Here is a 144,179-nt window from a genome sequence, read left to right as displayed (position 1 = left end):
AACATTTCTGCCTTAGTTCTTAGAATTTTCTTTGGCTACCAATCCTTTGACAAGTTTGTGAAGAGGACCAATAAAAAACAGCGGATCTCAACCTGTGGGTCACGACCCCTTTGGTGACCGAATGACCCTTTCACAGGGGTCTCTGGATTCATAACAGTAGCAAAATGACAGTGATGAAGTAGCAACAAAAATAATTTTATGGTTGGGGGGGGGGCTACCATCACGAAGAACTGTATTAAAAGGTCGCAGCATTGGTAAGGTTAAGAACCACTGAATAAAAACATCTTAAGGTGTTTTGTAAACTGAAAAGTACTAAAGTTATTTTAATAGTTGTGAATGTTTTATGAAGCCCCTGAATATGCAGAGGATAAACCATCTATCTAATAGTCCTCTGTTGGAACAGTAATGTGGGAAAAGGCAGCAAATATTTATTGAGCACCCAGTGTTTTAGCGTTTAGCCTGCTCTCACTTCCTCCTCCCCCAAAGACCAGAGGCCCAGAACTTGCGTCAGGGATCTGCAAGGCCAGGCTGAAAGCAGAGCATCCTTCATTCGGCTGCTGAGAGAGTTAAGGAGCTAACGTCACATTCTGCTGAAGCCTGGTGCCTGGTGAGCGGGTCAGGCCAGTACACAGCAGTGCTGCTCTGCTATTTGCACACGTTTCTATTTCTCTTACATGGCAGTCAATTTCATCCCATGAAATGCTATTCGCCTCAGACGTCTTTCACAAATCTGATTTTATTTTTCTAACAGTGTCTTGTTCACATCTCACTGAAAAAATGTGGCGGGGGCAGTAGTCTTTAATATGCTACACATATTTTGTAGTCTTTATTCAGTATTAGTTACACAATAAATTGCAGGTCGCATTCTGCCAGTTGTTGTTATCTTCTGATGGGTTCTGATGGCTGTACCTCCACATAGTCGTAGTACAGTAAACCTTGATCCCAAAGTGAGCTCTTGGAAAGATGGCTGTGTCAGGATGGCTAGAAACAGAGGAGCTCGAGTGTCACCCCTGCCTCCTGAAGGTCATAGTTCCCTTCTCTGGATGCTTATGGTATACCTCATTCATTTGCAATTTGACCATTGCACTACTGGTATCTTCTGGGGTGTGTGTGTGTGTTTGCGCGCGTACGCCTGCGTGCTTGTTTTTATTTCTTTTGGGGAGTGAGAGGTTGTTATCTGCACAGCCTAACACTAATATCCATTTGGATAAATGTTTCACTAAATTATCAGAGTAAAACTTGGGGTCCGTGACTACTTCGCTGCAGAAAGGGGATCACAATCAGGGTGTGTGGCACTTAATGACTGCACCACCATGCCTGTCACAGAGCAAGCACACCACCATGGTCAGCTTCTATTAGGACCGTCTTTCGTCACCCTGGCTATTTGAAATAGCATTTGCATTTCTGGGTAAAGTGTGGCCCGATATTTCCACCACCGGGAGAGAACAATCACTCCCAAGCCCTGCCCTTGCCACGGTGACGGTCAGTGGGCTGTGCGCAGCTGCTCCCCAGGCTTGCTTGCTGTCCGTGTGCACTGCGAGGTCATCCCTCTTTCCACTCCAGGTCCATGCAGCTTTCCCAATCCCTGCCACCCGCTCCTTTCGGCTGCTAACCAAACTTGCCTTCCACAGCTCGCTCATTCATAGTGCCGTGTCCTTTAGGTGGAGTCTCTGACCAAGAACTACCCACATGAGTCTCTCTCCATACCCTAAACAGAGCGCACAAACATTCCTGGAGGTCATGGCCACAGCCCGTGCCCAGTGTCTGTAGATGATAGCACTAGGCTCAAGCATCTGCGGCGCATGGATTGTTAAATGTCAGCTCTTGGGCATACGTCTGGCAGGCATTTGGAGCCTGGTTTGTGGTTGTGTCCCTGTGGAGAACATTTGTATTGGTTTCTGTCAAGTGTCCCTTGGGTCCAGCCAGGGACCGTGTCTGATCATTTCTCAGCCAGGTGTTCCAGGATGACTCTAGTGGTGAACTGGAACCCCCAGCCTGAGTGAGGGTGACCGACTGTTGTTGAGGGTGACCCCTTGTGACCCCATGCGAGTCTGATGAGAACTGGGGTCACAGGGTGTTCAGTGGCCAGTGTTTCAAAAGTCAGGCATGGCCTTTGTTGAAGGACTCAAACCGTGACCTCTTGGTTGGTAGCCAAGTGTTGGCCATTGCCACCACCCTGGGACTCCCGAGTGATGATGAACTCACCAGAGGAATGGAAGCTGGAAGGATCAAAAAAGATCCTAAGCCAGGGGACCAGCTGGGGTGGGGGGGGGGGTGGAGGTTCTTTGGTGTATCTGTGAGTCCATCACCACATTCTTCTGTTCAAAGGAAGAAGTACCAGCATGGGCCGGCCAGTTTGTCACACTGGAGTGGCTTGTGTGGAGGCACGATGTTAGGAGTGATGACACTGGCGTTTCAAACAGCAGCAGGGTCACCCCCAAATGAAGAGGTTTCAGCAGAGCTTCCAGACTCAGAGCAGACAATGAAGAGTCAATAGGATGTCCTCTTAGGGGAATTAGCCACTGAAAATATTATGAATGGCAGCCGAGCTGTCAGATAGAACCGGAGGATCAGCCCTCAGAAGGTCCCACAAATATGACCGGGGAAAAGCTGCTCTCTCAGAGTAGAGTCGATTGTAATGCTCTGAATGGAGCAAGGCTGCCAGGAGCAAAGTCTCCTGGACCTTAATTTGCTGACAGGATACAACTCAAAATGAGAAGGAACAGCGACAAACGTCAAGCAATCAATGGAGCTTGGAAAGTCAAAGTTCGAATTTGGGAAAACCAGAAGTTGTCGAAGATGGAACAGAACATATGAAGATTGGTATTGTAGGTGTTAGTGAGCTATATGGACTGGTATTGAACATTGAGAAGCAAGCAGTCATATGGTTTACTCTGCAGGGAATGACAGATTCAAGAGGAATGAGGTTGCAATTACTGGCAAAAAAGGACTTTGCAAAATCTACCTTGAAGTAAAATGCTGTCTGTGAATATCGATCCCAACACAAGGAAATCAAGTCCATACGACAGTTCAAATTTATGCGCCAACTACCAAAGCGAGTCACGAAGAAAACGAGGAGTTGTTTTTGTTGTTGGTTTGAAATGAACTTGTCACTTTGTCACTCAACACTGCAAGCCCATTTCAGTTTTAGATTTCCTTCCCCTCCTACCCATCCCACCCCCACCCGCAATCCCCCTTTTATTGAGCCACTCAGACCAGTGTTTAGGTTTGAGGGATAAGGAGTCTGGAGAGACTTTTTTTGGTTTTTAAAGAAACACAGTTTATATACTTAATATAGTCTCCCTCCCCTCTCCTGTTCCTTCCCCATCTCTGGCTGCCTCATAGTCACCAAGTGTTGGCTTCTGTTGTATAAACCATTTTCTTTGTTTTTCCTTGTAATAATGGTGCTATTAAATATTTATCACTGTAAGATTGGATTATTGGTATTTTTTCCTTGTTAAGATGATGCTTTCTATAGATTTTATAAATTAGCCTTTTATTTGATGTATTATGACTGAGTACTTTCCCCCCCAATCTGTGGGTTCTCTGTTGATACTTTTGATGAAGTCTTTTGGTGTGCATAGGCATCGTATTTTCAGTAGGGCCCAGTTATTATCTTGTCTTCAATATTGAGGATATTTTAATTATATTTGATAGTGTTATGCTTTGTATTAGGGTCATTAAATTTTGTCCCCATGTTGTCCCTAATGGCCTTTATAATAGTGTGGTTTATATTTAAGGTCTTTGATCCATCTTAAGTTTGTTTTCATTCATGGTGTGAGGTATGGGTCCTGTTTCATGTGTTTTGTAGGTGAAGATCCATCTTTCCAGCATCATTTGTTAAAAGGCTGTGTCTTCCCCATTTACCACCCTTATGAAAGATTAGCTGTCTACAGGTACAGTAGAGCACTTTTTGGGTTCTCAAGTCTAGTCCATTGGGCTTCATATCCATCATTGTACCAGTCGCAGGCTGTTTGATTACTAAGAAATTGGAGAATGCTATCAACTTCTTCAGTTTAACACTGATCACACTGGAATTTTGAAAAGATCTCAAGAACAGACTTGATGCACAGGGCAATTCATGGTCTGTTCCACAGTCGACTTCTAGCCTCATTTTAACTGCTGATATTGAGCTTCTCCATCACCTCTTCCCACAGATGTAGTCAATTTGACTTCTCTGCATTCCTCCTGGCGAGGTTTACATGTGTAGTCACCGTTTGTGTTTTTGAAGAAATGTACGTACATGGAAAAAGTTGTTGGTCTCGCAAAATTATATCACAGCATCGCCAGTTTCATTTCTATTGCCAAGACCTTATTCGACAACTACAGTCGCTTCCTCTCCCCCCCAACTTTTGCATTGCAATCGCCAATAATGATCTATGCGTATTGATTGCATGCGATCAATTTTAAATGGAAGAAGTTGATAAAAATTCTTCCATTTCTTTGTAATCACCTGGTGACCAGATCCCTTTACAAGAGTGGCCTTGGTACTTGAGCACAGCTCCTCATGGAACTGATGCAGGCCTGGGGGGTGCTATCCCTGCTCCGAGTGGCCGAGTGGCTGAGCCAGGACATGAAAGGCGTCCAGCGCCCACACCTGAGTTACACAAGAGATGGAAAGCAAGCGCTTCAAGGAGGCTAGTTCAAGAATAGAATGGCCGTTAGCCTTTATTTAAACTTGCCAATTTCAGAAATACCGTTCCCAACTCCCAGGGAGTCATGCATGTCCCCCTTGGTGTCCCATAACTCCCATCAATTGAAGGAAGCCATTTCCATGGTGGCCAGGGGTGGCTGAGATAGCTGGGGAGTTCAAGGTGAGAACCTACATGCCTAGAAGGCCACAGTGTCCATGTTCAGTGGAATCAACCTCTAAAAAATTTCCAAACTATGACCACACTCACTACGGTTAGTAGGCTAAGTCCTACTACCACTGGCAAGACCCACTTGAGCACGTCAGAGGGGTCTGCTCTAGTCACACGCTTTGAAGGTTTTTGAGGATAGTCAGGTGGCTGTTGTGTATTCCTCTCGACAAAGAAGTAAGGATACATCTGTGGAGGAGGAAACGAAGAGTCAGAGGTTAAGGATCCTGATACCCACACCTGCACACCTCACTTGTTTAGTCCCCACCTGAGAACACATCTTCATGACTCTTTCCTCCTTGTAAGGCTCCTTCAAATACACTGCTAGGATGGGTCTCCCAAGGAGGCAGCCTCCTGCTTGTGTTTCCTTGCCAGCATCTCCCTTTCTTTTTTTTTTTTTAAACATTTTATTAGAGGCTCATACAACTCTTATCACAATCCATGCATATACATACATCAATTGTATAAAGCACATCTGTACATTCTTTGCCCTAATCATTTTCTTTCTTTTTCTTTTTTTACATTTTATTAGGGGCTCATACAACTCTGATCACAATCCACACATATACATACATCTATTGTATAAAGCACATCCGTACATTCTTTGCCCTAATCACTCTCAAAGCATTTGCTCTCCACTCAAGCCCTCTGCATCAGGTCCTCTTTTTTTCCCCTCCCTCCCCACTCCCCCCTCCCTCATGAGCCCTTGATAATCCACAGATTGTTATTTTGTCATATCTTGCCCTACATGGAGTCTCCCTTCCCCCCTTCTCTGCTGTCCATCTCCCAGGGAGGAGGTCACATGTGGATCCTTTTAATCAGTTCCCCCTTTAAAACCCACTCACCCTCCACTCTCCCAGCCTCGCCCCTCACACCCCTGGTCCTGAAGGTATCGTCCACCCTGGATTCCCTGTGCCTCCAGCTCCCATATGCAGCAGTGTACAACCTCTGCCCTATCCAGTCCTGCAAGGTAGAATTCGGATCATGGTAGTTGGGGGGAGGAAGCATCCAGGATCTGGGGGAAAACCAGTATCTCCCTTTCTAAGTGTCCCAGTTTGAAAGGTTGCGCTCCATAATGGGGGACTGATGAGCAACCCATGGAAGAGAAGGCTGGGCAGGCAGATAGAGCAACCTGGGCTTTCCTCTCAGCTACTCTTGGAAAACAACTCTCATCCCAGGAGTGCTCAGGAAATCAGGCAAGGTAGACATGGGTGGACAGCTGTTTCTGGAGTCGATTAAAGGACACCAACGTGAGAAGGGCTGGGGGAGGAGGCACATGGACCTTCCTCCCTGGATTCTTTTCTTCCTCCCACCTCTGTGTTTTCCTCACTCTGACTGGACATTCGTCAAGTGCCTGCTCTGTTGAGCCTGGTGCTCCCAGCGGTGACCGGTATCTGAGGTCTCAGGTGGGACATCTTCTCTCATTGTCCAGTAGGCAGAGAAGACAGGCACCAAAACCATCACACCAGAAAGAAGAATGACAGGGTCTCATGAGAAGTACCAACAGAAAGGAGCAAACAGCGCAGGTGAGTGTCTGGGGGCTGGGGAAAGTAATTGATGATAAAGTAGATCTCAGAGAGGGAAACGTCTGAGCCTGGGAGAACATGAACAGAGGCGGAGTTGGGGGGGGTGACCCTCTAAGAGGAGATACTGACAGTCGTCATAGCACAGATAGAGGCAACTGTGGGGTTTGGCTGGAAAGTTAGTCCATATGGTAGTTATATAATCTGGTGTCAATTTGGGACTTCAGAAGATTAAGAGTGAAAGAGTGGAATCTAGTCTGTCAATCGGGCCATAGCCAATAAGGCTTCTGGGTGGGCATGGCTTTCTCCTGAGGGTTCTGGGAACTCCTGTATTTTCCTCCTTGGAGGTGGGAGATATTCTCGGTTCATTCCCTGAGAGATGTTCTACTGACAAGACACATGGCACCACACTGATAGAGCCAGTGCCCTGGGAGCTGGAGAAGCCACATGGATTAGCTTACAGTGCCACTGGATCCACAGGACTTCCCACCCACTGGTCTGTGATATTCCTGCATCTGGCATCATTGTATGTGTTTCGTGAGTCTGAAGGGCACACTATACATTGGTATTGGACATATGGCCTAATATCAGACTTATGGACTTGATCTGGACTAGACTGGGATGTTTTCTTAATGTACGATTGCTCTTGCATATAAAGCTCTTTCTTATACACATGTGTGTCCATGAATATGTTTCTCTAGTCTACTTGGACTAACACAGTCCATTTGCCAGGAGCACAGAGAGTGTGAAAGGCAGTAGGGGGAGGTGAGCCTTCCCTCTGGCCGCTATTCCAGAGGGAGTAAGGGATCAAGGAAGGATTCTGAACAGCTGGGAAAAGCCTGGGGTTACTTTGAAGCAGCAAGTGAGGGATGGATAGAGAAGGGAGGGAGGAGGAAAGTTGAGAAGACAAGTCAGGGACCATGTCAGTGATCCAGGTAAGGGTCGTCCATGCCCTGACAAGGGGTGAGCAAGAAGATTATGAGCTCTGAGAATATACGTGCTGTCTTATTTATCTTTGCCTTCTCATTCTTAGCTCCTCGTAGTGCCTGGCATGGGAAATAGCTGCCCTACACCTTTTTCAAGACAGAATCTGTCAGGTCCTTAAGATGTGATGGTGATTTGGTTAAAGCATTTACACCTGTCCTATTAGGGATTTCTAGGGTTTTGCATCCAATCATTTGGACAGGTGGGCATGTTGCCTTAGAAGCAACATCATTTAACTCCTCTTTACTCAAAGCTGAACACCAGCATGTGAGAAATCTGCTACCATCACCTTCTGGTACTCCCACATCCATCTTCTTCCTGTCACTCTTAGAGGCTGATGATCCACAAGTCTGGATCCAAGACAGGTGGAAAACGCAGCGGAAAGGGAGTTTGGTCCATGGGAATAAGTGCCCTTCTTCTCAGGACCCCATAGACACATGGGGGAGCTGCAAGTCTATTCTATGGCCACTGCTCAAGAAGAGGGGAGCAATGAGTGATGACACTGGACCCAGAATGGAAACTTGGCCTCCTAGATTAAAGTAGGCCCCTCTGCTTTTATTGGTGCTAAAGGCTTACTGAGCCTCATGTAGTTATTCCTTTTATGACCTTTGGAACATATATTGTTCACCAATATTTTCTACTGTTTAGGTTTTTTATGAAGTTGTTATTGCAGTTTTAGTACATGCAACTGCCTGGCAGGGACCTATGATTAAGTAAATCTGTAGAAACAACCCTCACCCCATTGATTCTACCACCAGAGTCCACGTGAGACATTTGTACCACACAATTGTATCAAAATCCACATTAGAAAATAAAGAAATGTGTAAGAACAAGGCTTAACTTACAATAAGTAGTAAAAAGAGTACTTTGGACAGAGACCAATAGCAGCTTGAAACCTGCGGTCGACATAGAAGACAGCACCACCCAGAAATAAACCCACTTAAAGCAGTATTCAAAATGAAATGAACTTACAATACTGAAAATAGGGAACTACGTGTGTGTATCATCCACAATAAAGACAACTACAAGGGGAACAGAAGGAAAAGTATAGCTATAAAACATTCAAATGGAGAGGAAGGCAAGTAGCTCTCAGGAAAGAAGAGACTATATTAAAATTGGAATACAAATAAAAAATAACCTCAAAGAAAATGGAAAACTTCATCCAAATTAAAAAGACCACAAAAAAGTAGTTAATAGGACAATAACAGCAACAACAACAAAAGCAATAAAGCCCAGAAACAAAAGGGACTCACTCAGCAGATAGATTTATGAGGAACATAGAAAACAATCATACCTCAAAAATAGACACAGAAAATGACAGAAATAAATTCATCTATATTGACAAAGGTATGGAAGTTGATGAAATGTAACAGTCAAGAGACAGAGAGCAGTAGAATGGGTAAAAAAAATAGGACCCATTAATATGGGTCCTTAAGCACAATGACAAACATAGACTAAAAATTGAAGGGTGGAAAATAATCAAGCTAATGACAATAAGAAAAAAGGGGGAAGAGGCAATATTAATCTCTGATGAAATAGACTTCAAGGCACAATTCTTCATGAGAGAAAAAGAAAGACATTGAATAATGCCTGAAGTGACCATTGATGAAGACAAAACATAATAAACAGCTAATCACCCAAAGACTCTGAACGTACATTAATCAAACTCTTTTGGATTAGAAGAGAGAAATAGACAACACTACAAGAATCTTAAGAGATTACAATATATTACTCTCCAGGAAGGACTAAACAACAGGAAATCAGCCCAATAAAGACACAGAAGGATAAAATATCACAATTAAACAACTGGACCTCCTAGACATACACAGAAAACTTCACCCAATAGCGACAGTATACATTTTTTTCCAGTACACATGGAACATTCTCTAGACAAGCTTAGTATACAAAACAAGTCTTAATAATTTACAAAATATCAAGAGATTTTCTCAGACCACAATCCTATTGCTGTTAGGTGGCATTGAGTCTATTCTGATCCATAGTGAGTCTATGCACGATAAAACAGACATTGTCTGATCCTGTACCCATCCTCACAATCATTCCTATTTTTTAGCCTAATGTTGCAGCAACAGTGTGAATACATCCTTTGAGGGCCTTCCTCCCCTTTGCTGCCCCTATACCCTTCCTAACATGATGTTCTTCGCCAGGGACTAGTCTCTCCTGACAACATATCCAAAGTGTATAAGATGAAGTCTCACCATCCTTGCTTCTAAGGAGCACTTTGGTATATTTCTACCAAGGCAGATCAGTTTGTCCTTTCAGCTGTCCATGGTATTTTCAGTATTTTTCTTCAGCATCACATCAAATGTATTTATTCTCCTTTGGCCTTCTTTATTCAGTGTCCAGCTATCACATGCACAATTAAGATACCATGACTTTGGGCAGGCACATCTTACTCCTCAAAGCTCTAAAGAAGCCTTGTGCAGCTGATTTACCCAATAAAACTCACATTTTGATTTCTTGACTACTGCTCCAATGACTGTGGGTCTAAGAAAGATAAAAGGTTGACAACTTCAATCTTGTATCCATTTATAGTTACCAATGGGTAACTAAATTTCCAATTGAAAGGATTTTGATCTTCTTTATCCTGAGTTGTAATCTATAGTTACCAATGGGTAACTAAAGGTCTAATTGAGAGGATTTTGATCTTCTTTATACTGAGTTGTAATCTATACTGAAGGCTGTAATGCTGGCTATTCATCATGGAGTGCTTCATGTCCCCCTCACTTTCAGCAAGCAAGGTGGTGTCATCTGCATCTTGCAGGTTGTTAATAAGCCTTCCTCCAATCCTGATGACACATTATTCTTCATATAATCCAGCTTCTCTGGTTATTTGCTTAGCATACAGATAGAATAACTATGATGAGAGTAGACAACCGTGACACACACCTTTTCTGATTTTAAACTATGCAGTATTTCGTTGTCTGTTCACACTGCTTCCTTTTGATACAGGTACAAGTTCCTCATGAACACAATGAAGTCTTCTGGAATTCCCATTCTTCTCAAGATTATTCATAGTTTGTTATGATTTACACAGTTCAATGCCTTGGCATAGTCAAGGAACCACAAGTAAACATCTTTCTGGTATTCTCTGCTTTGAACCAAGGTCCATCTGACATTAACAATGATATCCCTTGTTCTTCATCGTCTTCTGAAGCTGGCTTAAATCTCTGACAGCTCCCTGTCAATGCAGTGCTGAAGCTCTTGTTGGATGACCTTCAGCACCATTTTACTTGCATGTGATATCAATGGTATTTTTTTTTTATAATTTGAGCATTCTGTTGGGTCAACTTCCTCTGGAATGAGTACAAATATGAATCTTTTTAGGCCAAAAAGTTATCTTCCAAATTTCCTGGCATAGATGAGTGAGTGCTTCCAGCATTCCCCAGCTCACTGAAACATTTCAATTGATATTCCACAGATTTCATGATCCTTGCTTTTGGCTCATGCTTTCAGTGCAGCTTGAACTTCTTCCTTCAGCACCATTGGTTCTAGCTCATATGCTGCCTCCTGAAATGTGGAATGTTGACTAGTTCTTTTTGGTACAGTGACTCTATTCTTTCCATCTTCTTCTGATGTGTACTGCATCATTCAATATTTTTTCTGTACAATTCTTCAAGGTTGCAAATCGAGGCTTGAATTTTTTCTTGAGCTCTTTCAGTTTCAGATATGCTGAGCATGTTCTTGCTTCTATATCAAGGTCTTTACACATTTCACCGCAGTATTGGACTTTGCCTTTCTGAGCTGTCCTTTGAAATTTTCTCTTTACCTCTTTGACTTCAACATTTCTTCCATTTGTTTTAGCTACTCTCAGATTACGAGCAAGTTTCAGAGTCTCTTCTGACATCCAAGGCAGTCAAAGTGATGCTGAAGAAGAACAAAACAGGAGGCCTCTCACTTGCCAACACCAAAATCTACTACATAGCCATGGTAGCCCAAACAATCTGATGCTGGTACAATAGCAGATACGTAAACCAATGAGCCATAATAGAAAACCCAGAAATAAATCCATCCACCTACAGACAACTGGTCTTCAACATTGTGGCAGTTACATAATTTCATGTCAACTTGAAGATATATAAAAGTGTAGGGGTGGAATTTAGCCTGTCAGTCACGCCAGCCCAATGACCTCACTTGGAGGTGCAACTGAGATATATAGGTTTCTAGAGGCCAGCCTCTCTCTCTTGCTCTTTCCCTTGACTTTCCTGCTTGCAGGCCACCCTGAGAGTTGCTGGAGCCCTGTCATATTTTCCACCAACCTTGGAGCCACATGACTTTGCCTCTGATCTTCCAGCCTCTGATCTTCCAGCATTCTGCATCATTGCCCATGGCAATGTGAGTCTGAAGAGGGACTTAGGGACTACTATTGGACTTACAGACTTGAGTTGGACTTGGCTGCGGTGTTTTCTTGATATATAATTACTTCTCGATATAAAGCACTTTTGGACACATACATGAGTGTCACTGGATTTGTTTCTCAGTCAACCTGGCCTAACACAAACATTAATTGGGGATGAGAGAGTCTCTTCAGCAAATGGTGCTGGCAAAATTGGATTTCCATTCACAGAAGGATAAAACAGTGCTTATTTGATACCCCCAATACAGAAACATACTCAAAATGGAGTAAAGACCTACATGCAAACCTTAGAACTATAAAAATCATCAAGGAGACAATAGGAACAAATTTAGGGGCCCTCATACAGGACACAAACATACTAATAAAATAATTTTAAAAAACCACAGCAGAAAACAAAATAGTTAACTGGAACTTTCTAAAAATAAGACACTTATATGCATCAAAGACTATCGATAGAGTAAAAGAGAACCCACAGACTTGGAAAATACAGGCAATGATACATCAGATGAGGGATTAATTCTGCAACCTACAGAAAACTGCAACACCTCAACAAGAAATAGACATTTTAATGCAATTAAATATTTTAAAATAAAAAATTTAAAAGGCATTTTTAATGCAGTTTATAAATGAGCGGAGGACATGGGCAGACTGTTCACCAAAGAAGCCCTCCAGGCAGTCAACAAACATACACAGAAAAGCTGACCATCAGTCATCTGAGAGACGCCAATCAAAACAATCTTGAGTTGCTAGTTCACACCCGCATTGATAGCAAAGTGAACAATAAAACAGGAAATAATGAATGCTGGAGCGGGTGTGGAGCAATTGGAACTCTCATACACTGCTGGTGGGATTGTAACACCGGATAACTACTGTGGAAAGTGATGGGGCGCTTTTTCAAATACCCTTTGTCTGGGGAATGTACTCTAGAGGAGTGAGCGCCACAGACGAGCAGAGAGATGCACTCCCATGGCCACGGCAGGGCTGTTCACAAAGCATAACAATGTAAACACACTAAATGTCCACCAGTGGAATGATAGATCAATAAACTTGTACAAACACGCACAATGGAATGCTATGAGCTGCCAGAGAATAATCATGAAGCCGTGAAGAACCTCAAGGCATGGATGGATTTGGAGAACATTATGATTAGTAAAATAAAACCATCACAAGAGGAAAAATAAACCATGAGACCACTGTTATAAAATGAAAAATCAACACAAAGGATTTTAGACTAAGAAATAGACTTTTCTGGTCACTAGGGAAGGAAGGGAAGGGGGTGAAGAAAGGGAGACAGAGATGAGAGGGTGCACCATCGTTAAATTGGATGGTGGGGAGGACAATATTATATAGACCGGAGAAGGGGGAAAAGCAAGGTGGGTACGGCCAGGGATATGGAGATTTGATAAGCAGTTTTAATTGTTGAATGCAAAAATGGTGATCTGAAATGTATACTCCCAACTAATCCACATAAAAATTTTAAAATTTCCATATTTCATTACTAAAACACATGGTATATCAAATATTTCAAAGTTTAAAATAATTCCATCATGAAGAGATTAAAGAGTCATAGCTATGACCTATAAAACTCACTACCATCGTCGATGCCAACTGATACCGAACCTAGAGAACAACGCAGAACTGATCCTGTATGCTTCTGAGACTGGAACTCTTTAAGGAAGTAGAAAGCCTTATTTTTCTTCCAAGCAGTGGCTGGTGGTTTAGAACTGCTGACCTAGTGGTTAGCAGCCTAATTCATAACTACTGCACCACCAAGCTCCTCATGCCCTAGTAAAGGAGGCTCCAACTCCCCCGAAAGTTCACTTGATTCCAACATACTCAGCAGTTCCACAGGGACAAGGCCTGGCCCTTACTGAGATTAAACCTCTGCCATCCGATGGATTCTGACTCACGGTGGCCCGGTGGCCCAAGAAGGCAGGGGAGAACTGCCCATAGGGTTTAGGGGCTGAACGTATTATTCAGGGCAGAGCATTACATAGGCCCCCTGAGGAGGGCTTAAACTGCCAACCTCCCAGTTGCAGCCAGGCACTTTGTCCACTCCGCTACCAGGACTCCGAAAGGAAGTTCAAGGCGATGAGAACATGAACCTGCCCCCACCCCTAGGCTTGAAGTGAAGCTTAACAACCACATATTCTTCCTTAAAAGGAGCCCCTGAGCTGAGTCCTCGCCCAGGTTCCACCAGCAGCCCCCCTGTCTCCTCCACGTCCCCCTCACAGCTCTGGGCTCTCCATTTGCCACTCCTATCACAGAGCCTATCTCTGCGGGAGCACCACTAAGCCTGCTCTGAGGTCTCTGACCACCACTCTGAGCCCGGCTGGCTGCTCATCCTCCCCCCAGCCCGCAGTCAGAACAGCGGCTGTGAACATGAGCCTTCTTGCTGTGCTTCTGCCCCGCCCATGTCCCTTCTCAAAAACCCACCTCTCTCACCACCCCTCCCCCCTGAGCTGCTTTTCCCTGTGCCCTCCTGCCTCCCTGGAGCCCTCTCCCACGGCTCCATGGCTGACATTGGGTGCCAGGCGTGTGGGGAAGGTGGGCAGTGTGGAGCCCTGGTGGTGGGTGCAGGGAAGAGGGAGCCACGTTCTGGGTTCTGGAGAGGGACAACAGCAGGTGCTTCTGGATTACCTTGGTGGGGCAGGAGATGGGGATCACCGCTGCCAGGTTCAGAGTATTGGACTTCATTCTTAAAGGCTGAAGCTGGTAGGGAGGAAAAGAGAGGTGGGTACAGTCATTTTGTTCTGACCAAGTGACCAAGCCCTGGCTGCCTAGTGCAGTGGGTGGAACTCGGACCTGGATGCCAGCGAGCCTGGCTGCTCCTCCCGGCTCTGCCAGTGGTCGGCTGTGTGGCCTGGGTTGGGTGGGTGGGTCTCTTAGCGTCTCTAAGCTCCCGCTCCCTTACCAACTCTGAATACATAGGCTTAACTACAGAGGCTTAAACTGCCTGGCACAGTGCTGGCACATGGGACACCCTGAGCAAGTGCGAAGTGTCTGCCTCCCATGCACTGCTGAGAGCCCCTGGCCCAGCCCTAGTCCAGAGAAGAGGGAGATGGCCCGGCTGAGCACGATCACATGGGTGTATTGTTTTAAAAGGACAGTCTCCGCAGCCAGCACGTCTCTCATTGAGGCCCCTCCCAAAGGGAGGCCCAGGACAAGGCACCCCGCTGCAGGGGTGGGAGGGCCAGCCCGAGATGAGTACCCAGGGAACCAGGGCACCTGCTGCCTCTGTTTACCATATTGGCCCAGAGGGCCCTGGAGAGCTGGGAATGGAATTTCTGATTTGGGTGGATGCAGTCTGGGGCGAAGAAGGACGTGTCCGGGCGTCCGTCCTGCGGGGAGAAACACAGTCCTCAAGAGGCCGTTGGCTCTGGTGGGCCTGGCCCCTGCTCTACCTGTTAGTCCCTCCTCCCCCAGGGGTGCTTGGAGACTGGTCCTCCCCAGGCCTGCAAGCTCAGGATGGAGCAGAGAGATCCGGAGCAGGTAGCCTCAGGGCCCACACCAGCCCCTTACTGCTGCCACAGCAACCTTACTGCACCCAGAGCACCCGTGTACATGTGCACGCTGTCACAGGATGCCTTCAAGGTCAACAGAAACAAACCCACCGCCATTGAGTTGATTGCAACTCATGGGGACACCACGGTCACCTCGCCACACAGTCCTGTAGGACTGTCCTGACTCTAATCCTTACGTCAGCCGATCGCCCGGTCTTGCTTCCGTGGTGCCACTGGGTGGTTTGGAATGAACGGCCCAGTTTCAGGTCAGTCTTCATGTGTCAGTCAGTCATTCGCACCCCTAGGGCCTTGTGACCTGAGCTTATGCCACAGGTGCTGGACCAGGCTCCTTGACTCTGAGGAAACCTGGCCAGCCACCTGGGAAAACCTCTTGGCAGTGCTCGTCCAGCTGGCCCTTGGGATCTCGGGGTGGGGGTGGGGGGTGAGAATCTAGGCCGGCTTGGGCACTGCCGATCCCAGAGCCATGTGCCTCCTGACTCCTGTCTCCATGACTCCGGGGCACAGGCCTCTCTCCTGAAAACTCTGGTCCAGTGAGGAGAGGGCCTGAGGACAGAGGCTCTGGTGAGCAGAAGCCAGCCCTCCCCTGGCCCTTTCTCTGATCTCTTCTGTTTAGAGTGGACGCATCAGGCAAGGAGCACGGCCAGGGTGCACACAGGGAATACAGAAACCATTCTTGGTAACTGAAGATTCAGAGAGCATGGGAGGGCGGGCATCAGGGGGGCAGGGAAGGAAGCTGGTCACCATGTAAGGACTTGTGGTTGTGTTGGCTCTGCCCCTTCAGGACAGACACTGCTGGTCCTGGGCCCTCCTTGTGATGGGCGGTCTGTTTGCGTCCACTGCTCCAGCTACTGTCAGTCCTCATGAGGGGCTCCCTCATGTCACTGACCCCTCCTTGATCACCCAGGCGACCTCTCACTCCCCACGGGGCTTTAACAAAGCCACGTCCCAGCTCTGGGCCTGTGATGGGCAGTGGGCAAGGTCTAGTGTCTGAGAAGCACTGTTCCCAGGGGGATACCACATCTCCAACCAAACCCGCTCACACTGAGTGTGTCCATTCTGATCTGCAGCAAACTTCTACAGGGACCCAAGGCTGTTCGTCCTCATGGGAGCAGACAGCCTCATCTCCCTGCAGAGGAACAGCTAGTGGATTTGAACCGCTGACCCTGAGGTTAGCAGTACCTAGTAGGTGTCCCATAGAACAGCTGCTGTCTTGAGTCCTAATGGAAAGTTCCCTCGGGCTGCACCCCCCAGAGCAGAGTGTGGAGAGCAGCTTTCTCCTGCCTGGTCCTTCCCATGTTGCCCCCCCCTACACACACACACACACATACACACACACACACACACACACGTACACACACTTATGGAAGTACTTGGGATTCTCCCAAGCTTCTTTCCCAAATGGAGCATGGCAGGCTCTCCCCAGGAGCCCCGTGGGTGCGGGCAGGGAGTGCACCTGTTGATTTGGAACCCGGAGGTTTTGGAAGAAGGGCTGCAGGACCACGGAGAAGTCTTTTCGGGTGTCGTATCGGCCTGAGTCCACCAGCTGACGCATTCTGTCCTGCAGAACATACTGTCAGTTCAGCATATGCAATTGCTGTGCTGGGACGCTAGGTCACGGCCAAAGGTGGTGGACAGCATGCGTGACAGCCTTGCCCCCATTTCCCAGGCCAAGGGCAGTGTTCAGCCTGTTATTTCCTTAAGATCACAAACACATTTTGCTGTAACTTTCCTTCCAGACAATTGGAAGTAGGTGAACGGTGGAAAGAGGTCTCCTTCATGGACTTACCTGGTAAGCTTGGGTGAGGATGTCTAAGGGTTCAAACTTCCCTTTCTGGTCCAGAACGCAGTTACAGAGAACCCTGAACAAAGGGAGGCAGGAGAACCCAGAGCTGAACCCCAGACCATGCAGAGGCGGGGCCTCGGGTGGGTCTGGCTTTGGTTACAGGGAGGGTGACTTCTGGGAGCCCAGGCCCAGTGTGGTTAGCTAGCACGTGTGCTGTGTGGTTGGACGCAATGCCTGGGGCAGGTTGTCAGCCTGGCAGGGGCACAGGATCCAGTCCCTCAGGAACGTGGAACGTGAGCAAGCACATACTCATGTGACAAATGACCAGCTGCCGGCTGCAGGCACTAGGCTTACATGGAGCAGATGAATCAGGCAGAGCCAATCCACCATGGCATGGAAATAAAAATGCATCGGAACTGGTCTTTGGCGGTCATGACCCTTGTGTCCCCAGAGACCACCTTAGACCGCACTAGCCTCCTTCCTCGTTACCACCTGTCCACCACCTTGCTTCTATCACGAGGCATTTCCTGCCTCTAGAAGATCCGTCGCATATTACAGAGCTAAGGTGGTGTTAGCATGGTGCACAGGAGACTGGCTGCAGAAGTGTCCGTTCAATGAACATCCTCTGTACGTTATAAAGGGGAACGGAACACACACTCACGGACCCCCACCTGGCTGAAGAAACGCACTCTCCCAGGTGTAAGTTCCCTGTGGGCCCCTCCCGCCCCAATTCCCTTCTTCCCTCTAAAGGCCAAGGCTGTTCTGAAGCTGAAGCTGTGCTTCCTCTCCTGGTGTGTGTCCTGCCTTCCGCTGCATTTTCAGCACACGTGCCGCCCGCCCTGTGCTGCCCCTTCTGAGGCCTGGCCTTCAGCCTCTCAGACACCAGCCTTTGTCCCAGCCTGCCCCCAGGACCAGGAGACTCCTGCCTGGCACCTGGAGGCTGGGTAAGGGAGGTGGGAGGGAGCAGGGACATGGCTCTGATCTCTAGGAAGGGGTGTCCTGGCACAAAGGCCCCTCAAAAGGCTTGGCTACCTGGACGGACAAGACAGGAAGACTCTGAGGAGTCCCTGGCACATGTGAGTGAGACCAAGGTGAACACGTGTCCCCCAGGTGCCAGCACCTGCCTACCTGGCCTGCTGCACTGGGCACCTGTCCTGGTTCTTCAGGAATACCTCTCGAATGGCACTCGGGCTCATGAAGTCCACGAGGTTGACCAGGGCTCTGGGCACCTGCGAGCAAACCCAGAGATGAGGGAGGAGCCCAGGGGCTGCTTCCTCCAGCTGCCTTGGTGAGCTGAGAAGTGGGAACGGGCTGGGGGCTTTAGAACTCCAGCTCAGTGGCCCAGAGGGTACTGTGGGGAGGGCCCTGCAGGCTGTGCACCACACAAGTGTATGGGGGCCACCCGCATGGGACAACCAGGTGACCTGAGTCTAAACTCCGGGAGTGCAGCGCAGTTCAGCCATCATTTAGTGAGCCCCCCACCCCTCCCCCCCAGCATACTGAATTTAAATTGGGAAACTGGAAACCTGCCCATCCCCCTCCAGGACATCTGGCAAACCCCCCTTGTGCCCTCCTGGGGACTCAGCCACAGCAGAGGCACCTGGCAGGCAGCACTCCCTCCTGGGTGGCTGAAGCAGGGGGCCCTTGTCAGGGGACAAGGAGAGGGCAGGTTGCTGGGGATAAGTCTAGTGAGGGCCTTGCTTAAGACCAGAAGTGGGGAACCTCGTTTCTGCAAGGACCACGTGAGTATTTATCTTATCATTAGTGGGCCATGCAAAATTATCTACTCAATAGTCAGTCAGTCATTTGGTCAATCACGTAATTCACTGACCACGAATGTGATGGCTAGATATGCCTGTCTTGGGTGACTCTGTGACATTGGCTGGTGTCTGTCATTTGGGGCCAGATGCTTCCCACTCATGCCCTAGACCATAGGTTTCCAAACCTATCTGCTCCACTGCCCATTTCAGGAAAACAGAAAAAAATGTACTCGGCCCCCACCTGCTGGCCATTGAAACCTTTGTGCCACAGCCCACCTCCAGGATAAAGTGCACCTGCCTGCTTTTGCATTCCCCCCCCCCCACATCTTTGCAGGGCCCCCACGGGGCACCATCAATGCTTTGGGGAGCACTGCTCTAGCCACTCTCTATGGCTTGGACACAGCTCCCAGCCTGGGGCCAACTGAGAGGCATCCCAAGCAGCTCCCACCACCAGGGACTGTCCTGACGTGAGTGGGGGTCCATTAGCGCACACACAGCCTTCCAGCTGAGGCCCCTCTGGACTCTGCTCCCCAGGGTGGCCCCACCTCTGGAAAGGGGCGGGAGCAGGCCCTTGCCCTCTCCTTCCAGGGAGGAGCTACTCCCACATGGTTCTCCCACATAGCTGACAGGCTGAAGCGATGCCAGGTTGTGGGATCCTCCCACCCACCTCTCTGTGCAAGACGTCCAAGGCTTTGCGGAGATGTGCAGTAAAGTTGGCTGCAGAATACGTCTTCTGGAAGAGACAGGAGGGCACAAAGGGAGGAGCTGGTTAGGGCGGATGGGCGGCGGGACAGTGCACACAAGTTTCCCTTCTGACCCCAACTCTGAGCACTGCGCTCCCCTGGCTGCCAGCTGCCACCCGCTGAGATGAACCTTTGACAATTCCAAGTTGTTAAAACTGGACCAGCCAGATTAGCCCTTCCAGCCAGAGCTTTAGCTCAGGAGCAGAAAGGAGAAGGTCCTGCTTCCAAGTGTTGGCTCTACAGATTCTTCTCGTTCTGGATTCTTGGGGAGTTCTGGGGGCACCATGTACATGCTTCCTCAGGCCATCAGAGACCCGAAGAGGGATCTCCAAACCCCTGGATTGTGGCATAAGGTGTGTTTACACACACACACTCGCGAGCACACACACACTCCCTCTCTCTCTCAGGCACAGTTGAAGGATCCTAGGATTGTTGCAGCACTATTCACAGAGCGGATTTTTGCTGCATCAAATCAGGACAAGAAGTAGGCACGTCCCCTCCCGCTTACCGAGTCTGTGCAGTAGTCACAGAGATCGGTGCCTCCAATCAGCACAGTGATGACCTTCCAGTCGCGCTGGAAATTCACTCTCTACACAGAGGGGAGAGGAGACCCGTGACTCCAGATGACACGCAGCAAAGCCTCCGGCTCTCGTCCACTCGAACCCCACCACATGCCCTTGCCCCTTGGAAGGCCAGAAGCGAACCTCAGAGAGCAAGGAATTTGAGGGACGTCTTTACGCACCACAGAATCTCAGCATTTCACTTGGGGACCAACCCAGTGGGCTAGACTGAGTTTTCACAAACACAAGTAAAGCTGACTCACAGTGTCCGCTTTCATCCTCTGCACTAGAGCGTGGGCTTGGTCCACGAGGTCCCTGAGAAGGAGAAGAAAGCAGTGGCACTGTGGTGGAGCCACCGAGCCCCGAGTGGTCCTCCCAGAGACGTGAGCAGGGGCGGCATCACCGGCTGCAGGAGCCTGCAGCAGAGCCTCTGGCAAGGCTGGCCTCCTGTGCAGCGTTACTGTGACAAATACGCTCGGAGAGGCCCATCTGCGCTGCACACAGGTCTGCTGCCAGGACGCCACACACCATTGTCATTAGGGTCCCAGGCCAGGCACCCCTGTCCCTTCTGAAGGACTTGCATGTATAGCCTCAGCTCAGACTTATGAAAGCATGCTTCGAATTTGGTTTTTTATTTCCCTGAGATTCTCAAGCTCCCGTACTCACTTAAAAAACCTCCATCAAGTGTTTTCCAATGCAGAGCATCGGACTATTAACTATATAAGTACTTATATAGACAGAGTGCCCCTGCGCCCCTCCAGTGGACCGCTTCACTACATTCACTGTTAGTTCCATTCATGGGTGAGGGATGGGACATGCCGTCCCTGAGTGCTCTAGGGTTTAGGTCCCCTTTATCTTTTGAGCTACCGCTAGTCGTTGGGTGGCTTACGTATTGCTGTGATACTGGAAGCCACATCACTAGTGTTTCAGATAACAGGAGGGTCATCCAAGGTGGACAGGTCTATTCAGAGCTTCCGGATTCAGAACAAGCTATGACAAGGAGGAGCAGGCTGACTCCTTCTGATTACCCACGTGAAACCTTATGCATCGCAGTGGAATGGTGTCCCATGTACAGGCTGAAAGGCATTCAAATACAACGGAGGGAGTGTTGCTTTCTTGAAGTGGAGTTGACCATCATGATAAAAGGCCGTGGGGCCTTCCTCTGCTGAGGGGGCATGACTCAGAGTAAGAAGAAAAGAGCTACAGCCATCTTAATTGGAACATGGAATTTACTAAATATGAATCAAGGAAAATTGGGAGTCATCAAGAATTCAGGGACGCACATAAAGATCAATATTCTACGCATTAGCGAGCTGAAATAGACATATTAAATTGGAAAATCAGATAGCTTGCTAGGCCAAATGCCTAAATCAAGAGGAACAGCACCAAATTCATCATCCCAAAGGACACTTCAAGATGTCTCTTGAAGTGCTGTCTGTGAGAGGATAATACATTTATTCATAATAAGAAATCCAGTTAATTCAAATATTATTCAAGTCAGGGATAATGAAATTAAAACCTATCAACTTCTTCAGTGTGAAATTGATCAAACATGCACTCAAAATTTATGAATAATTATTGGTAATTGAATTGGGAAAATTGTAAAGGAAGAAGAAAGCAGAGTAGTTGGAAATATGGCCCTGGTAATATAAATTAACCTGGAGATTGCATGATGGAATTTTTACATGCAAATACCTTTTCTTCAGCAGCATAAATGGTAGCTGCACACTCGAGTCAGGCCAGATGGAATACACAGGAATCAAATAGTCTACATCTGGGGAAGAGACTATGGAGATCCTCGATATCAGTCAAAATAGGGCCAGGATCTGACTGTGGAACAGAGCGTCCATTGCTCCTATGTAAAATTTAGGCTGAAGTTGAAGGACATTAAAACAAATCCGTGAGAGTGAAAATACTACCTTGAGTATATGCCACCTGAATTTTGAGAAGATCTCAGAATACATTTGAATCATTAAACACTAATGACTGCAGACTTGATGAGCTGTGTAATGACATTAAGAACATCACACATGAAGAGAGCAAAAATATTATTTAAAAGACAGGAAAGATCAAAGCGGATGTCATTGAAATATACTCTTCAGGGCAGAGTAGCTAAAACAAATGGAAAATGATGACGTTAAAAGAACTGAATGGAAAGTCCCAAGGGCAGCTCCAGAAGACAAAGCAAAGCAGTATAGCACAATGCGCAAGGCCTCGAATTAGGAAAAGAACAACATCCGCAGCCTATCTTAAGCTGAAAGAACTGAAGGGGGCAAAAATCAAGCCTTGAGGTCTAATATTGAAAGATTCTCTGGATACAATATTGAATCATGCAGTCGGCATCTAAATAAAATGGAACTAAGACACAGAATCACTGTGCTACAAAGAATTTGTTGTCGTTCAGTCACTTCCAGAGGTAGCATAGGATTAAAAATCAATGGTACTGAAAGAAATCCGAGCCGTGATAAAGGCATTAGTGAAAAACAAGGCTGTAGGAATTGATGAAATGCCAATTGAAATGTGTTGTCACACCTATGAAGGATTGGAAGCACTCGCTTACCTATGCCGAGAAATCTGGACCACAGCTACTTGGCCAATTGATTGGAAGAGGTCCTTACTTATACTCATTGGAAGAAAAGTGACCCTACAGAACACATAAGCCATTGAGCACGAGCATGGCTGTCACCTGCAAGTAGAGTTTAGCCGAAGTCACCCAACAGCTGTAGCAGCACTATAGAGACCGGAAACTGCCAGAAAGTCAAGGTGGATTCAGAAGAGAATGTGGAAGAAGAGATATCATTGCTGTTGTCAAATGTATCTTGTCCGAGAGCACAGAATACCAGAAAGATGTTTACTTGCGTTTTATTGACTACAGAATGGCATTCGACTGTGTGGATCATAAACTAAAGATCGCATTGAGAATAATGGGATCACTGAACACTACATCGTGCGCATGCAGCACCTGTACACGGACCAAAAGGCAATCTTTCAAACAGAACATGGGAATACTGCGTGGTTTGAAATCAGGAAAGGTGTGCATCAGCGTTGTATCTTCCCACCACTCTATTCAATCTGTATGCCTGCCGAGAAAACAATCAGAGAAGCTGGATTGTGGGAGGAAAACGCAGGATCTAAGGAAACAAGCTCTGATCTATAGACGGCACAACCTTCCTTGCTTCAATCGCTGATGACGATCCAAGATCGCAGCCTTCAATATGATTACAATTCAATGTAAAGAAGATGGACATTCTTACACTAACATCACAGCGCACGGAGAAAAGATTGCTGTTGGCAAGAACTGTTATCTTGCTTGGATCCACCATCAGTGCTCATCGCAGCAGCAGGCAAGAAATCAAACCCCATGTGGCAGTAGGCAACTCCGCTGTACAAGGCCCCCTAAGAGTGTTGAAAAGCAAGCATGTCACTTTGAGGACTAAGGTGCGACTGACCCATGCCATAGCATCTTCAATCGCCTCATATGCGTGTTCAAGTTGGACATGGAACAAGGCAGACTGAGGAGGAGTCGATGCATTTGCATTGTGCTGCTGGTGAAGAATATGGAAAGAGCCATGGACTGCCAGAAGGACAGACCATTTGGGAAGCAACAGAGCCCAAATGCTTTTGGAAGGGAGGATGGCGAGACTTCATCACATGTGCTTTGGATGGATTATCCGGAGGGACCAGCCCATGGAGAAGGACATCCTGCTTGGTTAAGTGAAGGGGCAGTGGGAGGAAGAGCCTCAACTAAAGGAGGTGCCACAGTGACTGCAGCAAGGGACTCGACATAAGAACACCTGTGAGGGTGTCAAAGGACCAGGCAGGGTTCCTTCTGTTGGGCAGAGGGCCCTTCAGTCGGAATGGACTTGGCAGGCACTTTACAACAACAACAGAAACTCCAACATCATTTGTAATCATTGCCACTTGCAAGACTCTGAGGGGACTGCCTCTCTCTGGCACTGTGTTGTCATGGCAATCTTCCAAAAACTAGCTAAGAGTGGCTGGCGAGGCTAATGATTAGATCATGCTGCCCATGAAGTCAGACCTGGAGTTCAGCCTCGGGGGGCCTTACTGCTGTGTCTCTTGTTGCCCTCCCGGTCACAGGAACGGCAAGGTGAGAGAGCTGCTGAGATCCCCCAAGTCATTCCTGCTGAGGGGTGAACACCCCCTTGGGCTACGCACACCCAGGTCAGCTGGTTCCAGAGGGGGCTGTGCACCTCCCTCTCCCCTCCCGAAAGCCCCTTCCCAGATGCCATACCTAGTCTTTGCTCTGGGAACGGCCTGGTTGAGGAACGCATTTGTGTCATTGGCATCACCGATGCCCACTGCGTAGCCTGTGAGATTTGGATTAAACTCCCGAAAGATATCTGGAAGAGAAGCAGGTGGAAAGGTCACAGAGAGCTCAGGCTAGAGGGCCAGGGTATCTCTTCTGCTCCCGTGGGGTCTAGAATGCAGGGGTCTCACCCGAATGCAGCCTGAGGAGGGTCTGGGCAGCAGAGGCAGCAAGGGGAGTTGGGACCCTCTCCAAGTAAAGAATAGGTCACCCAAGGGTGGCTTGGGCCACTGCAGCAAGAGTTCCACCCCATCCCTTGCCTTCCACACCCCTGACCCCCAATTTACAATTCACAGTACAATGAATTTTTTGTCTCCAAAATTCCTTGGGTCAGCTGAGACAGGCTTTTACAGTTGAGGCTCCGAACCCGAGGTAATTTGCCCTAATCATCTGGTAAGCGTGTAGAAAGGCCAGAACTTAAACCTGGGTTTTCTGATCTGAAATTCAATACCTTTTCCACCATGACAAACCTCACCCCCACCCCCGGGATGTCCATGGATCTCTCTCCTGATTTCAGTCTTTAGTGGCAGCTCATGGGAGAGATGCATTTGGTCATTTTAGCTGGGAGGGACGCTCTGGGAGCTTAGGACTTGGATGGAATTAGTGGACAGACTCAAGCCCCTGTGGTTACTTACTAGGGAGCGTGGTCACATTTTTCAGGGAGTCATCCCCGCCTGAACTGTAGGGAGGGAAGGAGGGAGGAAGGCATGGAGGGAGAGGGAGGGAGAGGAAGAGAATCAATACATCCACTTTACAAATATCAGCCCCATCTTTCCTGGGGTCGATCCATTAAAAGATGAGGTATCAGCTGCAGGTCTGACTTTTGCAGATTCCTGAGAAAATGTAAATTCCCCATGGATTTGGTCTCCTCTCAAAATAATCCGGGATTTGAAATAAAAAATGAACCATTTCCTTTTCTGGTAAATCAGGAAGGAGAATCCCTAGCTGAGTACGTGCTAGGTGCTCAGTCCCATTGGTCACCTCACATCTCCCAACCCTAGGACATTCTCGAATCTACGAAGGAGTACATTGGGGAGTTCATTATCTTGCAAAAGAACCTGAAAAATCACCCTTGCTTGAGCTGGAAACATTTAGAAAGTGGAAAAGTTCTCTGCCCAGTGGTCAGGTAAAATTTCACCGACAGGTTCAGTAAAAGATCTCTCCTTTCCCAGTCTAATTCCATCTAATCTAGTTTTATGATCCTCAATTGAACCTGAAGATACAATCTAAGATTTCATTTCCTTTCTGATTTGAAATTGTATGCCATGTAGGCTGTAGGGAAAGAACTGTTTTTATATTAACAAATTTCCAATATTTAAGATAGACTGTATTTATTCGTCTCTTCCTCTTTTGCCTCCCTCCTCGATCCAAGCCTACTCTTCTAGGCCCTAGATACTGAGAACAGTCGTGACGTCCAGCCCACCAGCAGAGAGTTCTCCAAGGGCAGGCCATCAATCAGAGGCAGGGATGGTCTCCATTCACGGAATGGTCTCCATTCACGGTATGCATGGAATGAAGTTAAGTGTATTTCATACCAAGTGGCTTAAGTCACAGGCTCAGCAAGCTGCCCCCATGTGGTGGAGCATATGAAGCTCCAGTTACTGTCACCCTCCTATCTCCCTCAGTGACCTCCCAACTCCCATCAAATGCCTGATTAGCATGTGGCCAGTGACGGGTTGTTTACATGACTTTCCAGTTCTTCCCCAACTTCGCATGAAGCTGAAGCTGCTCCCTTCTCTGCTTCTTGACTCTTCTTCCTCTGGACTAAAGGCACTTAATCAGAACACCGTGCTTGAGTTTGTGTTGGCGTTGTTAGGTGCCATCTAGTCAGTTCTGATCCATAGCGACTCCATGCACAACAAAATGAAATATTGTCCGGCCCAGTACCATCTTCACAATTGTTCCTAAGTCCGAGACCACTGTTACAGTCACGGTATCAGTCCTCCTCGTTAAGGACACTGCCCCTCCACTTTACCAAGCATGACATCCTTCTCCAGAGACTGGCCGCTCTTGACACTATGTCCAAAAGGAGCACCCTGGCCTTACTTTTCCAAGACAGTGTGGTTGGACCTTTTAGCAGTCTATGGTAGAGTGTTAGACCAACTTCACTAGAGAAAACAAATCCAGGGACATTTATATATGTATAAGAAAGAACTTTATATCAAAGAGTAATTGTATAATAAGAAAACATCCCAGTCCAGTCTGGGTCAAGTCCACAAGTCTGAAATTAGCCCATAAATCCAATACTAGTCCATAAATACTTCATCAGACTTATGCAGTCCCAGGCAATGACGCAGATTACAGGAAGACCACAGGCTGGTGGGTGCAAAGTCTTGCAGATCCAGTGGCAGTGGAAGCATCTCAGTCTTACAGATCCAGTGGCAGTGGATGCATTTCAGCATTGGTGCATGTCTCCACATGGCTACTCCAGCTCTCTCCAGGGGATGAAGGAGAGAGAGAGGGAGAGAGAGAGGGAGAGAAAGGTTCTTGCAGAGCTCAGCAAGTCTCCACGTGGTTTGTCGACAGGAAAAGGAAGGCAGAGAGAGGGAGGATGTTCCCAGAATCCTCATTAGGCCATGCCCACAAGGAGGCATCATCAGGCTGTGACTTGATTGACAGACTAAATTCCACCCCTTGATTCTTAACACCCTCAAGTTGCCATGATTATGTACCTACCCACCACAAATACTTTCCGTTTTCTCCTCCAAGCCCATAATTCAAATGTGCCGATTCTTCTGCACTCTTCCTTATTCAATGTCCAACTCTCACATCCAAACAGGGAGTTGAAAATGCCATGACGTGGGTAACACGCACCTTAGTCCTTCTTGCTTGTTGTCAAAGTACCATCCTTGTTTCACAATACTCTGAAAAGGTCTTGTGTAGCAGACTGACCTAATGAAACATGTCTTTTGAGTTCTTGACTATTGTTTCCATAGGCATTGATTGTGGATCCAAGTAAGACAAAGTCCTTGACAACTTCAACCTTTTCTCCATTTATCATGGTGTGCCGTACTGATCCCATTGTGAGGATTTGAGGTTTTTCCCCACATTTAAAAAAATGTCATTTTATTGGGAGCTCATACAACTCTTATCACAATCCATACATCCATCCATTGTGTCAAGCACATTTGTACATTTGTTGCCCTCATCATTCTCAAAATATTTGCTTTCTACTTGAGCCCTTGGTATCAGCTCCTCATCTTCCTCCCTCCATCCCCTCTCCCTTCTCCCTCATGAACCCTTGATAATTTTTAAATTATTATTTTGTCATATCTTATACTGTCCCTTCATCCATTTTCCTGTTGTCCATCCCACAGGGAGGAGGATATATGTAGATCTTTGTAATCGGTTCCCCCGTTCTACCCCACCTTCCCTCCACCCTCCTGGTATGGCCACTCACACCACTGGTCTTGAAGGGATCATCTGTCCTGGATTCCCTGTGTATCCGGTTCCTATCTGTACCAATGTACATCCTCTGGTCTAGCCAGATTTATATGGTAGAATTGAGATGATAGTACTGGGGCGGAAGGGAGGAAGCATTTAAGAACTAGAGGAAAGTTGCATGTTTCATCATTGCTACACTGCACCCTGACTGGCTTGTCTCCTCCCCATGACCCTTCTGTAAGGGGATTTCCAGTAGCCTACAAATGGGCTTTGGGTCTCCACTCCACACTCCCCCTTATTCACAATATGATTTCTTGTTCTTTGATGCCTGATATCCAATCCTTTCAACACCTCGTGATCACACAGGCTGGTGTGCTTCTTCCATGTGGGCTTTGTAGCTTCTGAGCTAGATGACTGCTTATTTGCCTTCAAGCTTTTAAAACCCTAGGTGCTATATCTTTTGATAGCTGGGCACCATCAGCTTTCTTCACCACATTTTCTTATGTACCTACTTTGTCTTCAGCAATTGTGTTGGGAAGGTGAGCATCATGGAATGCCAGTTTAATAGAACAAAGTGTTCTTGCTTTGAAGAAGTAATTGAGTGGAGGTCCAATGTCCATCTGCTACCTTAATACTAAACCTATAAATATGTGCACATAGATCTATTTCCCCATCATCATATATAAATATATTTACATATATATGCCTTTATTTAGACCTCTATTGATGCCCTTTACCTCCTAATTCTTTCCTCTATTTCCTTTGACTTTCCACTTGTCCCACTATCATGTTCAGCCTTCATTTGGGTTTCAGTAATTCCTCTTGGTTACATTGCCCTTCATCAATCCCTACCAGGCCTCTTACACCCTCCTTGCCACTGATTTTAGATCACTTGTTCCCTTGTCCCTGGGTTGGTTAACACCACTTCCTTTCCCTCACCTCCACTTCTCCCATGTTCCCCTGGAACCATCAGTCCCATTGTTTTCTCCTTCAGATTGTTTATCTAGCCTATCTTATCTAATAGACCTGCAGAGATAATAATATGCCCCCCAAAATAATACAGAGCAAAACAAAGCAACAAAAGAAAACAAAATGACAACAACAAAAAACCCAATGACAAACGATAGAAAAACCTATAAATAGTTCAAGGTCTGTTTGTTGATCTTTAGGAGTGTTTTCTGGTCGAGTCTGATGGGGTGCCATGTCCTGGACCCAAAATCTATTTTTGGTATTCCCTTGGGACTTCCTTGCTCTGCTCCCCTTGCTGTTCTGTTGCACACCCTTAGTGTTTTGCCTCGGTGTGGTGGGGTCAGACTGGGCACAATTCCCACACTGTGTCTCCAGTGTTGTCCCCTGTGGGGCTATGGGCCAGTCAGGGATGTCATGTCGTATAGTGGGGCGGCCATATGGTCCTCTCTGTACATTGGCTGCTCTCCGAGGGGATATTGTCCTCAAGGCTTGGTGGACCAGGATGTGCTCCACTTTTTCTTCCTCCCCCTTCACTTGCTTCCATGTGCTCTGACCAGACATGCCCCTCTCCCTGGGTTGTAGCTTCAGTGCTGTCCTCTGAGGTAAATTCTTCTGGGGGGAGGGGCAGCTGTCCCTGTAGTTGGGATTGGGGCTGGCCGACTTTGGTCTTCTTCACATTGCCTTTTAACCCATACTGATGGCTCAAGCCCTGATTTTCATCAGCCAGTGCTTCAGGTCTTCCTCACTTTCAGCAAGCAAGGTTGTGTTATTTGCATACTGCAGATTCTTTTTTTTTTTTTTGCATACTGCAGATTCTTAACAAACCTTCCTCTAATCCTGAGGCCACATTGTTCTTCATATAAGCCAGCTTCTCTCATTATTCGTTCAGCACACAGATTGAATAAGGATGATGAGAGGCTACAACTCTGACATCCGCAATGGTATCCCCTGGCCCACATCCTCTTTTGAATCCAGACTGAACTTCTGGAAGTTCCCTTTCAATGTAATTAATTTTGGACGATCTTCAGCAAAATTTTACTTGTGGACGATATAATTCTGTAGTATGAACATTCTGTTGGGTCACCTTCCTTTGGAATAGGTACAAAATAAGAATATCTTCCAGTCAATTGGCCTGGTAGCTAGCTTCCAAGTTTTCTGGATAGACAAGTGAGTGCTTCCATGGCTAAATCAGTTTGTTAAAACATTTCAAATTGTATTCCATGAATTACTGGAGCCTTGTTTTTGGATGCTGCTTTCAGTGTAGCTTGAACTTCTTCCTTCAGCACCATTGGTTCTTGCTCAGATGCTGCCTCCTGAAACAACTTAAGTAGAAAATCGATCAAACCAGAAAACAAGATGCATTGATAATTATTGGGAATTTGAATGCCAAGTTGGAAACAAAAAGGAAGGAACCATAATTGGAAAATATTGTCTTGGTGATAGAAATGGAGCTGGAGCTTGCAGGATAGAACTTAGCAACACCAACAAATTGTTCATAGGAAATACCTTTATTCAACAACACAAAAGGCAACTCTCCCCCTGGACTTTTCCAGATGGATACATGGAAATCAAATGGACTACATCTGTGAGAAGTCATGAGGGAGAACCTCAATATCAGCAACTAAAACCAGCCAGGTGACGACTGTGGAACAGACCATCAATTGCTCACATGTAAGTTCAGAATAAAGCTGGGGGGAAAACCCACAAACAAGTCCATGAGAGCCAAAATAGGACCTTGAGTATGCCTGACCTGAATTTTGAGCACATCTCAAGAACAGTTTTGATGCATTGACTCTGTAATGACAGGGGCCCGATGAGCTGTGGGAGGACATCAAAACCATCATTCATGAAGAAAGCAAAAGACCATTGAAAAGAGAGGAAAGAAAGAAAAGATCAAAGTGGATATCAGAAGAGACTCTGAAAATTTCTCTTTAACTTGCTCCAGCAAATGGAAGAAAGGAGACACTCAAAGAGCTGGATAGAAATTTTCAAAGGGCAGCCTGAGAAGCCAAGGTCAAGGATTAGGATGAAATGTGCAAAGACCTAGAATTGGAAAACCCAAAGGGAAGAACATATTCAGCATATCTTAAAGTGAAAGAACTCTAGAAAAACTTCAAGCCTTGAGTTGCAATCTCGAAAGATTCGATGGGGAAAATATTGAATGATGCAGGAAGCATCAAGAGAAGATGGAAAGAACACACAGTCACTGTACCAAAAAGAACTAGTCAACAGGCCACCATTTCAGGAGGTACCATCTGAGCAAGAACCAATGGTGCTGAAGGAAGAAGTTCAAGTTGCCCTGAAGCATGAGCCACAAACAAGACCCCAGGAATTGATGACATATTAATTGAAATGTTTCAGTAAGCTGATGAAGCACTAGAAGCCCTCACTTGTCTCTGACAGTAAATTTAGAAAATATTTACTTAGCTAATGACTGAAGGAGATCCATGTCTGTACTCATTCCAAAGGAAGGTGACCCAACAGAATGCTCAAACAACAGGATAATGTCATTGATATCATACATAAGTGTTAGTCTGGGTTGATTAGAGAAACAAATCCAAAGGTACTCATATGTGTGTGAGAGAGAGTTTTATATCCAAGAGGAATTGTATTTAAGAAAACACCCCAGCCCAGTCCAGATCACGCCCTTAAATTCAGTATTAGTGCTGAAGTTCAATATTAGCCTATATGTCCAATACTAGTCCAGAAATTCTTGCAGGCAGCTCACAGGCCAGTGGTGAAAAGTCTTGTGGAAGCATCTCAGCGCTGGTGTGGCTCTCCATGCGGTTCCTCCAGCTCCAGGGCTCTGGCTGCCATCAACATGGCTCCATGTGGCTTGTCAACGGATTGTGAAGCAGAGTGGGTGTGTCAGACAGAAATTCCCAGAATCCTCAGGAGAAGGGCAGGCCCACACAGAGGCCTCATTGGCTATGACCTGATTGACAGGCTAGACTCCACCCCTTCACTCAAGTTGGTAGGAGATTATGTAACTGCAACACGAAGTAAAAATGTTTCTGGAGATTATCTAATAACAATTGCAGCACTTCATTGTAAAGAAACTACTAGAAGCTCAGGCCTGATTTAGAAGAAGATGTGGACCAAGGGATATCATTACTGATGTCAAATGGATCTCCAAAGCAGAGAATACCAGAAAGATGTTTACTTGTACTGTACTGAGTATGTAAAGGCATTCGACTGTGTGGGCCATAATAAACTATGGATAGCCTTGAGATGAATGGAATTCCAGAGCACTTCCTGGTGCTCGTGCGGAACTTGTACATGGCAGTGTGTGACCAGAACAAGGGAATGCCGCCTGGTTTAATATCAGGAAAGGTGTGCGTCAGAGCTGTACCCTCTCGTCATACTTGCTCGCTCTGCACAATGAGCAAATAATCTGAGCAAAATAGGTACCTGAGAAAAGAACCTTTCGTGTGTCATTAGAACGTCTAGATGAACACTATCCCACATTTACTGGCTCCACGTCAACGAAGGGCATTGTTGTTCTCGTGGGGAGTCGTTGAGTGCGTTGCAACATTAAGCAAAACGGAATGAAGTCCGGCCCAGTCTTTGCAGTTGCTCCTGAGCCCATCATCGCCGCCAGTCCCTCTCCTGGAGGGCCTTCCTCTTTTTGTCCTCCTTTCCCTGCACTTTACCAAGCACGAGGTCCTTCTCCAGGGCCATGCCCTGACATGTCCAAAACATGGAAGAGGAGTCTGGTCATGCTAGCCCGAAGGAGCACTCCTGATTAATACATTTCAATAGATTTCTTCATATGGGGCCGTCTCAGACCGAGTCTTGCTAATATGCATTGTGAAGTCCCCAGAAAGCGGATACAATTGTTTCTATTTCTTATTTCCCTTCCTCGGGACCTCAGTCTGGGCTAGTGCTCCGTGGAGAACACACTTCGGGAAATATTAACTTACATAGTCTGCCAAGTGTCAAAACACCCCTGACACAGACCTAGAGCTCTTGGGTCAGGAATTTTTTCACAATGAGAACAAAGTATCAAGAGGTCTAGCAGTTGTGGAATATTGGGCCTTGAAGTCAGCACCGGAACATGCAAACATTAGGCCTTATTAGACCTCGTTTGTAGAAGGAAACAGAATCATTGGATTTTGTACTTGTTGCAAACACGCTTTTGGCAGAAGACTGTCCCCATATCAGGTGCTCATGCAGCTGCTGGGTGTGCCCCCGGGGCAGACCGCTCTTCCCCAGAGGGCTCCCCCTTGCTTGGCTCCTATTGTGTGGCTGGTCCACCTTTTCTGCTTTCCCACACAGCGATGTGAGGTCTCTGCTTCTGTGAGCTAAGACGGGGGTAGCTGCTGGGCAGCGTCATGCTTTGAAAGTTCCGGTTTCTTTCGCTATCTCTGGCTTTTCATGTCTCATTGCAGCCTCAGTAGCCTTGGGGCCAGAGTGGTTGGGAGGGAGGTTCTGGTTGTTTCAGGGCAGCTGGTTAGAGACCACACCCCTGGCAGAGCCTGCCCAGCTCTCTGTGGGCAGTGGAGGCGGAGGGGGCATTTCTTTCTCAGCTCTCAGCAGGGCAGTGGCCTCCTGCCAAGCACCCCCTGGCCTCCTTGATTGCTACAGGCTGTGATGTCACCTTTCCCTCCAGGGAACCTTCCTCTGAGTGACTCTCTTTGGGTTTATTCAGGGAAATGACCACAGTGCAGGTCAGCCCCCCCCCCCCCCCCACCGCTCCTTCCCACTTGCTGGGGGATGCTGTGTGTGAGCGAACTTTGAAGAACAGGGAGGAGACAAGCTCCCAACCTCTGCTCAGCATGATGCCCTCTTGCAGTTGGCTTTCCCCTAGCTGTCTGCCTAGGTAACAAATGGACTCAGAACCAGCTGGCCAACTGCTTCCAGGCATAGGGAAAGAGGAACTTGACCCAGTACCTTCACCCAAACCCCTCAACTCACCAGAGTTCTTTCTGCCTACCTAACTGCTTGTCCTTCAGGACATGACCTTCCCTGGAAGCCCCTCCCCCCCCCTCTGCTGCCAGGGTGGGCTATTCTTCTGCAGTCCTTTAGCAATACTTGCCAACTGAACATCAGGACTTACCTCTGGCTTTCCACACCTTTCCCTGCCCTATCTCCCTTGAGATGTACGCTCCCTCCCCCGCCCCAAGGTGGGGCAGCTAGGGTGGGCTCAGTCGTGCCTGTTGATGTGAAGCTATTTCCTTCTGCAGTGGGTAGTGGGTTTCAGGGATTCCCTGGACAGGGGTGGGGGGGTGGTGGTGGTGGTGTTGGTGGTGTGTGTGTGTGTGTGTGTGTGTGTGTGTAGTGAGTGCAGAGAGACATGAATAGAGGCCTGGAGACAGTAAACAGAGCAGGAGGACATCACGGACTGCACAGACACGGGCTGGAAGCTCAGGGATTTGGTGCTTTTCTGGTGCATTTAGTGTTGGGTTTGTTGGCCCGGGAGTCTGATCAGAACCTTGGTTTACTTTCTTTGCTTAATTAAGAAAAAACAATTTACCAACAATAAAATAACCCCCTCCTACCCCCCCCACTACCAACAATAACTGAATTGCACGTTTTGCAGAAAGACGTAGGTTTTTCTTCGGTTGGCCCCTTCCAGACCTGGCCCTTGCTCTCTGGTATCCGTGTGCACAGGGACAAACAGTCTCTGTAGCGAGCATGGGGTGTGGGCACAGAGGAAAGTCCAAGGTAAACATTACCTGAATGACAGTCCCCGATACTGTTTGGTGTCATTTAAAGGTTCGCCTTCTTTGGTGGCAATTCCACTGCCAGCCTTTGAAAGCAGACCAAAATCCAAAAATTAGCAGACCAGAGAAGAGGGAAGCTGTTAATAGGCAGGGCTTCTGAAGAGGTGGACACTGATGTTCTTCCCCTGGTGTCTAGAGAGCCGGGAGCTGGGCCTGCATCTAGGACTAAGCCCACCCACCCACCCCCACCAGGTCCCTACAAGCTAGGCCCTTCACTTGGCTAAATTTCAGCTACCTCCTTAAGATGGGAGGATGGGCCCCTGCCTGGGGGGAAGGCATGACTGAGCCTGTCTAACCATCAGCCTTCATCTGTAACGTGAAACTGGTGGATTCCACTTTACTGTGCCTTCTGAGGCGGCTTAAAAACACTGCTGTTGAGCCAATTCCAACTCATAGTGATCTTACAGAACAGAGTAGATTTTCCAAGGCCACAATCCTTTATGAAGCCGACTGCCTCGCTGCTCTCCCAAGGAGCAGCTGGTGGGTTTGAAAAGCTGACCTGTGAGTTAGCAGCCCAAGACTTAACGTACTGCAAGCAGGAATCCTTTGGAGGAGAATAGGAGAGGCAATGCACAAGCGTGGCTCAGCACCAAGCAAACGTGGCTCCCTCAGCAACAAAGGCCCACTCTTAATGTTGAAAAATCACTCCGTGCTACACGTTTTAAACATTGCTGGCCAGATGGCACCCTTAGGCAAGTCCCTCTTAAGAACTGCTCAACAGTGGCAAAAGACTAATCATGGGGTGTGGGGGGAGGGAGCTGCTGAACTTTATTTTCTCCCCATGTTATATGTCTGACCCAACGGTTATTCCTTTAAAGAACCATTTGGCTTCAAAATATGAAGCGAGAAGGTGGCAGGAGGCAGTCTGAAAGACCTGCCTGTAATTTCTTAGGGGAGGTGGCCGAGGCCTTAGAAGCCATGCAGACGAGGTTGTTTGCCTGCCCCACCACCCTGACATCTTGCACACACACACACACACACACACACACACACGCCCACCAGAATAGGTGGACAGTGCCTTCTGCTGTCCACGGCAGGCCACAGAACCTGGTCCAGCCACCGCCACCCAGACCAGAGCCCAGGAGTCCTCACCGTGAGAGAATCGCCGAGAGCAGCCACCACTTGAACGTCTGCAGGTCTCAGGGCATGCACTGGAAAGACAAGAGGACACACGTGGCTCTTCCGGTTGGAGCAAGAACGGAAATGAGAGCCGAGGGTGTGTTTGGGCCATGCAGGGGGAGACTCGGGGCACAGGAGGGCAGTGGTTGTGTGGAGATAGATGGGGGCATCAGAGAGACCATCAACTGATTCCAGGCCTGCATAGGGGAGGAGAGGGCCGAGCAAAGTGGGCTGGGGGAAGGAGAGAGGAGGTGGAGAGAGGAGGAGAACTGGGGAGACAAGTCAGTACTAGAGGAAAGAGAAGGGAGCCACGGAAGGGTCCTCCTCAGTCCAGGGAACGCTAGGGTCCCACCACTTTGGCGCCTCGCAGTCATGTGGGCCAGCTGTGGTCAAGTGCAGATGGACACTGGACCATGGGGGGTGGAGCCAGTCAGAGCTGGATGCAGATTCCCAGCAAGAACCTGGGGAGTCGTCTGTCGGGCCTTCCCTGCCTCCAAGCCTCCCCTGAAGGGCCCAGGGGATTTTCCAGGCACCCCTGCTGACCAGGACTCTGGGCCTGAGACCGCAGACCCTGGGCCACAAAAGCAGCTCCGTGGGAGGTGGGCCCTGCACTGTGGGGCTCCAACAGGTGGAGGCAGGGGGGCTGCCCGCAGCTCCTGGGCCTGAGCACTGGGGCCTGCTGGACCTGCTAAGGCTGCAGGGGAGAGGGGGACTTGTCCCAGGAGACCACCCTAGGTAGGAAGCCCGCACAGGGACTAATTGTATCCTATAATTTGCATATTAAGTCTTATTGAAGAACTCCTGGTCTGTCATAAGGGGCTTACCTGAGGTGGGAGGAAAGGGCGAGGGTGCTCTGTCCATGCACGGTACCAGGGTTCCATGAGACTATGGGTGTAGAATCAACCCCCCCAAATCTCAGGGTTAAAGGGGGCAGAGAGGGTTGCTGGACATCAGGCTTATCCAGGGAGCTTAAAATCACACAGATGCCAGGTTCCCACCTCTAAAAAAGGCATTTTCAAAAAGCTCCCTAGGTGTTTTTTTTTTGAATATTCTAAACCTAAAAATCAAAAGAAACAAAAAAAAAAAAAAACCCAACCCATGGCCATCAAGTTGATTCCAATTTAGAAGTCCTCTAAGTAGAGTTGACACTCCCCCCCACCCCTCCGGTAATGTTTCTAAAACAGTAAATCTTTATCGAAGCACACTGCCCCCACTGCCTGCCACACAGCGCCTGGTGGGCTTGAACCACTAACTTTTTGGTTGACAGCCCAGTGTTGTAACCACTGGGCAAGCAGGCTTCTCCTAAGTATCAGTCAGGTTGAAGTTGGATCTAATTGGGACCCCTCCATCACCCAATGCCATCACGACCCCGATTCCCTTGTTCCTTAACGAACACACTCAGCTTTGTAAAGTACATCGTTAGCTACATTTCCTCACGTGTCTGCTCTGAAGCTTTGATTCAACTGACCCCAATCCCAGCCTCCAACAATGGAGTTTGCTCTCTACCTAGTAGCTTAAGTCTAATGGACAGCCTTTACAACAGAGTGGTGGTGGGGAGAGCCCCTTAGGAGAGCCCCTCAGGGACTCTCTTTCTCTCATGCCCTGCTGGGACCTTCCCGCCCAGGGCTGGCCACCACATTCCCCAGTGCGCATGGAGGGAGCCACATGCCATACCTTCAGGTTCTTGTAGGTGCTAAAAAACGGCCAGGCCTGTGAGAAGGCAGGGGTGGGTGGGTGGGGTGAGACACTTGGAAATCCAGCACATTCCCCATACTGTTCCCCAGCCTTCGACATGCACTGACCCTGTCCTAGAATAGCCTCGGCCTCCCTTGCCCCATACCCCCAAGGCCAGACCCTCCAAGACACACTGGTGCCTTCTCAGCAGCCAGAGCCCAGCAGGGCTCCTCAGGAACACACGGGCTGATTCTGCCCGTTGGGGACCCCCTGTCACCTCTGGTTCTTCTCTGGCCCTGTCCTAACAGCACACCCACTTTCTGCTGATGAAGCCCAGGGCTCCACTGCTGCCTGGTCTCTGCTCCCCTGTCTCTCTCCCCACCCCAGGTTGTGTGGGCTCCTTCTTGTCCAGAGATGAGGGCTCAACTCCACACAAGCCTGGCAGAGTGGTTCCCAGTGTCAGGCCCAGGCCCCTCTGGGGTCACAGAGGACTTTATAGAGCAGAAAGTGGCAGCCGCACAGCCCCCAGAACCTGACAAGTGGGGTCACGTTCTCCCCCTTCCAGGTTTGTGTCCTAGCAACGCCCCCACTCCAACCCCTCCTCTGCTCACTGGCTCCCCTCCGCACCCAGTGGGATCTCCTTCTGGGCCCGGCTCTGGATGCGCCCATGCTCCCAGGGAGGCAGGGGCTACGGGAACACAGAGCCTTCTCCTGTCTCAGGAAGCCTTCAGTGTGGAGCTGGAGGCTGTGGCCTTGTTGCCTCCCTGCCCTGAAAGAGCGACGTCCAGCCCGGGGCTCCCTGTGACACAGAGGCTGAGGGGAGTCAGGGCGGAGCGGGGCTGGGGTTAGAGCCTGGGGTGCAGTGAGCCCAGCAGACTTGCAGAGAGAGGGACCCTGGGAAAGAAGCTCGAGGTGGTCTGCCACAGGGAGGCTTCGCGCTACCTTATCCGGACACGTGAGGTTGGACTTGATTTCAAACTCGTGCCATGAGGTCTTCTGGTTGATGGGCTCCAGCTGAACCAAGAAGCAGGGGGAAGGGAGTGAGGCCGAGGAGGCAGGAGCTGAAAGTCAGGTGCAGGGCGCTGTGGGCCAGGGAGGGAGGGACAGAGGAGATGGGATTGATTTGCATGGTTCTCACCATGTTGTTCCACAGGCCGCTGGCAGCGCGGGCATGAGCCTTGGCACTGAAGTGGAAGCAGTCAGGGGCAAAGAAAGAAGTGTCTGGCGACCCCTCCTGGTCACAGGGCAGAAAAGGGGGGAGCGGGGTGTCACCGAGGTGTGGGATAACACACATGGTCTTGTGACACCGCTGGGGGCTCTGGGCTCCCGCCAGGCTTTTCTTTCTTTACCGCGGTCTTGGGCATGGCCACGTTTTCCAGGAAGGGCTGCACCACCACCGTGAAGTCTTCCTTGGTGTCGTACCGCCCGCTCTCCACCAGCAGGTGGGTCTCCTCCTGAGGGAGGCAAAGGGACAGGTCAGGGCGCAGGTGCAGGGACGAGGACACAGAGGCAGGGACAGAGGGGAGGACTGCAGCTGTGGGGCTCCAAGGACTGGACACGTGGCTGAGTGGAATCGGGGGCTTGTTCCGCTTTGCCTTGGTGGGCTCTTTCCACGCGCTCCATCCCGGGTTCTTTCTCAGGCACAGGACGGAGAGTCTGGTCTTTGATGGCATGAATCTTCAGCCAAACTTCAAGTGATTGGGATCCAGATAGTTGATACACACACACACACACACACACACACACACACACACACACTCATGTATATAACAAACGTGAGCTTCTTTAAAGCCCTTGTGATTACATCGGTGAGGGGCAATCATGTGATTAAATGATATTCTGGATAAGTATTACACTTTAAATTATGTCTCCTCCCTGTGGGGGGAGGTCAAATGCTGGCAGGCATCCTCCCTGAGGGTGATTAGTTGCCAGACTGGAGTGGGCCCTGCTCCCTGCTGTTAAGGACAGTGGACAGGCCTGTAGTCACGTATTTCATCCCTGTAGGTGGGGTTTACACCCTACTGATAATGGTTCCTATGGAGATCCAGAGAACAGGTCAAAGTGAAGCTGCCATCCTAAATCTAGGGTCCGCCCATCTTGTCTCATGTATACCCCCAATGCCTCCTCTTCCTATTGCGTGTATGTCCCTAGACCACCCCTTCTCATTGCTGTATAACCTATAGTGCAACCCCTTTCTGTGATGTATGTGTTTATCTGTAATCAGTGGGCTTGCACACCCCCAAAGGTATGTAAGCCTGGGTTAGCAATAGAGGCCTTTCTCGCTGGTCTCTCCCCCCTCTCTCCTCTGCTCCCTCTGCTCCCCGGTTTCCCTTTCCCCTTCTCCTCCTTCCCTCTCCCTCCACATGGACCATCAAGCGGGGCTGAGGTGAGCAATGCTACTATGAAACGTGTCTGACTCCATTATTGCAAATCTCTTTTATCTCTCATGCTCTCGATTTTATATATACATATACATACATATATATATATATATATATGATCAACCATACAATTGTGCTTACTGAACCCGTCATGGTTAGTGGTGGGGGACTGGCTTCCCCCAATTCATACCACACCTCCCTACCTCTCCTCTCACCCAAAATATAACCAGAATCCAAACTCATGGCCATCGAGTCAGTGGTGACTCATAGTGACCCCCTGTGGGTTTCTGAGACTCTGCACCTGTTTACAGGAGCAGAAAGCTCGGTCTTCCTCCCGCAGAGCTGCTGGTGGTTTTGAACTGTGGATCAAGGGGATTGCAGTCCAACATGGAATCACTAAACCACCAGGGCTCCCCCCTCAAAACATGGGGCATAAGTTCAACACACTCTCTGCCTGAAGTTCTAATAATTCCATTTTGGAGTGGGCTGTCTTGTTATGCTAATGAGGTCATGGTAGTGTAGGGTGTGTCTTAAACCAATTTCTTCTCAGGAAAACAAAACAAATCTCACTGCCATTGGTAGTTGATGCTGACTCATAGTGACCCTATAGGACAGGACGGAATGGCCCCTGTTAGCTTCCAAGACTCTTTCCACGAGTAAAAAGCCCCATCTTTTTCCCTTTGAGCTATAAATGAGCAGATTAGACAAGGAAACAAGCCAGCAGAAATTGGGTGGGGGGCTGGGGGGCAATGCTGCACCAAGACTACCATGATTGCCAAGCAAGATCAGAGCGAGACAAGAGCCTTCCCCCAGGACCCTGAGTAAACCTCCCCCTAGAGTCTGTCCCCTGAATTTGGACTTCTAGCCTCCTAACCGGTGAGAAAACAACTTTCTGTCCATTAAAACCACCCACATGTGGGGTTCCGTTATGAACTCACTAGATATCTCAGGCAGTCACCTTCACATCTGGGGCCACGGATGACTTTCCCAAAGGTGAGCCAACCACATGGAAGGCATCTGCTGCCTGTGTGTAGATGGTGTGAGCGCACACCAGGCTCACACGCGTGCATGTGGACGGACCTCTCTGAGTCTCTCGGTCTCTCCAAGAAGGTCATGGGGCTGTTCTCGTCACAGTCTCCCCTGCACTTTGTTCCATGAAGACCGTTCCCCCAGTGCTGGCTCTGCCAGAATCCTGCCAGAATCCTGCCAGAATCTGCCAACTTTCTGCTCTCCAGGTTTCTACCTTTTGGGACGAGGAGCCTGGCTGGAGAGGGAAGTCAGGTGATGCACCCAGGGCATTCATGTGGTCATTTCAGGGGCCACCAGGCTCTTTCCCCAGGACCGTGCAGCCAGAAAACCCCTCTGCTACAAACCCCTCACCTCCGACCTCTCAGGCCAGTCTCTTCTTGGTACCGACAGAGGCTGAGTAAGGCACAGAGCTAGAGAGAGGACCGAGAGGGGGCTGATCTCCTGAGGGAGAGAACTAGGGTGTCACTCAATGGCTGTGTCTCTTCTAGTAAGCTGACCTCCCTCTGTCCTCTGTCCCCCCATCTGTCAGTATGGCTGTGGGGTCATCTCTTAAGCTTGTTCCAACACGACTGGTTGTTTTTGGGAATCACCCATGGTACCCAGTGGGTGGGGCCACCTCTTTGGAGAGTTAAAATAGCATCCTCAGTGCCTGGCCCATGATTTGCACCTAATACTATTGGGTTATTAATACTAATGGCCACTGCAGGGAGAGGAGGTAGAAAGTGACATGAACTGAGAGGGCGTTATGACTAAACACGGTTGACCTGTGAGCATATCCAGAACGTGACAAAGGTCTCCAAGAAGACCAAGATCAGACCTGGCAACAGCTGGGAAGACAGGGCAGTTTGGGTCAATGGTTCTCAATCTCTTTGGCTTTCAAGCACCTGAACTCAATTCCTGTGTTGAAAACCCTCACCGTCTGCAGGAGAGCCTGCTTCTTGCAGTTATTGCTAGGTACCGCCGAGTCAATTCCAACTCAGTGACACCGAGTGACAGAGTGGAGCCGCCACCAGAGTGTTTTACACGATAATCTTTAGGGGAGCAGATGGCCAGGTCTTTGCTCCTGAAAATCCGCTGCGTGGGTTTGAACTCGCAACTGTCGTCGGTTAGCAATCAAGTTGTTGACTGTGGTGCCCTTGGGCTCCTTGTTGCCCACCACAGAAGCTGAACACGACCAACGCTCGCTTTCTCCTCAGGCACCCTCAAAGCCAGTGCATGAGCACCCGGCTGAGGTTATCCACACTGTCACCCCCAGCCTCAGGCTTTGGTGTTGGAAGCTAGTGATTGATAGAAAGATGGGGGACCCAGCATAAAAGCCATCTTGCTAAGGTGCCAGCTACCTCCCACTCCTAGAAGCACGGGCGACAGTGGAGAAGTAAGCGGCCGGTGGCAGCAATCGGAAGTGTCTGTGACATTCTGCTGCACGTCTTTGGCATGCTCTGGATGTGTGGCTCTTGGTAGTGTGGCCTCTGATGCTAGTTCACACACCTTTCCAGAGATTCTATGGGCCAGCCAATAAATTAACCCACTTACAGTAGCTGGAAACTGCTTAAGTAAGTCCCGCGTGCTTGCACCCACGGATTCCCATGGCATTGGCGCCATAACCTCAGCTACCTTGTGTCTTGGTGCAGGTACGGAGAGCCTCGTTGAAACACAGGCACTTGCTCACAGAAGAGGGAAATGCAGGAGCAGGCAGGCAGAGGTTGGGTGAGGGCGTCAGAGAACGATATCTAGAGGTTCATGGCTCAGAGCCTCATGCACCAGCAGGCATGGTTGCCACCAACAGGGGCCCCAGGAAGTGTTTCTATTCCAAAGAATCCGTGAGTTGGAGGATGGGTCCTATGTTTGCAGACCACTCTGGAACAGCTGCAAAACCTGCCACTGACGTCGTGGGTGACAGATCATTTGGAAGCCAACACAAAGCCATCAGGGGAGTCAGCTCCTCTGGTAAACGATGTGATGGGGAAAGACACAAAGGTGCTGCCTTTCTCTGCCCCGAGCGCCTCATTCCGACCAGACTGGAGGGGAGGGGTCAGGAGAGGTGGCTTCCTCTGTGTGCCTGGTGCTTCCCAGGGCATTGGGAGTTGGGCTGCTAACTACAAGGTCAGCCTTTCAAAATCACCCGCTGCTCAGTAGGAGAAAGCCATGACTTTGTGCCCCTGTAAAGACTGACCGGTGGCAGAATCATCTGGAAAAGGGGCTCAGTAACGGATGTGCAACAGGAAGAGTGATCGCTGGCTCTGAATCGTACCTGTAGGAGGTGTGGAGCTGGAGGATGTATCCTAGTGTACCTTTTGCCACAATTATAAAAACAAAATAGCTCCGTGAATAACAATGGGCGCCCGGAAGAAGAAAATGTTCTGGAATGTACTGTGGTGATCATGGTACAATGCTCCTTGATATGACTGTATTATTGACGTGTAGGACAGGTGGGTGAAGTGCCTATGCAGCAATTAACATAAATACGTAAATGCAAGGCTCCTGCCTCAGAAACAAGCCCACAGGGTGGCTCAGCTCTGTCCTGCAGGGACGCTGAGAGTCCACTGACTCCTTTTCCCGGCACCTCCCTCGGGAAGGTGGGGATTCTGCTTCTGAGTCTCATCCAGGAGCCTGAGGCTCACAGAGCGTGTGCCCACCCCATCACAGCACCAGTGGGCACAGTCAGGGTTTGGGGCGAGTCAGGGCCACTCTGAAATTCCCTCCCAGGGCAGTCTCCACATTTCTCCATGGACACTTGGGAAACACCTGTTTCCCTGGGGAGGCCAGGGCACCGGCCTACAGGTCACTTGTCTTTGTAGCTTGAAGCGCATCTTTGGACCATGGCCCCTGCTGCCCTGTGGACGGAGATGTCAGTGTCGTGGTCAAAGTTACCTGAACATTTACTCATTCTCTAAACAGAGTGATCAAACCACAGTTCCTGTGCACGTCTCAGCTTACCTGATACTGTCTGTTCACTTCAATGAGGGTGGCGAGTTCTCGTGAGTTAATATTAGTCTTCATGACACAGGGACACAGCATGCTGCAGACCAAGCCAGAGATAGCCCCTAAAACCACTGATCTGAATGCGTGGTGCAGAAACATTGAGTCTTTTAACTCAGAGGAGACAGGGACTAAGCTACCGCGCTGGGGTGGAGGGGAGGGTCTCGCTGGCTGGCTAATCTGTTGACTGGATCAGGGAAGCTGAGATAAGTGCCCACATCTGGATTCGCTCTGGCAAACAAAGCAGTTCTCCTTTCTCCTGGCGTCTGCAGGGGTACGTTTTAGGGAGCCCACCTTCCTGGCGGCTGAGTGAGGGCCACACCGTGGAGAGGAGCCTCATGCCTTTGAAAAACCAGTGGGGAAAACACGGGCCGCGGCTCCCGTGCACGGAGTCGCTGTGCTCAGAGCTCGGTAGCAGAGCCGGCTCACCCACAGCCATCGTCCCCCATCTGTGGATGAGAACACACTGAGGCTCCGAGCGGGTCGGAGCTTTCTCGAGGCCACAGGAAGGCTGAGTGTGGAAGCCGGGACTTGAACTGCAGTCGCCTTGCTCTGCGCGGGTTTCTGTGGGCTTCTGTGGAGTGGGCTCTGCCCCGGGCCCCCTTGGTTGGGAGCTCATGAGAAGCAGGTGGACGAGCTGGTCTTCCCAGACCCTCCGGTGGGTTTCAACCACCACTCTTTCTTTCCACTCACAGCGGTGCACAAACCTCCCGGCGCTCGTGCCCTCTGCGGCAGACTTCTCACAGGGGCCTCCCCGGCTGCAGGAACACTTACAGTCTAGGCTTTGGGTGCGGGGGACGCAGGGCATGGCTGGCCATGGAGTCAGCCCTGCTGGAGGAAGCACAGCCACCTGAGGGGCTGCATTTGTGTGTTTGTATGTATGTGTGTGTTTGTCCATGTATGTGCGTTTGTCCGTGTATGTGTGTGTTTGTCCCTGTATGTGGGTGTGCCCATGTGTATGTGTGTTTGTTGATGTATGTGGGTGTGCCCATGTGTATGTGTTTGTCCATGTATGTGGGTGTTCCCATGTATATGTGTGTTTTCCTGTGTATATGGGTGTGCCCGTGTACGCATGTGTTTACACTTGTATGCATGCATGTATATGTATGTGTCAGCACATGTGTGTATGTTGTGTGTGCATGTGCACACACGTGTTTGTGCATGATATGTGCGTGCACGTGTGTTTATGGGTATGTGCATGTGTGTGTTTGTGTGTACACCTATGCGCACACACTCTCACACAGCACAGACTGGGAGGGAGGGCAGGCCCAGGACCAGTGGCAGGCAAGGTGACCTGCGCTGGCCTCACCCTGACACTTGGGGTTTGGGGCCATTTCTGAGAACAACCCTGGCAAAGGCCTCCTCAGGACCTTGAGCCTCGATGGTCTACAAGGTCCCATCATGCTCGCTGGTGACAGTCTTCCTCAGCAGGTGGCTCTGCAGCCCGGGGGCGCAGGGACTGGAGGAAGTGGGAGCCAGGGATGAGTCAGCAGCTGAGAACAGCTTGGCCTGAAGCCAACTGTTGGATTGGCCCTGTCCTCCTGGCTGTGTCCCCGATCCTGCTCTGCTCCAGAAGCCTTCCCCAGGGCGCTGGGCAGCCTGGCCCCCAGGGGAGCTTTGGCATGGGTCTTCAGGGAAGCAGGCAAAACCACATCTGGCCGTTTGTGAATCGCTCACTCAGTCATTCAACAAACAGCTGCGGGCACTGCTGGCAGCGACTGACAGCGAGGGCCCAGGCTGTGAGCAAAGAAGCTCGGAGCAGTGGCTGTGACATGTGCTCAGGGTTGGGGAGGGGCGGTGGCGGAGGACGCAGGACACTACCAACAGGGGCACAGGGCTGGGGCCTGAGTCACAGGTCTGGAGCAGGACGTGCAGAAAGGCCTGCTGGGGGCGTCAAAAGCAGTCTTACACTTGAGGGTGGGATACCTGTGTATGCTGAGGGGAAGCCATCTCTCTGGGCCTCTAACGGCTGAGGGGTGACAGAGGCCTCTCAGAGGTTCTCCCAGGACCGGGCCTCTCTCTTCTCTGGGGAAGGCACTGTCTGCTTTAGATTGGACCCCCACTCCGCTGACAAGGAACTATAATGCTCCTTTGTCAGTGCCCAGCCCGGGGCACCCACAGCTCTCAGAGTCCCTTGCCAGGCCATGCTGCCCAGAGAGGGTGCTGAGGCTCCAGACACACTCTAAAGCAGGTCCTGGCAGAGGGCTGGCACTACCCACACCATGCCCATGCTGCCAGACTCCATTCCTTTCTCTACAGAGTCAAAGGTGTCACGGGGCCCCCGGGACTCAGGAGCAAGTTTGGGGGTTTAGACGCTCCCCTTTAAAGGACAGGTAGCTGAGGTTCCCCTTGGGGGCACAAAACCCATGGGGTGTCCTCTCTGTCTTTGCAGGTGAGAAACCGGGGTGGTCTCAGGACTTCTCACACTCTACCCTAGGGCTTTCTAACTCCTCGGGGTCAATCTCTAGGAAGCCCCCCTACCCCCCACCTTTGGGAGTTGGGGAAGGAGATGTTCGTCTTACTTGAGCATCAGTTTTGGGCATTTGGTAGTAGTCTGGTACAGCTCCCTCAGGGCAATGATCTCCAAAATCGTGACCAGGTTCACAAACGCCCGCGGAACCTGAGGAAAGGCAGCGTCAGGACCCAAGAGGACGGTCCCTGGAGGAGCCGGCTGCAGGCTCTCATCTGGTCTGGGCCGTGCTCCTCTTACTGTGGCCTCAGTCAGGTCCCATCCATTTCCTGCCCGCCCCCCCCCCTTCTCAGTGGCTCTGAGTCTATGGCTGACAGTGAGGTCTGTGCTGGTCCCCAGGGAAGGCCCTGTAAGGGCACAGCAGGAAGTCAGAGCCCATGCAGGTCAGGTCTGGGGCCCGCGGTGAAGGAGGCTGTGCAGCCCGGGCTAGCTGTGCACCTCGGCGTGGAGGATGTCCAGAGCGTTCTCAATGTTCCTTGAGAAGTTCTGCGGAGAATAGCGATTCTGTAGGGAGAGGAGGGGGCTCTTTAGCACATTATAACTGGCTCTCCCTTCAGGTCAGACAGGGGCCTAGGGCTTTCCTGGCTCCCCTGCCCCCATATTTCAGCAAGCGGTGAGACCACGGTTTGTCAATGGAGGCCCAGCCTCCATCCGTAGCAACCTGGCCGCCCTGGAGCTTGTCCTGGTGGCCTCAGCACCAGGCCTTCTCCTAGGGGTGGAAAGTTCTGGATCAACTTTGTGGCAACAGGCCGGAGGGTCTTGGCTCAGTCACATCACTTCTTCGGGTCCCTCTGCAATGGGCGTGGGGGACCGTGGGGCCTCTAAGATCCCCTGCCTCCTGAGCAGTCTCTCACCCCACAGACTGCTCTCTTTCTCAGAGCCTCAACTCTCTGGGGGTTCAGCCTCTGACACCCAAGGCACCTAAGGAGACGAGGGGAAGGGAGGTGGGGCCTGTGATGGAGCACATGCAGATTTTAACTGTTATTTCTCCCGATCTCCATGCTGTGCTTTGATGATTTAATTTCAAGTAGTGGAACTCCTTCTATGGATGGAATCTAACCCAGAGCCCGGAGAGTCAGTGCACCAGAGGTGCAGCGCTCGCACCTGGAAATCCCTGTGCCCCGCGACCCTGAGGGGGAGACGGGCTTTCTATTCCCTTAGGACGTTACACTCTGGGGACCTCCAAGAGGCCGTGCTACGCAGTCCTCTAGAGTCGGTGTGAGTGGGCAGTGAGTTGTGTGACTCTCAGCCCAGGAACATGGGCCCTGCACAGCTGGGAGCAGGGCTCACAGGCCACAGCCAGAAGGCCACTTCCTGCAGGACAAATGCCTTCCCTTTCGGGTCCCAGGGGGAAAGCCTCCTGCTGTCTGATGGTACCCCCACCCTAAATTCCCGAGTCTCTGAATTTAGATCTCCCTTCTCTATCCATCCTGGAGTCAGCCCGGCAGCTCTGCTCTCTGTGTGATGGAGAATGGCCAGGTCTCCCTCCCCTGAGAGGCTTGATGTCCTTCTCCAGAGACAGGTCTCTCCTGACAACATGCCAAAAATACGTAAGACAAAGTCTTGCCTCCAAAGAGCCCTCTGGCCTACTTCTTCCAAGACAGATGAGTTTGTCTTTTTAGCAGTCATTGGTACTTTCAATTTTCTTTTCCAGCCCCACAATTCAAATGTATGATTTCTTCAGTTTTCTTTAGTCAATGCTCAACTTTCACATGCATGTGAGGCAATGGAAGATACCATGCTGTGTGTCTGGTGCACCTTAGTCCTCAAAGTAACATCCTTGCTTTCCATACTCTGAGGAGGTCTTGTGTGGCCGACTGACCTCCTGCAGGACTGGCAGCCCTCACTCGTCCATGTCAGGGAGTTTGGAAGATACTTGGCTCACTGACTGGAAAAGAGTCACAGTTCTGCCAAATAAAGGTGACCCAACAGAATAAGGAACTACTTGAACAATATCATTGGTATCATGTGCAAATCCTATTTTACAGAAGATCATCCAACATCCGTTGCAGTAGTACATGGACAGAGAGTTGCCAGAAATTCAGGCCAGAGTCAGAGGAGGATGTTGAAGACGGCAGCTCCTTGCTGATATCAGATGGCTCTTGGCTCAAAGCAGAGAATACCAGAAAGATGTTTATGTGTAGTTATCGACTGCCAAAGCATTCAACTGTGTGGACCATAATCAACTATGAGTAACCTTGAGAATAATAGGGACTCCAGAAATTTTTATTGTGTTCATGCGGAATTTATACATGATTCCAGGGGCAGTTGTGCAAACAGGACAAGGGATCCGGCATGGTCTAAAAACGGGAAAGGTGTGGGACAGGGTTGTGTCCTCTCTAAATATTTAGTCAATCTGTATCCTGAGCAGCTTCAGAGAAGCTGGTTTGTCTGAAGGAGAATGTGGCATCAGGATGGGGAGGCTTTTACAACCTGCACTATGCAGATGGCACAGCCTTGCTTGCGGAAAGTGAGGAGGACTTGAGGCGCTTGCTTACAAAGATCAAGGATCGCAGCCTTCAGTCTGGATTAAGACTCAATATAAAGAAGACCAAAATCCTCACAACTGGATCAATAGGTCACGATGTGATCAATGGAGAAAAGAGTGAAGTTGGCAAGGATTTCGTCTTGCGTGGACCCACAATCAATGCTCATGGAAGCAGCAGTAGAGACATCAGAAGACACATTGCATTAGGTGAATCTGCTGCAAATGGATTCAGGGATTTCACCGTAACCAATAGCCTTCTGCAAACTGGGCGTTCCGAATTTAAATTTAATATAGTTCCCTCCTTCGGATTTGGATTTCATTCTTTACATTTCTCGGTTCACACACACCAGTGTGCTTCTTCCGTGCAGACTTAGCCCCTCACTTAGATGACTGTTTATCTTTTTCATTTGCTTTTATTTTTAATAGTTTTATTGGCTTATACTTCACATGTCTTGTAATGTAATTGTTCAGACATATTAAGATATGTGCCATTTTCACTGCAAACAATTTTAGAAAAATTTCTTCTCTCACATTATTATCAGCTCCCACTTCCCCCTATCCACCCAGCCAAGCCCCTATGCAGATACCGTCTCTAGAGATCTACCTAGTCTGCATTCCCCATTCAGAAAATCATACGAAAGCAAGCCACAACGGTACAAAATCATACGAAGCAAATAAAAAAACCCCACAAGAACAACAATGACTAGACAAAGCAGAAAGATCTCAAAGTGAAAGCAGAAAATATTAAAAACAGAAACTACTTTAAAATGGGTCAAAAGGGACATCAAACGACAGGTACATTCCAGTAGAACTACATCCGGCATAACTGACTTCACAATGCTCTCTATCAGAGACCAGGCATATTCACACCCTTTCACTTTGGTCAGATGGGCGTCACCAGAGGTTTAATCCCTGGGGGGACTCTGCAAATGGATGTTGAGCTTCCGCTGTCAAACATACAGCCTTCTGCAAATCCAGTTTTCACAATGTAAGCGATGTGTTCGTCTGGGTACTTTAAAGAAACAAATCCACAGAAACTCATATGTATAAGAGAGAGTTTGATATAAAGGGTAAGTGCACATTAAGAAAACAACCCAACCCAGTTCTGCCCAAGCCCACAAGTCCAAATTAACCCATATGTCCAACACCAATCCACAAATTCCTCCTCTATCTCACAAAACACATACTATGATGCTGGCTGCAGGAGGAAAGCCGCATCAGTGATGTGTAAGCATCTCAGTGCTGGCAGGGGTCTCCACATGGCTGCTCCAGCACCCAGGGCTGTATCAGGGTAGAAAGCGAGCCTTGCCAGCTGAAGCAAGGAACTGGCTAAGGAAGCGGCACCCTGGTCCGGCCATCACAAAGGAAGAGACCTGAGAACTCAAAAGGCGAGGCTCACTGAGCCATTTATCTCTCTGCCCTTCAATTAATCCCACAGGTGTTTATCAGCCAGGTTGGCACAATAAACTAACTCAGCTTGGATACTATTCCCTCCTTTGGATTTGGATTTTATTATTTACAATCCTTGGATCACACAGGTTGTGGGCTCAATTGATGTCTCACTTTGATAGCTGTTTGTTTTAAGACAAGCCTTTAAGATCCCTTTCTGATAACTTGTGTGCATATGTTGTTGCCCCCCCAAAAATGTCTTACTTATTGAAATATGTACTAAGGAAACAATTAGGGATGTACTCAAAATGACTGTTAATCACAGTGCTCTTTAAAATAGGCAAAACAGAATGACTAAGTAGCCAATAACAGGAACTACTCAGTCAATTATGGCTTATCTGTATTACAAACTACCAAAGAGCCTATGGCCTGACTATTCACCACAAGGTCGGCAGTTCGAACTCATCAGCCCCTCTGTAGGGAAAGATGAAGTTGCTTACCCTGTAAAGATCCTGTGACTCAGAAACCCTCTAGAGGGTGGTCATCAGTTGAGATCTACATGATGGCAGTGGTTTGAGTTTTTTTAATATAGTCTAAAAATTATTCTATATACATATATTGCTTATGGGGCATTATACATTCCTAATGTAATGATTGAAAAGAAAAGGAGCATGTTATTAAACAATAGCTGCTGAATGATACTCTTCCTGGAAAATAAAGCAATGTTGTCTACCTCCAAAGAGAATGTTATACAAGTACTTGCCAAAAGGCTACCAAGGGCGATTACAGACTATTTTTCCTCTGTACTTGGATGTGTTTCTTACATAGGTTCATATAGAGTACAAGATATTTTTATTTAAAATGATAATAAGACTAGTATTTATTTTGCTTAAGGCACCCAGAGCTATTCTTTCTGAAGTGAATTGAATCGAATGTTGAAGAAGGTCCGGGTGGCCTGGCACAGGTGGAAAAGGTGGAGTTGCAGGCAGGCAGATCTGGGTGCCACACGGAGACCCCTCAGAGAGCAAACTAAGCTCTGCCCATCCCTGAAGACACTGCAGTAGCTGGAGTCTGCAAGCCAGGCCTCGCTGGGTGGGGGGTTGGATCAAGGTGGCCTCTGGGGGGTCTTCCAGTTCTGAGATTCTGGCGTTCCAGGAAGAAGCACCACCCACACAGCAACATCCTCAGGTTTGCCTGACCTGGAGCAGAACCTCGGGCCATGTCTGCAAGTACCAACAGGTGCGGGCTCCAAGGGGGAGATGGAGAAGCCAGGCAATACCGGAGAAGGGAGCTGACTTGGCCTTGTTGTTACCTATGAAGATAGGCAAGACTTTGCTATATCGCAGAGTGCTATCTTGGTTTCTAGAATAACAGTTTCTCTTAAAAGGATCCATCACAAACCCACTCCTGCTTGTCCTGCCGAATCTCTCCCTGGAAGTGAATGTCCTTTAGGTCTCAGGCTGGTCCAGGCCACACCATGGGCGCAAGTCCCATCCAGCTGCCCTGCACCATGAGCCAGCCCCCTGGGCTGGAGGAACTCCTTCCCCAGGAGTGAGTCAAGTTCAGGACCAGGGAGACTTACCAAGTTGCTGCAGAAGGCGCAGAGGTCATTGCCTCCTATAAACAAAGTTATTATCTTCCAATCTTCCTGAAAATTGATATCCTGAGATGAAGAGGAAACAGACAAGTAAGCACTTTGCCCAGGGTCAAGTCAGTCAGACACAAAGCTCTGAGCACTAGGAGAGATGGGTCCCTACCTGCGGACATTCACACTGTTTCTCTTTGGTTTCAGGGCCCCCAGGACTTAGGGATTTGGAAAGTGACAAATGGTCCATTTCTTTTGCTTTTGTAGACTCCCTGTCTGCCTTGGGGCTGTAAACCACACATGGGCAGTACGTGTGCCAGTCCTCTGGGGAGAGGGTACTGCTGGGCACAGACTGAGCTTCCTCCCTTCACTAGCAAACCAAGGAGAAGGGGGAGGGGCAGGGGAGGAGGCTATTTGTTCGGACCTCTAGAACTCTCCACCCTAAGCTTGCCTGACAGGAGCAAGCACCATCATCGAGGACAAGCAAGCGCTCCTAACTCAGCTTAGGCTCGCTGCTTAACACTGCTCAGGCCCAATCGAGCTCTGGAAGAAACATGTCTCCTCTGGGGTCTGCCCACTCCAGGAGGCTGGGGAAGGAGTGGAAGGCCCAGGGCTGGCTGGAGGGGTGTCGCCATTCCCCTGCGCTCAGCTGTGGCCCGAGGGCAGCGATGGCCCTTGCAGCTCTCCTGCTGAGTAGTGTGGCCTTCTCGGATCTACACGCCCAGAGGGGACATGAGGACAAAGATGGGGGGAATGTTTGGCATGAAGGGCAGAAAGAGGCCTTCAAACTGCACTCAAATTAACGAGTCCCATCGCCGGCCCTCTGCCCGCCCCTTCCATGGGCTGGTGCACTCTGCAGCTCAGAGAAAAGTCAGAAGTGGGCTGCTGCTGTCATTTGAGGGACATGGTCATCTTTTGGATCCCGTCCATCCCGCTGGCCTGCCTTCACAAGCGGAGGGGCCCGTCCCTTCCTCTGCGCTCCCAGGGTGCCTACACCCATGCTAGTGATAGACAGCGCAGGCCAGCTGTGGGGTAACGAGATCTCCAGGTTGGCCTTCCCTGGAGAGTCCCTGCAGGCAGGGACCGCGTGACAGTTCCGTGTCCCTCCAGAACGGGGCCCAAGGGCTGAGGCGTGAACAGTGTAACTTGCTGACTGGCACATGAGCGGCTGAATAAATAGGTGAGGGTCTCTGTCCAGAGGAGCAGAGCTTTGGATTTCAGAAATGTTTGCTAGAAACCTGGCCTGCCTCTCATTATCCCCCCCCTCTGCTAGTTGGCCCTCCCTGTCTCCGTGGGTCTCCTGCCTGCTCCCTGATCCAGGGCCGCCCACCCTGCGGGCTCCCAGGGGGCACCTCCCACACTCACCGTGTCGTTCTTCATCAGGTCCACCAGCCTCCTGGCCTGGGCAGGTAAATCCCTGAAGAAACACAGAGGGAGAGCCCCTGTGAGGAGTGGGGATGATGGGCTGGGCCAGGGCAGGGCACATCACAGTGAGCAGGAATCTAAACCAGGAGACTTCGAAAGGCTTGTGGGTTGGGACCCCCATGCTTGGTGTCCCTCCTACAGCCCAGGAGGGTAGCAGAGTCTGGAGTCTGAAATCACTGTAAGCAATCTGAGAGTGGGACTCTAACCAGGGACCAGTCCTGCACACGGTGATGATAATTGGCCTACAAATTCACATGGTCTGTAGACAGGAGATTATATGAAAGGCAATGGGGTGCGCTCAAACATACAGGGGGCATCACGGTCACCTGTGACTAGCTCCCTGGTGATAGAGCTGGAGGGGGTAGAAGGGACATCCTTGGGAGAACACTCACCAGCCTTGGACCTCAGACCCCTCCCTCACCAAGCCCTACCAGCCCTGCTGCCAGCCGAGAGTCCAGGCCTCTCCTCAGCCCACAGGCCCCTGGAGGTCCCGAGCTGTCCAGCCCCACCTTCCCCTGCTCACTCAGCTTTGGCTCCGGCCACGGCCTGGTTGAAATGGGCTCCTGTACTATTTTCCTTCCCCTTGCCAAGAGAGAAGCCCTTCAAGGCAGGGTTGAATTCCCGGAGGATGTCTGGAAACACAGGAAGAGCTGTAGTTAGTAATGACCCCCAACCCATCTTCCGGTTCCTTTGATAAGGCCCAGTGGGCACTGAGGGACGAGGCAGAGTCCCCTCCCCACAACGCTCACTACAGAAGTGTCCCTGCGAACATTCCTCAGGGAGCATGGGGTCATATCAGCAGTACACACGCACACCTGACACAGGACTGCCCGTATGTCTCGGAGCGGAGCTGAACCCCAGAGGGATGTCATGGCTGTGACCTTTGGAAGTGACTTCCTGGCCTTTCTCCAAAGCACCTCTGTGGGTTAGATCTGCTAGCCTTTGGGTTAGCAACCAAAGGCTAAGTCACTGGTACCACCCAAGACAGTCAGCAGCACACGGTGTCTGTTGCCATGGAGTCCACTCCTGGGGAGCCCACGGCGACACACTGAAGCTAATCTTGGCTGTGCTCTCGGTGACACAGCTCCATGGCTGTCTGGGCCAGGAGTGTCCCACGCTCTCTCCTCACCTGCAATTCTAGAGCTTCCAGCCCCTGTTCAGTAACCAGCGCCAGCAGCTTTCTGTTTCCCTGAAAACACTGTCCATGGCTGTCGCTATCGGGCCTGTGTCTGTCTTTGCAGAGACGTGGCCCCAAAGAGACATTGGTGAGGCCATCGAGGCCTCAGCCTTACTCCATTTCCCCAGCACCGCCAAGTTTGCCAGATGGCACGGAATCGGGTGGAGTGGAGGTTCTGTTCTGACCCCGTATCTTTTCTAGCGCCTCCCCAAGTAGCTACCGTCCCCTGGTTTTGCCAACCCGTATGGTCAGAGCTGCCTGCACAGCTCCACCAAGGAGAAGCTCAGCAGGCAGCCAAGTGCACGCGCTCCCGGAGGAGTGAGCTCCTTCCTCTCCTCTGCTGATCCACCTAGAGGGGCCCTGGGGGAGAGGGGTTACGTGTGGGGCTCCGATGCACAGAGCCTCCAGTTCCAAACCGCCGGCAGCTCCTTAGGAGAAAGATAGAGCTTTCTACTCCTGCACACAGTTACAGTCTCGGGAACCCACAGGGGCAGTTCTACCCTGTCCTGTAGACGTTAACTCGGAGGCAGTAAGTTTCATCTGGTGTTTGGTTGATCCACTTGGAGAAGGACCTTGAGCCAGGTGATTTCTAATCATCTCGTGCTCAGTGAAGGGGAGTGGGCACAGCAGCTGGTGTACAGGCCAGCCCGGGGAGCACACCCACAAAGCATGCAAACCATCTCCCAGCAGTGGAGCGTGTGCACAGCTCTGGGACGCAGACCTAGCAGTCAGGCGGCAGGGAGTCCTCGGGCCAGAGTGGCGCAGACTTAAACGGAGCAGGACAGCAATGGCGGCAACAAGGCCAATGTGGTTGTCAGTGCAAAGTCTGGGCGGTGCTGCCCATGTGGAGATGAAGTCGGCTGTGTCCAGATCGTTAGTGCTGGGCTACGACCTAAAGGTGGGGGTTTGATGCCTCCTGGTGGTACCATGGATCTGCTTCTTTAAGGGCACAGCCAGGAAAACCCTACTGGCGATCTGCTTCTTTAAGGGCACAGCCAGGAAAACCCTACTGAGGACTCTAGTCGGTTCCCAGGGGGTCCACAAATTCAAGTGGACACAAAGACCCTGGGCTTGGGTTTTGCATCCTCCCAGTCTCTAACTTCTGAAAGAATTTCTTTACTTCTACAGACATCTCACAAAGGGTTTTCTCAGAGAAGTAGCTGACAACAGCATCAGGTACTGCTGATAACTGATAACAGGACCAGCTAAGCCACTCTCAGGCACAATTATTACCCACAAGTTTTTAAGGAAAAATAATTCGATTGAAACACTGGTGACACGTGCACTTTAAGAACAGGCGCTGTGTGTTCATTAAGGTAACTGGAACGATGCATATTGACAAGAGAGAAAAAAGTCACTGGGGAAGTCATTTCAGGGAAATGCTCAGCTCGAACATGACAGTGCTGTCACAGGCTGAACAAAGTCCCTCACTAAGTCCTGCAGCCCTAGCAGAGCGTTAATGTGACCCCACAAGGCAGAGGTTTTTTTGGACAATGCTGGCCCCGCCCCACCCACTGCCTCCTGCTCCAGCCAGGTGCTAGGCTCAGGAGGATGTGCTCTGGACTGAGGGTATTAGGCTGGGACTCTTTTTCTCCCTCACTGCCACCCTTCCCAGGGCTTACACATCCCTCCTCAACTCCCTCCCCCTCCCACCATCAGCCCCAGGGAAGCAGGCCCCACCCACCAGGCCTCCCCCTGAGTCCCTCCCAGTGCAGCCTCTCTGGGGAGGCACTGAGAAGCATCAGGGTACACTTGCGCCACACCCCCCACCACCCAGGCCCACCCCATGTCTGCAGGGACTCACTGGGCAGGGTGGTGACAGTGCTGATGTTCTCATCTCCACCAGCGCTGTTTGGGGGGAAAAGGAAAAACAGTGAAGCTTCAAATGCCAGAGAGGCAGGCGTCCTCCCAGCTCCAGGAAGCAGCCAGATTTCTCTCTGCGAAAAGCAGAATGCCCCCAACCCGTTGCCTTTGAACTTGCCTTCTCCCCACTAGCCAGCAGACTACAGAAAACCAAGCCAACACAGCCTCCTCCTGAAAACCACTCACCTTGGAAACCCAACTTTAAATATACAGACACATGTTTGTTGTTTTGCTTTTAGCTGGAGCTCTGGCCTGGGGGCAGGGACCAAAACGGGCTGCTCAGGACCCCCTGGATCTTGGGCCACAGAGCCCAGGCCTCCCTGAGCAGCCCTGTGCTGGGTCCTCTTAATGCCTTTGAAAACACCTTTGAAGTGGGTACCCAGCTCTCTTCCTGCTGGGCTTGGGAGTCCATTTTTACAAGATGTCTTCTAGGCTGCAGGCCTGCTAGCAGGACAGCCTGGAATACGAAGGTGATCAACGTCTGACCGTTTCCAGGCATGAAAATGTGCAGCCTTCCAGACTTGTTTCATCCTGGGGTCTGCGATTGTCTAAAAGGCTTTATGACATGTTTGGAGCTCAGCTCTAGGTGGCAACCCCAGGAGGATGCCAGAGCTACAGTCTTGCGTGCCAGGCGGGGATGCCCAATTCCAGGCAGAGGAAGCGCTAGGCCTGCGGTCCGGTGCAGGGCACAGGCTAGGGGCACAGAGCACACAGGGAACGCTGGAGTCGGAGCTGCAGCCAGTCTGCGTGGGCACGGCACGACAGGGACAAGTGCCAGGCTGGGGCTCGTGCTTGTGTCTGTCATCTGCTGCGTTATCTTGAGCAGGTCTCTTCCCTTCTCTGAGCCTTGCTTTCTCATCTGTAAAGCGAGGGCTCCTGAGTAGCGAGGCCCGCTCCCCATGCAGGCCTACTCTGTGCCATGCCCTGTGCCAGCCCTTCCATCCCCAATCCTCACTGTGGAGGCCCTGTGCTTGGCTGCTACTGAGAGGGTGGGGTTCAAGTCTCCTCCGAGGTGCCTCAGAAGAAAGGCCTGGAGAGCTTCTGAAGTCAGCATTGGGAACCCCAGGGACACAGTTCTGCGCGGACACGCGTGGGGTTGGCATGGGCCTCAGTCGTCTCCATGGCACCGGTACCGCTGACCCCACTCCCAGCAATGCTGGCAGGCAGGGTCGTGTGCCTGCGTCAGAGACCAGGCGGCAAGCCCAGAGGGGCCCAGTAACTTGCCCAAGGTCGCATCACGCTGGGCAGCTGGGGCTCACACTCCACTCTGCTCCCACCGGCCAGCCTCTGTCCAGCACGCAGACCACTGCCTCTCTCAGTGCTTCCACATCACAGAGGGAGGCGTGGAAGCGAGACAAGCTGGCAACTTGAGGGCTTATGCAGTTTCTCCCCCGGGCTCCTCTTACTCAGCCTCAGCTCTCGTTTTTAGAAGGCAGTGGTCTCAGAGGGGAGAAAGACAGGCTTTCTACTCCCATGAAGAGTTACAGTCCCAGACATTCACAGGGCCAGTTGTACCCAATGTGTTTGTCCTATCCTGTTGCTCTGAGTAGAAACTAATTTGTTGGCAGAGAGTTTGGTTTTAGAGTTGTTTCTGGAAACTATCAATCTTCAAATTCAATATAGAACTGTGCTATAGAAAATAATAATCAGTGGCTCATTCCTGCCCTCCCACCCCCTCACTCACCTCCAGGACAGGCCTCGATACTGAGTCAAGACATCGAACATATCCTTGGGGATGGACCCAGCTCCGTTCCCTGTCTGGGAGGGAGACACAAGGGTGAGTTCCCCAGGCTTCCCCCGATGTCTCTACCTGCCAGCGGTCTGGATGAGATGTCAGGGCATGCTAGAGAATCTGAGTTCCCAGTGGGGAAGGCTGGCCCCCACTCCCAGCTCAGCCTCACTCTGACACACCGTTTTTGGAACAAGACCAGGAGCAGCCAGGCTGGCAATTGTGCTCTGAAAATTATACTAAAGGGAATCCTTGCGGCGGAGTTGTTATGTGCTGGACTGGTAACCGCCAGATCAGCGGTTCGAAACCGCCAGCTGCTTCACAAGAGAAAGCTGAAGCGTTCTACTCCCACAGAGAGTTACAAGCTCAGAAATCCACAGGGGCAGTTCTACCCTGTCCTATAGGTCACTGGGCGTCGACATCAACTCGATGGCACTGAGTGAGGGCTTGTGTGTTTCGATGTATGTTCAGAAGCGCACATTTCAGGGTGCGTCTTTCCTCGTGCTTTAAACTTGGGAAACATTTAATGAAAGAGCCACGCCACCAAACTCACTGCCATCAAATCCAGGGTCCATTCCAACTCAGGAACCTGCAGGACAAAACAGAACTGCCCTGTGGGGTTTCTGTGGTTTTACATCGCTACAGGAGCTGACAGCCTCGTCTCTCTCTTATAGAGTCACTGATGGGCACGACCCTCTGACCTGTGGTTCACAAGCAACTCGCTGCCTAACGACTGGGCCACCAGAGCACCTTCATAACAGAAAGCGCATGCTAATCCCTTGATAGAAGTGCATGGTAATCCCTTGATGGAATCCCCGGCGCCCACCACTCAGCTGCCAAAATAAATCAAACCAAATTTCTGACTCTCAAGCCCACTCTCACGCCCAGTGGCCCCACGGAGGGTTTCTGAGTGTGTACATCTTGACAGAAGCAGACAGATAGCCTCAGCTTTTTCCTGCAGAGGCTCCTGGATTTGAAGCAGGCCAGGAGGCTAGCAGGCCAATACTTACCCAACAGTGCCACCAAGTCTCCAGTGGCAGAAATAGCACCTTTTAAAAATCGTTTCCCCTCTCTGTCCTCTGATTAGGATTACAATAGTTTTGTTTTTAATTTTTAAACCTTGGCATATATGTTGTACACCATACAATTCAATAAAGTTCAAGCATATTAATAAGATGGGTACCATCTTCACCACAATCTATTTAAGTGCAGTTTCTTTTCTCTTGTAGCTTGTTAGCTCTCCATATTCCCCAACCTCCACCGCCATGTCCTTTTAACCCACAGCATGGGCCCATCGGAAAGGTTCATGGCCATTGGCCAAGGCCTGTCATTTTTAGCAGACCAATTCCAAAGGTCATGCTGACCACTGGCCTTCCAGGTGGCCTGGGGGATGAAGGCTAACCTCCTGAGAGACGCCCCAGGAAGTGATCCCTACGCCACCCAATTTCTCTGCCACCTGCCAGGTGTCACACTCAGAGTGCTGTCTCCCCAGGCAGCCTGGGCAGCTGCGCTGATTCTTGGTGGCCCCTCATCCGAGAGCATCTCTAGGGTGACCGGGAAGCTGGGGGTTTGTCATCCGCAACAGCAGGCGGATGGCGAAGCTGGGTGCAAAAGACCTTCCCCAGAAGGCTGGGGCAGAAGAGTCTTGGGGTCAGGAGACACTGATGGGCTCATGAAGGAGGCAGCTGCAGGGCGGGGATAGAATCCGGGACTCGGATCAGGCTCCCCAGTTCGGCGCCCGGGCCCAGCACCATAAGCACATTAGGAAGGGCCCTTCACCTCCCTCGGCTTCCCTTCTATTGGTTGCATTTAAGCAGAGCCACAGTTTAGAGGACTTTGAGGTGAGGCTGGTGGGGAGGCAAGATGCGAATGGGGCACAGGTGTCAGCAGGCTGGGGCGCAGCGGCTGTAGGCCCTGCCTTCTACTAACCCTGAGAACACCTGGATGCATCTGTAATAGTTGCTACTGAATGGGGAGCTTGTGTCTGGGAGCCTCTGGAACCCAAAATCCAGGCTCCTTGGGGAGGTACCAGTGGGTGAGGGGTTACTGAGGTGGCTTCTCTCATCTGTAGTGCTTCTGCCCCTTCCCCTGGCCCTGCCCTCCCACCATGCCCCTCCCCACCCCCATTAGCACTGGTCCCCTTGGTGCCATCTCTGCTCCTCTCCTTGGTGCCCAACATCCCACTGCTGCACCAGCAAATCAGATGCCAAGTCTCAGAGGATCCCATGCCGTGGTCCTTAGGGGGAGTCTACCATGCCCCCACCTCTGGCAGGCTGGGCAATGAAGGGCACTCCATCCTGGGTCCCTGCACTCTCCCCCATCCCAGTATTAGGGGGGGGAATGAGGACATTAATGGAGATGGGTAAGGAATGCTACCGGATCCCAGGGTGGCCCAGAGGATGGAGAGAAGGAGGGACCAGGAGCAGAAGGGAGGGCGAGGCTCCTGAGAGAGGAGTAAGCTTTCTCTCTCTCCATTTTCTCTCCAGGTTCATGTCTCACTCAGGGTCTTCTCTCCCACCTCCCCTTTGCCCTTCAGGGTAACTTACTGTGATAGAGTCACCCAGGGCTCCAATGACCTTGATGTCAGCTGGCTTCAGCCTGTGAACTGGGACACATACAAGCAGAGGTGAATGGAAGGTCAGACTTCCAGGGAAGCACTGGACCTACTTCTCTAGAAACAAAGTCCTTCCATCGTTAGCAGCGCTTCAGTGTGGACCAGAGAGATTATAAGTCCATCGCTGCCCATCAGGCCCGGCACTGTCAGTCATGGCTCCTGGTTACTGGTCTCCTCCCTCAGGCAACTGGGTGGTGGGCCAGCAGCACCCTCAGGACATGACTTCACCCTTGCCCCTGTGACTTGAGACTAAGGAAAGACTTAATCGATCCCAGGATCGGGGTCCTTTGGGGTAGAATCGTCCACCATCCTTGTACGTCATCTGTGTTTCTTTCAGTGTGAAGGGATGGGTGTTGTCGAACCTCCGTTAGTTTAGATCCTTGGGGCTTAAGCAAGAACCGTGATGTGACTGAAGGCTGGGAATGCCTGTGACACGCTTACTGGACACCAAGCAGCGGTCTGGGGGTCCTGGGAAAACACAGGCATCAGAACTCGCAGACCAAGGAGGACGTCAGAAACAGCCCTTGTTGAAACACCAAGTACAGAGCGGCACACAGGGGGACAGGGAGTCGGCATCAAGTCACAGCGACCATGTGCACACCAGAACGAAGCACCGCCCGGCCTGGGCCACCCGCACCATTGTCGTTTGAGGCCCCAGTGGCAGCCGCCATGCCAGTCCTTCTCTTGGAGGACCTGCCTCGTCTCCCTGAAGCTCTCAGTCCCCAGGCCTGAGCGTGGACATTTTCAAATGGTTTCTTCTCAGCGAAATCAGCGATGGACAAAACAGGCAAGAGAAGGAAAAGCAGGACCCCTCCTCCCAACTCTGGAGGGGCTTCTTTAGCTGCTGGTGATGCCAGCCAAGATGCCAGCCACCGTGCGGTCACTGCCGCAGCACACAGCGCAGAGCACCCTGGGAACACCAGCTCGTGTGCAAGAGCGGGCCGAGTCTACGGCTGTCGAGTCAGTTCTGACTCAGAGAGAACCAGAGGGACTGCCCACGGGGTGTGTGTGTGTGTGTGTGTGTGTGTGTGTGTGTGTGTGTGTGTGTGTTTGTGTGTTCCGAGGCTGCGGATCTTTACTGAAACAGAGGGGCGCAGCTTCCTCCTGTGTGGGGTGGCTGGTGGGTTTGAACTGGTGGCCTTTCCCTTCGCAGCCAAGCACGTTAACTACTGCACTACCATGGTTCTACCATATGGAAAGCTTAGGGGAAGTTTGGGGGACTGGTAAAATGTGACCCAGATGGACAGAGTTTACTTCAAAATGGCCCTAGTTAAAGCAGGAGCTGAAACCGATCATTCCTCTGTGTGTGCGCGCGCACACTCACACACAGATAGACTGAATGAGATCAGTGTGGGGAGGGGCTTCGTCCAGTGGTCATTCTGAAGGATTTCCTGGGAGAGGTCATAAGCCACATGAACCAAGTGGAGGTGGGAGGGTTTGGCTTATCAGGGACTTTATTGTTAAGACAGAGCCTGACATAACTCACTGGCTTAATATCCTGCCGACCTTGATTTGCAGTTAATTTCATCATATATGAAAAAAAAACAAACGCTCGGAAATGCAACGAAGCTCTTTGGCAATTGCTCTCCTTGGAGGGGAAAATCAAAACCAAATGACTCTTCCGTGATAAGATTAAATTTGTGTGAGCTGAGGAGCTTAAAATCATCTGGTACAAACTGTCCCTCCAGTGAAAGATGACTGATAAACACAGCATGCCCTGGCTCATCAAGATTGCCAAGAAGAGGCTCTCTGATCAGAAGGGCAGCCTGACTGTGCAGAGATCAGGAATAACAAGGAAGCCCGCATTGGCGTGTCGGGGGGAGAGCCTGCCCTGTGGACAGGCCACCAGGAGGAAGGCTTGGCTGCTGCTTTGTGTCCCCCAGCAGCGTAACCGCCTGGGGCTGTCACTGAAAAACCCAGCCCAGCGTCCTCAGATGGGAGGGATTCCTGTAAATCTTCCACAATCACAGAGGACAACTAGCACAGGTTGAAACCTTGCAATGCTTTGCTATGAATCCATATGAAGAAAGAGTCGATCAGTTAAATTGATTTGAAAGTGAAATCAGTGGCTCTATGACAGGAATTGTACCACTATCGTGGCTTTCAAGGATGGTGCCCCCAGGACAGAGAAACACCTGTTCGTCCACTTGTCTTGAGGGTGAGTCAACTTCTCAGTAAGCTGGTGGCTCCTTGTGGGCATCATTCCTTCCTGATCACTGCTTAGGCCAAGTCATAGACACAGGCCCGACCCTGAGCTGGAAGTTACACCAAAACCTCCAAGGCAGGAGCATCATCTAGGGCCGTAACTTGCCCATCCCTCTCACCAGCGCTCGAACACCCCATTCTGGTCAAATGGGCCAGAGATGACATCAGAAGGCATCAATGGCTTGCAATCAATGAAGGCCCCATCATGGTTTGTATGACCGGTGACGGGATCATCACTCTCCATGCTTTCCAAGACTACACATCTTGTCCTCGGCACAAAATGGAAGGGCTGGCTTCAGAAGGGGCGCAGAGGCAGTGAGCCACAGCCCCTCGGCTCCCTATCATCACTCCTTCCAACCCCAAAAGCTCCAGAAAGCTCACTGTCACTGAGTCGGTTCCAACTCACAGTGACCCTACAGGACAGAGCAGAACTGTCCCTGTGGGTTGCAAAGACTGTCACTCTTAACGGGAGTAGAAAGCCTCCCTTGGAGTGGCTGATGGTTTCGAACTGCTGACTTTGTGGCTAGCAACCCAATGTGTACCTCACTCGGCCACCAGGGTTCCTCTTCAAGTACAAAAGCTGCCCCTTGTCTCACGCCAAGGCCTGACGTCAGTTCCCTGCTCCAATGTCTTTTTCCTCATTGTCCCACACTCACATTAGTGCAGCGGTTCTCAACCTGTGGGTCCCGACCATTTTGGGGATGGAACGACCCTTTCATGGGGGTCACACAATTCATAACAGCTGCAAAACGACAGTGATGAAGTAGCAACGAGAATAATTTTATGGTTGGGGGGAGGTCACCACAACATGAGGAACTGTGTTAAAGGGTTGTGGCATTAGGAAGGTTGAGAACCATTGGTCTAGTATGATAAAATCAGAGTGGTATTTATGAGATTAGAAAGCACATCACATCAGCAGAGTGTAATCATGCATTCGGTCGTGATCTGGTAGGCAGACCCGGGGTGGTGGGGGTGGTATGTGTGTGTGTGTGTGTCAGAGAGAGAGAGAGAATGAATGAGCCTTCCCTGGGAGGGAAGACATAGAGGCCTTTCTTCTTTGTTTGGTTATCAAACGCCGACTGGTCAAACACACTGCTTCCATCTGCATAGCCTTGTGCAGCCCATCCCCCAAACCCCACTGATGCGTGATGAGCTGCGTCTGCCAGGGGCCCTGGAGGGAGCTCTGAGGGGGGCACCGAGGCTGCCAGGGCCCGGGCCGGGTACCTGCAGGTGCTATTTTATCATGAACCACCCCCTTTGGTTAGCTTGGTGGATACATTTGAAAGGAACACTAGACAGAGGGACTTAAACACTGCTTAATGTTTATTAAACAATGGGTATTACTGTCCAGTGGATTGTGGTCATTTTCCTAAAAGTGACTTTTCAGAGGAGGCAGGACTCAGAAGTTCAGGCCAATCAGTCATCTCTGGGGAGGGCCTCTTCTCCACCCCCTGCCTCACCCCCACTGCCGCCATGATGAGAGCCTATGTCCTGGTCCTGGGCCCACTTGATCAGATCAGAAGGGCCTACAAACAGCTCGCATCGCCAGAGCATCTCAGATCTCAGTGTCTTAAGATTTTGTGCTGTTGTATTTTGAAGTGCCTATAAACAGACAATCTCCAGGGCCAGGCAGTAAAAAAGAATTTCACATTTTATCTGGCTTTTAAGATGTTGAGATACGCTGTAATGGACTGGTTATGATTGCCAACAGGAATTGCAAAAGGCTTTCTAGGTCATCCTATCAGAGTGGTAAGATGAAAACGTGAACAGATATCATTTTATTGCAGAGAGCACGGCTGTTAAAACATACTGGGGTGCGTTTTCTATAACAGTCTGTGGCACAAGATGACTGAGATGTGAAGCTGATAATCTACTGCTGCTGCTAAAGTCCTGCCAGCGAGCAAGCCAATAGAATGAGTTGTCAATGAGAATGAGGGAGGAGGAGCGGGGAAGAGGGGAAAAAAGAGGACCTGATGCGAAGGGCTTAAGTGGAGAGCAAATGCTTTGAAAATGATGAGGGCAAAAAATGTACAGATGTGCTTTATACAATTGATGTATGTATATGTATGGATTGTGATAAGAGTTGTATGCGCCCCTAATAAAATGTTTAAAACAACAAAAACAAACAAATAATAAAAACCATGAAAATAGCAAAAAAAAGAATGAGTTGTCAATGAGAATGAGAAGAACATGTTGATGATGATATGAAGCAGCTTTAGAAGTTTGTGGACAAGTGGAATGAAAAGATAATGGAATGTTCTACAGACTTTGTGTAGCCCCTTGTAGATAACTATATAGTACACAGAGAGCATGCATGTGTATCTTATATATATATAAGTGTACAATGTGCATACAAGGGCCCTGCTTGCATAGTCCAGCAGCCCGAGTGGCATAGTGGTTATACATTGGTCTTTGAGCTGCAAGGTCTGCAGTTTGAAACCAACAGATGCTTTGTTGGGAGAAAGCGAAGACTTTCTACCCCTGTAAAGAGTTACAGTCTCAGAAACCCATAGGAGTAGTTCTACCCTGTCCCTTAGGGTCACTGTGAGTCGGCATTGACTCAAGGGCAATGAGGATTTTTAAGTGTTCGTATTAAACCAAACCCACTGCTAAGTCAACTTGAACTCCTACTGACCCTTTAGAACAGAAGAGAACTACTGCGTACAGTTTCCAAGAGAGCAAATCTGTATGGAAGCAGATTGCCCCAGCTTAGTCCTGCGGAGCACCTAGTAGGTTCAATCGCTGACTTTTTGGTTAGCAGCCCAGCGCTAACGCACATATTCAGCTAGTGAATAATGTAAGATAGACAGATGTAGTATATTATCGATTCTGCATCTCAGAACCAAAGTGAGTGAAACGCCAAAGTTTGGGTGAGAAGATTTTACATTTACCTCCCCATCACTTGACTTAATTTGCTTATGTTGAACCCAGATGGGAAGGCTAGGACAGGACACTGGTTTGCTCTCCTCACCGTCCGCACACGCAGCAGGAAATGCTGTCTTCAGACAGCCCGACCCCAAAGGTCCCGGCCCTGAAAGGTTCCTTCGACTCAGTGTGACATCGCCGGACTTCATGACCTGTGGGCCGCAGCAGACCTACTAGACGGTAAACTTCAGGAAGGCCCACGGGAGGGACTGAACAACTACCTGGTCAACAGATGAACCACCGGGCAAACGTCCAGGATGAACCACGGGAGCCTGCAGCAGCCCTGCAGAAAAATGCTACAGGACTGGTGTGTGAGTCCTGCGGGTCGCATGGGGTCTTCCCACAAGTTTGCAAGGTCTCCTGCCATATTATGCCCTTGCAGGCCGCTGCAGGTCCCTGTCGTGGTCCAGAGGAGTTCATTTAGAAATTAACTCCTATGAGGCCGTGACTCTGCCTGTTTGCCATAAGGCATGCTTTCCTGCTCACTGTGGTATTTGAGTGCGCTCTGCAGTTGATGCTGGCAGGGGTGATGAATGGTGGATTGGTTCTTTCTTTCTGTTTTGTGTGTGTGGGGGGGGGATCTTTCCGTTTAAAGATACTTTTACTTATTGTGGGACAAATTAGTTTTGCTAAGGATTAAAGGCAAGGACAAAGACATCTACTCACACAACTAATATTGGGTTCTTTGTAGAACATGGCCTGGTATGTAGTTAGCACTCAGTGAGTGCTTTCTGATAATCATATTACTTGTCTATTTTAGTTAAAGAATAACACAAGCACTAACAAGTATACACACAAAGTGCCCCTACAATACCTCTCAGTGGTATTTCAGATTGTGTGAAAAGTCCTTGTCGTGTGAAAATGGTTCTTACTGTGATGACTTCAACCCTCCAATGAGCTTAAAAACCATGTGACGTGAGCTTGTACCTGAGGTGGGAATGGAGTCGGAGGGGCTCTTGTTCTGGCATCTGACTTCAGCTCCTTCTTTCAGCTGCAATGAGATACACACAGAAAAACGCATGCATCTCCAGGTGGAACCATGGCATGCAGTTTTCAGTCAATGACTGGGTGAGAAGTAGAAAACATCATCTAAGATATTCTGGAAAATATCATCTAAGATAGGATCATAATCCAATTACCTTTTTCCAATGTTCCTTTTTCTTCAACACTCATATGCAATCATCTACGATGTCCTTCCAAACGCTCCCCAAACCAGTCGTCTCCTCTGCAGTCCCTTGACCTCAACATCAAGTCTTTGTTCTTTCTTGGAAGGAACAATGCAGCATTGACCTGCATCACCATCTTCAGTCCTGGGTACTTCCTCCCCGGCTCTCTGAATCCACCCGGACTGGTGTTCTACCAACGTAAACACCATGATGTCTCTGCCCTGACCGCATTCTCAGTTCAGAGCCGGGAGTTTGTGTCTGCTGCACAACTTGTTGCTTTCCCAGAGCCTAGACCAGCGCCCAGCACCCAGGAGAAGGTCCACGAACGAGGAAGACCACGGAAGAGCGGGTGCATTTGAACTATGGAGGGGTAAAGACTATTGAAAGGACTGCACGAGAAGAAACACGTCTGTCTGGGAAGAAGTGTAGCCTGAGCGCTCCTAGAAATGAGGCGGGGAGACTTCGTCTTCTGTGCTTTGGCTGTGCTATCGGGAGGGACCAGTCCTTGGAAAAGGACACCATGTTTGGTAAAGCAGAAGGTTACAGAGAAAGAGCCTCAGTGAGAGGCCTCGACGCAGTAGCTGTAACACACCGGAGTCAGGAAGAACAGCAGTTGTGATAATGGTGCAGGGCGGGAGAGTGTTCTTTCTGTTACTCATTGGGTCACTGTGAGTCCGAAGTGACTTGAGAGCACATATCAAAATCATGTTGATGTTGCTAGGTGTCACCTTGTCAATTCCGACCCATAGCAACCCTATCTACAACAACATGAAACCATGCCCAGTCCCGCAACATCCTCACAAGTGTTCCTACGCCTGAGCCTAATGTCAATTCATCTCCTTGAGGGTCTTTGTTTGCTTTGCAGCCCCTCTACCCTACATTACATGATGACACGATATCCTTCTCCAGGGACAGGTCGCTCTTGACAAAATGTCCAAAGTATGTCAGATGAAGCCTCACTATTCTTGCCTCTAAGGAGCACTCTGGCCAGATTCTTTCAAAGATCGATCGGTCTGTCCTATTAGCAGTTCATGGTACTTCCAATATTCTTCTCCAGTACCAGAATCTGTTCTTCTTTGATCTTCTTGATCCGATGCCCAACTTTCATATACATATAGGGCAATGGAAGTACCATGGCTTGGGTCAAGTGCACCTTAGTCCTCAAGGTAACACGCTTGCTTTGCAACACCTTGAAGAGGTCTTGTGTAGCAGACTTACCTCATGCTACACATCTTTGGATCTCTTGACTGCCGCTTCCATGGACATTGGCTGTGGATTCGTCAGATTAAATACTTGACAATTTCAAACTTTCCTTCACTTATTACCTATTGGTCCAGTTGTGAGGAGTTTGGTCTTCTTTACATTGAGTTGTAATCCACACTGAAGGCTGAGATCCTCGATCTTCATTACCAAGTGCTTATACTCTTCCTCACTTTCAGCAAGCAAGGTTGTCATATGCGCATCGCAGGTTGCTATGCAATCCTGATGCCACATTCTTCTTCATATAATCCAGCTTCTCTGATTATTTTCTCAGCACATTGATTATATAAGTATAGTGAGAGGATACAACCCTGCCATACACCTTTCCTGATTTTAAACCATGTAGTATCCCCTTATTCACAGAACTGCCTTTTAAATCTATGTACACATGTCAAATGAGCACAATGAAGTGTCCTGGAATTCCCATTCTTATCAAGGTTAGCCAAAGTTTGTTATGATCCACACAGTTGAATGTCTTGGCATAGTCAATAAAATAAATATACATAAGCATCTTTCTGGTATTCTCTGCTTTGAGCCAAGATCTAGCTGACATCAGCAATGTCATTTTCTGAATCCCACCTGGACTTCTGGCAGCTCCCAATCCATGTACTGCTACAACCCTTCCTGGGTGCTCTGGTATGTGATATCAGTGATATTGTTCTACAGTTTGAGCATTCTGTTGGGTCACATGTCTTTGGAATGTGTCCAAATACAGATCTCTTCCAGTCAGTTGGCTAAGTAGCTGTCTTCCAAATTTCTGTGTAAAGACAAGTGAGTGCTTCCAGTGCTTCATCAGCTTGCTGAGATATTTCACTTGGTCTTCTATAAATTCCTGGAGATTTGTTCTCGTTCAATGCCTTCAGTGCAGCTTGGATTTCTTCCTTAAGCACCATTGGTTCTTGCTCATATGCTACCTCCTGAAATAGTGGAGTGTTGACTGGTTCTTCTTGGGACAGTGACTGTGTATTTTAAGTTCTGATCATGTGCAGATTTTTTTCAGCCTTTCCCCCTTACCTTGAGTCATTCCCCATCAATGAGTGAAACCACTCCCACAGGCTGTATTCCATTCATCTGAGATGTAGTCCATTTGATTTCGGTGGATTCTATCTGGAGAAGCCTATGTGTATAGTCACCTTTTGTGTTATTAAAAAATGGTGCTTTCTATGAACAGTCATTGGTCACACAAAAGTCTGTCATTCAACCTCCAGCTTTGTTTATATCACAAAGACTCTATTTTCCACCTACTGTTCCTTCCTTCTGTTTGCAACCTTTGCATTTTAATCGCCAACAGTGATCAGTGCATCTTGATTGCAAGTTTGATCAGTTTCAGACTAAAGTCATCAGTAGAATTCTTGAATGTCTTCCTCACTAGCTTTTATGGTTGGTGCATAAATTTGAAGAATAGTTTTTATTTACTGGATTTCCTTGAAGGCGAGTAGATATAATCCGATCACAGAAGCATTGTGCTTCATGGTGGTGTTAGCAAGACCTTTTCTGACAATGACTGCAGAGCCATCCATCTTGATTGTGTTATTCTAGGCATAGTAAATCATAGGATTCTCTGATTCAAAATGGCCAATACTCATCTATTTCAGCTGCAATATGCCTAGGATATTGATCTTTGTACATTCCATTTCATTTTTGACCACTTCTGATTATTCTAGATCCATGCTTTGCACATTTTAAGTTCTATCATGGGCAGATTTTTTGCAGCATTTCCTCCTTACCTTGAGTCGCTCCCCATCAACAATGAAGACTCCAAAGTCTCCACTCCCACAGGTTTGATTCCATGCATATCACCGTGGTTGACTACACTCTGAGAAATCAGTTCTTCCTCAATCACATTTCAAGTGCCCCCAACCCACGGGCCCATCCTCTGGCACTATCTCCAACAATGTTAAGTTCATGTTCATTAGGCCTTTCGTATCTGACAGTGTTGCTAAGCGATACATACAGGTTTCAACAGCTAATTCCCCAGAAGAGAACAGCCTACTTCTACTTAGTCTGTTTTTAGTCTGGAAGCTCTGCTGAAATCTGTTCACTTTGGGTCACTGGCATTTGAAATACCAGTGACACAGCTTCCAGCATCACAGCAACACAAAAGCCACCCCAGAATGACAACCTGACAGACAAGTGGTAGACTAGCAACCAATACTTTTATTATTAAAAGTAATAATAGATTAATCTCAAAGAGTTCTTATTAAATTGGAGTAAGTTAACAATAAGTGTAAAGTTCTGAGAATAGTACTTAGTGAGTGGTTGTTACCAGATACTATTCTCAGTACTTTATACTTATTAACTTATTCCAATTTAATAACAACTCTGTGAGGTTGATCTGTTATTATTACTATTCTCCAGAGAGAGAAAAATAAAGCATAGAGGGGGCTAAGTGCCTTGCGCTTCTCTTAACTTATTGTGCCATCCTGCTTCTCAGATGGATCTTTATTGCTGTGATCTGAGAAGTATGGGTCAAGTTGATGAATCAAGAATCACTCACTCTGTACCAGGCTTCACAGTGAAGGCTCAGGCCATCTTTTCATCCACCACGTAGAGTTCTCAACCTGTGGGTTGCGACCCCTTTGGGGGTTGAATGACCCTTTCTTTCACAGGGGTCACCCGATTCTTAACAGTAGCAAAATTACAGTTATGAAGTAGCAACAAAAGTAATTTTATGGTTGGGGCTCACCACAACATGAGAACTGTATTAAAGGGTCACGGCATTAGGAAGGTTGAGAACCACTGCTTTACACTATAGAGAGGCCAGGAGGTCACTAGAACTGGATTTTCCTTGACCCCCATGGGTCTCCGGTTCCCTGAGAATGATGACATGTGCCTTTCAGCATCCTCGGTTCCTCAGAGGAGTCAGGGTGCTCTAGCTAATTCATAGGAAGAATCAGCAAGAGGCTCAAGAGATGAGCAACAAGCAAGCTGCTAGGGTGAGGTGCCCCAACAGGTGTGGACTGACCCCTGGAGCCTTCTGGTCCCCAGTGAAGTTGGTTTCCATTTTCACCACCTTCTGCTTTCTTTCTGAACCTTCTATTCAGATTCATGCCTCCCATGAGTCGGGAAGCACTCTGTCAAGGTTTGGGTCGGGTTTGATGTCTGACATCGCACCAGAAGCGAAGCAGGCCATCTGAGCGACCCAGCATGCCTGTGAAGTCCGTTGTAAGGCGGTTCTCAACACCCTAACGGTAGACCTGCTTCAAGATAGCAAGGAACAGCCACCCACGAGACCCTCCACACTTCCTCAGCCTGGAGCTCAGCTATTTGTCACAGGCTCTATTACCCCCGCAGCCAAGCACCCCCAGAGACAGCGGGGACCCAGGACATGAGGAACCTCACGGAAACAGTGCCCAGCGTCACCAGGGTGTACAGCCCACTGTTCGTTTGCTTCTCGGTCAATGATAGTAAGTCTTTCCATACCTCGGGGGTCTTAAGGCGTTTTCGTGGGCTGGACAGGTAGTTGCTGTTCTTGTACGTGAAGAGATAGGGCTCCTTCTGCAGAAGAAGGTGAGAGATCCCTTTACTGTTCAGCAATGCCAACGGTCAATTCGGAACAATAACACTATCCCTGAAACGATGCGCAGACCATTCTCCAGCTCTCCTCCATGCTGCCCAGTTATCCCCGAGGAGCTCATCAACGCTTCAAAATTTCCCACCTGTAACAATTATCTCTTGCGCTCAACCCTTGTGTTCCCTGAACCTGGCTAAACACGTACACTCTATTTCAATGAACAGAGCACTTAATTTTAAACTTCTTTGCATTAAGCAAAAGGAAGGAACAGAAGGAATCATATAAGTCTTGTCTTATAGGGAAAAAAAGCCTCTCACCAATTCATCAAGAAAGCAAAGGTTTTAATTAGCACTGAGTGATTAAAGGTATGGTATTCATCTATGTCCAGGTATTTCTCTTCCATTTATTGAGAAAGATTAATTGTGTACCTACTACAACAGCAAACCTTTAAAACCCAGCAAAATGGCCCATCTTCAAGACTGCTTAGATTTGCTGATATCTGCCTTCTTCTCCATCCCAGAGGTAGAGGTCTTGAAAAGGAGGAGATGGCAGGACGCAGCCCTGGGGTCTTGGTGAGCTGCGGCTTTGTTCCTGCACTGCCCACAGGGGTGAAGGGGGCCTGGGTCCTACTAAAACTGCTCTCAGGGTTCAGAGGTATAGCACAGTGAGCAGAACTACAGCCAAAATGGGAGAACAGACCTAAGACATAAAGGGTTCAATGACTCAGCCATGAAAGACCGCTCAATTCACAGCAAAGTCTCACTTGGTAACCCCATCTCTTCCCACCTCCCCCCACCCCCAACCCCACCCCCATTGCCTTTCCTGCCCAGTTCCTGCTTACCTGAGTGGGACATTTCATTGGCATAATCTCTTCTGCATTGAATGGCTCATCCTTTTCTTCTGTTGACTTCATCTAAACAGAAGGTGATGAGACATCCTTAACACAGAAAAGGCTTGCTCAGGTAGCAGCATTCCAGAGCAACAGTGAACACGATTCATTAGAGTTCAACAATTCCCAAATCCGTAACCTTGGAATAGCATTCACCTACTTCTTCTCACTAGGAAATTTCAGCCTGAAGTCCAAGGGCATATCTCAGCCCCCCAAATCTGCCACTGGTGGGTTTTAGGTAAATTCCAATTCACTTGTTGAGGTTTACACATAGAATCCTACTGGTATGGCCTATGAAGGATGTTGTGTGCCTCAAAGGGACCGTCTAAAGCAACTGTTCTCAAACTGTGGGTTGTGACCCCTTTGGGGGTCAAATGACCATTTCACAGGGGTCGCCCGATTCATAACAGTAACAAAATTATAGTTATGAAATAGCAACGAACATAATTTTATGGTTGGGGGTCACCACAACATGAGGAACTGTATTAAGGGTTGCAGAATTAGGAAGGTAGAGAACCACTGGTAAAGTTCCAGTCATCTACAGCCTACAGCCTTTATTTCTCCCTTGTTTTTTGAGGGATAATTTTGCTGAATATAAGATTCTTGGTTGGCAGTGTTTTTCTTTCAGAATTTTATATATATCATTCCACTGTCTTCTTGCCTGCATAGTTCTGCGGAGAATTCTAAGTTTATCTTATCAGTTTTCCTTTGTAGGTGGCTGTTCTTTTTTCTCTAGCCTCAGGATTCTCTACTTTCCCTTGAAATCAGAATTTGGCTATGATATGTTGTACTTTTTTTGTTTTTTGTTTTTGGTGTCTATTCTGTTTGGGGGAACTCTTGGCTTCTTGAATAGTTATTTTCTCCTCCTTTGGGATCTTGGGGGAAATTTCTTCCATGATTTCTCACACTATTATCTCTGTAGATTCTGTTTCTTCTTATAGGTTCTCTTGATAGTATCCTACATGATTCTCAGGGTTTCTTCAGATTCCTCCCCTTTTATTGTTGTTTCTCTATTGATGATAGAGTGATTGTCTTCAAGCTCACTGATTTAATTTTCCCTTTATCCCATTCAGATCCTCAGATCTTTTACCGTCTTGCTTAATTCTGCTATTTCATTGTTAATCTGGTGGGATTCCTTTTGTTTGAGGATTTGGTTTTTCAATTTCTTCCATTGTTCTCATAAGTGTATCCCACGTCACTTAGAAAGACCTCAACACGACTCATCAGAATTCTGCTTCTGATAGTACTGAGGCCTCGTTTTCAGACCACTCTATTGGGGTTGTGTGATTTGGGGTGTCTTTGTTTGTTTTTCTTGGTTTTCCCTTTTTGTTTTGTTTTTCGGAGGTTGGCTGTTTTTTCCTTGGTATGGTGGTACAGCTATTAGTGGTGTGTGAGCTGCTGGATCATGTACAGGCAGTTGGCTCTGTTGGGTGTTGAGGGAGAGGTAAATAGGAACTGGAAAACACGTGGTGGTGAAATGGAGGGAAGGGGAGAGAGGTGGATAAGAGAGGAACATGGGAGGGGGGGAAAGAGAGAATAGAATCAAAGCACTGATAGTAATAATAAGCAGCTATCTGGATAGGCCAACAGATTTGTAATAGTAACGGGAAAATGTATGTTGAGAGGTTATCAGAGTTAATAAGTTTCATGAAAATATATTTCACAAAATAAAAGAGAGTGACCAGAAAGAGGTAATAGCTATATGTGCAGGGAATAAAAGGGACAACAGAGACAAAAGACTCAGGTGTGGGTGCTGAAGTTCTGTTGCTATGGCAGCACGAATGTGAGCATGTCTGTGCCCTGGAGGGGTGGTTGGGAGCTCTTGTTTAGGGAGGGGGTGCTGAACTCTACAGGCCCATTTGTTTTTGCCTAGGGGAAATGCATATTCTCAAGAGGATGGGGTGGAAGTAGAAAAGGACACCAGAAGAGGAAGTGGAAGAGAACTAGAAACAATAATAAAAGTATTATAATAGAACCAAAGTACAAAAACCACACAAAATAAAACCGCCTGTGGTTGGGGAATCCTGCTCCTTTAGTAGTGTTGTACATGTGTGGCACTTGGAAGAGCATATGGTGGGTAGGATACTGGAGAAGAAAGCATAAAAGGAGGAAGGCAAAAGATAGCAAAAAGTGTAGCATGGGTAGTGAGGTTTGTCTGCACCACGCTGCACATGTGCTCTGCTGTCCACCAACAAGGTAAGAGGTTTGCATGGCTGGGTTGCCTCCAGGGCTGGGCAACATCAGCTGTACTGCAGAGGCAGAGGAGATTCACAGAAGCCGACAGCCAGTGGTAAAGGGGGGTTTGTCAACAAGTGCTCTTGCTTTCCCACTTTAAGAAAATTGAGTCTAAGATGTTAAGTTGAATTTCTTGCTTCCACAAAATACAGGCTATCTCTCCCAGTGGAACCTCTCCAGTAGTTGGCAGAGAAGTCATCCTGTGCTTGTTATCTGGTGGCCACATTCCCTCTCTGTTTGTTTGTTTTTAAACACCTTTCATTTATTCCCATCTGGAAATACCCTTATTTCTAACCTAATATTTGAAGGATAGTTTTGCTAGATATAAGATTCCTTGAGGGTTTACATATGTCACTCCATTGTCTTCCTGCCTGCATGGTTTCTGTTAAGAAATCTTATTCTTACTGGTTTTCATTTTTACCCTGACTGCTCTCAGGATTCTGTCCTCATCCTCGGTATTGGAGAGTTTGAATACAATGTTGCAATGGATGCCTTTTTGTATTTCTTTTGGAGTCTATAGCTCAACTTGTGAGTAGCTACTTTGTCCTCTTTATGGTGTTAGGGAAGTTTTCTCCCATAATTTCTTGACTATTTTCTCTGTAGATTGTTTTGTTTCTACCTGCTCCAGAAACCAAAGGAGACTTAGGTTGTTCCTCATGATACTGTCCTACATAATTATTTCTTTGCTTTTTTTGTTGACTGTTTCACTCATCAGCTATAGTCAAAGGAAATGTCTTCACGCTCAATAATTTGTTGTTGAATTCTATTATCAAATTATTTATCTTCTGGAATTTCATTGGTGTAGGGTTTCTAATTTTCCTATTTTTCCAGTGGTCTCTCAAACATTTCCTCCATCCTTTGAAAGCATATGAACATGATTCTTCTGACTTCCATTTCTGGCAGTTCCAGGGACCTTTCTTTAGAATATTCTGTCAGATTTGGATGTTGTTCAATGTGCCTGTTTGTCTTGATTTTTAAAAAATTATCTGCTTTCCCTCATGGAAATATGGTGCAGATTTTGCTATTGGGGGGTTGACAGCTTGTGGAAGTAATTAGCTTTGTTTTACTGAGGTGTGGGAATGATAGGAGGCTTCCTTATGGGGGCATGGGGATAGCCCGGGCTCCATTGTCAGAGTTTGGGATGGCCAGGGTGTTCCTTGCTGGGTGAAGGGATAATCAGGGACTTTCTGGCTGGGATATGGGGATATGAGGACAGACAGACAAGGACTTCCTTGTTGGGTCACAGGGAGTTCTAGGGCCTTATTTGTAAGGTCTTGGGGATGGTTTGGCCTTCCTTCCATATGGTTTTCAATGGCTTATTTTTTTGAGACAGATTCCTAGACCTTTCTTCCATGGTACTTCTAGGAGGGCTGGAATCTCCAACCTCTCTGTTAGCTGAATACCTGCTTTTACCTTCCACATATGTGGTTAAACCCAACACACCAGAGCATCAAGGAGGGGAAGACCGAGATTCTCCTATGTTCCTGGTGTTTGTGAAGGGATACAGTGTGTGAAGGAACTGAACTGCTCCATGATTTTCACCAGCCCTCTGAGGCTGGTTGTGGAACATTAGACACGTCCAGAAGGTAGAAGATATGAAGGCCCAGAAAGATCAAGTCCTTTGCCTTAAAAGTCAACCAAAAGCAGGACTAGAAGCAGAAGTCAGGATTTCTGACTTCTTGACCTTTGCATTAGCCGACTAAATGGTTAATTTCTTGTGGATGTATTCATGCCTGCAGGAACTGACGGTGTGTTCTCAAAGCTGTGCTTCTTGTGCAATGACATAGCTTGATTTCTCCTCGAAGGCAAGTATGGACACAGACCCAGTTGTAGAAACCCATACCTCCCTCCCTCCCCCCTCATTGACCTCAGATGAGGGCCCTCAAGGAACTCCTCTGGGGAACTGTAGCCCCGTTGGTTTGTTGGGCAGGCCTGGAGGGAATAAGGGTAAAATCCCCTCCTTTGAAAGTCTCTTCCTGCTCTGAATCTATAACAATTACCATGCTCCAACCCTTTGACGATTAGTGTGAGACCTGTATTCTTCTGTACAACTGCTCATCTTTCCTCCAACTAAATTGTCAGACTCTCTGCAAGCTGTGTGCACAGGGGACAGCACCCTAGAGGCTCTATCGCTGGTGATTATCATCACTGCCGTCATCACCACCAGTGGCAGTAAGTAACATGATAAAGGAGGAGAGGAGAGAACCTGGGCCTCCCACCTGGATCTATTCTCTCTGTGTCTCCCTGTCTGGTCTTCTGGTGTTTCATTCCTTCTCTGTACTTATTGTCTTCACATTTCCTCTTGTGTCAGACTAATTCCTTACTGCCCCGTCCTTATGGAGCTGATGCATTCTTTGTTCCAGTCCCTGTGCTCATAGCAGCCCTTTTGCCTAGATTGCCTTCCTTGATCCCTCTGTCATATCTTACACAGCCTCTCATGTCCCACTGTTATGGGCACTCCTGACTACATTTTTCATATCATCCTGCTTCAGCCCAGCACCCCACTGCTGCCCAAGTTCCTGTGGACACTTGTTCCTTGGGTTTCTCATCCTGCCCAGCTACTGCTTAATTTTGTTGACGGCGCACACCCATGTTTAGCTATCTTTTATATTTTCCTTGGTTGTGATAAAGGAGGAAGGAGGTTTGGCTGAACTGACACAGTAGAATTTTTCTAAACCAAGGGGTGGTGGGGTTGAGTGGTCCCCACTGGGTCCTTCTGGTTCCCCCTATTTGCCCCTCACAAGAGATCTGCAGCAAAGTTGGGCAGTACCCCCACTTGAGGGTCAAGGACACTAACTAGGGTTCAAGTTCAAATAAATCAACTCTCTGCTCTCAAGGACAGCATGCTTCCATTGGTGTGGCTGGCTGGAGCAGCTCCCTGCCCCTCCCTTTCCTACTCTCTGTCTTGCACTACATCAGGGGTGTCAAACTGGCGGCCCTCGAGCCACATGAGGCCCCCGAGGTAATTTTTTGTGGCCCATGATGCTCTGAAATAAAGTGAAAATAGAAAAAATTGTTATGAAGAAAATAGTGCTTATGGGAGATTGAGGCAATACCATACACACAATTCCCTTGTTAACCGTTTAACTACTGAAAATGAGTATACACGTGGTCCAGTGCCTTTCCTGGGGGGCTGTGGACATGTATAAATGAGCTGACTCAGTTCTGGTGACGTATGTCTGCCATTCTCAGTGTCACATGTAAACAGATCCCAATAGTGAAAAGGTTAAAATGAGCTCTCTGGGTTGTGCTGTTATGAATCATACTTAGTGGCAATGCTAGTTCACATTTTTAGAGGGAAGCCATTACAATTGTACATCACGTTTGTCATCTGTCCAACATTTTGTGTTTTTTATTAGTTACTTACTTATATTTTCTGGTCACAACATAAGATGTCAGTGAAAACTAGTAAGAGAAAAGTACTGGCAAGTTTCAGGTTAAAAAGAATAATTTTAGCTTTATAAATAATTAAATACAATAAATGTTTAAATAAAAGCAAGTATATACTGTTTTAATTATCCTATCCATATTCCTGAATCCTCACTTCAAAATGTAAATTTAACAAAATGTGTCAATGTGATGTGGCCGCGTGAATCTTGCCTGCTGCACCCAATGGCCCGCATTGTAATTGCTCTAGATAAGGTAACTGAAATGCCGTGCTCATATACCCGGCAGAACACATCAGTTGGGGAGATAAAGAGAAAGCTTCCTAATCCAAAGAAAAAGGAAAACAAGATACCGTCACTGGACTTCTAACAATAGGGCAGCTTGTATGGGAAAATTAAGTGGGAAAATCACATCTCTGTCTGGTGCCTGGGAAAGGCTAACGTCATGACAGCCCTGGACAACACATTTTGGTTGCTGACTCATTCCAAATGGCCCCAATGGATCTTGGGGGCTGAGGCAAGGTGGGAGAAGTCTGCTAGGACTGGGCCAGGGCTGGTAAAAATGGCCAGCCCACACTGACCACTCACTGTGGACCACGAGCACGCTACACATTTGATGTGTGTTGCACCAAGGGTTAAGATCTAGGTCTTGAGGAGAGGGGTGGAGGCCCTGAACTCACCAAGTCTAAGAAGCGAAGACTGAAAGCCAGGTCTTCCTGACTCTAAACCTAAGCCCAGACACTACCCTGGGCCTTTGAAACTGTTGATCCCATACTGATGTGAAATGTGGAAAAGCTGGACAGGAATTGAGATTTGAGCCTGGTTCTTAGTTCCCCATCCAAGTGGAGTCTCCCCATTGACTCTGAGGACAATTGGTTGCCCGTGGGAAGAGCTGGACTGGTGAGAGCCCCTACAAACCATGCTGTGGCCCAGCTTCTGGGACAGGAAGATAAAACTCTCTGTGGTCAGCTCTGACTATCCATCGGGTGTAAGAAGTTTCCTTTCTGACCCAGACACATAATCCTGAGGACCTGTGGGGGTCTTGCAGCCCCTCCACTGGAGTATAGAAGGGGCCCAGTGGGAGTGTAGAGGTGACCCGACCCCACTTTCTGAAGCCCATATCCCTGTTGCACTCACCATGCTGTTCCAGAGATACAAAGCAAGTGAAGTGGGATCCTGGAGCTGTGGATTCTCCTGAAAGAGAACCAGGTAAGAAAGGAACCTCTCTATGCCCCCTACCCCACCCCTGCCGCCCCAAAGAATGCTGTACCTCTATCTCTGACATGCACTTTCCCCTGGCGTGGCGATGGGGGTCTCTGAACCTTTCATACTCCCCCTCAACTCCTCTACCTACAGCAACAATTACAGATATTTACAGGATCTCTCTTGGGACCAGGGCTGCAAGATAAAGGGCCTACAGGAGCAAGTCATGTCTGACTGCTCAGTGCTCTTGGGGTTTTGCATAAGAGAACAGAACACAAGGAGCCAACGACAGGGAACTGGTTTGGGTGTAGGCTGAGAACGAGGAGGCTGGAGGGGCTGGGGAGCTCACATTCTTCCTCCTCTTCTTAAACAGCTTTCCCTGGAGGATGTGAAATGACTTCAACAGGCAGGACCCAGACTCCTGGGGGCTCTAAGCCTTCTGTGTAGACCCACCCACAGAGCTGCATGGTCAAAACGACCACATAGGAGGGATCTGTGTAGTGACCCAGGACGCCACTCCAACATGCCATCTTTTATAATGATGCCTGTAGCAGAGACTGGGGCAGCAGGTGGGGGTGGGGGGTGGGACCTGTGTCCCTGGAAGTCCTGTCCTGAGCGACCACATTAACTGAGAGGCATGCATGCTTCCCAAGTGCCAGAGTCGACTCCTAGTACAGTGTTACTTTCTGTGACCCTTGCAAGCACCTCGCAACCCTGCTTTTACAGCTGAGGTACCAAGCACAGAGTTCAAACAACTTGTCCCAGGAGACTCAGCAGACCCGTTCCAAGGCTAGGTTTAGAAGTCATCGACCTGGAGAGTTGATGCTCTTGAGCTCTGGGCTGTCCTGCCTCTAAGAACTAGGCAATGGGGGTAGGGGGGGCATCCAACCCCGTAGGGAAGGATCCAAGAAAATATAAGACAATTTCAGCAGTTCTTGCTGATTCAGTCATGCTGAGTGCATTGGGCCTTCTGCAGTCATGAGGGGTGACAAAGGGGAGGCAGGAAGCATATGTGCAGCCCATGCCCCTTCCCAATCTGCACCTGTATGCCTCGCCTGTAGCCCTCACTCACCAAGACAGGCAGTGGGGACGACTCAGAGAAGATGGGCTGGAAAACAACCACAAAGGACTCCTGCTCGTTGTACTTGCTGACGGCCAGGAGCTTCTTCCAGGTTTCCTGAAGGAGGGGCAGAGAAGCACATAGAAGTCTGAACCAGGCCTGGTCTGCCCCACCCTCTGATCGCTGGAATTGACCAGCGCTCCTTGTTCCAAAGTCAATGCAATTTCGAAACTCCCTCTTGTCTCATGCTCCCCGGAACTTTGAGGAACTGAGCTGGGGTTTATTCTCCTCTGTAACCCCAGCAGACAGGAAATACCAGAGGTAGATCTGAAATAGAGTCTCTGGAAGTTCAAGACATAGAAACCTATTCACCATCTGACTAGGAACCCCATGGTGTCCTCAAGGGCTAAGTTCTGTAGAGGGATGTGCCAATAACCATGCCCCCCCAAAAAAGGTGGTCATTTCCAGAGGGAGAAGTCCCTTGGACTTCTGATGCCATTGTCTTCTTAAACAAAACCGCCATGTTAAACATGACAGTGGGAACTCAAAGCACTGAGCTGGTTTCCACATGGATGGTTTCATGAGTCATCACACTCTCCTGGGGTCTCCCGGTAAGTAGGAAGCCTACCTTTCAGAGGCCTGACTCTCCCCTTGGGCTGTGATCTGAGTACAGGAACGGTCGGAGGAAAACTATCTCATTGGTCACACATTCACCACCCTAAATGGTGATGATTACCAAGAATCTTCCGGAAAGGATTTGCAAAGTTCTTCCTGATATGTACCCCGTCCACTCTGGCCTGTTCCATGCTAGGAACACTGAATGGGCAACAGGGAGTGCGCTGAGAGTAGCTCTCTTTGGTTCTGAAATTCCAGCCCTGATAACAATTCTACTTGAACCAATTTAACATAGGTTTTACTGTCCCTTAATCCTTCTCACCTTCTCTGCAATAATTCATGGTCACCCTGGCCCCTGTGAACCAGCAACCTAGTTTCCACTGTTTTAAGGTACAAGGAAGACCTCAACTCTCAAATATAATGTAAGGAGAATATTAAGTTGTAAATAGGTCAAAGACAAGCCAAACACAAAGACACATCATCTCAATGAGGGAGACCATCAGTGTGAGTTCATAATGACAGCCATTGGTTTACAGAGAACCAAGACTTAATTAAGGCATGGGAGGGTAAAGAAACTTGTCATAAAAGCATGAGTGATAGCAAATTGATACATCCCACCTACAGGTGTGATTACAGAAGGGGGAAATGGACCACGATGGGACAGAAGAATTTACAAGATTGGTCCTTCTGACCAAGCTAGTCTGACTATGAATCATGACGAGTCAAACCCCAGTGTGCTGATCTCCATGAAGGGCACACCCAGGCAAACCTCTAATGGAGACTGCCTCTCCTTGAGCTGACTGGTGGTGGATGGACGTCATCTTTTCAATGTACTCTGCCTGAGGGCAAGACTGTTCACATTCCTGGTTAAGAGCCCTTCCATGGCTGCTTTATCCATGTGAGGACTCTACAAGTAGATTGGGGGCTTTCACTGTTATCCACAGCTTTCTGCAAGGGGGGTGCTCAGAATGTAAGCTCTTAACACACCACTTAGGGAAACTTTACTTACCTGGTAGGACCACCGCATCACAACTCTGTAAAGCATTGATGTGTCCATTGTGCAATTACAGATTTCTTCTTGGAGGCTGTAGGTGCAACAAGAGGAAACCAGGAGAGTTCTAGTTAATGATTGTCACCTGATCACAGGGAGAGGAAATATCTTTACAACGGTGATAGTTAGATACATTTCTGTCAACTTGAAGCTGTATGTCAATGTAGAGGTAGAGTCAAACCTGTCCATCAAGTCTCAGCCTGATGACTCCTTGATTATATAAGAATGTGAGCTACTGGGAACTGCTCTCGCTCCCCATCCTCCCTCACCTTCCTGCTCACTGGCCATCCTGACAGTGGATGGAGCCCTGCCTTGTTTCCACTGGCCTTGAATCCACACAACTCTGCACCCACTGGCCCGTGATCCTCCTGAATTCTCCTTCAGTGCATGTGGCTGCGTGAGTCTGAAGAGGGACTTAGGGACTAGTATGGGACTTATGAACTTGAGTTGGACTGGGCTGGAGTACTTCTTGATATAAAAGTCTTTCTTATCCATATGTGAGTGTCACTGGATTTGTTTCTCTAGTCAACCTGATCTAATACAACAACTATCAGTAGAAAAATATCAGAAAGAGAAAACATCCCAGCAAGGAAGGCCCTGGACATCTCTGGATCCCAGCAAGGTACACTCTGGCCATTCCTGCATCCCAGCAGGAAGGACCTGGGTAACCCCTTCACCTAGCAAAGAAGGCCCTGTTGGTCCCCTATCAAGGATTAGAAAACGAGACCCATTAATATGTAGACTGCAAGAGACACACCTTAAACACAAAGAAAAAAAGAATATAAATCATAAGATGGAGCAAAAATTTCCAAGCTAAACGCAACTCCCCAACCCCGCCTTCAAAAAATAAGACAAAACAAGCAAAAAAACAACAGCCAGGAGTGCTGGGTAATGTTAATTTCTGATAAAATAATGATTAAAGGAACAATAGAACAAGAATACCTAAGCATGTTAAACACTTAGACTTCAGATGAAAGACCCTTAAAATATATTAATCAAACTTATAAGAGTAGAAAAGAGAAATAGGCAGATGGGCAATAATTATAGGAGACATAAAAGAGAGATCATCAGGAAAAACATCAAGAACGATGCAGAAGAACTGAACAACAGAACCAGCCTTTTCAACCTCCTAGACATAGAGAACACCCAATGACAGCACAGTATACGGTGTTCTACCGCATACATGGAATATTCTCCAGAATAGACCACGTTATGCCAGAGAGCAAGCCTTAATTAATTTTAAACCATTGAGATATTATGATCCATTTTCTCAGATGACAACACTATAAAACTAGAAATCAACAACAGAAACAACAAGGGCAAAAATTCAATTGCATGGAAATGGAATAACCTACTACTTTAAAATGACTGGGTAATAGATCAAAGAAGGAACAAAAGTTTTTAATTCCTTGAAATAATTGAGAATGAGGACGCATCATACCAAAACCTTTGGAACACAGCAAAAGCAATCATCAGAGGACAATTTATAGCAATCAACACGTATTTTTAAAAAATAAGAAATCAAGGACTTAACAACTAGAACAAGAGCAACAAAGTAAAACATCAATCAACAGAGAAAAGAAGTCAAAAGATGAAAACAGAACTAAATGGACTGAAAAATTGGAGACTAACGGGGAAAAATCAACAAGACAAGATGTTGATTCTTTGGAAAGACGAACAACATGCTAAACTACTGGCAACCTTAACAAAGGAAAGGAAAGAGAAGATACCAAAATCAAGAATTCGCGATGAAATCACTACAACGACTATGAACAAACACTACTATGAAACACACTACTGTAACTTCATCAAGTTTGAAATCTAGATAAAATCGATACGTTTCTAGAAAAAAACCCATCTACCCAAATTAATTCAAACTGAGACAGAAAACCGCAACAGACATGTAACAAAAGAAGAAAAAGAGCAGATCATTAAAAAAAAAAAACTTCCAACCAAAAGAAGTCCAGGGTCAAATGGCTTCATAGAGGAATTCTACCAAGTATGTGAAGAAAAGCTATCACCAAGTCTAAGGAGACTATTCCAGAGTATAGGAAGTGACAGCAAACTCCTGAACTCATTTTTGGAAATCAGAGTGACCCTGATAGCCAAGCCAGGCAAAGAGACCACAAAGACAGAAAACTACAGACCAACATCCCTTAAGACCATAGACACAAAAATGATCATCAATAGCCTGACCAAGAGAATCATAAAATAAGACACCACGATCAAGTGGGATTCATACCAAGTACATGGGATGGTTCAACATCAGAAAACCATCAATGTAATTCATCATATAAACAACAAAATAAGAATCACATTATCATATCAATCTATGCAGAAAAGTCATTTGACAATGTCCAACACCCAATCCTGATAAGAGCACTCAACAAAAGAGCAATAGGAGGAATATTACCAACACAAGAAAGACCATATATGAAAAATTAACAGCAATATCTTACTCAACTGAGGAAAACTGAAAGCGTTTCCCTTGCAAATAGAAACCAGACAAGGATGCCCCTTATTATCATTCCTATCCAACATTTGTAAGAAAGGAAGGAAGGAAGGAAGGAAGGAAGGAAGGAAGGAAGGAAGGAAGGAAGGAAGGAAGAAAGGAAGGAAGGAAGGAAGGAAGAAGTCAAAGGTATCCAAGTGGGCAAAGAAGAGAACCTCTCTATTTGTAGATGATATGAGTTGATATTTAGAAAACCCATAGAGTCAACAAGAAGATTGTTGGAAACAAACAAAAGATTTGGCAACATGGCAGAGACTAGATTAACAAGTAGAAATCAATCCGATTTCCATATACTAATGAAGAGAATCTGCAGGGAAAAAAACACCAAGAAAACAATTCCATTTACAGTAGTCAAACACAATATGACGTGTTTAGGAAAAACGTAACCAGAGAAACAGAAGACCTATACAAAGAAAACTACAGAATAATATGACACGAAACCAGCGAATTCTTACACAAATGGAAGAATATACCATGCTGATGGATTGGGAGGTTTAATAACAGAAAAATGCCTATAGGACCCAAGCAATCTATAAACACAATGTAACCCTGATTCAAACCCCAACCTCATTCTTTAAAGAAATGAAAAAATTAATTCCCAACTGCATTTGAAGAGGAAGGAACTTAGCATAAGCAAATAACTCTTTGTAAAGAAGAGCAAAGTAGGCGGCCTCACACTACCTGACCGTAAACCTATTACACAGCCCCAGTAGTCAAAACCGTCAAGTTCTGGTTCAATGCTACATACAAAGACAGCTGAAACAGAATATAAACTCAGAATTAAATTCATCCACTTAGAAGCAAATGATCTCTTATAAACAGTCAAAAAAACAAAACTACACGGGAAAGAGAGTCTCATTAATAAATACTCATTGCCATTGAGTCAATGCTGATTCATAGTGACCCCTTTTTCTGGGACTGTAACTGTTTACAGGAGTAGAAAGACCAGTGTTTCTCCTGGGGAGCTGCTGGTGGTTTCAGACTGCCAACCATGCAGAACACAGGCCAATGCACAACCACTACGCCCACCACCAGGGCTCCTTCCTTTGCTAAAAGGTGTTGGCAAAATTAGATCTCATCTTCAGAAGAATGAAACAGAATCTTATTCTTATCTGTATACAAAAACAAACTCAAGAAAGATGAAACACCTGCATGCAAATCCCGGAGATAAAAAGATCATCAATGAGAAAACAGAAACAAACTTAAGGGTCCTAATTCAGGACATGCACAGACTATCAAACACAATGAAGAAAGCACACACAATAGAAGACAAAATAGATGACTGGGACCTCCTAACAATAAGACATTTATGTGCATCAGAAGAGTGAAAAGAGAGTCCAAAGACTGAGAGAAACAATGAGCACTGACATTGTGGACGATGTGTGGAGACTCTGGGGTTGTGGTGGGGGACAGGGATCATAGGAAGCTCAAGAATGAAAAAAGAAAGAAAGGTCAAAAATCCATTGTGGTATTGATTGCTCAACTCTTTTTAATATATTTAAACAATTTAATTGTAAGGTACGTGAATTATATATCAATAAAATGGTTTAACAAATTTTGCAGGATATGAGAGAGCTGGGTGCCATCAGTCTGCTCCTTGGGGTAGAGGGTGGGACCTAGAAATTGCTTAGGGAGTGGGGAACAGGAACTTGGATGTCTTAGAGGGGGCACAAGAAGCAAGGAGGCAAATGCAGGGGAGAATGAGCTACAGGGTGGAAGGCCCACTGTGGGACTCTTGTTCTTTGAGTGTGGGGTGGGATGTGGACATGGCCTCCTGTCTCATTTGCTCCTCGGAGCTGAAACTCACAGCCTCTCCTTCCTTCCCCTCTCTGATCTGCAGGAGTCCTTTGCTTCTGTTGTTGGAGGACTGACAGTGTTGCCTGTGTTCTAGTTGTTGGATCTTCCCCTACTCTGTGTTCTGTTTTCTTCCTCCCTCCTCAAAGCCTCCTATTCTCCTGGGAGGACTGTCGCCGCCTTCTCTAGTTGCTCTGCCCTGGCTCCTTCTGTGTGAGCTTTTCTAGGTGCAAAAACAGAGCGTGTGGGGTGTGGATCCAAAGAGGTAAAATTCTATGCAAGACTTCAGAAATCCATGGGAATCGCGCTGTGTGGGGATGAAATGCATTTAGGCTACACTGTGCCTTCCAATGTCCAGAGGAACAATTAGAGGTGATTTTCCAAACCTATTGTTTAACTCTCTAATCATTCAGGTAGGGGCAAGCCATTTGGGCCCACATCAGCCAGACCAAAGTTTCATCTTTCAAACTCAGTTTCTAAAACACACTCAGCAGGGAGGTCTGCCTCCTTCCACCCTGGCTCTGCCGCTGACCAGCTGAGCCATCTTCAACACATCGTCCTCAACCTCTCTCAGACACCACTTGTCTACACCCCCACCCAGGATCAGGGCACAAGAGTGCCTTGCCCAGTGCCTGCCACATGGCAGCCACTCGACGGATGTTGCTTGAATTCCATTCCCTGTTTACCTGAGCTCAAGGCCCAGAACCTCAGAAAGATCCACCAGGTTCACGAATGCCTTGGGGACCTAGGAGGACACAGAAAGAAGTGCACATTAGCAGAGATGCCCTGACTGCCCAGAAGCCTCTCTGAAACCCCTGGTTGGAGCCTAGTCTGAGCTCGCTCGAGGTGACAGGCTTCTCCAAGGTGATCCTAGCTGTGGAGAGTGTCCAGCTGGGCTCCATCCGGAGTTCCCAGGCAGGCCATCCCAGCAAGGCTCCGTTCACCCTCCCTCTTGGACAAGGCCCTTCCTTGCTGCCCAGCACTATAGTGAGGACAGGGAGAAGCCCACTGTGAAGAGATGGACAGCTCCTCTCCCACAGAAGAGCGGACCCTGGGGAGCAGGTGGGAAGGAGGGAGCCATCGGGCTCCCCAGAACATTCTGTGTTCATCACGCTCACTCCAGAAAGGGCAGCCTCGAGGTTCGCAGGCCCCTCCAGTCTGCTCTCGCCCCAGACTGAGTCAGAGATGGGCCTCAGGGAGGAGCAAGGCCCCTAAGAGGGACCATCTCCCTCAGAAATCTCTCTCGCACGATGAAAGATCGATGCTCCACTCCCGCTTCCATTGACTTTGCTGCAGCTTTCCCGTCCCCTGTGGATTGATCTCCCCCCATGGAGCTACCTTTCCTCACCCCGAAGGGTGGCCACTTGAGAACAAAGGTCCCTGCGAAGAAGCTCTGGGTCTGTGGTGCTACAGGGCTCTGGAGGCTGCAAACCTCACCTCCTGCTGCAGGTAGTCCAACGTTTGGGTCAGCTTGCCCATGGTATCCATCACGTGACTGGTCTGTGTGAGAGAAACGTGGGGAGTGAGGGTGGGGACAGGAAGGACCACAGGGACAGAGCACGCGACAAGGCCGGGATGCTGAGAGCAGGGTGGGCCTGGTCCCCTCCTTGAGTGGAGAGGCTGGTGGCGAGGACAGATTTAGACCCAGGCCCCCCCACAAACATGTAGAGTTTTTCCAACCTCTGGCTTCCTGTACCCATCATGCACCTGGGGGATCCCCTTCCCAGTCAGGAAAGGGCAAGCCCGAGGTCAGGGTAAGGTCAGACACACCGACACGTGCTGAGAGATGAGAGAGAGGATGCGTTCTCCAAGGCTGCTGGAATCGCTTCTCTCTACTGAGGAAAATCGGATTTAAAGGAGAGCTGAATTCGTCTCTAGGTTTTAGGGTCTCAGGACTGCCGCTTGGGACTCTTTCATCAGGCCAACCCTGCCACGTTTGTCCTGAGTAAGATAAGGAGTCCCAGGAGAAGAGACAGGACGGCTCTGACAGCTGTGTGTTCAAACCCATCCCTTACGCCCAACACACACCTTCTCCTTCCGGGCAGAGAATGAAAATCCACCAGAAGCCACCTCTGATTTCAACCCTGGCATACCCTTTCTGGGTAAAAATAACCAAATAAATATAAAATGAGCAAGACTAGCTGCTAAGCTGCCTGCACATTGGCTGTCCCCTGGGGCGACTTGGCTCAGACAGGAGACAAGGCAGGCCAAGTTGCTGTTTCCTGGGGGGACACAGGCAGGGGCTCTGAAGACAGCTGCCAATCACCCGCCCCTCGAAGCACAAGGGTCTGCTCACAGAGAAAACGAAGCAACGTCCCCTTTCTCTCTTCTTTCCTCCCCACCTGGAGGCTGTCCTTTGGGAGGCCAGTCAAGGTTGATTAAGTTTCTTCTGAGTGAGCATGGCATTAGGCCACCACACGGTCCCTCCTGCGGAGCCCTGAGAGCTCTGTCTAGAACTATGGTACTGTCCCGCAGGCCGGGCATTCGGCTCCCCCAGGGTCCACGGTCAGCGTGCTTGGCTGCTGCAAGGTTGGACTCTTCAGTCTCCCAGAGGCACCTCACAGGCCTCTCCCAGAGGCACCTCACAGGTCTCTCCCAGAGGCACCTCACAGGCCTGGCCATCTGCTGACCAAGCCTCCCTGGGAGCACAGTGCTCCTGGGACACTTTCCGGTGGCCGGGAGTCGGCCCCTTGGACTAGAGCCACCAGTGCCTGGGGGAGCCCGTGCGCACCCTGCTCTAGAGCCTCCGCAGAGGCGGTGTTGGCTCCAGCTGCTGAGTGCTGGGCCCACCCTGCCCTTTCAGGGCACCCACTGGCCTTGTTCTGTAGTGGAAGACATGGCGCTCACAGACCATGTCCCCCCTGGAGCCCAATGTCAGGAAAATAACTTTATTTCTCCATATTTATTTTTATCCCCGGCTCCCAAAGAACGCTCTGACATCAAATATGTGCTCGACAAGGAGACTTTGTGTGTTCCTGGAAACTGGCTTCCTGGGATCCCTCCAGGGAGTTAGGGCCCGTCGGTGAGAAGTGTGACCATGTTAGGGCCTTGACATACACTGTCTGCATATGCGTCCTCCCAGAGGCTTGCATCTGTCTCTGACGCAGCGCAGTGGCTGCACGTCGAGGCTTCTTGCCATATCGGCAGCCCCGCGTGTGCAGTGGAATTGTACTGCAGGGCTCTCGATGGCAATGGCCTCTTGGAAGCAGATCACCAGGCCTTTCTGCTAAGGTGCCTTGGTGGGGTGGGAGGTGGAGGGTTCTAATTGCCCACCCTTTGGCCCCTGGCTGAGTGTTGAACTTCTTGTGCCACCCAGAGACCCAAGGTCCCAAGTGGACTCCAACTCAAAGTGACAGATTGGAGTACGAGCCCTCATCACCCCCCCGGGCTCCGGATCTTCACAGGAGCAGAACGTCGGCTCTCTCCCCCCACGGTGCTGCTGGTGACCTCACCCACCCCCACCCCTGTCCTTCTAGTGAGTCACTGAATGCTTAACCACCGGGCCACCAAGGGTCCATCCAAGGCCTCCATGAAACAAAGAAAAATGAAACCACACAGCCATCGGATCAGAAGCAGCCCTGGTGGCGCAGTGGTCAGGCATTTGGCTGCTAACCACAAGGTCGGGGATACACACCTATCGGCAGCTCCAAGGGAACAAGGAGGGACCCTCTGCTTCCCTCAAGAGCAGCCTGGGAAACCCTGCAAGCAGGGGGCTCTGCTCCCCTGCTGGGAGACTATGACTCCGGGGGGGGGTTATGGATTTGAACTGAGAGACTTGCCAAGTGTTTGACCTCTGTGCCATTAGCAACTCTCTCGCACCTTCTTAGAGCAGGAGAATTTCAAGTCTCAAGACAGGGCAGGGCTCTCCCTGGACAAATCCTTTCAAGAGCAAGCACCCTTTCTCCCTCAGATGAATTACTTGGAGATATTGTTGACTTGGACCCAGTGTTCAAAGCTGCTCCGTGAAGCTGGATAGGAGCCTGGCACTTACCTCTCAGATTAACCTTTAACATACCCTCAGTGGTTAGGTGCAATTGGGTCGGTTCTGACTCAGCGATTTTGCACTATTTTTAGCATTGTTCTTATGGTCTAGCCCATTGTGGCCACCACTGAGTCAATCTATCTTATCAAGAGATTCCCTCTTTTTTGCTGGCCCTCTGCTCTATGGAGTCCCTTATCCAGGGACTGGTCTCTCCTGACATGTCCGAAGTACATGATGAAATCCTAGCATTCTTGCCTCTAAGGAACATTCTGGCTATACTTCTTAGATGTGTTTCTTCTTTTGGTATGCTGGTCTATGGTACTTCTAATAAGCTTCTCCAGCACCACAAATCTAATACATTGATTTTTCTTCAGTCTTCCTTATTTGATATCCAACTTTCACATGCATTTGAGGCACTTGAAAATACCATGGTGAGAGTCAGGCATACCTTGGTTCTTAAAGTAATTTCCTTGCTTTTCAGTACTTTAAAGAGGCTTGGTGCAGTGAGTTCCCGGATGCAATGCATCGTTTGATCTCTTGACTACTGTTTCCATGAGCATTGACTGTGGATCCAAGCAAGATGAAACCCTTGACAACTTCAATCTTTTCTCCACTTAACATAATGTTACCTATTGGTCCAATTGTGAGGATTTAGATCTTCTTTACCTTGAGTTGCAATCCATACTGAAGGCTGCACTCTTTGATCTTCATCAGTGAGTGTTTCAAGTTCTCCTTACTTTCAGCAAGCAAGGTTGTGTCATGTGTGTGGCAAGTTGTTAATAAGCCTTCCTTCAGTCCTGATACCAAATTCTTCTTTGTATAATCCAGCTCTTCTCTGATTATTTGCTCAGCATACAGAGTGAATAAATATGGTGAGATAATACAACCCTGACACACACCTTTCCTAATTTTAAACAATGTAGTTTTTCTTGTTCTGTTAGTACACCTGTCTCAGGATCCATGCACAGGTTCTGAATGAGCGCAATGAAGCATTCTGAAATTCCCATTCTTCTCAAACTATCCAGATTGTTATGATCCACAAAGTGGAATGCCTTTTCATAGTCAATGGGATACTTACATATTTTCGTGCCACCTTGATAAAAGATTGAAGAGATGGAGTGTAGCCTGTTACTCAGGTGGTCTTCTCATGAGGATTCTGGGAATTTCTTCTCTTCTTCCCTGCAGGCTCTCTTTCTCTCTTTCCTACACATTCTTGTTGACAAGGCACATGGAGCCAGCTGATGGCAGCCAAAGCCCTGGAGATGCTTCCACCACCATTGGATCCAAAGAAATTTCTACCCAGGGGCCTGTGATCTCCCTGCATTTGGCATCATTACATGTGCTGCATGAGTCTGAATGGGAAGTCATGGCTAATATCACAAGCTAATATTGAACTTATAGCCTTGGTCTGGACTGGGCTAGGTTGCTTTATTGATGCATAATTACATCTTGATATAAAGTTCTCTCTTACAAATATGTGTGTCTCCGGATTTTGCTTCTCTAGTCAACCGGACTAACACAAGTATTGTCTGCTTTCAGTCAAGATCCATAATGATATCCAAATTTTCTCCTGAAGTCAGCCTGAACTTCTGGCAGCTTCCTGTCAATGTACTGATGCGGCCCTTTTGGGATAATTTTCAGTAAAATTTTACTTGAATGTGTTATCAAGGATACTGGTCTATGGTCTGAGCATTCTGTTGGGTCACTTTTATTTGGAATGGGCACAAACATGGATCTCTTCCACTCAGTTTGTTTGGTAGCTGTCTTCCAAATTTCATGGCATGGACAAGTGCTTCCAGTGCTTCATCAGCTTTTTGAAACATTTCATTTGGTATTCCATCAATTTGTGAAGTCTTGTTTCTGGTTAATGCTTTCAGCTTGAATTGCTTCCTTTAGTGCCATTGGTGCTTGCTCATGTGTTGCCTCCTGAAATGGTTAAACGTTGACTGGTTCTTTTTGGTGCAGTGACTCTGTGTTCTTTCCATCTCCTTGGGATGCTTTCTGCATCATTCAATATTTTGCCCATGGGATCTTTCAATATTGCAAATCGAGGCTTGGCTTCTGAGTCTTTCCCACTTAATACATGCTGAGCATATTTTCCCTCTTTGTTTTTCTAGCTCTAAGTCTCTGCATGCTCCATTATAATATTCAACTTTGCCTTCTCAAGCTGCCCTTTGAAATTTTCTGTGCAGCTCTTTGACTCATATTTTGTCCATTTGTCTATTTACACTAGGAGCAAGTTTCAGAGTCTCATTTGAAATCCACACTCATCTTTTCTTTCTTTTCTGCTTTTTTATTGATCTGTTGCTTTCCCATGAAGCTTCTTCTTGATGTCCTCTCACAGCTCTTCTGGCCGCCTGTCACTTAGTGTTCAGTGCATCACCTCTCTTCCTGAGATGTTCTCAGGGTTGGAGTTTTGTAATCCTGGACTTTTTGATTTTTGTTAGCTTCAACCCAGACTTATGTATGAGCAATTGATGGTGTGTTCCCCAGTCAGCTCTAGACTGACTTTAGCTGCTGATACTAAGCTTCTCTATCTTCTCTTCCCACAGACGTAATCATTTTGATTTCTGTGTATTCCATTTTGAGAAGTCCATGTGCATAGTTTCTGTTTTGTTGGAGAAAAAAAAACCCAAAGAAGTATTTTCTCTGAACAAGTTATTGGTCTGGCAAAGTCCTGTCATGTAATTTCCGGCTTCATTTCTATCAGCAGGACTATATTTTCCAACTAGTGGTCCTACCTCTTAGTTTCCCACTTCTGCATTCCAACCCCATGTTTGATCCATTTCAGACTGAAATTCTTGGTTGAATTCTTCAATTTCTACATCAATCGTTTTAGTGGTTGGTACATAAATTTGAATAAGAGTTGTATTAATTGGATTTTCTCCAATGTGGATATCACTTGACAACACCGTACTACAAGATAGATCTTGAAATATCTGTCTGATGATGAACGCAAAGCGATTCTCTTGATGGCGTCATTTGAAGCACAGTAAGCCACGATTGTCTGATTCAAAATGGCCAGTTCATCTCCGCTCACCGACACCTAGGCTATCCACCTGTAGGCACTCCATTTCATTCTGGATGACTTCCAATGTTCCTAGGCTCATATTTAGTACATTCCAAGTTCCAGTTAGCAGTAGATTTTTAAGATGATTCTTCTCATTTTGAGTCATACTCAACTCATTCAGCAAACAAAGATCCCAAAGGCTTTATTCCGATAAGCTTTATTCCATTCATGTCACTAGGGTTGACTCTACTTTGGGAAGGCAGCGATCGTGTTTTTGTCCCACTGACCCGAGGGGCTCGTTTTCTGACACCTCGTCTCTGTCAACGTTCTGCTTCCATTCAGGAGGCCTTCAGTCTCTGACGACGTTTCTCAGAAACTCACAGGGACAAGCCTACCTTGTCCTATAGGGTTACTATTAGTTGGCATCAACTTGATGGCATGAATTTTTTGGCTAATTCTTCCAAAGTGGACAGCCGATACCTTTTTCACAGTGTGTTCTTAGTCAGGAAGCTCCGGTAAATTCTGTTCACTCTGGGCTACCCTGCTGGCACCTGGAATACCAGCGACATAGTTTCCAGCATCACCGAATGCACAGCTGCTAGAGCATGACAAATGGACAGATAACTGCTGCCTCAGAGGACACCTCCAGTGCCCCCTGGGACCCTGCAGAGAGGGCTTTGTCAACCACGGAGGCAGAGACTGTGCCTGGGAAGAGTTTTGATGAATATAAAACAAGGTTGTGTGAGTTGTTGTTATTGTTTTTGTTCTAGGCGTGTGGATAATGTAAAAGGAGGCTGACCCCACGTCAGTCGTTCAACCCATCGGTTGCTCAGTGGGAAAGTGGTAAGACTAGGTGCTCTGTCCTACAGGCTCACTCTGCGTCAGAATGGACTCGATGGAAGTGAAGTTACTTTAAGAGCTTCTCTAAAGGGGGATGTTGATCTTTGCCACTGGCTCAGCTTCAAGGTGGAGTCGTGCTGCACCCAGGAGTGATGAGTCCGAGCTGTGGAAGTTCTGGGAGGGTGCAGGGAGGAGCCCAGGCCCAGGGGGCCCAGTGAGGCAGCCCCAGGAGCCACAGGGTCATTCAGGGGAAATGGAAGCAGAGGTGAGATTTATGCCAGGCTAAAAGGTTTCGTGGTTGTGGGGCAAAAAAGAAAATGAAGATGGAATAGGAAAAAAAATTAGTAAAGGGATTATGAGAAGATGCCCATAAGCACTGCTATAATGAGCTAAATTTATAGAGATCAAGTCACTCGTTTATAGCCATCTAGACGCTGCAAATGAGGTGTGACTGCTCTTGTCATATGATTATAACCAATTAAATGTACAAGGCCCTATGTGTGAACAAACAAAGTCTCTGCATATCAACATAACTACATCTTGAGGGAAATTCACACATCGACTAATTTTGATAATAAAATGTGCTAGAAAGTTTTAAGGAACAGGAAACCTGAGATGTAGTGGATGGTCAATGAGTCTAGCTGCTCTGGAGGGTGACTTGGCTCTCCCTGTGGAAACGAAGCAGCCCTTGGGTGGAACCAATGGTTAGCAATCTCCCCTGGTTGGAGGCTGGAAGTTCGAGTCCACCCGCCAGCGCCTCCAAAGAAAGTCCTGGTGATCTATTTCAGAAAAGTCATCCATTGAATATCTTTGCCATGAGTCAAAATCAGCTCAACGGCACCTGATTTTTTAATATTATTTTATTATTTGGTTGCTAAAACTAAACCTGCACAAGCCCTGATGACCAGCAGTTCTATGTCTAAGAAGTCTAAGAAACTCCTCTAGCCGCTTTTCTGTAAGCTGTTTGAACAGGACGCAGAGGAACAGTTTGACCTGGCAACTCACGCACTGTTGTTCTTCTAACAACCCTACCACATACAACAGAATGAAGCCTGGCCCGGCCAGCGTCCTGCATCAGCCTCGCAATCCGTATGTTTGAGTCCATGGAGCCACATGAATCAGAAGCTTCATGAACCAACATTTACCTTACTGCAGGTAATCGACTCTGAGATTTTTATCATTTATTCTATTCTACCTCTGTTTTTAAACAGTTTTGCTTGCAATCCTTCGAATTAATTTTTTTCAAACTAATTTCAACCCACGGTTTGAAAACTGTCCGTGCAAGCCTAAGTCAATGAACACGACCATTCATGCTATCATTGCTCCTAGGGGCAACAATGCGGAAATACCCAAATGCCCATCAACAAGAAAGTGGTGCGATAAAAATGCAGCACATTCACACCGCCGAATTATTTAGCAATATTTAGTAAATAGTAGAAATATGATGATCAGCATGTCTAGATTTTTTAAATGTGGATTTTCTCTTTTTAAAAACTCATTTTATTGGGGGCTTGTACAACTCTTATCACAATCCATCCATCCATCCATTGTGTCAAGCACATTTTACATTTGTTGCCATCACCATTTTGAGAACATTTGCTTTCTGCATGAGCCCTTGGTATCAGCTTCTCTGTTTTCTCCTCTCTCCCACATGAAGTCTTGATAATTTATAAATTATTATTATTTTTTCATGTCTTACACTGACTGATGTTTCCCTTTAGCCACTTTTTTATTTTCCTTTTTTTTTTGTTTTTGGTGATTCAGAAAGCCATGTTCAATGATACTGACAGTACAATACTATTCCATTAAAATCTCTCTCTTTTACACACACAGACACATACAAAAAGTGTGGCAGTTGGCAGATACAGAGAAGATTTTGCAAGATGTACAGAAATTCACCGAATTACCTTTAGAAACTGAGGGAGTGGAACAGAATTGGGATAGGTAGCCAAAAGTTGCTTTAGTTTTAATTGGAATATTTTCATTTTATAAAAAAAGACAGATCGATTGGGTATTGTTTCTAGAACTGCAATTTAATTAGAATGGATGATGAATAAATGAATACATGTACACAGGAACCTGCTCTATGTGCAAGAATGCATGAGGGCATAGATAATTTATTATGAGGATTATGTATCTATTAATTTGTTGTGGGTTTGCAAATGTATCATGTAGTTACAAATTTATAAATACATGAAAGTATGCAAGAAGTCACAGAGAAATGCTTGAATTCAAAGTAAAGCTAATAAAGAAATCATTCGTGAGTAGAAGCATCTCTGGATGCATCCTACATGGAAAGTATGAATATATGTCCATGCACAAACTGTGCAAACTCATCAGAAAGGCAATGGCAATGACAACAGCACGCAAGAAGAGAAATCAAGTTATGTGTGCATCGATAACATAAGAGTGGGTGAATCTATAGAGGAACACCAAATCATAAACCAAACTCACTGCCATAGAGTCATGGTGAACTTATAGGACAAGGTGGAACTGCCCCTGCGGGTTTTGGAGACTGTAATTCTTTACTGGAGTAGAAAGCCCAGTCTTTCTCTCATGGAGTACCTGGTGGTTTTGAACTGCTGACCTTGCAGTTAGCAGCCCCACTCGGAACCACTACTCCACCAGGACAGAGATGCGTAAATGCCTGCTCCAGTACATGAATGCATGAAGGAACACACTTATGAAAAGCTGTTGGTGTGCAGTGACAAAAAGAGGGGAGGGACAAAAATAAGTAGGACACGAGGCTTTCTCTTGGCACTGGAGAAGAAAGCAGTCAGCCAACAGACGGTGAGCGAGATCAGGAAAGTCCCTTACGTATCTGCAAACCTAGGAAGTCTGTAGGGATGTGGACCGAGATCAACAGGCAGGGGAAGGACCGTTTCCAGGAGCATCCCAACATCGCTTTTAAAAGGGGTGTTTTGCTGGAGAACCCGGGCCAGTGGTACTGTACGGGGAGAGCAAGAACACAGGATAGGGGCAACACCTCAGGAAACGTCATCCAGACTGGAAGCACAGCTTTAGCGGAGGTATGGAAGAGTGGCTGGGATGACCAAGGGCAGGCTGTTGAACTTTCAAAGGCAACATGGAAGCTTGGTGGCTCTGGAGGAGCACGCATGCGACCACAGCCTAGGTTCTAAGGCATCTCTGACATTTCTCTAACCTGGAGGCTTCTCAGGGAGGAGTTCAGTCACAGATGGTCACCTAGATACACAGTAAAAGAAGCCACGTGTCTCACACGCTCTTCCCAGGGAAAAGCCAAAGAAGCTAGAAGAAGCAGTCTACCTGGACAATGAGTAGCAGCTTCCCAATGACAAGGCAGCCAGAACTGGTGCAGAAGAAGAGGAAGGCCCTCAATGAGATGGACCAGCACCGTGACAGCAACAGTGGGCTCAAGCACAGCCACCGTGAGGGTGGTGTGGGGCTGGAGAGTTCAATCTGTCAGCCGTGGGGTTGCCAAGAATTGGAAGAGACTTGATGTCACCAGCAGTAACGGAGTTCATGGCACTTAGGGGTGAACGCAGAATACACACCTTGCTTTCTCCAGGCGGGACTCACATGAATTTAGAGGCAAAATGATTTTCTAACTAGCTGGGAAGACGCTTTTCTCAGTTGGAGGATGACTGTGAGTCATCCGATCAGTTCCGTCGTCTCCTGGTCTGCACAATCTTAAGATTATCCGCTCTGATCTGTGCTTCCTTTGAGTTTTTACAGCTGGGGACCAGGCAGGTTAAATGCACTCGCTTGCCCATGCCCCACCCCAGCACCCGCAATCCCTGGACCACCAAGCCTGCAATTTACCTGTTCGGCGACGGGGCACAGGTGGCACTGGCTGGCATTGCTAAAGAACACGTTGATGAGCTTCCAGTCACTCTGAAAGTCGAGTTGCTGAGGGAAGAGACATCAAAGTCAGAGAAACAGCAGCGAGACTTTGCACCAAAGAGCTTCTCTGGCTTCATGTATTTCCGTCCATTCATCCGCCCCTGATAGCTCCCATGCATGGGGGTTGTCTTCCTCTCTCAGAAGATGCTGCGCACGGGAGGGAGTAGGGAAAAGTACTGCTCTAGAAGGCAATTTGTCAAAACACATCGAATCCCTGTCTTTAAAGGGGGCTACCTTTGATCTAATGATTTCATTTCCCAAAATGTTCCCCAAAGGGAACAATTAAAGATGCAAAGATTTAGCTACAATTACCTTCCGTGGAGCATGGCTCCTAAGACTGAAAGGCCGGAAAGAACATAAATCTCTAAAATAGAACACTGCTGTGTAAACTGCGGAATATTCCTGAGAGGAACCACTATGTCGATGCCTGGGAAGGAAATCAGTGTCGTGGGGGGGGGGGGGGGTTTAAGGACAGACTGAGTGAGAAAAGCGGGTTATAAAAAGTATCTACACACAGTAGCATCCCTGTTTTAGAAAATGTCGACAGATCAAAGTACAAAGCACCCAGAAACCTCCAAGGAGCTGACAGTAATGATCTCCCTATGTTCGGTTTAAGGACAGTTCAATATTGTTTTGTTATAATTTATTTCATTTTTGTCGTTAGAAGTAAGCGGAGACCGGGCAGCAATGAGACTGGTGCTCCAGGACCACAGGTGACAGGGAGGCTCCCTTGCAGCTGAGAAGCCATCTGAGATCTCCCCCCACCAGCCCCTGTACTCGGGGTGCGCTGAGCTTCCTAGCGCACGTTCAGGTGTCTGCATCAGTTTTCTCTCCATGATATTCTTTGGCTTTATGTGTTCTCTGATTGTTCTACTATGAACAGGCAAAACTGTGAAATACATTGTTGCTATTATTATTCCCTCATGCTTTAAGTGGCAGGAGAGTTGAGGAACCTGGGATTGTGAACGGAGTACTTTAAACTCCGGTCTCTGTTGGTTGTGGCCCTTGAGCAGGTCACATGAATTTTAGGAACTTCAATTTTTCATCTATGAAATGAAGGGAATGGGTCAGAGATCTCCAGCTGGTTTCCAGAAGAACCAGGTAGTGTTGTGACTTTACCAGAAACCTCGAGACCACCCTGTGATGAGGTGACATGTTTCACTGCTCCCATGGCACCTGGAATTTGCCCCTCCTGAATACCTGCACCCTAGCACACCGGAGGGGCTGGCTGAGGCAGAAGCTGCCCTAGGCGTCCTCCATGCAGACTCAGTGCTCAGAGCCAACTGAGGCAAAGCTGGTCTTGATTGGTACTTGCCCTCTCTCAGGAAAGCACAAACAACCTGAGGATGGGTCTACAAATGCCCAGCCGTTGCAGAGTCAAGAGCATCCCAGCTATTGGGAGAGTGGGTCACGGGCATACCTGAGTATAAGATGGGGCTTCAAAGGTGATCTTTTAGTGAGGGACCTCCACCTGTGAGCTGCCCTTAGGATGCTAATTAGACAGACTGTTCTCAAGCATGGACTCCCTGCCAGGCCCCAGGCCAATGAGCACACAGCCACCTCTTCCCCTCCATGGAATCTTCCTCCAGCCCTGTGCAGGGGCCTGGTGGGGCAGGGCTTAGGCGCTCTGCTGCTCACAAGACACTGGCGTGTGCACACCCCACTGTTACTCAGAAGGAAGAGGAAGCTATTTGCTTCCATGGAGATTGGCAGACTCAGATGCCCCATGGGGCAGCTCTGCCCAGTCGTACACGGTCTCTGTGGTTGGAATTGGCAGCAGGTTTGGTCGGGTCAATAGGCGCTGTGACTCGGCTCTTTGATGAGAACACAGAGAGGTTCAGCGCTGTCCTCAGTCCCACACAGCTAATCGGTGGAGAATTCAGGACTCAGACTCCAGCTGGCCTCACGCTGCGGCCTAAGCTCTCTCCCTGGGGCTCCTCTCAGCGTGGACTCTGTTCCCCTGTCCCCTTTGGCAGGTGCTCACAGAAAACCCATCTGAACACTGACTGGACTTGCGCGCCATCCCCTCTAGGGAATCACCCTGGAGAGGACATTTGTGAAGATCTGGGGCCACCCTCGGGACCCAGTCCAGGGCGGGATGATGACGGCCCTCACTCACTGCTGGGTGTCTTTGGTCTGATGGCCTTCCCCAAACTCAGGCAACCCAACCGGGCCGGAAGCCAGATGGGTTCTTACCGGGTTCTCTTTCATGCTTCTCACCAGCTCTCTGGCCTGAGCCCACAAGTCCCTGTGCAGAGGAGAAAAGCCGAGCAAGAGCCAGTTAGGGGTCATTCTGCAGGATGACTGACGCCCAAACCCGACCCTCCTAGGCCATGGTCACAGGCAGGGCTGCAGGGGGCGGGGGAGCTTGCCTCTTGCCCACCCCACCCCCAGGTGCCAGGGTGTGAGCTCAGGCTCCATGGGGTCGCCCTGCTGCTAATGTTGCCCTGGGGGGTTCAAGTAGCCCCTGATCCAGATGGAAGCCAGTCAGGGAGAGACAGCTCAGCGTGGGCTAGATGAGACCTCTGCCTTCAGGCCTCCTTGACTTTGGCTTCCACCCCCTCTCCAGCCCACACGCGAGAGACCCCCAGGAACACAGACCCCTGAGGGAGGCAGACAGCAACTTACTGCGCACCGTCGGCCGGCCCAGCACTCTTCCCAGGAGGGCACATGGGGCTCGGAACAGAGGGGTTGAAATGTCTGATGATGTCTGACAGGACTAGAGAGAGAGAGAGCTGGTCTGGGGTCCTGGCCTTGACCCCTCCGGGGTGAGGGGCGGGCTTGCTGGACCTGTCCTGAGACACCTGACGTGGGCTGTGCGGTCAGCCTCACCTCGGGCCCCGGGAGGTGAATGGAGCTAAAGGGAAGCCTGTCAAGGGCCAGGCCCAGCATGAAGGCTCTCTGTTGAGTCCGCTCCTCAAACCCCGGGCAAATGCAGAGGAGACAGACCCAGAGAAGCTGAGCACCTTGGCCCAGTGTCTAAGACCACTGGGGCTGCAGGGCCTTGAACCAGAGCTGGTGGTGCCAAGGCTTTGAATGAGCTCTCGCCTCTTGGAGACAGTGAGCAGGGTCAGGGCACAGGCTGTGTCCCGGCCCCCTGCCTCCTGCTGAGAGTGACACTGGGGCGGGAAAGCTCCAGGGAACACACAGGGAACATGTCCCTGCACTGACAGCAGAGACTGCTAAAAATAGCGCTGTCAGGAGCAGTTCTGTCTGGCTCCTGGAGGGGAGAGGAGGAAAGGAGAGGGGAGGAAAGAGGAGGGGAAGAGAGGGGAGGGGAGGAGAAGGGAGGGGAGGGGAGGGGAAGGGAGGGGAAGGGAGGGGAGGGGAGGGGAAGGAAGGGGAGGAGGGAGTGGGGTGGAGCAGGGTGAGCAAGCAGCTGGAGGAAGATAGCTCCACCCCATCAGCTGTCCAGGGGCCCCCTTCTATGTGGGACCCAGACTGTTGGCAGCAGTTGGAGAGGAGCGGGGGAAGCTGGGCTGGAGGCAGGAGCCCTCAGCACTTGGCTTGGTGTTCTTGGGGAGCCCAAGCCTGCCCTGATATGGAAGCCCTGCAGAAGTCAGCAGCTTGGACTCTCTTCCCAGGACGGTGAGTAAAAGTCAGAAGGCAGGGTAGCTGCATGGTGGCTCCAGGGCAGAGGTGACTGTGGCCATCATCCTGGATGTCCCACAGGAACCCCTGTGATTGGGTGCCTCAAAATGTTCATGGAAAACTCTCATTTTTTAACTCCAGGGCCCACGCACTTTCAGAACCATGGCCCCTCTGCTGGGTGAACCTTCCACCATCTGACCAGCACGCCCCTCGCCTGTCAGTCAGATCACTAAGGGGGAATCCTGGTGCTGAGCTGCACCCCCTGAGGGCAGGGCCAGCCTTTTCTCCACCCTTCCTCCTTGGGGGCATCTAGCATCCCCACTCCGTGCAGATTCACCACACTGATAACACTGTGCCTCCCACCCTGTGGCCACTTTCCTCAGAGGCCAGCTCTCCTGGGCACCCACCTTCTCACCCTCATTATGGCAGGAACTGGGGTTCCCCTTGTGCCTGCATTATGTGCCTACAAGGTGCCCGAGGCTAACTCAGCTGGGGCTAAGGGCATTAGGGGGTTCAAGGTGGCCCAGTTCAGAGCGTCATAGGGGACCTGTGATAGGAAATGAAAAAGCCTGCTTACACATAGGATATTCATAAGCACATGCATGCATCAGAGCCAGCCTACTGACCAGGGTGATTTCTGGGTAGTGAAATGACTGTCACCTTCTATTTTCTCCATGCCCCTTCCTGAGACCGACTGGGGTTACTGACTTTACAAACCAGGAAGCTATGACAAAACGGAATAGACTGAAAATGGGGCCTGACCTCAAAGAACAAAACCTCATATCATTGTGAACGAGGGGGAGTGTGGAGTGGAGACACAAAGCCCATCTGTAGGCAACTGGACACCCCCTTACAGAAGGGTGGCAGGGAGGAGATGAGCCAGTCCGCGGGCAGTATAGCACTAACGAAACATACAACTTTCCTGTCTTTAATGCTTCCTCCTCCCCACCCCCACCCCCTAACTATCATGACCCCAATTCTACCTTACAAATCTGGCTAGACCAGAGCATGTACACTGGTACAGATCAGAGTTGGAAACACAGGGAATCCAGGACAGATAAACCCCTCAGGACCAATAATAAGAGTAGTGATACCAGGAGGGGAAGGTGAGGGTGGGAGGAAAAGGGGGGACCGATCACAACAATCTACATCTAACCCCTCCCTGGAGGACAATCAACAGAAAAGTGGGGGAAGGGAGACATCTGACAGTGTAAGACATAAAAAAAATCAAAATAATTTATGAATTATCAAGGGTTCATGAGAGAAGAAGGGTGGTGGAGTGAGGGAGGGGAAAAAAAGAGAAGCTGATACCAAGGGCTCAAGTAGAAAGAAAATGTTTTGAGAATGACAATGGCAACAAATGTACAAATGTGCTTGACACAATGGATGGATGGCTTGTGAGAAGAGTTGTATGAAAACCCCAATAAGATGATTTTTAAAAAAGAAAGAAAATGGGGCCTGGGTCCTTCCCGTCTGTGGGGAGTGAGCCGTGGGCATTTCCGCAGAGCAAGAGCAACAAGTCCAGCCTGGGGAACCTCCAGCTTGTGCCCCCAGCCCAGCCCCGCCCCCCTTCTCAGCCCCTGGTCTCCTGCCCTCTTCCCTGACCTCACCTGATGCTGCCCAGAGACCCTCAGTCACAGTTCTCACACCTTCTACTGAGATCTTGTGACTTTCATGTCCTGGCCCTTCCACCTGGGGGAGGTCTGGGGGGGCTGCTCCTTCCCCCGGGGCTGTGGGAGCCAAGTGGCCAGAATGCTGCTGTGTGGGGAGGGGAGGGACCATCTGGATCCGGATGTGGAAATACGGACTCACCTGTCGCCAGCATGCACACCTGTGGGGGCCTCTTCTCCGTCCTGCAAGCAGAAGCCACCGCACATGGGTTAGGCTGAATTTGTCCTCATCCCCCCCGCACCCACTACCCCCTCCACTCTTCCACTGGACTACGGGCCCTACTACTTAGCAAACTCTGAGCAGCCTGGCTCACTGCCCAGGCAGCCCTTCCTGGAGTCAGGGTCGCACCCCGAATGGCAGAGGCGTCACTCAAAGGGGAGAACAGCACCCTGAGGTCCTGTTCCTGCCCTTTGGTCAGAGGCACCACAGGGAGGGGCTGTGGACCCTTTGGAGAATAACTGGCTGAGCCTGGGACCCCCTGCACGGATCTCCAAGAGGGGAGTAAGGCGGCCAGGGGTGGGGTTGATTGAGAAACAGAGCTCAGCATCTGGCTCTTCCCACATCTCCCTGGTCTCCCCAAGGGCCCTGGGGACTTCCTGGCAAAGGGGACCCTTCAGCACAGCGTCCAGCCTCCCTGGTCCCCGGGATTCCCCATCAGTACAGGCGGGTGACTACCCCAGTGGGTCCCTGGGCCTCCCTCCAGCTCTCTCTGTCTACAGATCCCCAACACTTACCATGGCTGCATCTTGAGGTCTCCCCTCCCCAAGTCTGGAGCCTGGAACAGACAGGAGAGGTGAATCGCAGGCCAGGGAGGGGCTGGGATCTTTGCTTGTGAGCTCTCTGGCTGCTGGTCTGACTCCCCACTGACCCCCAGTGCAGAGGGACCCTGGGGACCCCCCCACTCGTGGCCGTTGTGCAGCAGACGAAGAACCCTGGGCTTTCCGCGCAGCGAGTCCATCAGATGACAGGGCATTTTCCGCCTGGACCGTGTCCCTCTGCACACAGGGCAGGGCAGATGCAGCCTGCGAACCACAGATGCTCCCCAGGGAAGCAGGGACTGGTTCTCGTGGTGCCCCGCTCCCCCCACCCCCAATCTAGAAAATGCCCTGGAGGGAGAATGGGAGCGCCTGCAGTCGCCATGGAATCCTGGGCGCTAGAAGGCGTCAGTCCGTGGATACACCGGCTTGGCAGATGCAGCCCGTTCCTCAGGGCCCAACACCGCATTTTAGCCATTTCTTCCCACCTCTCAGTAGCCGGCCTTCCCCCTGGTCCCCATGGTCCCCTTGGCCCCGTGGTCCCCTGGTCCCCATGGGCAGAAGCTGCACTTAGTTTTCTAATGTTGAGTTTCGGGGTCTCCACAGGTTCAGCCAGCATCTACCCAGAGGGGACATTCCTAAACCCAGACTCAGACCCCAGCCGAGCAGCCCACGCTCAGCTGTTCCAGAGAGAGGGACTTGGCTTTGTTGGGAGAGAACAGGGGGGATGGGCCCAGGCTCTGGGGGTCCTCAGGCCTTCAGTCCTGCCTGTGGAGGAGCAGGTTGGGGTTCTCAGGAAAGCAACAGTACTGGGGGGGGGCAAGGGTGGAGGCCGTGGGAATCCAGACTGCGGGGCGGGGGGGCGAGAGAGAGGTTCTGGGTAAAGGAACTGGTCATGGAGTTGAGCAGAGGGCACTGGAGGAGGCCCGGGGATGTCCCAGGTTCAAGTGAGGGAGCTACAAGTGGTCCTTGGACAGACCAAGACCCCACAAGGAAGTGTTCTCTGTGGGGGGCAGGGCTGAGCAGCCTGCTAAGAGCAGGGCACTGGGATTGGGGGGGGGGGGGTAGCAGGGGCCGATGGGAGAGGCACCTCCACAGTCTCTGCTCTCCATCCTCTCCTCCCCGATGTTTCTCTCTCCTCCTTCCCAGCCTGCTCCCCTCATCTCTGCTCCTATAAAATGCGTCTCAGTAGTTCCCATGACTTACTGATTGTCCTCACAGCTTAGTAGCACCTACGGGTTTGGTGTCATTTTAAATGTTTTCTTTTATCACAGCAAAAGAGTCAAAAGAATGAGTTGTGGAAACCCCAGGTGAGCTTTCCGTTCACTCAGGGAGTGGCCTCCACAAGAAAAGCATCCTCTCCCCCAGCCCGGACAGAAAGGGGGGCCTTCCGCAGATTTCCCACTGCAGTTTCAGGAGCCTCTGCATCGTCAGGATTTCCCCAACACACATCACCTTCTTCTCTTCCCCTGAGGCTTTCTGCCTGGCTCCCAGGAGCATGTGCAGGGGGCCAGCAGTGTCAAGCCCAGCTCTCGAAATACTCACCATGTCCAGATCCCAAATGGCCGCCACCACTTGAACATCAGAAGGCCTCAGCGTGTGAACTGCAAGGACAAGGATGTATGTGAGAAGGACAGGTCTGTGTCCCCAGAATGTAGGCCAGGGGAGGGACCGACCACATCCCTAGCCCAGCCCTCGGGTAGCTGAGCCTGACTATGTCCTTCCCAGGTGTGGATGGAAAGCCGAAGGCCAGGCTGTAACTGGGAGACTGGGACAAGAGAGCCAGTCCTCTCTGGAGGCCACACTGTCAATGCACTCAGGCCGCCCAACAGGTGTCCCATGATGGTCACTTGTACCCTCACTTGCCCTGTCACCCAGACCTCTGCCTGCCTCCCTCCTCTCTCTGCCCCCTGGCTCTGCATCTCCGGCCACCAAAGATGAACAAGAGGGCAAGACATTAAATTGAAAACCACCTGGGTGCCAAAGGGCAGACTTTCGATCAGGCAGCCTGAGAAAAGCTCTCACAGCCTGGGAGCACCATCAGCTTGAGCTGCCCCTCCCTCCTTCCCCCTTGCAGTGCACAGCCCTTCCCCTGCCACCTACACCCTCACCCCCCACCTACTACAGAATTTCCTGTGGCTGATTTTCTATAAGCAGACTACCAGGCCTTTCTTGTGTGGTGCCTCTGGGTTGTGTCAAGCTGCCCAACTTTTAGTTAAGAGTTGAGCAGCTTAACCCTTTATACTACCAGGGACATGTTGCTCACCTAAGACACTAGCACTTTGGGAAGTAAGTCTCCCTAGAAACCACAGACACGTCCCTGCCACGTTATGGGGTAGCTTAGAGAAAACTTCCTAAGGAAATGATGTCCGATGAAGGAGATCTCTTTATCTTTCCCGCCAAAACCCAAACCAAACTCACTGACATCGAGTCAATTCTGAGTCATGACAACCCCACTGGACAGAGTAGGACTGGCTCACGGGGGTTCTAAGGCTGAAATACCTTTGGGAACAGACAGCCTTATGTGCCTCACTCCGAGTAGCTGGTGGGTTTTAACTGCAGACCTTGAGGCCAGAAACCCAGTGTCCAATGCCTTTATTGAACAGGACAGAAAGAATCGCATAAGGAGCCCTCTGGGGACAATGGCTAAGTATTCAGCTGCTAACCAAAAGGTCGGTGGTTCCAATCCACCAGCAGTTCCTCAGGAGAGAAGAGCAGGTTCTCTGCTACCATAAAGATGGGGCCTAGGAACCCACCGGGGTGGCCCTACTGGGATGGTGAGGGCCATGCTGAGTCAGAATCTGCTCAATGGTGCATGAAGACAGGAGGGTCTGCTTAACCGGAAGCCTCATTAAGTCTGCAGAGTGATCCTTGGCAATGCCACCAACACACAGAGCGCCAGCAGCTCCTTCCGGCGGGAAGAAGACCAGCTCCAGGGGGTTCTTCCCAGCACCCAGGCATTAGACGCCCGCAGTCATGGCAGGGGCATGGTGCCCCGAGGAGCTCCTGTGGCTACATTAGCGGGACGCGGACGCACGTGCGTGACTGCTCCCATGACACTGAGCTTCCAGACACAGGAGAGCTCCTGCCTGACACTCTCACTCAGCCAGCCACTGTGGGGCCACACTGGCCTCTGTCTTTGAGTGGGGTGTTGGGCTCACTGCGTGCAGGGCCAGGGAAGAGACCAAGGTGGTGTGAAGGCCCAAGGGCTGGGAGATGGAGGACGTAAGCTCCTCAAGGAGAGAGAGATGTGTGGCCACAGCAGGGAGACGTCACTGGCCTTCCCTGCTCAGGGGCAGGGCCACGTGCCTACCTGACTTCGAAAGCTCTTCGGGTGTTGGCCTCTCTGGCTTGCAGGGAAATGAGAAGTTCCTCATTGGCTGCAACTGAAGCCAAACATCAGAAACATCAATTGCCTTTGACAGAACAATTGGTGCAAAAATTACTCTGGACCTGGTCTATCTAGACCCAAATCCAGAGGCAAAAAGGATCCATGGTCATGATCTCCAAACCCATGGAAAAGGGGGAGAGGGGTCTATTGACAGTGATCCGGCAGGCAGTGACACTTAATGAAATTTCAGAACAGTGAGGTGGAGACGGAGGGAGAATAAAAGCCAATTCTATGCTACTGTATTTATTTATATTATCAATTCTCTTCTTAAAATTCAGTTATTTACATAAAATGAAGGCATTACATGAGGCACAATATTTATTTGCCGCTGTTTAATTGATAGACTGGAAACTGGGAGAATCTGTGTCTCCATCAGATCAAAGTGTGCCCTGTCCGGAGGGGTCTCTGGCGTCTTTCTGAGAGCAGAGGAGTGAGCAGGGCTCAGGGTCTCAGTGCACTCTGACCTCCTCAGATGCTGGTCCCGAGACCCCAGAGGGACGTCTGCTTCTGGGAAAGACATGAGCCCTGGGAAAGAGGGTCTCGTCCACCCCCAGCTGGAAGACACTAGTTAATTTCCCTTTCCTGTCAACTCTTGTGAATATTCACAGAAGAGCCACCCAGGCGCCTTCTGAGACTTCACAGCACCTGCTTCAAAGTCCACAGAATAACAAGCCCATTGATAACCCTTTCTGGACGCTTCTGGGAACCGCCTGCTCTGTCTACAGGGAGATGAGTTCCAATTCCCAGGAGGTATGACGGTGAGGCCGTTTCCACTCTGCCGGGCAGCAGAGCCATGCCTGGGGGAAGCAGCTCATTTGGCCCAGTCTGTCGAGGCTCCAGGGAGGGGCAGGTCAATTGCCCACCGGGAGGGAAACCTTCCTAAGACCCTTCCCCAGTTCAAATCCCTCACCGCTGGCCATGGGTGCTCTTCCACTGTGTTCTTTTCAGGAACTGCAAGGGCCTGGGTGGTCCCTAAAAATAAAGAAAGAAAACTCATTCAAATTCAGAATAATTTACCCTCTTCTCGGTTCAGCCTTCTCTCAGGCAGGCCTCCCCACCCCCCAGCCCCCACTTCCATGTTCAGATCGATAGTTTCCTAGTGTTCAGAAAGCCCGGACTTCATCCCGCCAACCACCTGCTCTACCCAGGACCCATGCTTCCATTGATGCAGCCGGTCAATGAATGAAGAACCTCTAGGTTGAAAAGCAAACGTGTTATCTGGGAGGGATTAGCAATAACCTTACGTGACACATTTGGGCATGATCAGAGATTCCTTTATTGAGTTCTCAGCAAAGGGATTGGGAATGTAATGTGAGATGAATAAGCTATTGTTTGGGGACCCAGGACAGGGCAAGGAAGGCCAAGACTTCTAGGAATCAACAGAAGCTGATGGGTGTTCAGGAGAACCCCTGCGATTCCCAGCACCCACTGTCCTGAGGAGATGCACTGATTAAGAGAAAAAGGAGGCGGTGAGACCCAAGGACACGCCAGCCTCATCTCAGCTGACCCGGGGCTTGTAGTTGACAACATTGAAGTGCCCTGCTCTTAGATTTTCACTTTGAACATCTCGTTTAAAGATGAGGAAACATCTGTTTAAGAGTGCAAGTTGGCCAGCTTTCATGTGACATACGTGAATTTGCAGTGACACGAGTCTGACAGTAAACTTAAGGACACTAAATAAAGAGCGGGTGAGATCAGTAATCATCCACTGACACCTCTGTGACCTGCGGTCAAATCCGACATCCAGGGCCCCATGTCCTCTGTCTGTTCCCCACTCAGTTCTCTGCCCTGAGCGGGGGTTCCTCCCGGGGTGCGTCATGTTAGAGCCCCAGTCAGTGCTACACAAGCCGCCGGAAGCCTGACCCGGAGGGGACGGCTGTGTCTTGTCCTGCCTCACTTTCTTCTACAGCGTCATAGTGTGTGTGTGTGTGTGTGTGTGTGTGTGTGTGTGTGTAACAAGTCATTGCATTTTCAACATTGCTCATGTGTACAACTTAGGGACAGGAGTTATATTTACCATGTTGCTCAATGGTCACCTGTCATTGCTTCCAAATAGTCACATTAGCCTTAGAAGGAACTCAAACGTCCAAAACCAAACCCACTGCCAGTGAGTTGATTCCAACTCAGAACCTGCTAGCCTCGGGAGCAGACAGAGCAGCTGGGGGATTTGAACCACCAAGCTTGTTGGTACCAGTCCAATGCTTACCCAACGGTGCTACCCAGGCTCCTTAGCAGAAGCTCAGTGTCCTCTAGATAGTCAGCGCTCTTCCCCACCTTCCTCCTTCCCATCCCCGGTGACCACTGGCCAACTGTGGCCTCTTATAGACTTGTCTCATAGACTTGCCTATCCCAGTTGTTTCACAGGAGTGGAATCTGACACTATGTGTGTCTTTGCACTCTGAAAATCATGGATCATAGATTTCACGAGGCACGGCGGTGTGTTTCCGTTTCTCAGCCCACTGGGGCATCAAGCACTGATCTCCACACTGGCGCTTGTAGCAGGAAGGAAGGCTGTCACCTCCCAGAAGAAAGCGTTCTGGAGAGAAAGAGCCACTTCCATTCTGAAGGGAAGGTGCGGGGGGTGGGGGTAGGGGTGGCCAAGCACACTGTGTTGGAAAAGGCAGGGTTTGTCGATGGAGGGGCAGGAGGGCCGGCAGGGCAGGTAAAGGTCCAAAGACAGACAGTGGGTAGGCTGGACAGCCGCCAACGCCAGGCTAGTCCATGAGCAACAGGAGCCGGGGCCAGGCTTTGAAGAGATGCGCTTGAAGGCAGTCATCAGTGTCAGAGTGGTGGGGCGGTGAGTTAGTGGGAGAGATATGAGGATATCCTATTAAATTTGTTTGACGTCAACATGAAAATGTAAATGATAGCTAACTTTCAGGTCGGGCGTTGTTCTAAGCACTGTCATGAATAAATGATTTTAATCTTTATCCTTTGAGGTTAATCACCCCATATCACTGTTAGGAAACTGAGGCCAAGTGTTACTTTACTGGTGGCCCAGCTGGCAAATGGCGACATCAGGACATGAGAAAGGGCAGCCTGGCTCCATGGTCCATGCTCCTCACCAACAAGCCAAGCGTACGTCAGCTGCCCTAGTTCTAGAGCAGGGTTGGGAAGCTTTGTTCTGTAGAAGGCTAACTAGTCAGGTATTTAGGGTTTTTTTTATTTCTTTTTTTACACCTACTGTGTTTGTTGCAGTTACTCAATTTTATGTTGCAGTAGAAAAGCAGTGGTAAATAATAGGTCAACAAATTGACATTATTTAAGGAGATCGAAATCTGAATTTTGTATGCTTTTCATTTTATTTTTTAAAAATGTAAAAACCGTTCTTGAATTATACAAAGACAAGTGGCAGGTTGGCATGACCCTATAACCCTAGCTTGCCAACCAGCTGCTGACCCAGACTGGCTCTGGGCTTTAAAGAGCCCATCAAGGAGAAAGGGGAAAATGGCACCATCCCCCTCCCGCCCCTGCAAAGTCCTTAGCAAGAGATGAATCAATCCACCTGAACCTGAGTGGGGGAGATCCGGAAAAGGAGTCCAGGCAGGAATCCGCTCCATGTATCATCCCTGGCTGACCAGGAATCCATGGGTGTGTTGGAAAGACCTGAAACGGCCCCGTGTGGAATGGAAGCCAGGAGGACCTTGAGAACTGGCTGCACTTTTGCAAACACCGCATGCGTTCCCTCACCTCCACCCAGATCAGCCAACCACACGACAGTCTATGGGCTCAAGGTGATTGAACATAACCTCTGACAAAATCATTGACTGGCCACTGCAGCATGTAAATCCAGGTGTAAGCTGTAGAATGTCAGGTGAAAAGATGACATAGGAATAAGGAGCTGAACAGACATCTGTGGCTGTCCTCCACGGTGGAAGGCAGGGGTCACCATTTAAATTCAGGCAAATCCTTAGAAATAAACCAACGAGCCCCAGAAAAATAAAACAGAATCCACAGTTGCCGCATTATTTTATTGAAAATGTTCCATTTCCATCCCTTACTCAAGAAAAAAAATCCATAGACAATTATCTCTGATGTTGGATTTCTGAAGCCAAGTTTTCAAAGCAGTGTAATATATACAGATGTGTGGACACTCCCTCCCCACCACAGAATGCAAGGCTGTGTTCAAAGGAAACGGTGAAGACTCAACAAGCAGTATCGATAAAAGAAGAACCAAATGGAAAGATGAGATGAGAGGCACAATGACCATGGAAGAGTCGCTGGATGAACTCGGGGGTTGAAAACCTATGCAGATACGTTGTAAGGCCGTCCATTGCCTCTCAATCTGGGTTGGACCCTAGCTAACGAAAGTCCATATGCATTTTTCCCTTGATAGAGCAATCCCACCTCCAGGAATTTACCCTCATGTCACACCTGTGATCGTGCAAAAATATACGCCCAGGGTCATTCCTGGCATTATTAGTTATTCTCAACCGCTGGGAACTGTAGATGAGTATTCATATAAACCGCCATACAGATGAGGAAGTAACAGGCAACTGTAAACAAGAAGGCGTCAGCTCTCCACAAACTGACCGGGAGCGATTTCTAAAAGATTATTGCGTGTAAAAGCAAATCACAAGGTATACAATAATTTAACTTTTTGTTCGAGAAAGGAGGGGGACGGTAACATTTCAACTAATCCCGAACTCTTTCTGGAGATTGCCAATAGATTCAGCAATGCTGAAACTATTTTAGGTGCTTGGAGGACCGAGGAAATGAATGAATGTCCATGTTTGGGGAACCAGGGTTCTCGCAGTGGAAGCAAGGCAAATGCACATGGAAGAAGGAGGCTGCACAGAGTGCTGTGGGGATGGACTGGCGTTACCACGATGTCCAAGTGAGAGCTGATGTTACAAAGACGTGAGAGTCAGAGTGGAGAGACTCCCGCCAGCCACATCTGGGACAATTTGAGCACCAAGATAACAAGGTCCAAGCAGCAATGCCTTATGTGAATGCTCTGCTCCGACAACTCCGTGACAATTAAGTCCATTCTGATGCAAGTCAAAGTACCTCACTCTTGGTGTTTCCATTTCAAAATTTGGCAGCTATAATGTGCTCAAAAATCCGTCACTCAAGTCCCAATGAGAACTTAACAAATACAGCAGCGCTTTGAGCAGTAAATGAGAGAACTGCATATCTGAGAACGATAAGGTTGGCAAGTCACCGACTTCTCTATTGCATGTGGTGCATATTATTAATAGAAACACTGATAAACAGAAGATATAACTGGAATGCATAGTAGCTTGGGGGTTACCTACGTACCAATAAGCCACTGAAAAATAAGAATCTGTAACTGAAGGAGAGAGGGGGGTGCCTCCTTTCCGTAGACCCCAAAGGCCTGCTGATAACCGAGGGAAGAGCTAGCAATGAGTATAATCATTTTGCAAATATTAGGATAAAGATGAAGTCAGGTAAAAATAGCCAGTCGAACACAAAGCTATGGGTGACATTTTTTATTAGAAGCAGGATATTTAAATTAGAGTGTCTCCCCATAGATTATTTACCAATTGCTAAAGAAATCAGAGGGAGCCCTGATAGTGTAGTGGTTACCCATTGGGCTGCGATCCACATGGTCAGTAGTTTGAAACCACCAGCAGCTCCTCAGGAGAAAGACTGGGTTTTCTCATCCCATAAAGAGGTACAGTCGAGGAAACCCACTGGGGTTACTATGAGTCAGCATTGACTCGATGGAAGTGAGGAGGAAATTGGAAAATAAACCAGGGATTACATAGTGGGGGGAAAAACAGGCAATGCCTTGCCTAGGGGACATTGCAGGTGGCTGCCTGCAGATGCACTACCCTGGGATGATTGTAAGTTCATCTACACAGTGTGCTCAGTGAAGAATGCAGAACCTCAATCCAATCAGGAAGAAACATCAGGCAAGCAAAATGAGGAAAGTTTTAAAAATCACTAGAGGTAGAGGAATTGCATTTTCCAAATATGTCAGTGTCATAAACAGCAAAGAAAGACTGGAGATGGTCCAACTTCAGAGCAGCTAAAAGGACATTTCAACTGGAAGCCATAACTGACCCCGATCTGTGTTCTCCAGGAGAGGGGGAGATGATATGGAGGGGGTTAGGTCAACAGAAAATGGGAATCTGCATGCTGGATTACATGAAAGTATCATCCATGTAAATGTATAGGTTGCATTGATCACTAAAGCGGTTGTGTAAAGAATATGCCCTAGGGAAATACACACTGAAGTACTTAGGAATAGAGGGTTGTGACAGTGACCCTCTAATAGCTTTAGGGGAGACATTGTGTGTGTGTTGGAGGGGGAGGGCGTAGATAGAAAGGAAGAGAAAGCGCTAATAATAAAGTGTTAACAATAGTTGTGCGCCTGGTAAAAAGTAGAGAGGTGCTTTGTACTATTTTTATTTTCACACTGAAAAACAAACTTGATATAATCTCGGAAAAGTTATTAAGCATATACAAATTGAAATGGACAGTTTATCAGAGGGTCCTTGTTAGCGCAGAAGCTCGCATATCAGTCTCACAAATGAATGATGTCCATAGTGTAAAAAGCAGACTGGTTTAAGTTTTACAAGAACTGGGAAGACTACCAATTTGTGTTCAATTCTAACAAGTCAAGGATACATGCTGTTATCGTAACTGGCAGCAAGCTAATCAGAGAAAACGCATCTTTATCACATGAATGCTAGGCAGGGCAGGGGGTGCAACTAAATGAATGCAAACAACCCAAAAGAAGGGGAGCAGGGAGGGGCGGAACACTGGAACAGGGAGGACAGATGGAAACATGGTTTGCACACCGCTGGGAAGATCGGAACGGAGAAGCCAGAGGTGGGATAAGAGATCTCTCTTCAGTGTCTGAGGGACTGGGTCTCGAGCAGGGCTGTCCTGCTCTGTGTGGCCCTCGGAGCAGGACGGAACCCGTGTAGGCTGTTTGCCCTTGGCAGACCAGAGGGAGTCATCTGCAGAAGGACAGGCCACCCAAGATGCTGGCCGTGCAGATACCAGGGTCATGGATGGGCATGTGGAAGCCAAGCAGAGGTCAGGAGCTTGGGCACCCTTCCTGCGGTCCACCTCTCTAAGCCTCAGTTTCCTCACCTATAAAACGAAGTTGGCAATGGCCCACTTGTGGAGCTGGGGCGAGGATTATATGCTGGTAGTAATGAAGACCCGTTCTATAAGGAAGAACTGGTGCATTCCAACTGTGGCGTGAGTGACGGCTACTGAATACATCACTGGTTATAGGAGAACAAACAGATCAGGCTTGCGAGAAACGCAGCCAGTGTGCTTCTTAGACGGGAGGAGGACAGCCCTTCAACTCCCTCACTTTGGGCACATCTTCAGGGAAGACCAACAGCTAGAAAGTGACCTCATGGTTCGTAGAGGGTCGTCGAAAATGAAGGAGCCCCTCCGTGAGATGGAGCAACACAGCAGCCATCAAAACAGACTCAAGCCGGACGCTGGTGCCGGGTCCGGCAGCACCCCATCCTGGTCGACGCGAGGCTGCTGCGAGTCGCCCTGACTCACCAATGGCCACTCACAGCGGTCATTCCACTTTCAACGTCCAGAGGTGGGCGGACCAGAGCACCGTCGAGATCCTCCCAGCCTCAATGCCTGGGATTTCCTCACGTGTCTTAGAGCTCAGAGTGTATCTTTTTCCCTTGATGCTGTGAGTCACTCGTGATGGATGTCACGAGGTGGCTGTGTCTTAGTTTGGGGCTCCCGTGTTAAAGAACAAGCTGAGATGACTTATAGGAACAGAAACGCAGTGTCTCTCAGTTCTGGAGGCTAGTGGTCCAATGTCAGGGTGTCTTCCGGGTCACGTGCTCCCTCGTCTCATTTCTGGTCCCCAGACACTCCTTGACATGAAGGTGCAGCATCACTCCAAGGTCACAGGCATGTCTCCCCTCCATCTGTGTCTCTGCTTCTCTCTCATAGGACCCCATTCAGGTGGCAGGAGAAGCCCCTCTCCTCTGCGATGACCTCATGTGAACTTCCCTACCTCCCGTTAGCTCACTGACGGCATCTTCACGGACGCTATTTCCAAACAAGGTCCCTCACAGGCCGGCCCCGGGGGCCAGGACTTCCAGGTAAAGTTGTTTTCTTTGTTGCTTTTCAGCTGGGGTGGGGGGACATACTTTCATCTATAGGAGGCTGTGCCTAGCAACAGTGAGGTGCGTGTCCACACCCGAAGACTCAGATGAAAACTCAGGACTCCCTGGTCCTGTCTCCACTGAGTTCTGAAGTGACTTGAGTCCCTGGTCCATTTCTCTGTGCTTCCTTCCTCTACATGGGGAGAGAGGTTCTTGCCTGGAGCACAGAGATTCTAGGTTCTGTGGCGACACTGTCAGGGCAGGCTTCTTGTCAGGCCTCGGAGAGTCCTTAGGCGCAGAGGCTGACCTGCTCCCTTTGGGCAAGTTGTGCTGGCACCATGAAGGACCCCGAGGTCCCTGCACAGGTGACCCTTCGGTCAGGTCAGTAACGGGGAAACATGTCTGGTTCCCTCCTGATGGGAACGAGAGAGGCTGGCCTCCACGCGCGCTCTGAGAACATGGTTGTCTGAGGTCAGTCATTGGTGCTGGGTGGGGCTGTGACACCCGGGCTCCTGAGCCCTCAACGGGCCCTTGGAGCTCCGGGGACGCGCTGTCCAAGCAGACGTTCTCAGCACATCACCGGGGAGCTTTTCAACGCCTGGCCCCAAACAGACATTCCAGGCTCATGGGTCTCAGGGTGGGGTCTGGTGCCCCAGCAAAATGTCAAAGCCCCTCTGGGGAGGGTCACGTGCTTCCAGCTTTCAGAGAGGCTCAAAGAAGGTCAAGTGCAGCATCTGCTCAGGGTGGGGGGGCAATTTCAAAAGCAAAAATCAAAGCATCACATCCGTTCTTCAGTTATAAATTCTCTTGACGTTTACCTGTGAATACTGGGTCCTGCGCACAAGTTCCCACCCTGCCCGCTGGCTTCTGGTTAGAGCGGCTCATCTCTCTGAACCGCAGCTTCCTCATCCCCGCAATGGGGACAAGCATCGCCTCCCTGCATCCTCCAGGGATTGCAGTAAGGACCCATGAGTAGGACGGCGCTACGTGAGCAGAAGCAGGCTGTGCCCACGTGAGGGGTGACCGTCTCCAGGCACGTGACATCCTCAGCCCTGTGCCAAGTGCACTGTCTTCACACAGTGCTAGAGAGCAGGAAGTCCGGCCGGCCGCATCTTGACAGATGCAGAATGGCTGCCTGACTCCCACGGGCTCACGCAGACCGCAGGAGCAGGCCAGGGCTGGCCTCTGCCCGCCACTTCCATCTGCTAAGCAGTGAGCCGCACTGACCAGCTGGGACCTGATGGGCCAGGCTGCATCGTGTCTGTCCCTGAGCTGTGTCAGACTGCAAGCAGGTAACTGTGGGTGACCGTCAAAGGGCTGTCATCCATGCACTGCTCATTCCCATTCGCACACAGGGCCCACGGGTGCTGCCGTCAGCCTGGGAGCTCACCCTGCCGGACGCTAGCCATGGGCACTGGTCAGAAAGTCCTGCACCACCAGGCTGCTTCTGGGGCTTTGAGAGACAGGCCATGTCAACGCAGCACCGGGGCACTCGGGTGCCACAGTCAGGGGAAGCGACTCCAGAGAAGTGCCTTGTGGTCAGACTCTAGAATGGCTGAGGCGGACAGACCTGAGACCATCTTGTCTGCTGCCTCAGGAAACTGAGCTCAGAGAGGTCCACACACGCACCAAGGCCCACTCAGCCAGGGAGTCACAGGGCCGTATGTGGAACTCAATCCTCCTAATGTCATTTAGTATGTTTTCCTGGAGACCACAGTATAAAAAGGCTCATATTACATTGTTCTAGACTGAAACTCCCCAACTAGTCTAGCAAATCCATTCTGATTCTCTACTCTTTACTGCAGTAGACGCCTCATCTTTCTCCCTCGGAGTGACTAGTTGGTTTGAACCACTGACGTAGCGATTAGCAGCACCAACAAGGCTCCTTCTGAATTTCCAGCATGTAGAAGCTTTTTCTTTTGCCTTGTCTACAAAATTTGTGTTTTCAGCTGCCTTCACTCTCAGTCAGTCTAGATTTATCCTCAGAATTGCCAAGAAATAATAGAGGATTAAGAGCATAACCATCTTTGGGAGTCATAATCTACTAAGATGAGATTACACAATGATGGTTTGAAACATCCCAAAGCACCATTCTCTGAATATTTATCCACTTGACTGAGGATACCAGGTAGGTACCACCCCCCACTATAGTCCCCGTTCTACGCTGAGACCAATGCACCCTTCTGTCTGTCCTCGGGCTAATGTCTATTTAATGTCCAATATCAATAGTGGCCCAAGAGGGAAAAGAAGCCTCAAGGAACAGTCCTAACAGACGATCCCATTTCTAAAGTTAACTTGAAGTTGTTCCCTGGGCTCATGGTACAGTGTTTGACTGGGACGACGCCCAGGTGAAGTTGTCTTTTCTTCAACTTCTTCACGGAGACCATTGAGACAGAAGAGGAACCCACGGTGCAGATGAGCAAGAACACCTGGGCACTGGAAGATTCCAGAACCCCAAATCATCCTGCACAAGTATCCTCCCCTTGTTACCACCTTTGCCTTAGCCAGTGTGGACTTGTGGCTAAGCCAGTGTGGACTTGTGGCTAAGCCAGTGTGGACTTGTGAACTTTCAAAAGGACCAGACCCATCCCTACCCCTAGTGGAATGAGACTGGTAGCAATGATCAGCAAGACCAGACTTGAAGGGAACTCTGTGGGTGTTTCTTGGTCTTATCCATCAAGAGGATCTCCTCCCAGAGACAACCCTGAGGCCCTGGTATTAATAAAGAAAGATGTCAGAAGGCAGGAGATGGTTACATTAAAGCTCTGTTGTCATGATGTGAACTCCAACCCATGGTAACTCCCTGTGTCTCAGAGTAGAACCGTGTTTCACAGAGCTGTCAACAGGCAATTATCAGGTCTTTCTGTTTAAGGTACTGCTGGGTGGACATGAATTGCCCATCTTTCAGTTAGCAACTGAAGTGTGTGTCACTCAGAGATACTAACGGCTCCACAAAGCAGAAAAGAACCTGCCATGCCCAGATTATAGCAAACTCTCTCCTGTGTCTGTCTCTCTAGAAGCCTCTTGGATCTCATGACCTTTAAGCTGTGTGTCCTCCACCCCCTCCACACACCCCGCGTCCTCCCAAACCAAGCTGATTTATTCTAGAAAGTCATATTTCAAAATCTGGCCCTCAGCTCCAGGATCTGGAAGTTTAATAGTTTTGTTTGTTTGCTTGCCTGCTTGCTTATTCAATATACACTGAGTCCTAAGCTGTGCTTCAAGAGACAAAGATTTAAGACTTCAAATCTCAAATATAATTTAAAGAGAACATTTATTGAGTCTCAAAGGTAAAACAAAGACTCATCATTGAGATTGTTGGCTCTGATCATAGTTACCCTCTGTGGCAGAGTAGAATTGCCTCATAGGATTTTTTTTTAGTGTATAAGAAAGAACTTTCTATCAAGGAAACAGCCTAGTCCAGTCAAACTCAAGTCCACAGATTCCAGGCTTCCTGCAGTCCTCTTCAGACACACACAATGCCTGGCTAATGAAGTAGGAAGGCAAAAGGGGGAATCTGGGAGGCCAGACAGAGTAAAGTCCTTTGGATTCAAGGCCAGCAAGAACATGGCAGGGCACTGACATCTCCCAGGATGGTAGACCGCGTGTGCTGCTTGCCCCAGCCCTGAAGCCAGATGCAGAATCCACACAAGCAGGGAAGCAACGAGAGAAATAAACCAGTTCTCCTGGGTGTCTCACTTACAAAAAGTCCATGCCCCCAAGGAAATATCATCAGCTGTAACCTGACTGATAGGTTGGACCTGTCTCCTACTTTCAACCAGATTCAAGAAATTGTCACAAAACTTAACGATCACAGTCCACCTCTTTGCCAACTTGGCATTTGTACACAAATATGCAAGCTCCAGACAAAGGCAATAATAAAATCATACTTGCACCTAATGTGATCCAACTAACACATGTGTAAATGAAAACATACCAACCTCACTTGTAACTTATATGCTATATATGAGTGATCAAAACAAAAATACTTGAAGCTTAACTGTGGCAGTTCTGTAAGAGTTGAACTGTTATAACACCTCAGTCACGTACACCTGAATCCTGCAACCCTATCAACCTCTTCCCACACTCTTTCTTCCCATTCCTTAGACCCATTCAGAAAGAAAAAAAAATTCAATGGGAATCCTCGCTTGTTCCACTTCATGGGCTTTTACCTCCCTCTATTTTTGGCATCCAATTTCTAAACTGCCAATCCCAACAAAACCTAGTGTTCTGAAGAGACAAACATGTTCTTTGGTATAAAGAATCTTCATTCCAATTGGCATCCATCAGCAAAACCAAATCTAGAGCAGATCATTCATTAAAATTGTAAGCCAGGTGTACCAGCTCACAGGTTCAAACATCTTTCCCTTCATCTAGTTAGGTTCTGGTGAACTAAGTCCTGGTCATTCCAAGCTAGGTCAATAGGTACCAGGAGAAAACTTGGGAATTCACAGACATCTCCCCTCACTTCAGACCACTGGCCCCTTCACATATTCTCATCAATCCGAACCCCTGAGATTACGTAGGTTGTGAGAGAGAGACTCGGGCTCCACACGACCCTGTAAACTTCAGAACAGCCAACTCCTTTCCTCTCCAGTCCCCTATGACCAGGTCAATGGATTTCAGTAGCCAGGCTCAATCCATCTCCCCATTGTGTTTCCTCCACTTTCACTCAACAAATGAATCTAGGTAGTCACTTAGCAAGCATTCTGCGGTGCCTCCAGTCTCCCTTTAGCTTTTACTCGTGAGGTGCTGGAGAGGATTTCTCTGACTGGCACACACTTTTCCAGTCTAGATGCATCCACAGGCAAACTAGTTCCTCAAAAATGTAAAAGCCAGCCACCTTTCTCCTTCGGCATCTCAGCAGTTCTAGATGACTCTGGGTGTCTTTTCAGATTCAACTGTCCTGACTCTGAAGGACTCAGTGATCTGGCTGGGGTTCAGCTAGGTCCTTACTCTACCATGGCTGGGCAAGAAGCCAGGTCAGACTTTCCAGGCTGTAATCTTTATGGAGGCAGCTCACCAGAGTCCTCTGCTGTGGTGTCGTTATTGCATAGTTTAGAATCGTCTACCGTGGGGTCAGCAGTCTAGTGCTTAGTCATTATACCACCAAGCCTCCTCACTTCCCTGCTGTTCGTCGTGCGACTTCCAGCTTTGATCTCCCTTTGGACCCATGTTCAGCAGGGAACTGTCCAATGTGTCACTAGGTGTCTTCAAGTCAGCTCAGAGTCACAGCCTCCTTACACAGGACATGACAAAACACTGCCCACTTCTAGCAATTGTTATACTTAAGCCCATTATTGGAGCCACTGTTGTCAATTCCTGTGTTACTTTCTCCCGAAGAACCTTGACCCGCTCCCTATTTCCCCCTGCTGTAAATCCCACTTGGGCAGGTCACTGGACTTCTCTAGGGTTGTGTTTTAGTAAATGTAACATATGTGGTTTCGATGAAATGTTAGAAGTGCGCTGAAATCAGAGGTACCACGATCATCTCTGTTGGTTTCCAGTGCTGAGATTTCAATGACCGGTTTCAACCGTGTGACATGTCCAATTCGAAACCTGGCCCTCCAGCTCCACAGACCCTCTGCCTGCTCCTCCAACCTATCTGGCCGAGCCCCCACTTTGCCTTTGGGTATAGTGCTCACTCCCCTGGAATGCCCTCCCTGCTCTTCTGTGTTTAATTTAGACTCCCTCATCCCTCGGTGCTCAATGGAGGCTCATCTCCCGCACGAAACCTCACCAAGCCCACGTTGCGCCCTCCGTTCGTTCGCAGAACCGTGTTGCTCATTACAGCTCATTCCACCTATTTTGGTCCTCCTTTGTCCTGCAGCGATCTCGTGAGATCTCCCCAGAGGTTCCCTTATTACCTGCCAACGTGGGCTCTCCGACAGTGCTCAGACAGTTCCCTGACAGTAGCAAACATGCAACTTGATGAAAATGATGATTGACAAGAAAGCTCTAACGCTCGACAAAAGATGTGACATCCTGGGAAAGCAGGCCTCCTGAGCCCACGGAGAAAGGCGCACCCCTGTGCTTGCTGCTCAGAGCAGGACTGTGGCGAGAAGGGAAGGCGTGGGACTGAGGTTTCACATTGTAGGGGAGCAAGGATGACCTGGAGTTTCAGGGCGTGGCACTGCAAAAAATGAGACAGGTGATCCTGGCACGCCCCTCCCATCTCTGAGCCTTATCAGTTACTTGAAGGAGCTGGGTCAGCAGAAGTTTCCGAAGATTCCTTTCCAGGCTTGTTTGGGAATAAAGTATTTCTAGAAGGCTGGGCTGACAACCTCCAGGAAGGACTCAGGGCCCATCCAAAATAAATGCTGGCTACCTTTACTTGTTTTGCAGAAAAGGGTTAATCCTTTCTTCAGACAGTGGGCTCACCAACCACCCATCTTTGAGTTTGCATTCACAGGCCTGTCTTGGGTGCGTTACCAAGGCAACAAGCATTTGCTCACAGGCATGATATTCTCTTGGCGAACTTCTGAACTGTTAATGAAAGTGAAATTCTGGCCAAAAAAAATGGTTTGATACAGTGATTCCTGGCCAAGTTACTTTGGCCAATTGCAATTTGGGGATAACAAAGTTGAAGCGGGAATCAGTTTTGGTCTGTGTTGTTTGTTGGGTCCATTTTAAAAACTTAAACAAAAACTGAAACTTGGAGCCTTTCCTTCCTAAGACTTTCCTGTTACGCAGGATGGTGGTGAAAGACCCATTTCAGGACTGAGACTCGGGAACAAATGCACACTCCTGTACTGATTCGTTGGTTGACCTTGAGCAAGTTACTGAACTTCTAAGTTTTGGGTTGTTCATCGCTACAATGGCGATGACAGCAGCATTTTCAAGTGAATTGATTCTTCATGTTGAGAGTTTAGCAGGGTGCTGGGCTGACTGAGGGAAACTCACACCATGAATTTAGTTGAGGTAATGGTCCTCGACTGGTCATGTTCGCAGTGCCTGGCAAAATGAAATTTTTACATTTTCTCTGAAGAGAGGTGAGGTAGTTAGTTTATTGCGCCAACCTGGCTGATAAGCACATGTAGGGTTAATTGAAGGGCGGAGGAATAAATGGCTCGGTGAGCCTCGCCTTTCAAGTTCTCGGGTCTCTTGCTTTGTGATGGTCAGACCAGGGTGCAGCTGCCTTCACCAGTTCCCTGCTTCAGCTGGCAAGACTCACTTCCTGCAAGACATCCCCAAGGAGAAGCCACATGGACCTACCCCGATGCAAACCTGAGTGCTAGAGCAGCCGTGTGGAGATCCCTGCCAGCCCTGAGATGCTTACATGTTCACTGATTCAGCTTTCCTCCTGCAGTCGGCATCATTGCATGTGTTTGGTGTGATGGAGGAGGACTTTGTGGATTGATGTCGGACATATGGGCTAATGTTGGACTTGTGGGCTTGGGCAGCACTGGGTTGGGATGTTTTCTTGATGCGGACTTAACCTTTATATAACATTCTCTCTTATACATGACTTTCTGTGGATTTGTTTCTCTAAAGTACCCAGACAAGAGGCATCTTCTTCTAGGCCTCAAAGAATCTTGCAGATAATTTTTTAATGACTCTGGCATCACACAATAAAAAAAGAAGCAGTGTATTTTGGATACTGAAATTATCAGACAAGATAGCTGCTATGTTTAAAATAACAAAACCCTGGCTTGAGCCTATGTATTTGTTGATGTATTTGTTGTTGTTAGTTGCAGTTGAGTCAATTCCAACTTCATGGACTGAACCACCAACCTTTGGGTTAGCAACCTAGTGTTTAACCATCTGCACCACCTGAGACTATTTAGAGACCTCAAAAAACATGTCAGGTTAACTTTGAAACTTTGGTTTTTAAAAAAAATTAAATTTGAGAAAGAAAATCGCCAATTTTTAAAGTTTCCATAATCAGGTTTGACAATGAATTTGATCCAGCTAAAAGTGAACACGTCATAAAAAAGTACTTAGAATGTTGTAGATAAAAATAAAAAGACAGGGAAGTGGGAAGAGAGGATAAGCGACATGTTGCATAGAATGAGAAAGACCAGTGAACATTTAATGGGGATTCCAGAAGGAAATGACAGAAGAGGCATTATCTTAAGAGATACCTAGGTTGATCATTTTTTTTTTAAACTGATGAATGTTTTTGATCCCCAGAATCAAGATTGCTATAAGTGCCAAGAAAGAAAATTTCAAAGAAAAGGTGTACCCTCGTACTACGGGATATAAAAAGACTTCCCCAGCGTTGTCTCCCCCAAAGATATGCCAAACCTTAGAGGCTATTTGCCAGCACCTGGTACTTAGAGATATTCTCCCTGAAGGCATTCAGCCATCAGACTACAGTTTGGTCCCCTGTAGGTGGGGCTCACACCCTACTGATAGGATAGTAATTGTTTCCCTGGAGAGCTTAGGACAGGTCAAACCTGCTGAGTGACATCCAAAGTTAGGATGTCATCCTGAATCTAGGGTCTGTCCATCATGTCACATGTGTACTCCCAATCCCTCCTCGTCCTATTGCTTATATACCCCTAGGTTGTCCCCCTCTATCACCATATTACCTATGATACCACCCCTTCCTGTGACCGATAGTTTTACCTGTAATTAAGGGCTCTCCCCCTGTCCTCCTTCCCCACTCTCTCTCCCTTGCCATTCCCACCTTCCATAGCCCCATGTGGAACACCAAGCAGGACTGAGGTGAGCATGCTACCATGGCATGTGTCTGACTCCTTCATTTTGCTTTCTCTCTTATCTCCCTTATTTTCTTTGACTTTAGTCTTTATATATTATAGCTGTCCAATTGCACCTGCTGGGCCTGCGCTGATTTATTAGCAGCTGGCTCCCCTGACATCGTACAATATTGAAACTCTGAAAAGCAAGCCATAGATTTAGAAAGAGACAACTTTTGATGTGCAATAAATCACCAGACAACATCACAAAAGCAGCAATGGAAATCAGACTACAATGCAATGATATATGGAATATGTTGGGGGTGGATTGACAACTGTCTAGAATACTATATCTAGTAGTGTCTTAAAAGAATAAGGATTGAATCAAACCATCTTCAGGCTAATGGAATCTGAGAGGCTTTGCCAGCAACAGACCTTCCCCATAAGCTAGCCCAAAAACTGTCCTTTGGACAGAAGAAAAATGATCCCAGGTGGAAGGTCAGAGACACAAGGAAAGAAATGAGGGGGGAAAGCAAGAAACATGTAAATAAATTAAAATGAGCACTGACTACATAAAATAATGCTAATGGTGCCCAATGGAGTTAAACACACACACAATTAAAAATGCATAAGAGTCGTTCCACATAGACCTGTACATAGAATTAAGTGTTTTGGTGTTTTATTTTTAATCACCTTGGTGTTAGATGAAGATATGGATTTAATGAGTTGAAGATTTATGTTATAATTTCTATGGAAATCCGTAAAAGATTAGAAAAGTATAACAACCCATTACCACTTGGTAGACTTGGATTCATAGAAACCCTGTGAGTCGGATTAGAACCGTTCCCGAGATGATAAATCTTGATGAAAGCAGGTCGTGTCTTCAGCCGAGCAGCCAGTAGGCTTGAGTTGACAACACTGTAGTTAGCGCTCAGTACATGAAATATGACATCACCACGGCTTCTTAGAGTATGTAACACTTATTAATTAAAAAAGCTAGGGGAAAACACAATAAATCTGAAAAAAGGCATGAAGAGGCTATGACCAGAACAGATATATGCATACCCAAGTTCATCACAATAGCAAAAAGATGGAAGCCACCTAAGCTCCGATCCACAGATCCATGGATAAACAAATCATGATACATATGCACTGCTGTAAATGGCTGAGATCAACTGCACCACAATGTTAGTAATTAAAGCCTGAATTAAACAGCTGGACCGAGGGTAGGCTAGCGCCCGGAAAGCTCTTGATCCAGAACAAAGAAATTCCAAACTTATTTTAGTTGAAAATAGGGGGCTTGCTCAAGGGGAGGGATTGTCTAGCTGTTCCATTCTTTTCGGTTGGCAGGGTAACGGGGTAGGAGGGAACAGCACAGCTGCAGGTGCTAATTCAAGGTCTTACATGACAGTGCCCATTTCTCACTAACTGGGCAGGCAGGGTTTGAGACATCTGGGAAGAGTCAAGGTCTTGCTGGGAAAGCCGGGAGAGGGACGGGTTGATGGCAGTTTGAAACAAGATGGAGTTCCCTGTGTTAAGCTAGGTTCCTGCGTACACAACGGACTGCTGTGTGGCACTGAAGAATAATCAGAGAAACCGAAAGTTCGTTACGTGACAAGGTCATTAAAATTAACACATCTTTTTGTTTTATTTTCTTTGAAGTATTTCAGTAGAAATTCATTATCTTTTAATCACTTTATTAGGGGCTCATATAACTCCTATCGCAATTCATCCATACATCAGTTGTATAAAGCACATTTGTACATTCGTTGCCCTCACCAATCTCAAAACATTTGCTCTCCACATAAGCTCCAGCATCAACTCCTCACTTTACCCCCTCCCTTCCCCCTCCCTCACGAACCCTTGATAATTTATAAATTATTATTTGTTATATCTTGCTCTGTCTGACGTCTCCCTTCACTTACTTTTCTGTTGTCCTGAAATTTGTTATTTTTAATACAATTCTGCCCATGGTTAGTTAGACCTACACAACTATTTTTCTGAAGCCTACGTTACATGTGCCAATATGACCGACAAGACTAAACTCTATGCTAAATTTACTTAAAAATAGCTTTATTGGCATATGTAACATACCATACCATGTAACCATTCAATCATATCAAGAAGATTTATGCAATTATTGCCACAATCCATTTCAGGACATTTCCTCGACTGTCATTATCGTTAGCTCACATTCCCCGCTATCCCCCTCTGCCGTGCCGCTGCCACGCCAATCCAGATCTAACCTGTCCCAGATTTCCCACGCAGAAAGTCATCCACAATTCGAATGGGAGGCAAACAAACAGCAACGGCGACTACACAAAACACAGAAAACCTCACTAAGAAAGCAGAAAGTGTTTAAAACCGAAACAACTTGAACATGGGTCCAAAGGGAGATCAGAGATGGAAGTCGCACAAAGATGGAAATCACTGAAACATCCATCGACAGAAGAACAGAGAAACAGCCCACGGTACAGACGTGCCCTGTAAGAAACCACAGAACAAGGAAGAATCGGGTGAGCCTGGGAAGGACCTCATCCTGTGAATGAACCCAGAGGACATTGTGCAGAGTGAAATTAGTCAGTGGCAGAAATACCAATATTGTATGGAGCCATATTATAAAAAGCAAAAGAAGTATGCATCGAGTTGCACCCAGATAGAAAGAGTCTTTGATGTGCACCAGGGGCGGGAGGGGAAGAGAGAAGAGGTCACCGAATGAGGATTTCTGACTGAAGAACAGAAGGAATCACTGCACAACCGTGTTCCGCACAATGATGCTCATGTTGGAGCCCCTTGTTACAGCCACTGTCCATCCGCTTCATTGACCCCTTGTCTCTTTCCCACAGCCCCTCCACTTGACCCAGGACCCCTGGTGGGCTGCTAGCCACCTTGAGTTCGAAACCAGGAGCCACTCCTTGGGGGAAAGACGAGGAGCCACTCCTTGGGGGAAAGACGAGGATTGCTACTCCAGAGATTTACAGTCTCCGAAATGCTCAGCTAAACAATAAACAGGTCTGTACAGTGAACTAAGTAAGGCACGGGGGAAGCTTTCACATCGTTGAATAACCAGCCACTTGCGACTAAAAGGCAGCATGTACCCAAGGGCAAAGTTTAGGAAGCAGCAGGGTTAGGAGAGGAGGAGGGATAGAAACCGGAAACCCTGGAAAGAAGTGTGATAAGTGATGGTATGTTGTGGACATCACAATCAATGACATAAAACAAAATGCATGAATCGTTGGATGGAAAACTGATTTGATCTCTAAACCTTCACCCAGCTCACAATAAGGGGGGAGGGGAATCTGAAAGTAAGACAACGTCTCCTAAAAACTCTATGCAAGAAAGATATTTCCAATAAAAATTAATTGGATCCTAAGTCAATGATGAAAACGGAGAATCAATGAAACTATAGAAGATTTTCAGAAAAGACTAGAAAATACCTTCCGGTCGCATGCGGTGCGGAAGTCGCAGCAGCCGTTGCATCTCATTTTGTTAATGGAGCTAAACCCAAAATTGGAGGCTTAATGGGAAAACAGAAATTAGCATGGGAAATAGCTCCTAGCAAAACATTTTGATAGGACTTTAGGATGAAACGAGACGGGATCCAAAATTAACGTACAGCCTGGCACATTGAAAAAGCTACATGGCTAACTTCCTAGCAGACTGAAACGTGTAGGCATTGCAAACCGACCGAACGCGGAGGAAAAACGATCCGATCTGACAAAAGAAACTCAAAACGATGAAACCACCTCAACTCATGCCACGGAAGGGCTCTGAAGAAGGATGAAGTCCCCAGTATCTTGTGGTGTCCTTTGACTCTTCTCAAAGTGAAGTAATTGCTAGTCTGGATGGTACCCTGAATCCATCTCTGATCGGTACAGGGGTACATCTTCAACATCAAAATCTACCAGATGGCAGTTCAGATAGGCTATAGATTTTTCCCTGTCTCCCAGCCCCTGGACCCTTAAGTGTGAAATATCGCCTCCTACTTTGTGACACTGCTCCTGCAATTTTAATAGGAAGGTGTTGGTTTGAAAAGAAATTCTGGCAGTAAATGCACATCAGAGGGACGGTTTTAAGTTCCTGAAGACACTTCTAATTTATCATCAAATTCTATCTGCTCCGGAGGTGCCTCTGACTTCTTCATTGTTTTGATACAAACTCACAGATAACCATGACACTGTACTTGATAGTCTATAGGCTGAAAATCCCATGGATACAGGAAAAATCATGGTAGTACAGCCTGTTAACATTCAAGTATGTCCTACCAAACTGTTACTCAAACGTCCTCCATATTCCTTAAAGCCAGAAACAAAGTACGTGGTTGAAAACTGTCATTGCAAATTCCTGCCCGTACCTTGTACTCCCTTTTGCAATTCTGCCTTTCCAGTAAAGAACTCAAACACAGTGGGCTTATGTTAATGGTGGAGAAATAATTCAAAAAGGAGGAAATTTTAAAAAACAAAATGGTTGCACAGGGAGGATATAATTAGTGCCACGGAATTGTACAGGTGGAAATTGTTGAGTTGAATGTGTGTTGTGTTGTATATAAACTTAGCACCGTGATAGAGTTTGTGTCAACTTGGCTGTACCTGTGTGAAGATATGGGCAGAGTCCCATATCTTAACCAGGTCACAGTCTGATGACACCTCCTTGAGACTGTGATATACACACATGTACGCACACACACGTGTGTGTGTGTTGAATTAGGCTTGCCTGCTCTGCAGCTGCATGAGCCCCTTTCTTGGTATAAATGTATTTCTTACACATACATGCGTGTCACTGATTTGATTTCTTTAGAAAACCCAGCCTAACACAGAGGCAGAAACACAATACTTTAAAAAGGAGAAAGAAACCAAATACCTGATGATAGCAATGTGATCAAGATATCGCGGCTTTTTGCCCACGATGGAAAACTCCTCTATGCTCCTCATGCATTCCAGCACCGCCTCTTGTCGTCCCCCCCCCCCACACCTTTGGGATACTTGCACCTCAGTAGCTCTGCAGGCATTTTGTGTCTTATCCCTGTATGTCATCAAAAGAACACATTCTACTCCCAAATCCCTTGCCTAAGTGGTAAGAGACACCAGCAGGCCTGGCTGGCTGGTGTCCCCTGAGGGTAAGGCACACTTACCTTGCCCCAGAAGCAGCCCCAGCAGCCCCAGGAGGAAAGTGGTTGGCCGCAGACCCATGCCGACTCCTCCAGGTGCCTCTGGCTTCTGCGTGAAGCAGATCAGCTCAGCAGATGGATGGGCTAGCTCGCGTTTTCCGACTTTTATTCGCTCCTCAGTTGTTTGACGGTTCACCTGTAATAAAGTTGACTCTTTTCACCTTTGAAAAGGGGAGTGGCTGGCTGTAAAATTGAGAGTCTGGATGATAACACAGCTGGCCTCTACTTCTATTTCCCTTTTTTTGGGGGGGGGGCGGTTAACTATAAATTTAGATTAAACAAAACATTTGCCATTTCAACCATCTTCACATGTACAGTTTGGTGACATTAGGTTCATCATGTTACTCCTCACCTTATGTTCCCAAATACTCCCTTCATCCCCCACAGACACTGGGTGTGTTGTTTTTAGGGGGAGTGGTGTTCTGAGCATCAAGGCCTCCTACCCTCCTTTGTTTGTCGTCGTTGGGACCCACTAAGCAGCTTTGGTCTCTATCCCGTTGCCTGTTCTCCGTAGTTCATGTAAGTGGGACCCTACCCCATGTGTCCTTCTGTGGCTGATTTATGTCACTCAGCAAGCTTTCAAGGTTCCTGTCGCTAAGGCTGAATTGTTCATATGTCATTGTAGGTGAGACCATTTGGGAATATACTTTTCTGTTAGGTTAATAAAGCCATCCGTGTAGGGTGTGTCTTAAATCAATTGTTTTACTTTTTAGTACATACTAGTTAGGCAAGGGGCTACATTTCAGATCTTTTTTGTTATTGTTATTCAGCAATTCAAAAACATAAACAGCTTATCAAACCTTTCTATAGCTTGCCCTAGACCCCACTCCCCACTCCAGTCCCCCCTCGGTGTTCTCCTCTCCTTCCTGTGAACTAGTGTCTCCCCTTCCCGTTAGCCAACGTCTCTCCCTTCTAGTCTGTTGCTTCCTGTTCCCTCTTCCCCTCCCCCTCTGGTAACCATCAGTTTCTTTTAGGATGAGCAAACTTTACCTTGACTTATTTCATTTATAATAATGGTTTCATATAAATTTTTATGATTGAATAACTGCACTCAGTATGTTGTTGCTGTTTAGTCCCACCACGTCCATTCCAACTCACAGTGACCCTTCGTACGTCAGAATGGTATTGTGCAGCATAACGTCCTCCAAATCGATTTAGGCCATGGGCCGTTGCACGGTTTCATCATTGTTGGTTAGCGATCTGTAGTACTGGTGTGTGTATATATCAAAGTGTATTTATTCATTGTTCTACGAATGGGCGTTGAGTTGTTCCCAACTTCTTGCTATTGTGAGTTGGGCTTCCATGAACGTGAACGTGCATTTGTCTGTCCGTGCTCTGGCTCTTATTTCTCTAGGAGATGTACCAAGTAAATGGACTGCTGGCTCTCATCGTATTTCTCTTTCCGCTGCACAAGACCCCTTTAAAGTGTTGAAGAGCAAGGATGTTACTCTGAGGACTAAAATTTAAACTGTAGTATATGCCCCAAGCCATAGTCTTTTCAGTCAACTCACAAGCAGGTGAGAGTTGGACAATGAATAAGGATGACTGAAGAAGAATTGGTGCCTTATGATGCTGGCGAAGAAGAGCAAACAAATCTTTCTCAGGCGAAGTCCAGCCAGAATGCTCCTCAGAAGCAAGGCTGGTGAGACTTCCTCTCACATACTTTGGACATGTTCTCAGGAGAGACCAGTCCCTAGGGAAGGACCTCGTGGTTGGGAAAGTGGAAAGGCAGCCAAAGCAAGGGAGCTCTGCCACGAGATGGGTTGACAAAGGGGCTGCAGCTGTGGTCTCCCACCTAACAATGGCGAGGATGGTCAGGAGCCAACAGTGTTTGTTTGCTCTGTTGTAGGTACCAGGGTGCCTATGAATCACAGCTGACCCGGTGGCAGCCACCAACCACATGGTATTTCTACTCCTGGTCACTTGAAGAAGCACCTGACTGTGTTCCACATGGGGGTTGGTTTTACCATGGCACAAACAAGGGATGGAGAAGGTCCCAATCTTTCCAACCCTTTCTAGTATGTTATTTTCTGTTTGTTGGTTTTAACTTGTCTATCAATGCTAGTGTGAGGGTGGGGGTATCCCATGATTGCTTTGATTTGTATCTCTGGAAGGGCTAGTGATTGCAAGCATTTACTTATATGTTTGTTGTTATCGGTCTTCTTTGGTGAGGTGAACTGTCTGTTCGTGTCTTCTGCCCATTTTTAAATGAAGTTAATTATCTTTGTCTTGTTGAGGTATTGTAGTGTTCTAGAGATTTGTAGAAATTACTATCTGATTGGCTATATCATTGCCAAAATGTTTTTTCTCAGGTGTGGGTTCTCATTTTACTCTTTGGATAAAGTCTTGTAATGCTCGTAAGTGCCTTATTTTAAGGGGATCCCGTCCTCTATTTTGTCTTCTGCTGTGTGTGTGTGTGTGTGTGTGTGTGTTTCATTGGGTTTGGTAACGTGTTTATACTGTGGTTTAGGGATCTTAAGATTTTCCTATTTTTGATTGATGATATTTATAGTAGTAGGGTTTACATGTAAGTCTTAAGTCTGTCTTGAGTTAGCTTTTGTATATAGAGTGAGGTATGGGGCTTGTTTCATTCTTCTGTATACAGATAGCTAGTTTTGCCAGCACCATTTGTTGAAGAGACACTTCTCTGGTTGTCTGGGTTTTCTATTCTGTGCCATTGGTCGAGGTCTCCATCGTTGTACTAGTCCCACGCTGTCTTGACAACAATGTTGTGTAGTAAGTTTTGAAGTAGGGAAGTGAGAGGCTGCCTGTTTTGTTCTTATTTAGCAGTGCTTTGCTTATCCTAGGTCTCTTCTCTTTCCATATAAATCTGGTAATTTGTTTCTCCCTTTCTTTAAAGAGTGATGTTGGGATCTGGATTGGAATTGCATTATAGTTAGTATTGACGTTTTCACAATGTTAGGCCTTTCTATCCATGAGCATGGAGCATTCTTCCATTTACGTAGGTCTTTGGTGTTGCAGTGGTTACCCATTGGGCTGCGATCCACATGGTCAGCAGTTTGAAACCACCAGCAGCTCCTCGGGAGAAAGACGGGGCTTTCTACTCCCATAAACAGGCACCTTCTCAGAAACCCACAGGGGGATCATTTGAGTCAGCATTGGTTCGAAGGCCATGAGAATGTGAATGATTCCTTACAGTGGTGTTTTGTAATTTTCTTTTTTTCTCTGGCTGGGTTTATTCTAAGTCCTCCAACAGTGATATTGTTTTCTTGTTTTCATTTTCAGAACTCTCACTTGTTTACAAGAGTCCAATTGATGTGTGTATGTTGATAGTTTACCCCGCCCTGTTACTGGAGCTTTTCCATAATTCGCAACAATTTATTTGTTGAGCCTTTGGGCTTTTCTGTGAATAGAATCACATCTGCAAATAGTTTCACTTCGTCTTTGCCGACATGGTTGCCTTTGCTTTCTCTTCGTTGTCTAGTAACTTTAGAGAAGATCCCCAGAGCAATCATGAAGAAGGGGAAAACCAATCATTTTTTATATTCAAAAAAATTAGTCACAGAAATAACGCATGAATGTAGAAAAAGAATATATGAGCTGTTGGTACCTAAAGATCTCCAAGGGATGTCAAGAAGAATGCTAGAGAAATAGAGACAAGGGTTTTCACCTAAATCCACTAGAGAGAGAGCCTTATCCTAGGGCAGAATTCCTGACTTAGGATTTCTAGCCTCCTATTGAGTTAGGAAGTAAATTTCTGTTTATTAAAGTCACCCACGTATGGTGTTCCAGTTACATCCGCACAGATCATTAAGACAGCACCCGACTCAGTGAGGTGTTGGTGACCGATAACATCTACAAAGAAAAACCCTATTTCCTCAAACAGGGTCACATTGATAGGTTAGAACTTCAAGGTAACTTTGGGGAGGACGCAACCAATCCATAGCACAGTGGGTTGACGACTCCCGCCCTAAGCAGCAGCTTTCTTACCATTCCATTGCTTCACTTACTGGATCTGGTTGAGTATCAAAATACTGGTCCAAAGGAACTATCTCCTCTGCTGGAACATTTAGGGCCTGTGTTTTGTACCTTCTGCACCGTCCCTAAGGATCTCTGGGGCATAGTGGTTAAAGGACTCAGCTGCTAACCTAAGAGTTCATGGGTCACACCTACCAGGCACTCATGGGAGAAAAATGTGACAATCCTGCTTCCATAAAGATGTACAGCCTTGGGAACCATATGATACAGTTCTCTTCTATCCTATGCCATCACCATGTGCGAGAATGAACCCAAAGACAGTGGGCTTTGGGCACATCGCCTTTGCACACACTGGGCCACTATGTCCTGAGGAATTATACTTTTGGGACTAAGATCAACACATTTCTACCCAAAGGAAGGTATCTTCTTCTACATGCCTGAGTTGAGAAAGTTCTTTGATGGGAAAATCTGAACACGTAAAAAGTGGCTCGTGAACAAATGTAGGATTACCACAGGTACTTGAAGGTCAATGAGGACACCCCATCCCCACTTCCCAAACTCGCTCCCTACTAGAACACCTGCCAATCAGAGACAGTCTCATGATTTCTGCTATTTCTCCTGTAAAATGTATTGTCTTTCCAGACACCTTTGAACCCCTGCTGAAACGAGAGTGATTGCAGCTGGTGCCTTTGCAGATGCAAGTTTATAAATAGCCCTTGCTACTTTTGGATCAAGCTTGGTTTTATTTTTGACAATAATCTTGGTGCCCTGACTCAGACCCAACCTGACCTACTTGTCCTAGTGGACCTGGGCTCTTGACAGAGCATGGGACCCACAAAGATCCTTGTACCTCTCTGTCACAGAGCATCCTTTCCTTTCCATAGGTTAATCTGCATCAACCCCCGATGCCACTCTCTTTGCATTGAGTTCCTTGGCTGGGTTATTCACTTGCCAGATCCTAGGCATTTATATTTAGTTAATGATCTCTTTGGGGGGCTGTGTCCTGAGTTAGTGTCTAAAACCAGAAGGATTTGTTTAGCCTGCAGCCAGAGCCCTAGCTTCATAATAAACCTTTTCTAAAAGTCCTCTCACACCATCTTGAGTAACTTACACACACCGAACTGCCAAGGCGAAGGCTCAAGGAGAAAGGATGGGATTAAAGCCCTAATAAGTCTCCGGGATCATCTGGGAAGACAGGAAGGTAGGGTTTTCCTAAGGGCAAGACAGATCAAAGTAGAGAAACATAGAAAGAAGAAGGGAGATTGGCTTAAGAGAGTCCTTCTCACAACTAAGAAAGCTATCATTGTATTTCCTTCCCTAATCCAGCCTGCTGGGTCAACCAAAAACCCCTCGAGATGATTGTGGAAGTTAGACGACTTGATGTCAACTTGAAGATGGACGAAAGTGGAGGAGTGGAGTCCCACCTGTCATCAGGTCTCCACCTGATGCTCTCTCCTGGAGGGCGTGGCCTTCTTATAAGGAGACTCCTAGGAACTGCTCTCTTTCGGCCTCCCCTCCACCTCCCTGCTTGCTGGGTCTCCGGTGGCCACCCTGAGAGCTGCCATCAACTTTGGATCCACTTGCCTCTACACCCACCAGCCTCTGATCTTCCAGAATTCTGTGTCATTCCCTGTGGCTGCATGAGTGTGAAGAGGGACTTCGGGACTAGGATCCGACTTACGGACTTGAGTTGGACTGAGCTTGGATGCCTTCTTGACGTGAAGATGCTTCCTGGTATAAAAGTCTTTCTCCTACGTAGATGAGAGTCGCTGGACCCGTTTCTCTGGCCAAGTGCCTGAACACAATTGTCTTGACCACAAGTGCTTGTACCAAAGGCCTTTGACAAAGCCATTGTTAATCTTCGCTGTCTACTGGAAGGATAAACCCATCAACAATTTTGTGTACATAATTTAGCCTCTGGTTCTTTGGATGTGCTGAGGGAGTGTCAGTCTGTCCCCACCTCTCTTCCTCTTCACCGCATATGTCCAACAACATTTTATTTTTCTCAATTTCTCAGGAAACTCTGTGGTCATCTCCCTCCAGGGTAATTATTTAGCATTGATGAGCAGGGCTTTCTGAAGCAAACACTCCCCTTTGATCCTGAGGAAGCCTGGCCTAGGCAGCAAAGCAGGGAAGAAAGTCCAGTCCTCTGAACCCCACCCATTTGCTCTCCACGCCACTTCACCACCAGTGTGGTAGGTGCTGTCTACTTCGCTTGCCCAGAAAGACACTGTGGCTGTGCTTTCAAGAGGGACTTGCATTGTCCTGCAGAATCCGCCATAAACCAAGCACAAGCCTTCTCTTCCTCAATCAACCGATGATCATAAGGACACAGGTGTGGACTAGGAGAAGGAAAGTACTGTGACAGGAGTGGAGACAGTGGGCGTTTGGGCCACTTCTTCATGCAGCTTACCTGTACTTTCAGGTTCTGCTTTAGTCCAGTCTCATATATACCACTTCCATTCAATAATGTGCACTGCTGTGCACATCCAACTTTATGGCTCTGTGGAGCAGACAACACCTAGGTTATACTGGGCAGCTCAGGCCTCCTGGTGAACTTGGTGGCCCATGATGAGGCATTCGGTCTCTACAAAGGCTCGGTAACAGGCAGAAAGCTGTTTCTCAAAAGGAGGGAAATAGTCTGCGGAGGCTATCAGGCCTTTGTTTCAAAGTCTTAAGTCTGTGCTGTGATTTACCCACGGGGCCTGACAAAGACTCCACACCGCATCTCCTCTCCTGCGGACACTTTCAGCCTCATTGGCGCAGCTAGATCACATGGCCCAAGGGACACAGCCGCTTGCATGGCAGCCCAAACCTATAGCAGATCCTTCTTTGCTTCTGCGCCCTACTCAAAGCGAGCAGCTTTTGGATTAAATTGATAGACAGGCCAGAGTAGTAAACCCAAATGAGGGATATGTTGCCTCTAAAATTCCAAAGAGGTCCACACAGTATTGCGCGCCTCCTTTTTAGACTATGGGTCTGGCTGGATAAATTCACACTCACAGGCCGATTTCCCTAGCCCTTTGGCTACCTTCTTCTACAATATGCCAAAATAAGTATTGCCTTAACTTTCAGTAGGCCATCTGGAAACCCATGCTATGGTGAACCAACCGAATAAACTATTAGATGCTCTCCTAACCTCTCAGGCTGAAATGTTGAATGAGGCTGTGCTGGGTGGACCCATAGCAACAAACTCCGGCTGATCAAACCTTATGCTCCTTGCACTGTTGCCCCACATAAGAGCTATTCCCACACGTGTTCAGGTTGCTGTCCGTCTGTATGAGAAGGTCCTAGCAGTTCTTTATGGGGATAGCCCATCTCGCCCGAATCACCATCTATACTTCACCTTTGGGGACTCACTGAGACTTAGTCTAGTTACAGATCTGGAGACAATAACAGACAGTAAGGGGAGTTCCTGGGCACTTTCAGCAATATCTTGTCACGCATCTGCCTCAGGCAATGCTCCAGGAGCCGGATCAGCATGCACAGTTGCAGTCATCGCCCCCAGATGTGGGTGGGTGGTAGGGACAATGGTTTTACTGACGTTGGGATGATCCCTTCCAATGTCAGAGGTGGTGCTGAATAGCCCCATTTTCCTGATTATATGTCCCCTTCCCAAACTTCAGCGTCCCATTTCTTCCTAATCCATGCCCTGACTGTAACATCAGAACCATTCCAGGTTGGGAATTCATCTGGGATTGCCATCCAGTCTCTCTTGTGATAAGTCCCTGGGTTCGGTTTTTGGAAATATCAGCTCTGTTACTAGAAAGGATGAGGCTTCCTTTCATGACACAAGTGGAAACTTTGCCATCTGTTTTGCAGCAATGAAGTTGTGTCTGCAAAGGCCTGACTCAGCTTTCATTTGCCACTTTGTCTCTGTAAGTAGCAGCAACCCCCCAGCTTCGCTGTGCTTCTCATGCAGACAACTTTGTTGGAAAACATCACACACACAGTCACCCGGTACCTCACTTCCCACCAACACTTCACCTAATGATGATGATATTGTTGGTGTTGACATTACCACCTTGTGCCATGAGTTGGCAGCACGCTCTGCTAACAGGGACAGGCTTATTATGAGCGCCTTGAGGGACAACTCAGACTGGAGAGCCGATTTGGGCAACTCATCCTATGGGTGTGTTTCTCTGGACTCTGGACTCATCCTGAGTTTGTCTCCCTCGATGCCAGGTATCCTGTGTGCTATGCTGGGTTCGCTAGACAAACAAAACCAGCGATGTTTATATGTACAGGTAAATAAATGTGATCCACAAAGTGACTCACACAGTCATAGAAGAGGCTAAACCTAGTCTGGCTCAAAGCCCTAGGCCAGATGTTAAAGTGGACGCTTCCCCTGACTCATATACCAGGGAGCAGAGAGAAAGACCACAGACTGATGCAGGCTGATGGAGATGAACCCGAGGTCAGCAGGTCAGGTTTGTGGCTACAGGGTCACCTGATTCCAAGGTTGGCAGGCCACGGAGCTCCCAGGGTCGGCAGTCAATATGGTGGGCTGTTGACTCCAGTCCAAAGAACTAGAGGTCAATGTGACCGATGCAAGATCCACACCAGCAAGAGGGAAGAGGCTCTCCCCCTCGCCCCCCCCCCCCGAGTCTGCTGAACTAGGGGTCGGCTGCACCCACAGGGAAATGTCCTCTCAGTTGTAGCAGGGCGGTGACCTGAGAAGGGAGGCTGCACTCCTCCCGAATCCCCTTACAACTGCTGCGGTCCCACGACTGACTCTCTCCCGGACTTGTCTGCATGAGATCACGCGATGGAGGAAGCCTCGGCTGCCAAACTAGGGAAGCCATTAAAGACTAGTCATTACAGAATGCCCCTCGGGATTCAAGAGGATGAAAAGGCTTGTGCAAGAAAATAAACAACAACAAAACCTACTTCTTTAGCTCTTGAAGTTCTATGATGGCTGAACTGTTTTTTCTATTCTAGCAGTTTGCTGAGTCTAAGTGTTTATCTCCTTTAACACCCTTAGTCGTCAGACAGCCTAAACTGGCTGAGCGTCCAATAGAAGTCACAGAAATTCCCTATCCAAACCTGAGCCGAGAGCCAGTGTCAAAGACTTTCCTGACCCCCGTGAAAACCACAGAAATGTTTGCACAAGTGTATCATCCTGGCACGCCCCGACTAGCCAGGCCCTTGGGTTGACTCAGATACAATTTGCTTCCGGTGTTTTTAAGTTCAGAGGAGCTAAGTAGTTGGCTGGATTGCTGCAACCAAGTGGAAGACCCAGAGGCAAGTCTCATCCCAAAGGCTGGAATTACAGGGGAGAATTTAAGCAACGAGGCTCAAAGGTTAGTGAACAAATTGATTGTAGCATTTAAAAAAAAAGTTAATTGGTAGATCTGGAGCATAAACCAAAAAAGAGGAAGAAAATGTATATGCCTTTACGAACTGTTTCTCCAAAGTGTTGGGCACTGGAAAGCCCTGGAGGCCTAGTGGTTCCACACTGGGATGCTCCACCGGAGAAAGATGAGTCTTTCCACTTCCATGAAGAGTTAGCGGTCTCGGAAAGCCACAGGGACCATTCGACCCCAGTATTGGGGCTTGAAAGGAGAACACTGCTCTATAGTTCATCTTCTGTTTGGGAAGGACCGTGGTCCTGATGGCATCACAGTTACGCACTGAGCTGCTAACTGCAAGGTCAGTGGTTCAGAACCACCAGCCTCTCTGTGGGCTTTCAAGCCCCATCAACAGCTCCGCTCTCAGAAACCCACAGAGGGTGCTTGGAGTCAGAATAGACTCTGCGGCAGTCAGTTTGGTTTCGGTTGCCTGAGTGGGTAGCACTCGTGAAGGACATCATTTGAATTGGGAAAACCCAAATCCTTCAGAATTCGCTCTGGTGGTCCATACACTCACTCAGGCCGAGGAAGAAAAAACAGGAGGTGAGATGAGAGCTAAGGAATTGCAGAAGAAGACAGTTAATGACGCTACAGTTTCAGCAGCTGCCAAACAGAGACCATCCTGAGGTTCTTGCGAAGAAACCACCGCAGGCAGGCATGCCTAGGAATAGGCCAGCTTGTGACTACACTAAAGGGTCTGGCCATTTAAAAGGGGATTGTTTAAAAGTTAAGAACCAACGGAAGTGTATTCCTCAGCACCTCCATTACCACCCCAGTGGCAGTGTCCCCAGGGGCTTATGAGTTATCACCATGGGGTTCTTCCTAACCACCAGGGAGACAACACACTAAGGGGACGGAGAGCCTTGTATCTTCCCCAGGGATGCCAGAGCCGTCTGTCATGCCAACATTAAGTTCTAGGTCCTCACACAAACCACTTCCTCGGAGCCTCAAATCCTCAACAATCATGAGAGTATCAAATGAGGATCTAATATTGCCTCCTTCAGGTCCAGGGCCAATAGCCTTAGCCCTACTGAGGCTTGACATCCCTTTCTGCTTAGCCGTGCGAGCCCTGTGAATTGATGGGGAGAGACTTGACCTAAAGGGCATTGCCATGGTTTCCTGACAACAGAGGGATTGTGTTGGGCTTTCCTTCACGGACTTTTGCTGAAAGAAAGGATGGAGACGGTTTGCCCTTTTCCTGAGGATTTATGGAGACTCTAGGACAAGCTTGGAGGGAAAGAAAAGTTAAAATGAGTACCTACTAAACTTTGGACAAAACCCGCCACAGACGCGGGACGAGTCTGATCCACTGCGGCGCTGTGGGCTCGGACAGACACTTCCAAGCCTGCCCAGCAATAGCTCGGGATTCCTTGAGGCAGAGGCCGTAGCAGGGTTACAAGTCATCAGTCAAGACTTCATTCAGAAGGAATTGATTGTCCCTGTAATACTCCTGTTTTCGCTGTACATAAACTAAATACCAGGGCATGGACATTTGTACCGGAATGGAGGAATCTTAATACAACTATTAATAGATGCCATATAGGCCCTAATCCTCATTTACTTTGGGCTCAAGTACCAAGTGATGCTGGATATTTTACAGTTGTAGATTCCAGAGGTGCTTTTTCAGCAGCCCAGTTCAGGAGGCTAGCGAGTTTTTAATTCCATTTTACCTGGAAAAAACAAGAGTTATGGAGGGCTTTGCCCCAGGGTATAGCAAAAGTTCACCTACTTCTCACGGGTATTGCACTCCAATTTGGCCCCATGTCAGTTTAAACACCGTCAGTACGGTCGCCGAGGAGAGATGACCTCACAGTATGTCCCAGTTCCATGAGAATCGCGTTGAAGATAGCGTTCTGTTGTTGCCGTATCTGGCCAACAGGGGGCCCAAAGAGAAGCACAGCTGCCCTTTCTCCAACTGCCCTGAACCACCTGGGACAGCGGGACATATTTCTATAGCCCCAAAGAGAAGGGGGATTACATTAGCATTTCCATCGCCTACCCCCAAACAGCAATGACGTAAAAAAATGATCTCTGTGAACATTATTCGAACGGCACAACTAATATCTCATGCTTGTTGGGTGTCAGCCAGTTGGGGGTTCTGACTTCTAACACTCCTCTGTCCAGCAGCACCAAGCACCGCTCTGTCCTGCCCCATCCCCTCAGCTGGCCTTACATGTGAGCCCCTTGTTGCAGCCACTGGGTCAATCCTTCTTGTCAAAGGTCTTCCTCTATTCGCTGTCCCTCTACTTTACCAGGCATGGTGCCCTGTCCAGGGACTGGTCTCTCCTGGTAACACGTCCAAAGCCTGTGAGACTAAGTTTCGCCGTCCTTGCCTTTGAGGAGAATTCTGGCCATACTTTTTCAAAGTTAGATTTGTCTTTTTGGCAGTCCCTGGTCCTTTCAATATCCTTCACCCGCCTCACGATTCAGATGCATCGCATCTTCTTCAGTCTTCTCTCTTCAGTGGCAACTTTCTCGTGTGGATGAGGCAACTGGAAATAGCATGGCTTGGGTCAGGCAGGCGTTGGTCCTCAAAGTCATGTCCTTGTTTTCAATCCTTTAAAGCTCTCTGTGCAGATCTCTTGACGGCTGCTTCCATGCGGATTGACTGTAGATATACGCAAGGCGAACTCCTGGACAACTTCAATCTCTTCTCCGTTTATCACGATGTGACTTATTAGTCCAGTTGTGACGGCTTTGGCGTTCTTCACATGGAGCCGTAATCCATACTAACCTCTGCAATCCTTGATCTTCATTAGCGAGTACTGCAAGCAAAGTTGTGTCATCTGAGTATTGTGGGCTGTTAATAAGCCCTCCTTCAGTCCTGATGCTGAATTTTTCTCCATATAATTCACCTTCTTGCATTATTTGCTCAGCAGACAGAATGAATATGTATGGCAAAAGGACACGATGCTGACGCACACACTTCCTGCTTTAAAAGCATGCAAAATCACCTTATTCCGTCAGCCCCACAGCCTCCTGACCCAAGTGCAGGTTCTGCATGAGCACAACGAACTGTTCTCCAACGTCTGTTCTTCTCAACATTGTCCATGGCTTGTTACAGCTCGCACGGCCACATGCCCTTGCACAGTCAAGAAAACACAAGTGCTTTCAGTCAAGACCCATCTGACATCAGCAATGCTATCCCTCTTCCGTGTGTTCTTCTGAAGATGGCTGAATTTCTGAAGCTCCGGGCCAATGTGCTCCTGCAAGCATTCGTGGATGATTTTTAGCATGATTTTATTTGCACGTGTTATCAATATTATTATTCTACAATCTGCGGTCTCTGTGGGGTCATTCTTTGGAATGAGTACAAATATGGATCTCTTTCCATCCGCTGGCCAGGGAGCTGTCTCCCAAACTTCCTGCATACACGTGAGGACTTCCGCGCTTCATCAGCTTGCTGCAACATTTCCATTGGAATTACATCAGTTCCTGGAGCCTTGTCTTTGGTTAACGCCTTCGAGGTCGCTTGGGCTTCTTCCTTCAGCTCCAATGGCTCTTGCTCATATGCTCCCTCTTGAAATGGCTCGGTGCCAACTGGCGGCCCAGTGACTCTGTGTGTGCTTTAATCAGCCTCGAAGCTTCCTGCATCCTTCAATATTTTGCCCAGAGGCTCTTTCACGAGTGTCACTCGAGGCTTGAGGGTTTTCCTTCAGTTCTTTCGGTCTAAGATATGCTGAACATGTTCTCCCTTTGTGGTCTTCTAACTCTGCGTCTCCACAATTCTTTACCATCGTTTTCTTTTTCTTCTCTAGCTGCCCTTTCTAAGTTCTTGTTCTGCTGTTGGACTTCATCATTTCTTCCATTTGCGTTAGCTTCGTTAAGCGGCCATCTAGCTCAGAAGCAACAAAGCCCACGTGGAAGAGGCACACCAGCCTGTGAGATCAGGAGGTGTCGATGGGATCAGGTATCAGGCATCTAAGACCCAGAACAAAGCCATACCCAAAGTGAATGGGGAGGAGGGTCACGGAAGGGAGACCCAATGCCTGTCTGTAGACAATTGGACATCCCCTCACAGAGGGGTCACAGGGAAGAAATGGGCCAGTCGGGGTGCAGTATAGCACCAATGAAACACACAACTGTCCTCCAGTTCTTTAATGCTTCCTTCTTCCCACTGTTATGACCTCAGTTCTACCTTACAAATTGGATTAGATCAGAACATGCACACTACTACAGACAAGAGCCCACAACTCAGGGAATCCAGAATAGATAAACCCCTCAGGGCCAACAATGAGAGTAGAGATACCAGGAGGATTAGGGGAGGGTGGGGGGAGAAAGGGAGAATCGATCACAAGGATCAACCTATACCCTCCTCCCGGGGAGACGAATAATGGAAAAGTGGGTGAGGGACGACGGAGGACAGTGTAAGATATGGAAATAATAATCTAAAAGTTATCAAGGGTTCATGAAGGCAGGGAGGGCGGGCTGGGAGGGAGGGGGAAGAAATGGATAGCTGATATCAGGGGCTCAAGTGGGAAGAGAATGCTTTGAAAATGATGGTGGTGGCATATGTTCAAATGTGCTTGACACACTGGATGAATGTATGGATTGTGATGAAAGATGTAAGAGCCTCCAATAAGAGTATTTTTAAAAATTAAAAAATAAACCACATACTTTGTGACAATAAAAAAATAAGTTTTAGGGCCCCTGCTGACATCACGCTCATCTTTTTTTCTTTCTTTCCTGTCTTTTAAAAAAATCATTTTATTGCGGGGGGGGGGCTCTTACAGCTCTTACATTGTGTCAAGCACATTTGGGCATATGTTGCCATCATCATTTTCAAAACATTTTCTTTCTACTTGAGCCCTTGATATCAATGCATTTGTTCTCCCTCCTTCAGGAACCCTTGAGAATTTATTAAAAAAACATTTTCAAGTCTTACACCAACTGCTGTCTCCCTTCACCCACGCTTCTGTTGTCCATCCCCCTGGGAGGGGGTCATGTCGATCATTGTGATCGGTTGGTTTCCCCCTTTCCCCTCCTGACCTTGTGCTGTCTTCACATATGATATTCTTGATATCACACAGCTCGTCACGTCTTGTCATTAGCGTTCAGTGCATCAAACCTGTCCTTGAGATTTCTTGAAATTCAGGTGGGAAAGACTTCGGGTGACCTTTTGGCTCTTGTGGACTTGTTTTAATTTTCTTCAAATTCAACCCAAACTTACATATGAGAATTGCTGGTCTGTTCCACAGTCGACCCCTGGCCTTGTTTAGCTGCTGCTATTGAGCGTCTCCGTCATGTCTTATTACAGGTGTCATGCATTTGATTTCATTGTAGTCGATCTACAAGTCCTCGTGCAGCAGCGCTAGAAACAAGTGTTTGCAATGAAGAAGCCGTTGGTCTTGCAAATGCCCTTGTGCTCCCTTGTTGAGGTCAAGAGGTGATCGCTGTTGTGGCTTGTTTAGCTCCCACGCTCTTGTTTCTTGCTCCCCACTGGTCACTCTTGCCGAGGAACGAGGCGGTCAGGAAGCTGCCCTGCTGCCTTGGCATTTAAGGACACCGGAGAGACACCTGTGGAACCAGACACGGCCGTTTGCTGGTTTAGAATGACTCTGACCAAGTACAATGTAAACTCTCTGGAGCAGGTGTGTGCTGACTTGATTAGAAGTGCAACGGAGAAGAACCTGAAAGT

General features: G+C 48.4%; 1 protein-coding gene across 1 annotated transcript; it reads right to left on the bottom strand.

Annotated features, from left to right (window-relative positions):
* Positions 1-34,161: 34,161 nt before the first annotated feature.
* On the bottom strand, positions 34,162-129,273 carry LOC142431031 (phospholipase B1, membrane-associated-like). The gene is given in 28 exon segments (XM_075536065.1): positions 34,162-34,246; positions 34,473-34,546; positions 35,613-35,671; positions 36,464-36,524; positions 37,314-37,349; positions 38,256-38,327; positions 38,452-38,547; positions 38,663-38,767; positions 43,661-43,742; positions 46,225-46,322; positions 46,611-46,676; positions 51,632-51,712; positions 53,000-53,051; positions 53,583-53,691; positions 56,041-56,084; positions 57,784-57,857; positions 60,375-60,433; positions 66,500-66,563; positions 71,422-71,496; positions 80,298-80,402; positions 87,695-87,757; positions 97,891-97,977; positions 100,168-100,219; positions 100,600-100,690; positions 103,375-103,415; positions 103,968-104,008; positions 105,534-105,592; positions 129,216-129,273. Coding segments are annotated over 28 exon segments (1,989 nt in total).
* Between the last annotated feature and the right edge of the window lie 14,906 nt (positions 129,274-144,179).

The sequence above is a fragment of the Tenrec ecaudatus genome, chromosome 17 (genome assembly GCF_050624435.1).
Source record: "Tenrec ecaudatus isolate mTenEca1 chromosome 17, mTenEca1.hap1, whole genome shotgun sequence".
Classification (NCBI taxonomy): Eukaryota; Metazoa; Chordata; class Mammalia; order Afrosoricida; family Tenrecidae; genus Tenrec; species Tenrec ecaudatus.
Note: the sequence above shows the minus strand (reverse complement) of the source record. Positions and strands in the feature narration are given on the sequence as shown.